The sequence below is a fragment of the Nothobranchius furzeri genome, chromosome 5, assembly GCF_043380555.1.
Source record: "Nothobranchius furzeri strain GRZ-AD chromosome 5, NfurGRZ-RIMD1, whole genome shotgun sequence".
Taxonomy (NCBI): domain Eukaryota; kingdom Metazoa; phylum Chordata; class Actinopteri; order Cyprinodontiformes; family Nothobranchiidae; genus Nothobranchius; species Nothobranchius furzeri.
In genome coordinates this window covers 60,134,782-60,276,751 of record NC_091745.1, presented here as the reverse complement: position 1 = coordinate 60,276,751, position 141,970 = coordinate 60,134,782, and the positions used below count along the sequence as shown (strand labels likewise).

At 43.9% G+C, this 141,970-nt stretch overlaps 8 protein-coding genes, 1 long non-coding RNA gene and 2 other non-coding genes across 16 annotated transcripts in view; 5 read left to right on the top strand and 6 right to left on the bottom strand.

Moving 5' to 3' along the window:
* The window catches only part of scn1ba (sodium channel, voltage-gated, type I, beta a), a 22,784-nt gene extending 4,985 nt beyond the window's left edge, over positions 1-17,799 (bottom strand). The window contains exons 1-6 of one of the 2 annotated variants that reach the window (XM_015949655.3): positions 17,466-17,799; positions 11,916-12,012; positions 11,239-11,405; positions 3,562-3,799; positions 2,020-2,161; positions 1,761-1,832 (exon numbers count right to left, since the gene is read on the bottom strand). In XM_015949655.3, coding sequence (XP_015805141.1) covers positions 1,766-1,832; positions 2,020-2,161; positions 3,562-3,799; positions 11,239-11,405; positions 11,916-11,961 — 660 coding nt within the window. In that variant the 5' untranslated portion in view covers positions 11,962-12,012; positions 17,466-17,799 and the 3' untranslated portion in view covers positions 1,761-1,765. The remainder of the gene's footprint in view (positions 1-1,760; positions 1,833-2,019; positions 2,162-3,561; positions 3,800-11,238; positions 11,406-11,915; positions 12,013-17,465) is intronic. The other variant, XM_015949654.3, reaches the window with a different exon arrangement.
* Positions 17,800-38,257: 20,458 nt separating this feature from the next.
* LOC129163410 (major histocompatibility complex class I-related gene protein-like) lies at positions 38,258-48,347 on the top strand. The gene is made up of 5 exons (XM_054740827.2): positions 38,258-38,475; positions 38,560-38,844; positions 38,927-39,024; positions 47,762-47,882; positions 48,225-48,347. Exons 1-4 carry the CDS (start codon positions 38,295-38,297, stop codon positions 47,858-47,860), a joined length of 663 nt encoding a protein of 220 aa, XP_054596802.2. The 5' UTR covers positions 38,258-38,294; the 3' UTR covers positions 47,861-47,882; positions 48,225-48,347.
* A 2,459-nt stretch (positions 48,348-50,806) lies between these two features.
* LOC129163525 (U1 spliceosomal RNA) lies at positions 50,807-50,971 on the bottom strand. Its single transcript, XR_008563387.2, has one exon. It is a non-coding gene; the product is annotated as a U1 spliceosomal RNA (small nuclear RNA).
* An 889-nt stretch (positions 50,972-51,860) lies between these two features.
* On the bottom strand, positions 51,861-52,048 carry LOC129163537 (U2 spliceosomal RNA). The gene has a single exon (XR_008563398.2). It is a non-coding gene; the product is annotated as a U2 spliceosomal RNA (small nuclear RNA).
* Positions 52,049-52,226: 178 nt separating this feature from the next.
* LOC107378900 (uncharacterized) lies at positions 52,227-53,232 on the bottom strand. Its single transcript, XM_070550978.1, has one exon. The coding sequence runs from the start codon at positions 53,230-53,232 to the stop codon at positions 52,483-52,485; it is 750 nt and encodes a 249-aa protein (XP_070407079.1). The 3' UTR covers positions 52,227-52,482.
* Positions 53,233-78,045: 24,813 nt separating this feature from the next.
* On the top strand, positions 78,046-97,111 carry psmc4 (proteasome 26S subunit, ATPase 4). Its single transcript, XM_015949652.3, has 11 exons — positions 78,046-78,143; positions 78,855-78,953; positions 80,880-81,066; positions 82,564-82,710; positions 82,785-82,894; positions 83,212-83,305; positions 84,438-84,605; positions 84,706-84,782; positions 92,870-93,038; positions 96,541-96,596; positions 96,682-97,111. Exons 1-11 carry the CDS (start codon positions 78,069-78,071, stop codon positions 96,793-96,795), a joined length of 1,296 nt encoding a protein of 431 aa, XP_015805138.1. The 5' UTR covers positions 78,046-78,068; the 3' UTR covers positions 96,796-97,111.
* On the bottom strand, positions 89,736-91,464 carry LOC107379067 (tubulin alpha chain-like). The gene has a single exon (XM_054740824.2). The coding sequence runs from the start codon at positions 91,258-91,260 to the stop codon at positions 89,932-89,934; it is 1,329 nt and encodes a 442-aa protein (XP_054596799.2). The 5' UTR covers positions 91,261-91,464; the 3' UTR covers positions 89,736-89,931.
* Positions 97,112-103,645: 6,534 nt separating the features above from the next.
* Positions 103,646-120,628, top strand: si:dkey-199f5.8 (beta-1,4-galactosyltransferase 3). Of its 2 annotated transcripts, XM_054740823.2 has the most exons (8): positions 103,646-103,803; positions 113,622-114,631; positions 116,340-116,575; positions 116,848-117,035; positions 117,167-117,289; positions 117,386-117,490; positions 118,373-118,412; positions 119,235-120,628. In XM_054740823.2, exons 2-8 carry the CDS (start codon positions 114,358-114,360, stop codon positions 119,358-119,360), a joined length of 1,092 nt encoding a protein of 363 aa, XP_054596798.2. In that variant the 5' UTR covers positions 103,646-103,803; positions 113,622-114,357; the 3' UTR covers positions 119,361-120,628. The 2 variants fall into 2 exon arrangements, with proteins under 2 accessions (XP_054596798.2, XP_015805137.3); XM_015949651.3 differs by lacking the exon at positions 118,373-118,412.
* On the bottom strand, positions 120,031-121,371 carry LOC139070130 (uncharacterized). The gene is made up of 2 exons (XR_011520773.1): positions 121,234-121,371; positions 120,031-121,150 (listed from the first exon to the last, which is right to left on the bottom strand). It is a non-coding gene; the product is annotated as an uncharacterized lncRNA (long non-coding RNA).
* LOC139061501 (zinc finger protein 239-like) lies at positions 121,335-126,439 on the top strand. Of its 4 annotated transcripts, none has more exons than XM_054740821.2 (5): positions 121,577-121,706; positions 121,774-121,938; positions 122,279-122,700; positions 123,602-123,799; positions 124,427-126,439. In XM_054740821.2, exons 3-5 carry the CDS (start codon positions 122,631-122,633, stop codon positions 125,353-125,355), a joined length of 1,197 nt encoding a protein of 398 aa, XP_054596796.2. In that variant the 5' UTR covers positions 121,577-121,706; positions 121,774-121,938; positions 122,279-122,630; the 3' UTR covers positions 125,356-126,439. The 4 variants fall into 4 exon arrangements, with proteins under 4 accessions (XP_015805136.2, XP_054596796.2, XP_054596797.2 ...); XM_054740820.2 differs by having other exon boundaries at positions 121,585-121,706; positions 121,782-121,938; XM_054740822.2 differs by lacking the exon at positions 121,774-121,938.
* Positions 126,440-136,132: 9,693 nt separating this feature from the next.
* si:ch73-139j3.4 (CD82 antigen) lies at positions 136,133-141,727 on the top strand. Its single transcript, XM_015949648.3, has 8 exons — positions 136,133-136,312; positions 136,920-136,998; positions 137,263-137,375; positions 138,142-138,216; positions 138,901-138,999; positions 139,070-139,267; positions 139,534-139,617; positions 140,846-141,727. Exons 1-8 carry the CDS (start codon positions 136,247-136,249, stop codon positions 141,068-141,070), a joined length of 939 nt encoding a protein of 312 aa, XP_015805134.1. The 5' UTR covers positions 136,133-136,246; the 3' UTR covers positions 141,071-141,727.
* Positions 141,728-141,970: the final 243 nt, after the last annotated feature.

Below are 141,970 nucleotides of genomic sequence, written 5' to 3'. Positions count from 1 at the left end.
AGTTTTCTTGTCCGGAGATTGGACCGCCAAGGCTCCCGCCTTGGTCTGCCACCCGATTCGCATTGCACCGGACCCTTCATGTTCCTCCTGCGGGTGGTGGGTCCACAGTTGGACGAGCCCATGTATCCGGTTCGGGCTGGGCCCGGCCGGGCCCCATGGGCGAAAGCCCGGCCACCAGGCGCTCGCTCACGGGCCCCAACCCCAGGCCTGGCTCCAGGGTGGGACCCCGGTAACCCTCCGGGCCGGGTACTCCGACTCTTCGTTTTAACCGCCATGAAAGATCCTTCGAACCGTTCTTTGTCTCACCCTTCACCTAAGACCAATTTGTCATGGGAGACCCTACCAGGGGCACTAAGTGCCCCAGACAACATAGCTCCTAGGATCATTAGGGCACTCAAACTCCTCCACCACGATAAGGTGACGGTTCAAGGAGGAGTAAAAAAAAATTATTCTTTACATTAATGGTATATTTATAAAAAAAATGGTATAAAAATATACCATTAATGTAAAGAATAAATTCTAAATAAATTATGTTCACATCCAGAATCGAACCCGGATCTTCTGCACGACAGTCCGACGTCTTACTAGGTGAGCTAAAATGGCTATTTTATTGCTAATTTGCAGGAAATATCTAGAAGAAAGTAGCTAAGGGTCCTCAGAAATGTAGCTAGCTTCATCACTAGGCGTTAGGAACAGCGACAAAGTCGCTGAGTTGGCACTACCTCTCTCTCTGCTGCTAAAGCTACTGATAGCAAATGCTACGGGCTATGCCTGAGCATGAATGCGCATGAAGCAGCCTGCTCGACCCGAGCAGCTCTCTTTTTCTGTGATTTTACAGAAAAACTGGCAATCACAGTAAAAATGCCAGGGCTCATTCTACAGGACCAGGGCATTGCAGGAGAATATATTAAGAAGAAATTTATTATTTCTATACATGTTTTGGCTGTCAAACTTCCATAATGCCCCTTTAAACACACATCCCATCTTCATTCTGCTCTTCAGCAAGGGCGCCCCCAAGGGGTGGCCAGGGGTGCCATTCCCCCACCCCACCCCACCCCCACCCCCCACAGAAAAAGCCAGTGTTAACAAATCATATTAAAGTTCAGTCAAACCATATATTGATCTTTTTTATTCAAGACATATTTGTAAAACAAAATTAAAATGTTACAATTAATGAGTAAAGAAATACTCTGAATTAAAAAAAACATATGTTTCTGCTGCTCACCCTTTTAAAAAAGTTTTCTCCATAGTTTTTTAAACAGCAACAGGTGAATTTACCTAAAAAAATACATTATTTAAATTAAATTAAGGATAACATTTTAAATAACTGAAATGTATATTTCTGAAATGTTTGTGTTTGTAAAATTTAAGTTAAGTGTTTTGGATACGTATTGTTATTTTAATCAAAACGAATAAAGGCGCAATGCAGTACATCGCCACAGGCTAAATTCTCCCAGAGTTACCACAAGGACCAATTTGGTGTGCCACCCCAAAAATTTCTTTGGCCCCATCTGGACACCCCTATCAAAATTTTCTGGAGGCGCCCCTGTTCTTCAGTACTCTCTCAAACCTTCTTCTACGCCTCTATAGATACACACTCATTACACTGCCACCTAGTGGTTCAGAACACAACTATATTAAAAAACAATGCATGCTTTTTATTTTATTTCTGAGGTCTAATCTAAATGAGGAGAAATGAATGAATGAAATGAAATTAAAGACAGAAAGGCCAAGACTGACCCGTGAAGATCCAGACCTACCATCTTCATTCGGCCACCTGCACACCTGCACAGCTTTCTTTACTCTCTGATGCGATGGCTAAATACTCGGCCCTGCAGGAGCAAACAAGGTGGAAAGTAAAGGGAAAACCAAAGGGAGCATCAGAACACGTGCAGGTTAAGAGAGACAGATTGAAGCAGCTTGTGTGTTACTGCAGCAGGGACACTTCAGCAGAGAAGGATGTCAGGACATTTGGTTGGCTCAGTGGGATATGGACATGAAGCAGAAGACGCTACTCACTCGTTCTCCCTCAGAGCCTCCTCTCCAGCTGCTGAGATCTTTCTGTAGCAATAAATCATCTCAACCACCAGCCAGAGCTGAAGTCCGATGATAGAGACGTACATCATCACCTCAGACAAGATGGACGCCATTCCTCTGGTGTCTGCAGAGACACAGGATGAGATCAGGATCAAAGGGATGAGGGATGCAGGATACTGCAGCATGAGGCAGGAAACCTGAAAACACAAGATCAGAACCCTGAGGAGCACCTCTGTATTGATCATTTTTGTCTTTTTCCCCATCAGTACATTTAGTTTATTTACATTTGGGGGGTTTGGGGCATTAAAAACCCTCTGAGGACATGTTTCACCATGAATTTGTAATAAAAAGACTATCAGGAGCTTAAAGAGTAAAGTCGGAGTAAGTAAAACGTAACTGTCACTTTGTTTGGAGTCACAAACTACTGTTCTGCTCAGGAAGCTGCAGCTACAAAACTTCATGATGCATTCACCCCACCTCGGAACATTCAGCTCTGAATTAGAACATGGGTTATAGCTGTTCTTTTTCTGTTTGTCAAATGGACAATTTAAAATAAAAGACCTTTCTATTTTTGATTTGTTTGAATTGTTTGGGTGTGTGTGTGTGTGGGGGGGGGGGGGGTGTATTTCTGATCTGCGTCACGTCAAAACGCAGTATCATGACTAAACACACACGCCCTTCTGCTGTTTAATCTGGACTCTCACACACACACATACACACACAAACAAGATGTGTGTTTGATTAACAGATGCATATCTTGTTTGTTCAGCTGCTTCACAAAAGCAGGACCTCATGATACTAAACAGCAGCAGGATGTAAACCATCCTAAACGTCCCCAATCACACATCTGAGGACCTAAAACAGGCAGAACTGTCAAACACACTAGTCAGATGTTCAGTAACTGTTAACGCAAATATCTAATCTAATTAGATAGCAGCATTTATTCAGATGACCTGCCAAGAACACGTGGTGTTTGGACCGACAGGTCTGATCTACTGGGATTTGAACCCACATACTGGTCAGACTGATTCTAGATGACAAAAAGACAACAGCAGCATGTCATCATGACCAGAACCTGTGAAGGTGGTTCACAACAGCTGCATCCATGTGTGACAGGGTGAGTGTCACTTAATCCCGATTGATCATGCGCCCAGGCTACTTGGCCACAGGGATGTCCCTTTGGCTGACTGGTTAGCGCGCATGACTCTCACCCGGGAGTCTGGGGATTGAATGCCACCCGGGCCCTCGTTTCTCCACCTTGCCACACATGACATCTAGATTTATGGTGGTTCTGAAGCTAAGATCTAGTCCAACCGAGGAGTAGAAGGGTAAAAACTTCATATTTTTGCTGTTTTTTTTAATCGCTTTTCTAAAGTGAGTGAAAATGTTACAGAAAGCTACCCTCAGACGTGTGGTGAAACGCTGCTCCTCCTAACCCCCCAGACAGAAGAGTGACTATAAATCAAGCAGAACAAACATACTAGAACCAGACATATACATTTTGGTTCTGATTCCTGTTCTTACATTGTGGCACCACTGTGAGGTTGATATATTTGGGTCTGTTGACTTCATGCTGGTATTTGGTGTAGATCAGCAGGCGTTCAAAGGTGCATTCGTAGGTTCCTGTGTCGTTGTAGGTCACGTTCAGGATGTAGAGGGAGCCATCCTGCAGGTCTAGCGTGTCTTTGTTGCCGTTCCAGACCAGACGCCCAAAGAACCGCGGGTCTAAGATCTCACCTTGCATGTTCTTGTAGATGTACAACTAGAACAGAAAGCAAAGGAAAGACAGAAGCTATTAGACGATTCTGAAATCAGATCTTTTATTTTTTTGTAAATAAATAGAGAAAGTTGGAGATTGCATTTCCTCCTAATTTATCCCTTTAGTGACATAAATGTTAACAGCCAGGTCCCTGAACAGCCTCTGTTCAAAGAAAGAGGGTTCACAACCCTCGGGATTGATGAGCTAATGGCTAGTCTGACTGTTTAAAATCAGCTCAAATCTTCTAAGTCGCTGCTCTCAGACTGGCTCTTCAACACATTCTCACTCCCAAAAACAAACACTTGGTCAGCCATCCTCCGCGTCAGACCCCTGACGCCAAAAGTGCCCATTTTCGTCACTTATGTGTGAAAAGGGGTTTTCCGCTTTTCTGACTGCAGATCCCAATGCAGCGTAAAACTGACGAGATGGGATGTCTGCAGCCACGGCACCAAACAAGCTCATTGTACCTCACCCTAACCTTATCCTCTTGTTATTTAACCTTCCCCTCACCCCTATCCTAACCTTAACCATCTTGCTAGCGAACACGTTAGTGATGTGTCGGTCGCTCTAAAAGCCGGCTCTATGAAGTGAGCGGCGGGAGCTGCCTCGTCATTGGTCGGGTTTGGACCGAGGCAACGCGAGGGGGAAGTTTCAACTACCAAGGTGGAGGTTAAAAGTAGAGGGTATTTGTAACCTCCCCCTCGCCAGATGGTATGTTCTAACGTTCCCCTTGGGCGGCAAATACGAAAATTCACAGCCAGAATGCATGGGAAACAAACGCTTGATCACAGTGAGCGTAACGTTTTAGGTAGCAAGAGGGTTAAGGTTAGGATGAGGGTGAGGGGAAGGTTATAAATAGTAAAACGTTAAGGTTTAGGTGCGGTTAAATGACCTTGTTTGGTGCCGCATCAGCGGACATCCCTTCGCGTCAGTTTTACGCTGCATTGGGATCTGCAGTCAGAAAAAGGGAAAAAACCCTTTTCGCACATAAGTGACGAAAAAGGGCACTTTTGGCGTCTGGGGTCTGACGCGGAGGGTGGCTGACCAAGCGTTTGTTTTTGACGCGCTGGGAATGAGAACGTGTTGGGCTCTTAGTTCTTCGGCCTAAATGGAAGTGATCTCTGTTTCTCTGAACTGAGGCTCTTCAGGAATCTATCTACAGCAGGGGTGTCAAACTCAAATTCACACGGGGCCGAAATGAAAATCTGGGACGAAGTCGCGGGCCAAACTTAATATTTTTTTAAAAATGACAGCTAATTTGCACATTTTCTTCATCGACATAAATGCAATTTTGAACCTTTTCATTTGGAAACAAACTTATTTTTGCACTAACACTGAATGTGGAATAACCAAATTACACACGAGCAAGTCAATTTTAAATAAAACGCATCAGTGGTATTCATTACTTGTGGTATATTCAGCATTTTTAAAATCTATTCAGGATTTATGTTTTCTTGTTGTTTATTCATTTTTCTTATTTTTTATTCTCCTTTTTTTATCCTGTAATAAGTGTCATCGCTGCTGTGACATCTAGCTTTCCACACTGAGGGATTTTCTATTCTGTTAATTTATCTGCAGCCTTTCCACTTCCTTTTTTACTGTAGGGTTTTTTCTCACGGGCCAACAACAAAATAAAAATATAAATTTATCCTGAATGAAAATGCAATATCTCGCCTGTTAACTTTCATGTTTTGGAGCAGAAAAAGAGCAGAAAACCAAAATATTTCAAGCTCAGTTTGCTCCACTGAGTTATTGTGATGCTCACCTGTTCCAGCCAGATACCTGCCTGAGCTGAGGAGGAGATTCCTGTTGTTTTGTTCATCTTCATCATAATAATGACAACATTAGATGACAACAGGTGCTCACATAGGTTTGTGCGGGTGAGCATGGATAGTGTTTGAGCAGCTTGACCATAATGTTGTGTGTTGGGGAGGAAAAATAAAAACTACAGCAGCCACAGAGTCATGCTGATTTGAGCGTGTTGCTGCTCGCTGGAGTTATATCAGCTCTGTCTGGAAGTTAGTTGGAAAACTTTCTCTTTCAGTCGTGAACACATTACTGAGTGGTTAAAATCTCAGTTTCTGGGCTTCAACGTCAGAAAATAGCTGTGTAAACTCGGCGCTGAGTGAGAGGAGTGTTTAGTTTGTCCGAGACAGCGGAGCTGCAGACACCGGCAGCAGAAGCTGGAAAAAAACACAAAGAAGGGGGCACTTCGGCTCCACGCTAACAAATTCAATTCAAATTCAAATTCAAAAATACTTTATTAATCCCAGAGGGAAATTGATTGCTGTAGTAGCTCAGAATAATAATAATAATCAAGTCATCAAAGAGTTATTGTATATTACAATGGCTGTTGGCAGGAAGGATCTCCAGTAGCGGTCAGTGTTGCAGCAAAACTGAAGAAGCCTCTGACTGAAGACACTCTTCCGTTGTCGGACAGTCTTGTGAAGAAAATGCTCAGGTTGTCCATAATTTCCTTGATTCTCTAGAGAATCCTCCTTTGCATTCTCTCCTCCAGTGGTTCCACAGTCATCCCCAGAACAGAACCAGCCTTTTTATTAGGCTGTTGAGCCTTTTCAGGTCCCTGCTTCTGATGCTACTACCCCAACAGACGATGGTTGAAGAGATCACACTCTCAACAACAGACTTGTAGAAGATGTGCAGCATCTTGCTACAGACATTGAAGGACCTAAGCGTCCTCAAGAAGTGCAGTCTGCTGTGTCCCTTCTTGTAAACGGCTTCGCTGTTCTTTCTCCAGTCCAGTCTGTTGTCCAGGTGAACTCCAAGGTATTTGTATTCCTCAACCACCTCCACTTCTTCTCCCATGATGGAAACAGTGTTTGACTCGACCCTGTTTCTTCTGAAGTCTAATATCATCTCCTTTGTATTGTTCACGTTCAAGGTCAGATGATTGTTTCCACACCATGCCACAAAGTGTTCCACCAGCTCTCTGTACTCAGCTTCCTGTCCATCTCTGATACACCCGACAACTGCAGAGTCATCTGAGTATTTCTGTAGATGACAGGTCTCTGATTTGTACTGGAAGTCTGAGGTGTACAGGGTGAAAAGGAATGGTGAGAGTACAGTCTCCTGTGGTCCTCCAATGTTACTGATCGCCTGGTTTGATGTGCAGTTCGTCAGCCTCACAAACTGTGGTCTGTTTGTCAGGTAGTCTTTCATCCAGGTGATAGTTGAGGCCCCCACCTGTGTCTTCTGGAGTTTCTGGCAAAGTACATCAGGATGAATTGTGTTAAATGCACTAGAGAAATCAAATATCATGACCCTCACAGTGCTGCCTGCTTTGTCCAGATGACAGTGGATTGGTTGAAGCAGCTGGATGATGGCATCTTCAACTCCAACTCCATGGCGATAAGCAAACTGCAGCGGGCCCTGATATGTTCTAGTTTGTTTATTCAGGTGGACCAACAGCAGTCTCTCCAGGACCTTCATGATGTGGGATGTCAGAGCAACCGGTCTGTAGTCGTCATTGACTGAAGGGCGAGTTTTTTTTGGAACTGGAACAAGGCAGGATGTCTTCCACAGGACTGGAACCTTCTCCTGGGCCAGGCTGAGGTTGAAGAGGTGCTGCAGAATCCCACAGAGCTGCTCTGTACAGGCCTTCAGTACCCTGGGGCTGACACCATCTGGACCTGCAGCCTTGTTCCTATTCAGTCTCTCTAGCTGCCTCTTCACCTGAGTTCTAGAGACAGATAGGTGGGAGGGGGAGGTAAATGGGGCAGCAGCATCTCCTGACTTGGTTGAAAACAGATTTATAGAACCAGAAGAGTCCATGACTGCATTAGAGGACAAAAGAGCTGGCGTATGACAGGAAAATGTTGGATCAGAGGAGGGTGGGATGTCTGATTGGCTGGGGACAGGCGAGGAGGACGCTGGGTTTGTTCCTGAACTGAACCTATTGAAGAACTTGTTCAGTTAATTGGCTGTGTCCAGGCTGCCATCTGTGCAATCCTTCCTCTGCTTGAAGCTTGTGATCTTCTTCATCCCTGACCAGACATCTCTGATATTGTTCCTCTGTAGATTGTTCTCCAGCTTCTTCCTGTATGCCTCCTTGCTGTCTCTGATATTGATCTTCAGTTGCTTCTGCATACTCCTCAATAATTCCCTGTCTCCCTCCTTGAAGGCTCTTTTTTCTCATTTAGCAGATTCGTCAGTTCACTGGTGATCCAGGGTTTGTTATTAGTGAAGCATCTCACTGTTCTGGTGGGTATGATATTGTCCACACAGAAGTTTATATAGTCAGTGACACATCCAGTCATGGCATTGATGTCCTCTTCATATCCTTGGCAGAGAGTCATCCAATCTGTGGTCTCAAAACAACTCTGCAGGGCTTCTTCAGCGTCCTGTGACCATTTTCTCACAGTTCTTCTTGTCACAGGTTGCCTCTGAACAAGTGGTTTGTATTCTGAGCAGAGAAAAACAAGATACTGATCTGATTGTCCCAGAGGAGGTCTTGTTTTGGACATGCATGCATTCTTTACATTTGCATAACACAAATCCAATGTCTTGTTTTCTCTGGTGGAGCAGCTGACCAACTGTTGAAATGTTGGAAGTGTAGCAGAGAGCAAGGCATGAATTAAATCACCAGATATAGCCACAAATGCATTGGGGAGCTGGGTTTGTAGCTTAGCAATAACGGAACTGATGGCATCACATGCATTTTCAGCAATGGCTGAAGGTGGAATATAAATGGTTGCCAAGACAACACTGGTCAACTCTCTTGGCAAATAACATGGGTGACAACTTACTGCCAAGAGTTCAACATCTGGGCTGCAGAGATGACATTTTACTGAAACATGACCTGGATGGCACCATCTTAGTTGACAAGCACTGCAACTCCACCTCCTTTTCTTTTCCTGCTCCTCTTCAGATCTCTGTCTGCTCGTACAGTCAGGAATCCTGGCAGAGAGGCGCTGGAATTGGGGATATGGTCCTGCAGCCACGTCTCATTGAAACACATAACACTACACTGCCGATACTCTGGCTGAGTCCTTGAAAGGGCTTGGAGTTCATCCATCTTGTTGGCCAGTGATCTCACATTGCCCATTATGATCGATGGAAGGGATGGTTTGAATTTCCTCTTTTTCTGTCTCCATTTTGTTCCCGCTCTGCACCCACGCTTCTTGTGTTTTAGCTCATTTGGGATTTGTGGCTTCAGTTGAGGTATTATTTTAGCCTTCCCAATGTTAATCAGCTGCTCCCAATTGTAAACCAGCTTGTTGCCATGGTTACGCAACACCGCAAAGCGGATGTCCTATGACATCATGGGAGTTGTAGTCTTTGTGGTAAAATCGGCCAGCGGGTCAGTTTTAATATATTTTTTATATTTATGTTGCGGGCAACATAAAAATGCCTTGTGTCCGACACATGTGATCTACAGGTAAAATTTGTAAAATAAATAAATAAATAAATAAAAAAGCTCTAAGTTCACCACAACTCCCCCCAAAGACATAAATATCAATGTATAAAGATACAACGTGTAGTTTTCACCATTAATTTAAGGAAATATCCATCAAAATGTTGTTGAAAATGAATGAAATAATTCCCGGTTGTTGAAAAATGTTGGCGTCGTCGTAACATATAACCATAAAAATCAGGTCTAAAATACATGGGAGCAGGTCTAAGTCTCAGCGTCTAACATCAGTCTCTAACATCTAGCCATATTAGATGCTAGATGTTTCCTTCTACAGGAGCCAGTGAGTACAAAATGCATTTAATGATTTTTAACAAATGGTTACAAAACTTTAGTCATTCTTAAATGTTGTTGTTTTACACATTTATCTCTTCACTTGTTGCCAGTGATGAAAGGGAGTCTGATGTGCTTGTTATTTTGCTAAAGTTTGCAATCCCTAGGGCTTTTTGACTCTAATGGGAAACCGTTGGTAAGGTCTCACTCCTACACAAAAATACTGCTTGCTTGCAACAATTTAGGTTTCTTCTGCCCCCTATCGCCAGGAAAAATACACACTGTCACTTTAATGTCAAATCCTGTTTACGTCATGTGATTTCATGTGTGAGGTCCGATGAGTCAAAAGTTACAGATGCCTCAAAAATATGAGTTTGTTTCAAGTCAGTGAAGTAAAACTTGAAGCTCAGGATGTCCAACACCATCAAGCTAATTACACATCTGTAGTTTTAGAGGGCGGAGCAAAAACCAGCAGCAGCCCTCCTGAGCTGTACTTTCTGCTTCATGTCTGCACTACCTGCTAATGCTAAACAGCATCTTAAGGCCAAGTAGAGAAAGATATGGTCATGAATTAATAACGACTTTATGCTCTGATGATGACGATTTCATTTCTCATGAGAGGAGCGAGGCCAGGCTAATTACCTGAGAGGAGAAAACATTAGAAGAGGTTATTTAGTGATTGAAGACATTATGCAGCTGTCATTCTACTGTTGAAAATTTGGAAATCTTCTCTTTAAAATAGTTTACCATTGGAACTACTGAGATGTCATTTATGTAAAATATGATTTATTTTCATCAGCCTGTCTTTGTACTCGGAAGTGAAATGGTTGCTACACACACACACACACACACACACACACACACACACACACACACACACACACACACACACACAAACACACACATTCCCATGCTCTCACGGACATCAGCAAAACGCTACCCCACTCTTACCACAATAGTTCCACCACTAGTATTAGTTAAGAAGTAAACAACTCCTTCAAATAATACATAATTATTTAAAGGCGCAGTATGTAAGAATGATGTAAGATGACATTTTTATGGTCAAATTTGGGTTCTCACTGCTGTTCTGTGAGTTTCATGGCTGTTGCCAGTTGCAGATCAGCACCAGAAGATTCTAGATAACAAGTGAAGGCGAGTCATACACAGTTGATAAGTAGATACATTTTCATAGCTGGTGCTAGCACTCTTGAGTGTTTTATGGTAGAAAGCCCTTCCTACACTTATTACACATTACGGTAATATCCCTTCGGCATAGAGGAAGTGTTGTTTTTACCATCTGGCTGGTAGCCTGCTGTTATTGCCACAGGCATCCTATATGTAGATGCCCCGTGAACTGGTGCTGCCTATTGGTGCTGCCGTAGTGGCTGGCCGCCATCTTGGATGGGTCTCCATTCTCCCCCAGTGCATTTATTTCTACTGAGGAATGTGTTTCCTCAACTAAAACACACATTTTGTTATGCTTTTTCACAAAAACAAACATATGGTATGGCATGACAGTTAAAATATAAATATAATTACATAACATAAATGAAAGAAATTCAAATGTAAAATTCCAACAGGTAGGCTAGAATAGTCCCAGAAAAGTCCCACGTGATCTGTTTTCAATATTGCTGTTACAACCGTAGGCTGTATTCTGGACTGGATTTCTATCCAGACTGGATTTTCATCCAGTCATTAGTGAGCGATCAGGTTTCATGAATGTCTCATAACCACTTACATCAGAGTAGTTGCTCTCGCCTGAGGCCTTGAAGGACCATTTAACAACGGCCGTGGCGGGCACTTCCCCTCTTGTCTTACAGGAAATGCAGTCCATTTTGAATCCTTCGTTGACCACAGCCTCCGTGGCAGAGTCCAGCTCCACGCAGGCTCCATGGCCTCGCGCCGCTGTAGAGGAAAACAACACAAGCCCAGTTAGAAACGCGCCATGGCCGGGTCTCTGCATGGCTGCGGGTCACCGGGTCAGAGAGGATAGCCGTGGGCGGCCGTCTGTCTCCTTTTTACACCCGTGACTGACAGAAGTGCCGTGGTGTTTTTTCTCAGTACTTTCAGGCACTCGGTCTCATGAGTACTTCAGAAAACAACACTAGCTGCTTCCGAATTTTTGCGTGCTTGCTGTCAGTGGTCATTGCATGCGTCTTTTTTTAACGGGCTGAGCTTTTGCTCTTGCGCTGCTTTTATTTCCTCTCATCTCTTCACTTGGAAATTATAATAATTTTGATTTCAGTTTGTTAGTAGTTTTCTCTTCAGCAGGTGAATCAGAGGGGAAATAAAGAGGTAGCATTGAGTCTAGTTTCTGGCATTCTGAACATACAGCTGTTAACTGAGCTACCATCATATATAGAAGCGTGGGTCTATATATGCCACATGACACATCATCGGCCAGGATCAACACACCTGTAACTTTCACTGCACCTTGCAGTTCCCACTGAGGCCTCAGCATATTTCTCAACCAACGATGTGCTACCCTCAACTCTGACCCTGGGGGGAGGGGCTTTAGTTTGAATCGTACGATGGAGGGTGGGGAATGAAGGGAGAGGACAGGAAACACACAACGCTGATCAGACCAATGCTAACATCGTCTTTGATTAAAAGCTCTGGAGTGTAATGAAATGCCACCACGCTGCAGAGGGATGATGGGGGGAAGAAAGGAGAGAAAAAGAAGGTTAGCAACGGCTTCAGTCAGATCAGCCATTTTGAAAAAGTAAATGAAAGAAGGGGTCTGCTGCTGCAGAGAAGGAAAAGGGAAGGAGGAGAAAAGTTATGAGCACAACGTAACGAGATCAGATGTTAGATTTCAAAAATAAGCATTGAAATGCAAGTTCTCTAACCACCATGTTGGATCTCTGGATCAGGACCAACCATACAGCTATCCAATCATCTATCTGATCATCTCAAGGGAAGACGGTACCGACAACCAATAAGGGGATTCAGATCCCAGACCAGAACCAGACCTGGACCCTCCAAACGGACCTGAGAACGACCAAACCTGAGATGATGGAGTTGGGTTCTTCCACCTGTCTCACTGCTTTAACCCTTTGATGCATGAATTATGAAATCTTCAACCATGATTTTTTAACAATTTTTTTCATTCGTCTTTAGGTGTGAATGAAACAAATTTCAACAAATATTTTTGTAAAATTTTATAATTTACAAATAATTTATTACATGTCCACCTCAGTGGAAAGCGTGCATTCTGAGCATGAAATATCTTGGCTTGGCTTACTGAAGTCCAAATGGAGAGGCTCAAATGCAATAAACTCTTCAACAGCTGTGCTTAATAGCAAAAACAAATAAATAACAATTTCGAGTACCTGTCCACTGTAGTGACCATTATGCATCAAAGGGTTAATACGACATAAACCAGTTCCACCATCACAGTTTAAACCCAGATTAGTTGGTGGACTTTTTCTTATTTGGTCACTGATCGAATCTCAGCAACTGAAGTTACCACATATCTGTGACACTGAATCATTCACATTTCTGTGTTGGCTAATGTTGATTAGCTGTGGCGGCCATCTTGAATAGGATTGATTTCATAGTTAATCAGCTGTAGACGAGCATCCAGGGAATACTGTCAGAGTTTCATTAACACACACACACACAGAGAGAGGGGGGGGGGGGCATCAGAGCACCGAACTGAGCTGAGAGGAACCTCGTTTCTAAGCTCTTCATTAACCGCGCTCAGAGAATGGCTGTTATTGACACAGATTTAATTCCACGTTTCTCAACTTCTTCCTGCTCCAATTAGCCCCTCATCAGTTTAAAACGTGACTCCATTGTTTGTGTTAATAACAGGCACCAGCTGCTGGAGGTCGATTAAACAGGGCAGGACCTCATGTAGTTATCTCAGCAGAAATATGGAGAAAATACTGCTGAAGGATGTGCTACATTTAGCTTCTGCTGCTGCTAATTTTCCTGATTGTGATGTCACAAAAGGGGGCTTTTTGGCACAGCTTGTTTAATTCCTGAAACCAGAAAACAGATTTTTATTAACGTTTGGAGTAATAGAAGCAGTGGAGACCTACATGACAGCACAAAAGATGATAAATGTGAGTTTTGCATGTCTCCTTTAAGATAACTGATAAATCTGATTGTTTTAATGTCAGTGATACAAGGTCACCGGGACAGAAAGGACAATTAGTCTTATGTCTCAGTGAGTCTGCCGTGAGCAGTCAGCTGGTCCAGAGTCAGCAGAAATGCTGAGATGGACTGCAGAGAAACAAACATGCAAGCAGACAGGAAGAGAGCGTCTGACTCAAAGTGCAGCGGAACACATCACAGAGCGGTCTGGACTGAGCAGCTGATTCCTGCAGCAGCAGCAGGTCACAAAGCAAATCCTCCATCCAGCCTGCACACCAAGCTTCAGGATTATCAAACATCAGATTAGGCAAGCTGGTTAATCCCTCACATCAGCAGCTGTCTCCACCCCCCACCCCCCCTTTCCCAATCCCACCCCAAGGTACACAAAGCAGGAAAACATTCCTCAGCTGCTGAAAAGATCATCGTCTGCAGCTCCAGGAGACGGTGTTCATGGTTCTGTTTCCATATAGCACACTCACGATGGACTCACACAAAATGCTTACCATCCATGACAATTCCCCCCAGAACAAAAACATCTCCTCCTGCATCAGAACCTCTTTCAGGACAAACGCTGGTGGAGTTCATTATTGTTTCACAGAAAAACGGATGGGGGTTTAGAGGACTGTTGGACAATGTCAGGAACATCTAGATCTGAGGAATGAATGTTCCTCATGCTGACTCTGCATTTCCTGCAGGTTAGCTACGTTGGCGTAGGGATCAGCTCTGAGGTTCTTCAGGCAAAACCGCGTGAGAATGGGAAGTTTATTTTTATATCCATCTCACTCTGTGACCTAAAGATGGATGAATGTAACTCGATTCTTCAGACTGACATCATTCTGACAAACGTCAGATCTGGATCAGATTTAGGACCACATAGGAACGTGACCTGGGTCCCACTAGTGCTGTCAAATGGACCATGGCCTTGGTTCTGGTCTGGACCGGTCCACTCTGGGTCAGGTGATAGGATTCCATCACAATCAGTTTATATCATCAGCTATTTGTTTACCTGAACTGGGTTTGGGTCGGAACTAGAGTAGCTGCAGGAGCGAGTTGTTAGTCACAAACGTTTTTGTCTCATTGCTGCCGGAGGGAACGAGCTCCTGTCCTTGTGCTGCAGGCAGGTACACACACACACACACACACACACACACACATCGCTGTGCTGATAAAGCATCACTGCACTGACAGCACCTATGAACTACTTCCTAATTGGTTTGTTTGTCTCTGGGACGCCGGTCTCCTCTCGTGACCTCCAACTGACATTCCGGCTCAAATGGACTCCAGGAGACCCGGTCAGGGAGTCAGGACCCCAGGAAGTTGTCTGAGTTTATGATCAGAGAACACTTGAGCATCCTTCATGGGAGGAGCATGGACTCCGATATCCCGTAATCCATTGCAGATGCATCTTTCATAAGAATGCTGGTCTAGAAGCGCCACACACACACACACACACACACACTTTGTTGTGTGTGTGTGTGTGTGTGTGTGGTGTGTGTGTGTGTGTGTGTGTGTGTGTGTGTGTGTGTGTGTGTGTGTGTGTGTGTGTGTGTGTGTGTGTGTGCGTGTGTGGTGTGTGTGTGTGTGTGTGTGTGTGTGTGTGTGTGTGTGTGTGTGTGTGTGTGTGTGTGTGTGTGTGTGTGTGTGTGTGTGTGTGTGTGTGTGTGTGTGTGTGTGTGTGTAATTAGGCCGTGATGCATATCTTGCTCAGGTTCTGATCAGGCCTGCAGGTACGACCTGCCCTGGAGAATTAGAATAATAAAATGAACATTTTCTTCTGATCTGTTTTATAAAGCCTCCAAAACAGCCTATGTTCACAGAAATAGAGTTTACACCCTTCAGGAAAAGTATGTTTGTGTCATCTAAAATCAGTTACAGTTTTCTCAAAGGTTCGTGTTGGTGTGTGGCCGTGTGCGTCAAAGAAGGAACCAGAACATTGAACAACACACAATTCACAAGGTTAATGTTTCAGGAATCTGTTTCTGCCTGAAATAAATGAAGTTAAGAGTAACAAGGTGAAATCTTTAGCTTATTTAAATAAAAGTGTACTAAAAAAATCAATTTAATTCTTCCTTTAATCCAGTTTCTCTCTGATTTGATGTACTAAAAGTGTCTGACTGGGGACCGCAGTGCTGTGGTCTGAAGTGTTGAGAGTGATCCGCTCCAACCATCAGCTGATTCTGCAGCCGCTTTCAGACTGAATGACTCCATAAAGCAGCTGCAGACCCAAAGTGCTCCCATTAGCTCCAGCTGTATGCATTAGGCCTTTCAGAGCCATAAACACATGTAGATAACCATCACGTTATCTTCCTGTGCATCTTTCTGTTCTCCTAATTAATGCTGGGATTAAAACCGATTGGTGGTTAAATCTGTCAGCGCGGATCCGATCTGGTGCGCATCAACCTTTAGTTGCAGATCACAAAAGAGTTTAATGTTTAATTAGTTATTTATGAGAATGTTTATTAATTAAGGAGAATTTGGTTATTTTGTTGGATTTAGATTAGATTTTTCTACTGTCATTGATTTTTAATGACCTAAAAGAAAAATTTTCTCCATGTTGAGTTTAGTAGCAGCAGCTGACTGCAGAGCGATAACAGCCCGTAAATCTGATTTAGGATAATCATCAGCGTCTGCAACCTGCTGAAGTCATTTTTATTGATTGTTTCACTTTTAGAGCAATTTTCTAACAAAATGGAGGCATCTGGAGCAGGATGGTGGTGTTGGAGCACCAGGGTTGGACACATCTTGGCTGGAGAATCGAATATCTGACGTTTCAGATCTTTTAACATTGTCTCATCTGTCTCAGAAACAACAAATGTGGTTAAATTAAGCCTGAGCAGAATAAAAGTGTAGATGTCAGACTTTAGAGTGATTCCACAGCAACAGTTTCCAATAGATGACAGATCTGAAAAATGTTTAATTCCCGCCCCACAGAAGAAGGAAAAAACTAAGCATTTTCTGCTTTTATTCATCTGAGACAATAAGAGCTTGTTTGGGAATATTAATTAATATTAACAATGAAGCAATTATGAGGAAAACAAATAACCTTTTTATTCTTAATTTTTATATTTTTAGATTATTTTTTTTATTTTTGTCCATTTAGAGTTAGGCAGAGATTAAAGCAAAGAGTTTTAAACCTTTAACTCGTAAGATGAAAAGACCTTTTTATTCCCTTTATCCTGATAAAACGTGCTCTGAGTGTAAAAGAAAATACTGAACTAAAACTATTATAAGAAATGGCATGCTCCAGTTAAATACACATTATTATTTTGATAATAATTTACGCAAAAATATTCCTTAACATAACTCCTATTTGTCTCTAATAAATTAAAATGTCAGACTTTCATTGAAAACCAAGAATTTATCATGACTGAAACTCAACAAGAAGCCTCAGCATCAGATTATCCTGCAGCCACATCAATCTGCTGTTAATTATACAACAATGTGCATTTGACAACGAATCATGGTGGTTTTGCTGCTGAACGACGGAGGTGGAAATGGAAACAAGTTTGGATTGAAATGTGTTAAAGAGCATATTGATTCTCTGTATGTTGGACCAAAGGCCTTCAGAAAGTCTAATAAATAAATAAGTAAATAAACTCACTATAGATGAGGGGGACAAACAGGACAATCCTGCAGCTGGGAGGAAGATATATCAGAACTGGATATGTCCTTGGCCTTTACCGGGCCACATTTAACACGCTCAGCTTCTAAAAACACAACAGCTGCAGAGTTGAAATTCCTGTCGCTGCCTATCCCTAGCCCTAAACACATAAACAACAACACCATCACAACAAATAACCCATGTGCACAGTGAGGTATCACCTAAGTGTCATCACCATGGCAACGTGACCCCAGCCCACTCACCTTGAAGCACCAGGAGGGTCAGAGGCAGCAGGATTAGCGTGTGTGCAGCGGACATCCTGACCAGAGAAGGAGGAGTGTTGGAGTCTGAGTGGCATCGAAACACACAAACACACCCAGTTCAGTAGTAAACACACACACACACACACACACAAATCCCAGATGACGGGAGCACACACACACACACACACACACACACAAATCCCAGATGACGGGAGCAGTAGTAGAAAGTAGGGAAGATGCTTGGAGTCTGGTGGTGGTGTGTGTTAGTGATGTGTCGGTCGCGAACGAACCGGTTCTAAGAGCGGGCTCTTTGAAGTAAACGACGGGAGCCGGCTCCTCATTGGGAGCCGTCCCCTCCCCCCTCCCCTTTTGCTTTGGTGAAAGCCACAGGCGATTGGTCAGCATGTGTAACTGCGTGTCCAGACTGTCCACACACAGAGCAGTAGGGGCGGGGAAGGGAAGGGAGGATAAGACTCAGACACACAGCAGAGCACATGCGGGCGGAGGGAGTCGAGAGGGAATGAGGAGGAGGAAAAAGGCAAGAGAGAGAGAGAGAGAGAGAGAGAGAGAGAGAGAGAGAGAGAGAGAGAGAGAGAGAGAGAGAGAGGAGAGTGTGAGGAAGACGGTGAGAAAATGAGCGCCAGCAGTCGGAAAGTGGAGATTTCTGAAAGTGTTCAGTTATTAAATCCATAGAAATTATAAATATTTGATATATAGCATTTTTTTACATTAGTAAATCATTTTACACATAGTTTTGCATTATTTTGTAGTGATGTGTTGGTCGCGAACGAACCGGCTCTAAGAGCCGGCTCTTTGTAGTGAACGACGGGAGCCGGCTCGTCATTGGGAGCCGTCCCCTCCCCTACCCCCTACCCCCTGCCTTGGTGAAAGCTACAGGTGATTGGTCAACATGTGTAACTGTGTGTCCAGACTGTCCACACACAGAGCAGTAGGGGCGGGGAAGAGGGAGGATTAGACTCAGACACACAGCAGCAGGCACGTGCAGAGGGGGGTGCGGAGGGTGCTTGATACCCTGCCCCTTTTGTCCGAAGTGCCCAAAATGCCCTTTTTCCGGTCGTTCGTCAGATTTTACGTACAGAACTGTTATACTGTGAAACAAATCGGGCACTAGGACCATGCGGAGGCAGCCGGCTCAAGCTGAAGGCTATTTTCCCTTACACCCGCCTACAAGCTCACTGATTGGCTCTGCCGCATCATACTAACGTGTGATTGGTTGTCCTTGCTGTCGCTCTACCTTGTAGCCATGGAGACGACAGACCGGTGTTTTCCCTGCAGAGAGGAGTCTGCGTTCATCTAACTGTACGTTTTTTTCTGCCTGCTTCACGTCAGCTGGATAGATTTTAATATCAGAGCTTTTGTTTACGTGCATTTGAGTCCATGGTTAGTGTGTGTGGAGCAGAGTCAGGTAGCTGCATGTCTGGGACAGAAAATGAGACATGAGAGAGACTTCTGAAGTGTTGAAGAAACTCACAAAGAATCAGATGTTTCTCATTCTAGATTCTCCGGGCCATAACTTCTGAATTACTAATCGCATAAACATAAGTCAAGCGGTTTCTAAAAGTACATAAAACAAGCTTTCCAACGAGGTATTACATGATGTAATTCATTTTACTACAAAAATCGCTATTAGAAGGAAACCAGCTTTGCAGCGTCACTGAAATAAACGGTGCGGACCGCGACGGGAGAGCGAGAACCAAAGGGAGGAGATGATCTGATCATCTTCATCAGCAGCTTTTATAAAGTTATGGAAACTTCACAAATAAAATCCACCTGGTTGGTCAGGTGTCCCAGAAGGCTGTTTCTGTAGATGGTGACATGGACAGATTAAAGTCACACTGGTTATTATTTGAACACTCAACTGTTTACTAAATGATTCAGCTTCATTCCAGCATTATTTATGCGTACAATAAATATTTATTTATCTGAAAATATGTTATCAGTGCAGAATTTCATTAGTTGACTTTTTGTAATGAAATGTTTAGATTTAACCTTTCATCTGCTTATTGATCTTCATAATGCTGGTAGAAATGTAGCTACAGCTGTGAAGTAGTCCATGAGTGTTGTTTTAGGATACCTAGTATTTATTTTACTGTATCCCGTTCTCTGGACCAGAGCATAGACCTGTGGTCAAAGACAGGCTGCAGTCATTAAACTGGTTAACATGAGGTCAGGGGTCACACTGTTCTCTGAGTGTTTGCAACACAGTTCTGAGTTTAAATACCGGTAGTTCTTTTGACATAGTTAGCTCATGTCATTTTGAAGTTCCTGTTTAGTAATAAATGCAAAGAAAATTCAAATCCGTTTTTTTTTTTCATTTAAGCTGCAGTTTTACAGACTTTAATAAACATAAACACAAATACAAACCAGACACTGAAAGCTGAGGTTGTTCTGAAAAAAGGAGCAGAGTTACAAACATTTTACACTTTTATTACAATTTTAAATCCATTAAAAAAACAGTTATATTTATGGTCATAAGAGGGTTAACCATGATAAATGTTCCACCTCCCACAAAGAGATGGTAAAAGTGAATGTGAGCATAATTATATACGTTTATTACTTTATTATGTATTTTTTATTATTGACTATTACTCCATAGAGTTCAGATGAAGGCAACTGGACTTCTTTGGTTTCTTTAAAACATTTCACTTCTCCTCTGAGGAGCTTTGTCAGTTCTAACTGGAATATGGGAGTGTCAAGCTCATAAGCTGTAGCTGTCTGTTGTTATTTAAAGAGCAGAAACTACTCTGAGTACCCCACCTCTCCATCTCCTGATGAGTCGTTAGCCTCTATTGATGGTGAGTCATCGTGTTGATTAGATGCAGGAAGGTGTGACCTAGACTGAAACTGAATGAGATTTTAAAAAAAAGTTCTCACTTTTATACAACGCTGTTGGTCCTTTTGGTCCTTGTTCTGGTTTTCTAAAACCCTGTGTTAAAAACCTTGGTGTGTTTTTAGATGGTTCTTTTAATCTTTACAGACAGGTGAGTGCAGTGGTCCAATAAGGTTTTTATCATTTAAGGCAGATAGCAACGGTGAAGCCATACCTTCCTGCCAATGTCCTCGAACATGTCATCCACCTGTTCGTGTCTTGCCGATTGGACTACTGCAACTCCCTGTATTCTGGCCTGGACCAGTCCTCCCCACACCGACTTCAGCTGGTCCAAAATGCAGCGGCTCGCTTGCTGACTGGAACCAGCAAGTGGGATCACATAACCCCGGTTCTGGCCTCTCTCCATTGGCTTCCTGTCTCTTACAGGATCCGTTTCAAAATTTTACTTTTTGTTTTTAAATCCCTTCATGGCCTGGCCCCAGTTTACATCTCTGAGCTGCTGTCCGCTTACGTCCCTGCCAGAACCATGAGGTCCAGCTCTCAAGCTCTTTCAACAGTTCCAAAAACCCGCCACAAGACTCGCGGCGACAGAGCGTTCTCTGTGGTTGGGCCCAAACTGTGGAACAAGCTACCTCTCAACATCAGGACCACACAGAATCTAGAGCATTTTAAATCCCTTTTAAGACGCAATTTTTTGATTTGGCTTTTAATGCAGGTTGACTTGAGCATCTTAATAGTTTTTAACAGTTTTTATCATAGATTGTGACTGTTGTGTGCTCATCTTATTTTAGGTTTTTATTGTTGATCTGTTGTATCTTGATTTGTTTTACCTTGTACAGCGCTTTGGTGTAGCTTTGCTGCTATAAATGTGCTCTGTAAGTAAAATTGACCTTGACCTTGACCAAAGCTGCATTATTGATACTGGAAAGGTGAAATCTAAGCCCCGCCCCTACTTAAAGTGGGGTTTTCACGTTTTTACATAGATAGCTTCTTTTACTCCTCTCTCAAATCATCTATCTTCTCTGTCCAGGATGTGGACTTTGTCATCTTCAAAGGTGTGTCCGTTGTCCTTCAGGTGAAGGTGGACTGCAGAGTTTTGACCTGAAGAGGCGGCTCTCCTGTGTTGTGTTATGTTCTTGTGTAATTGTTGTTTAGTTTCTCTAATGTAAACATCTGGACAGTCCTCCTACACTGGACTGCATAAACGACCCCACTGAGCTTCTGTTTGGGTGTTTTGTCTTCTGGATGGACCAGGTTCTGTCTGAGGGTGTTGTTGGGTTTAAAGTTTACCAGGATGTTGTGTTTGGAGAAGATTCTTCTAAGTTTCTCTGCGACTCTTGCCACGTATGTGGTGATGGTGCCTTTGTGTAAAGGATGTTGTTGTTAGGTTGGTAGCAGAGCTCTCATGTTTAGTGTTAAGTTCAGTGAGATCATGGAATGGGATCAAGAATTTTCTACTGACAGGAAAAAGATCTCAGCTAACATAGCCGTAGATCACAATGGATAAGTCTCTGTGGTGCATTTATTTTACATTTATTTTGCTACCTCTTACTAGAGCTGTCTTTAGTAAGCACAAAATATCTTTGGTTGTACACCTGTGCAATAGCAATAAATTATCTTGATTCCTGTTAAATGTACTTCCTGAATGAGTGACTTTTCAGGCTAAAATAACAAAATGACAAATACAGACAGAAGGACGACTTATTTCTTCTTTTATAATGCATTGCATCACCACCTGGTATCAGAACAGGACTCATTGTTGGAAGATAATCAAAAATCAAACAACGTGGACTCGGATCAGGGACAAAAATGTGGTTGTAACATAGATATAAGTCAGCTTTAAAAACTAAAACTATTATTCATGAACTACCACTAACACTAATGACACAAATTTATATATTTTTATTATGTTGTTTGAACCCAAGGGTCTCATTATCTGAATTTTCTAACTTATTGGATTGCTCTATAAGTGCCCCTTTTTTTTACTTTGAGCACCCGCCCCGTCAAAGGTCTCTGCACGGCCCTGCACAGCAGAGCACATGTGGGTGGAGGGAGTTGAGAGGGAATGAGGAGGAGGAAAAAGGCGAGCGAGAGGGAGGAGAGTGCGACGAAGACGGTGAGAAAATGAGCGCCAGCAGTCGGAAAGTGGAGCTTTTTTAAAGTGTTCAGTTATTAAATCCATAGAAATTATAAACAATTGATATATTGCTTTTTTTACATTAGTAAACCATTTTACATATAGTTTAACATTATTTTGGTTATAAATGTACTCTACACAACAGAAAATCTGAGGAGCCACTTGGGAGCCGAAAGAGCCGTCTCTTTCAACCTCTGTTCATTTGACTCCCTTAGTGGGTCTCCTTGGTTCTGGTGCGGGATGTAAAGAGGAAAAGCAATCTGACGAAAGACGTGCGTGCTAAGCCAAGCTTCCAGCCCTGTTGGCCTCCTGAACGAAAACTGGGTTCAGAGCCGAGTTGTCCTCCTGTCTTTGGTTCGTGTCCTCAGGCTGAGCTGCCGGTCCGGGACGCCGCGTCATTTGGATGTCCAAAGAATGTCCCGCCTTTCTCAGTCACCTCTGATTGGCTAGAATGGCTTTCCTACAATTGGCTATTTCGTATAAGAGGAAACTGCAGGTTTTTATGTTTACAGCCAGATCTTGAGGAGTTTTTTTGACGAAAATGTGAACTCATCGCTACAAAAAACACCCTTTCCTGATTTACAGCAAACCAGTTTCAGTTTCTTTCATAGAAGAACCTGAAAAACGTTAAATGTGAACAGGTTCCCTCAAGTTCTAAACGCATGCGCACACGCGCGCGCGTGTGTGTGTGTGAGAGGGGGAGATCTGGGTGAGCCCTGGGGTGGGAGGAGGAGGATGAGGCAGGGCGTGAGCTGAGGACCATGTAGGAGGGGGGAGTACTGTGCCGTTGTCTTGGCAACGGTTATTTCAGTGTGATGTTAACATCCAGAACCCCCCACGTGTCGAGGTATTTACACGTTTTTGTTTGATAATTTGGCTTTATGGTCTTAGTGCAAGCAGAAATCCGACGCTGTTAAGAAGCAATTTTAATACAATCACGCAGCCGACTGAACAGCACTCTGCGCCTTTTGGCCACCAGGGGATAGTGCTGCACCATAAATGATTCAAACATGACTGCTGTAGAGATGGGTCAGCAGTTTCTGCACCACAACACAATCAATGTAGCCAAATTTAACATTCACAAATGTAGATATGGAAAAGGGAATCCTAGATTCTATGCATTTCATAACGAGTTTCTTTCTTTCTCCAAAGCCCTCAGCTTTATGAAAAGTAAACATGCAATGAAACTCCTTAATCTTTTTGAAAAGTATGATCTGAAAACAAAGCCCTAGCTGTTTTTTTGTCTCTTTTTTTGTTTGTTTGTTTCTTTCACAAATATTCTTTGCTTTCTATGCAAAGTCTATTTTGTTGTTCTTTGCAGCTGATCCTTGGAAATGTCAAACAAAAGAATTTATGCCATGTTGTTTGTAGATGAAAATTGGTCAAGCTTGACCAATAAACTCTTACATCGCAGATTGACGTGTGCGGATTTTTATTTTGTTTATTCCACTTTTTGATCCAGCACCTTTCTCAGACGATCGGTGACTCCTACTCTAAATGAAAAAGTAAAAAAAAAAAAAAAAAAGTTTCTGCACCAAACCACCGCTCCAGATGTGTATGAAGGATATAGATGAGGTCACGAACCCTGGTGACACTTTCATTTTTAACCCTTCAAATGAAAAGTTTCAGTGGAAAAAATAATTATATAAATAAGAGAATATTGCAGGATTCTGATTTTGAATCGTTATTATTATTAATAATAGTAGTAGTAGTAGTATCACTATTATTATTATTATATTGTACTGTTATTTTATTTCTATTTTAATTTAATTACTTACGACGTACTGGAATTACAGCACAATTTCATTTCTCCATTGTTGTGGTTTGGCATGTCTCCTGGTTTGAGAGATGGTACACATGTTAATACCGTAAGTGGAATACCCCTTTAACCACAGAAGAGTCAAACTCAGGTGATCACAAAAAAATCCCTGTCATTGTGTCTGTAATGAATGTAGAATTACAGTTTAATTAATGACCATAGACATTAAAGATCCATATCGAGTATGAATCCCATCTAATGGACACTGGGTTATTTAAACCAGAAGATTGGATCTTTTTATTGCAGGGATTAGATAACCGTTACGTATTCACTCAGAGACAACAGAATAGAGAGAGTCAAGTTTAAAAGTTAAGAATTTTATTACTAACAAATTAAGCTAGACTGACTTCAAAACTAAATGTATAGTGTAACTAAAAATGGGTGAGACGGTGCATGGATGATGTGTGATGTAAATCAGAACCAGCAAATCCGAAGAAGCTATTGTTCTGACGGGAACTGAAGATGTTGTTTTGCATTAAGCTTTGAATAGCTTCAGAAAAACATGAGACCCCATCATGCCGGTCTACCTTGCCTTCGGTGGAAGTCCTCTGTAGATCAGGAATATCGAGGTCCAGTGAACCCTCTCTGGAACCGAGCCAGTAGGAAAAGCCGCGGTTCCGATCAAACCCGTCTTGAGTTACTTCCGGCACACGACACGTTTATTGGCGTCTGGTCAGACCCGAGCCTCAATCTGGAAGGTGGAGCTTTTCTTCTGAAAAGCTGTTGTTGCCGCTGGTTGTTATAGCGACTAGATTTTTCAGCTTGTCGTTGGTTCTTTCGGTTAAAGAGCTTAGATCAGGATTGGCCACTCAGTCACTTTCTCTGGAACGCCTTGAACTGGCGTTAGAGCTGACGTGGCATAGTTTTATACCTCGGATGTTATGGTTTATTGTCGAATGAAAATTACCAAACACCGTCAGAACCACGCCTCCGTCAGATCTGTAAGATTCTGATTGGATCAGTGAAAGTAATGTGTTATGCCTTTTTAACACTACGTGAAATGAGTCCTGTTGGAACACTTAAAGTCACAGTACTTATGATTCACCGTAGCAAAAGTACTATAAAAAGATAATTATGTAAGTGTCAAAACACTAAAAAATGTAAATCAGTGCAGTTAGTAATCCCTAACTGTGAATGTACCCATAAGGAATTATGATTAGTGAAAATAATTTTAAAAAAATTGGATAACAGTAATATGTGGACTAAACCCATCTACTGTTAACTACCTGATTACCTGACTTCAGGAACCCACAGCATGTTCATCTCCAATCACCCAAGTCTGAGCGTCATGTATAAACAGGAAAGACAACCATGCACACACACAAACATACAAACTTGTGTAACTCAAGATAGAGAGCTATGGAACCGACGAGGTGCGAAATCACCCCCCTTTCGAAGTTAGTAAGTTGTTGGTGGTAGAATTGACCAAATTAACAACCCAGGCAGACTGCAGCGAGGAAATTGTTGCTGTTGAGGCAAACTGGTAGCTGTGTTTTAGCGCATGTTCCTGAGGCCATCCAGAGATCATCGGGGGCTGCCAAACGACTCAGCTAAGTGTCACCTGTACATGCAAAATTCTTCCTGCCTACTGCCACAATGTCTTCAGTGGAAGAGCTGCGAGAGGAGGCTGTGCGTGAAATGCACACCATGTCCAAAGAGCAACTAGTGTCAATCTGCGAGATCCTGGGCATTGCAGAGAAAATAGATGTTAGCGGAAAAACACGACTGTCACTGCTAACACACATCCAAATATACATTGAGAGAGAAGATATAACAGGACTTGAGGATGAAGGAATGTCAGAATTGTTGTTGTTTAATGATAAGATTGCTGAAGTAATGAAAGAAACAATAGTGGAGACTGAACCAAATGGAAATGATGGGGGTTATTCAGAGCACCGAGGGCAACCAAACACTACAACCTCACTGGTAACCGAGACAGCCAATGCAGTCAACACAGCGGTTAGTTCTCACTCCCAGGCTAATCCCTCTGTCCCTAACTCACCTGGTTCCCGTGCCCCCCAACAACCAAGCTCTTACTGGCAGAAAGACTTCAAAATATCGGGCCAGATTGGCGAACCAGGTCAAAAAGACAAACTGACATTTTCCAGTCTTGCTCACCAGATCGAAAATAGACTGAGCAGAGGCTACTCCGAGCTTGACATTGTAGATGCTGTCATCAGAGCTATCTTGCCAGGTCTACAACTACGCAGCTATTTGGAGGGAAAAGCTCAACTCACCCTTCCGACTCTACGCCGCATCATGCGCTCCCATTTCCAGGAGAAGAGCGCCACCGAACTCTATAAACAACTTGCCTCTGAGGTACAGACCCCAAAAGAGACTGCCCAAAGCTTCCTGATGAGAGTTTTAGATCTAAAGCAGAAAGTCTTATTTGCTTCCCAAGAATCAGAGTCAGGACTCAAATACGACCCAGCTTTAGTCCAGCGTATGTGTTTACACACCATACTCACAGGCTTCCAGAGTGACACTGTCAGGATAGATATGCAGCCACTCCTGTTAGACCCTAAGACACCTGATGAACTCCTGTTGGAGAGGTTAAATACGGCTTGTGCCAATGAGGCAGAAAGGAAAAACAAGAAAAGATGTCTAGCATCGCAGACTGCTACAAGTGTGAGCGCAGTACAGTCAGATAATGTGTTGCCAGCGAAGAACCCTGTGAAAGAAGGCAAAGCTAAGATACCACCAGAGCTTTTAACTGAGCTAGCGGAGCTTAAGACAGGTGTAGCCTCCCTGAAAGGTCTCAGTGCAGAGATAGCTCAGATTAAGGAGACTCTACAGCAGCCGGTGCCGTGTCCTCAGTCATATGCCCCACCACCAGCTATGCAGTATGATAGAGGCCAGCAGCAACAGCAGTATTATAGCTTCCAGGGCCCCCGTCAACGACCACCACCCCCTCAGTATCCTGTACAGCACTACACAGGTAGTCCAGCCCGTCGTGAGAGGAGGTGCCACCGTTGCCAGCAGAGTGGAGTCGACGAACGCTGCACACACTGCTACCTCTGCAGGAGTGAAGAACACTTTCAGGCTGGATGTAGAAGCAGAGGTATGGGAACATATAAAGAGAAACATTTAAACCAGCAATGGTTACCACCGAGGGGCGAGTGTTAACCATGCCCATCATCCACAAGTCCCAACATTGCTCCAACTGTAAACAAGAAAAGTCAGGCATGAGACGGTGTCCAGCATGTAAAAATGCACTTTATTGTTCAAAAGCATGCCAGAAACGACACTGGAGACAACATAAGAGACAATGCACTGGCTTAAAGACTAACAAAGACAATGAGACTGTTCAGGTACCACTGCCGCAAACTCATGTAAACATTCCTCACAAAGTCACATCTCTGGTGGGCAGGCAATGTCTGGTTGAGTGTCTCTTGGACGGCCACAGGCTTCAAGCTCTATGGGACTCAGGCTCACAGGTATCAATCATCGATGAGAAATGGAAAGAGAACTATCTGCCACACACAGAGCTGAGAGATGTAGCAGATATCATGGACACATCTGAACCCACCCTGACTGCAGCAAATGGGACCAACATGCCATACCTTGGGTGGGTTGAGACAACGTTCCAACTTGTTTCCGGAACTGAACGAACGGAGACACTGACCATCCCCATGTTGGTAATGAAAGGTTTTCAGCTCACATGCCCTATTATAGGTTACATTGTGAATGAGGCTGACCAAGCTAAACTGTACAGCACAGTGAGGAAAGCATTTCCCAGTCTCAACAGATACAAAGTGAAAGCGTTTATACAGGCCGTTAGTGCAGATACAGTTAACGAGTATAACGTGATGACAACGAAAGACTGTATTACTGTACCTAAACAAAGTCACGTGCATGTTGAGGGTCGTATAGCAGCAGGGCCATTTAAACAGGACATGGTCATGATATTTGAGCCAGACTTAAACCCTCAGTGGCCAGACAATCTTGAGTTTTTTGACACTTTGGTTAACGTGAAAAAGGGTGCCTCACCGGTCATAACACTAGGTGTCTCTAACCCCACTGACCATGAAATTGTCATTCCAGGCCGTACGTTAGTTGGCTCGGTCCAGATTATTACAGCTGTTTTACCTGCCCAGATGTTTGAAAAAGCCACATCTGTAGCTACTGTTAACCAGACAAACACACAAGCTCAGTGTAGCTCCAGTGAAGAGTGGGACCCGCCTGTGGATCTTAGCCACCTGGGTGAAGAACAGGGAGTATTGGCAAAACAGATGCTCAGAGAGGAATGTCATTCTTTCTCTAGAACAGACAATGATATAGGTTGTATTGAAAAACTGAAAATGACCATCTCACTCAAAGACAACGAACCAGTCAAACGCACATACCTGTCTGTGCCACGGCCGCTCTACCAAGAGATGAAAAGTTACCTGCATGACTTAATAGCACAAGGCTGGGTCAGAAAGTCAGACTCATCATACTCCTCACCAGTCGTTTGTGTTAGAAAAAAAGATGGTACCTTAAGACTGTGCATAGACTACAGAGACCTGAATCGGAAAACTCATCCTGACCGCTAACCCATTCCACGCGTCCAGGACATTATGGACAGTTTGGGTGGAAATTCCTGGTTTTCGCTTTTAGATCAGGGAAAAGCGTACCACCAGGGGTTCATGTCAGAAGGAAGTCGTCCACTCACTGCCTTTGTGACCCCCTGGGGATTATATGAGTGGATCCGAATCCCCTTTGGACTCATGAATGCCCCTGCAGCATTTCAGCGCTGTATGGAAGAGTGCCTGGATGGGCTGCGCGACAACATCTGCATCCCCTATCTGGATGACACATTAGTCTACAGCAAGACGTTCAAAGGTCACTTGGAGGACGTGAGAAAAGTGCTCCAGAGATTGAGAGGTTTTGGCATAAAGCTTAAGCCAAGTAAGTGTGACATGTTTAAGCCTGAGGTGCGCTATTTGGGCAGAATAGTGTCTGCAGAGGGCAGCAAAGTGGATCCTGCAGACTTTGAAGCAGTCAAAGCACTCAAAGGTATAAAACCACAAAATATTGGTCAGCTCAGAAAAGTTAGGTCTTCTCTCCTACTACAGACAATACATAAGAGACTTCTCCAGAAGAGCAGGTTGTTTGTATGAACTGTTAAAAGCTGACAAGACCAAAAAGGACTCAGACACCACAAGAGAACCAAAGGCAAAACCAAAGAGAGCCAGTCAATTTGTGCCCTCCTCAAAACCAATTGTGTGGACTGACCAGCATCAAGGTGCACTTGAGGAACTAATAGACTGTTTGCTTCACCCACCAGTGCTGGGATTCCCAGATTTCACACAGCCGTTCATCTTACACACAGACGCCTCATACAAGGGGTTAGGTGCCGTCCTGTACCAGAGACAAAATGGTAAGCTGCGAGTTATTGCTTATGGCTCCCGTACTCTAACAGCAGCTGAAAAAAACTACCATTTCCATGCAGGAAAACTAGAATTTTTAGCATTGAAGTGGGCTATCACTGACAAATTCAGAGACTATTTGTACTATGCCCCAACATTTACTGTCTATAGCGATAACAACCCGCTAACATACATTTTGTCAACAGCCAAACTGAATGCCACCACATCAAGATGGGTCGCTGAGCTCGCTGATTTTCACTTCACCATTAAGTACAAACCAGGAAAGGAAAACAGTGACGCAGATGATTTATCAAGAATGCCACTTGATGTAGAAACCTTGATGAGAGACTGCTCTGAGGAAGTGCCACCGGACTCTATCTCAGCTGCTATCCAGGCCATTGTGGTACAGAAAGACACACCTGCTACATGGACACTCTCAGCTGCAGCAATGTCAGTGACAGCAGAAGGTGGGCCAGCAGCAGCAACATTCACACCCATACCAAAAGGACTGCTAAGTGAAGCACAAAAGTTTGATCCTGTTATAAGCCCTGTATTACAGTGTAAACAGACAGACTTAAAACCACTGCCCAAAGAGCTAAGAACTTTTGACCCTAAGACAAAATGCTTGTTCAGAGAGTGGGGCAAGTTAAGGCTAGATAACAATGGCATCTTGTATAGACTAACGTCTGCCCGGAAACAGCTAGTCCTGCCCGATCAGTTCAAAAGGGCTGTGTTTGAAGAACTGCACAATAATATGGGCCATCAGGGTGTTGACCGCACAGTGTCTTTGATACGTGAACGCTTCTTTTGGCCACACATGCAGGCAGACATCGAGCATTATGTGACCAACGTTTGTTCCTGTGTAAAGCAGAAAAAGCCCAGCCATGAAATAAGAGCTCCCTTAACAAACATTGTAACCACGCAGCCCTTTGAGCTAGTGTGTATAGACTTTCTCCATCTTGAAAAATGCAAAGGCGGTTATGAATATATTTTAGTTATAACTGACCACTTCACACGTTTTGCGCAAGCCTATGCCACCACCTCAAAGTCAGGCAAAACTGCTGCAAATCTGATATTCAATGACTATGCCCTAAAGTTTGGATTCCCCTGTCGCATTCACCATGACCAAGGAGGTGAATTTGAAAACCAGCTATTCAGTCAGCTCAAGAAACTCTGTGGCATGGCCGGTTCTAGGACAACACCCTATCACCCAATGGGGAACGGTCAAGTTGAGCGTATGAACAGGACATTGTTACAAATGCTTAGAACGCTAACTGAAACACAAAAGGCAAACTGGAAGGAATCCATCAATAAGCTTATGTATGCATATAACTGCACACATTGCGAAGTCACTGGCTACTCCCCATTTTACCTACTGTTCGGACGGTCACCCAGGCTACCAGTAGATATGCTCTTAGGACTGTGCTCAGAAACAGATTCTAGTGACCACCAGTAGCGGTTTTAGGCACGGGCAGACAGGGCAGTTGCCCGGGGCGGCATTTTTTCATGACACAAAAGGGGCGCACAAGCGCGGAGTAAAAAAAAAAAGGAAATCTGCGCCGCACGAGGTTTTCTATTATCTGTCATATGACAGTGTCTGGATTGGAAACAGCAAGTTGGCGCCCCCTGCAGTTGCAGGCGCTCCTGCTGACTGAGAACGTTCACGTGCTCCGTGTGTCTATGAAGAACAGGAAGGGGAGGGGTGCGGCGGGGGAATTCACCTCTGCGTCTTTCCCAAATGAATGAGCGTGCAGGGGCTGAATCAACTGTATTAACATGGCTAAAGTCAATCACATCTTAACGTTCTTCCATATTTCATTCATAATATCATAAACACAGGCCTATCATTCTTTCAGGTTTCTCTGAATTGTGTGAAATGGCCGAATAAAAAAAGGAAAAACAAAACGATTTTGTGGTCACCCCCCCATCAAGGTCAAATTGTTTAGTCCTGACTAAAGGAAACTTACTGAGTCAGGAGCCAAACAGAAGAGATGAACATAAAAAGGCTAAAACCAACAGGTGCCCCATTCAGGGGGAAAAAAAGAAAACAGAGCAGAAAGATAAAGGTATGTAGCTCTCATGATGCATGTTTTCAATTTTTTGAACCAGTTAACTGGGATTTTAACGGTTAAATGTGGTCAACTAATTGCTAACAGAGCTAATAGGGCTGAAATATTTAAACGAATATTCAAATGGTTTGAAAAAAGTCCTTGAATCGGTTTTTACTGATTCAAACTAGGATTTGTTAAATGCTCGCTGCAGCCTGTGGCCTGCCTGAACAACAACAAACACATGTTGAACATGTTCACATAATAATAAATAAAACAACTCTACAAGCAGAAGAAAACTCCCCAGTCACCACTAACTATCCTGTTTGTTTATTGCAGATGGCTGCACTGGTTATTTTTTACATGATTTGTTCTGTAAAAGTTGGCATTTTTGGTAGTCTACAGTTTTTTTTATGTCAGTTTAAATTACAATTTCAGAGGCAATTCTAAAATATTATGGATCATGAGATCTATTGGAGATCTACCCCAACTTTTGGACTGCTCTGCCAGTCACTGTGGCTCAAGCTGAGAGGAGCTTTTCAAAACTTGATCAAGTCATACCTGAGGTCACCTATGTTTCAGGGGCGGCTCACTAACCTGGCTCTGATTAGTATCAATCACTCAGTAGGGGAGCAGATTTCATATTATTCACATTATTGATGACGTTGCATCAAGGTTAGGTTTTAATTTTAGTTTGTGTTTTCTGTTCTAAGTGCAATGCTGTAGTGATTATCTTTAGTTTGTTACGTGTGAAATATTTTTGCTATTTAGAATATTTACTATCTATTATGTTCATATATTCTTAATATTTAGTTATTGTTTGTTTTTGTATATTTGATTCTATATATTTTGATACAGTATATAATGTATAGTGCTTTACATTCTGACAACTTCATAGTAATTAATGTAAATATGTGCAACTTAGAAAAATGAATGTTCAATAGTCCTTCTAATAAAACATGCCTGTTTGTAGAAAACATGCGTGTGTTCATGCAGGTGGGGTGGTGTGGTGGTGGTGGTGGTGGGGGGGGGGCTCAAAGGGGGCCTCGCCCGGGGAGTAATTCGATGAAGAACCGCCACTGGTGACCACAGAGACTATGTTGAAAAATGGAGAAAGGGCATGGAACAAGCATACTCTATAGCAAATGAGAATGCAAAGAAAGCTGCTGAAAAAAGCAAAAGACACTACGACACAAAAGTAAGGAGTTCTGTGTTACAACCTGGCGAGAGAGTTCTGGTCAAAAACCTGACACCTAGAGGAGGCCCAGGGAAACTGAGAGACTATTGGGAGGACACTGTTCACACAGTAGTCAGACAAATGGGGCCTGACCTCCCTATCTACGAGGTAAAATCGGAGGGAGGCGGGGGGCGTTTTAGGGTGCTTCACAGAAACTTGCTTATGTCATGTGACTACTTACCTTTGGAAAAAGTGCCTGAAAAAAATAATCGTACAAGACGTGAACAGAAAAAGACTGATAAACCTGTCACTGTTGTGCCAGACTCTGATGATGAGGGCAGTGTTGATGAATACTGCTGCCATTACGCACCACCTCAACCTGTGTCCCAGCCATCAGAACAAGAACTTCTTACAGCAGTGTCTCAGCCCGCAGCTTCAGCCCCTGCATCAACACCAGAGCCTCTTGCTGGAGACCATCTGGAGACGCCCAGCCCAGCTGCCGCGGAGACAACTTGTGAGGAGGCAGGGCCCACTACAGGTAACATATCTGCCCCCCCACCGGTTGTACCCGAGAAACTTGAGGAGGAGACACCTCAGCGGCCGCAGAGAGAGAGACACCCGCCGAGACGGATGACATATGGCCAATTGGGCACCCCATCCTGCTACAGTATTCAGCCAGCACCTGGTATTCCAGCACCGCAACTGTTTTCTGTGAACCCGGGCCTGGTCCCATGGTTTCCAGCTGTGCAGTCATACTGCATCCCGCCCATTGGTTGGTATGGACTCCAGCAAATGCAATAGACTTTGTGAAAACTCACGTATGGACTTTGTCTTCAGTCACCGGTGATGGACTGTGGTGAAACAGGTGTTAAACCCACAGCATTGAGGAGATTGGTTCACTCTACTGTTGATGTCCTGACTACAAGAAAATATAGATTGAAAAACGATTGTTGGCATAATGTCGGGACGACATTTCTTGAGTGGGGGAGAGTGTGACAGGTAGAAGGACTGCTGCATATAAAACTGTTCACTTGATACTAATTCATATCAGTTGATATAAGAACAGAAATAATGTAAATATGGCAAGAAAATGGTTAAGAGGTTATTATTTGTCATGTTATATTGATGGTTTGCATGTTAGTTAAGAGAACTGCAATCTATACATCCGTGATCGGCTAATAAGCCTTTTCTGGAATCGATTGGTAGTGTCTCTATTCTCCACTAGGGGGTTTTCGCGCGTTCTCCTCACTGCAATAAACGGCTGTATGAGAGACGCAAATCATAATCACTCTCAGATTCTTTTCCCCGTTTCCAGGTAAAAGTGGTTAAAGATTGATATATTCCCAATGTGTATACTGTTAAGATATTTATGAGGTAATTCTCCATTGTTTGTAAGCGTTAGAAGTATTATATTACAGTTTTGTGCACATATACGTGGCGGTTTTGAGCCTCGATTTTGTACTGCGTTATGTCCGGTAGGACAATGGCAGGAGCTAAAAACGCCGCTGTTGTCAGCCATTTTGTCAGGAAACCTGCTCCAGTATATATGTACAGTAAGCCTTTTAATATTTCGGTTTATTAGTTAGTGTTTTCTTCCACCATGTAACATCTAGCAGTACAGAATGTGAGATGTTTCTGTTCACTTTGACTGCAATAAACGGCTGTATGAGAGACGCAAATCATAATCACTCTCGTGATTCTTTTCCCCCTGTTTCCAGGGGTGTTACACCGTCACTAGGACGTCAAACGCCATGAAGAGGTCCTGATGTTTAACGGGCTTCCGGTTAGAGGTTTGGAACCCGTTACTCTTCCAAGAAGGCCTGTCACAGTCATATACTTGGTAGAGACCAGCACTCAAACAGTGAGCTGAGAAACCGACCTCAAGATGGAACTCCTTGTCGCAATCGGGGAGCGCCAAGCACGGAGCTGAGCATAACATGGCCTTCAGGTCATCCATGGCCTGTTGCTGCTGCTCAGTCCACTCGAAAGGCACATCCTTCTTCAGTAGATTAGTCAGAGGTCTCGCTATCTCAGCGTAATGTTCTACGAACTGGCGCAAGTAGTTGCACACCCCTAAGAAGCTCCGAAGTTTGGAGACATTCGTAGGAGGTGTGATGGTGGCCACACCTTGAATTCTGCCAAGTTGAGGCTGCACTTCCTGTGGTCCCACAAGGAGGCAAACAAACTGAACCCGTGACCTGCACCACTGACCTTTGGCGAGAGAAATCTTTGCACCTGCAGCTGCGAGCTGACCCATGACATGGTCCAGCTCGGACAGGTGGTCATCCAAGGTACACTTACGAACAGGAATGTCGTCAACATAGATGAGGGTACCTCGCTCTCGAGTATCAGGGCAGAATTTGTCCAAGAAGATATTGAACTCAGCTGGCGAGTTGGAATAACCTAAAGGACACCGAGTGAAGGTGTACTGGCGGTTAGCAAAGGAGAAGGGTAGTTTGTGTTGGCATGACTCGTTTCTATTCTAACCTTTGGAATCACTGGCGTTGTTGCCTGTTTGTCTGACTGATCTTGTCTGTTTATGTTGCTATTGGTTGTAATTTTACTGTATTAACTTGCTTTATTGTTCTTAATGTGTTTTTATTTTCTTGCTATTTTTTAAACTCCTCGTCGTCGTCTTCCTCCGCTTATCCGGGTCTGGGGGCAGCATCCCAACTAGGGAGCTCCAGACCATCCTCTCCCCGGCCACCTCCACCAGCTACTCCGGCAGGACCCCAAGGCGTTCCCGGAACAGATTGGAGATGTAACCTCTCCAACGTGTCCTGGGTCGACCCGGGGGCCTCCTGCCGGCAGGACATGCCCGAAACACCTCACCAGGGAGACGTCCAGGAGGCATCCTGACCAGATGCCCAAACCACCTCAACTGACTCCTTTCGATCCAGAGGAGCAGCGGTTCAACTCCGAGTCCCTCCCGAATGTCCGAGCTCCTCACCCTATCTCTAAGGCTGAGCCCGGCCACCCTACGGAGGAAACTCATTTCGGCCGCTTGTATCTGCGATCTCGTTCTTTCGGTCATTATCCAAAGCTCATGACCATAGGTGAGGATTGGGACGTAGATCGACCGGTAAATCGAGAGCCTGGCTTTCTGGCTCAGCTCCCTCTTCACCACGACAGATCGGCTCAGTGTCCGCATCACTGCAGACGCTGAACTAATCCACCTGTCGATCTCCCGATCCCTCCTACCCTCACTAATGAACAAGACCCCGAGATACTTAAACACCTCCACTTGAGGTAAGACCTCTCCCCCGACCCGGAGTTGGCAAGCCACCCTTTTCCGGTCGAGAACCATGGTCTCAGATTTGGAGATGCTGATCCTCATCCCAGCCGCTTCACACTCGGCCGCGAACCTACCCAGCAAGATCTGAAGGTCAGAGCTGGATGAAGCTAGGAGGACCACATCATCCGCAAAAAGCAGAGACGAGATTCTCCTGCCACCAAACTCGACACACTCCACACCACGGCTGCGTCTAGAAATTCTGTCCATAAAGGTAATGAGCAGAACCGGTGACAAAGGGCAGCCCTGGCGGAGTCCAATCCTCACCGGGAACAGGTCCGACTTACTACCAGCTATGCGGACCAAACTCACGCTCCTCTAGTAAAGGGACTGAATGGCCCTTAACAGAAAGCCACCCACTCCATACTCCTGGAGCATCCCCCACAGGGTGCCCCTGGGGACACGGTCATAAGCCTTCTCCAAATCCACAAAACACATATGGATTGATTGGGCAAACTCCCATGCCCCCTCCATCACCCTTGCAAGGGTATAGAGCTGGTCCACAGCTCCACGGCCAGGACGAAAACCACATTGCTCCTCCTCAATCTGAGATTCAACTATCGATCGGACCCTCCTCTCCAGTACCTTAGAGTAGACCTTTCATGGGAGGCTGAGGAGTGTGATCCACCTATAGTTGGAACACACCCTCAGGTCACCCTTCTTAAAGATGGGGATCACCATCCCAGTCTGCCACTCCACAGGAACTGCCCCCTCTAATCTTTAAGTATTTATCTATTTTTACTGTTCACTGTGTTATTCTTCCCATTATGGACCTTAAAGGCCCGGAATAAAGTTTGATGATGATGTTGAAACTGTTGATGTATTTTCCACATCTTGGATCATTACAAGTTTAAGTCCTGAATAAAGAGGTGACCCATGCAATTGTTTTATGTTAAAAATATCTGAAATCTAGACGCGTGAGAGCGCTCCGCCTCACTGTTTTCACGTCGCGCAGCTTGAGAACGGGTCTGTGTGTGATGGAAGCAGGACGACGGGTGAAATCTGACGAGCTTTGGACTTTATCAGGTAAGCAAAGATAAAAACCTGCAAATGGAGCAAGAAGGAACCGACTCAGAAATCTTTATAATAAAGTTTCTGCAAAAGGAAAATGAAAGTTTTGAGTCTGAAATTAATGAGATTTACTTTCAGACTTTAGACCGCCAAACTGAACACATCTTAAATCACATTCGGACGCATTTCTGATTTTCAACAACGCTGCATTAACTCCCGACCTCAGCTCAGATAATTTTGGTTTGTACCAAACATGAAGATGTTTGTGATGCTTTTCTTCTGCCTTCCTGCATCTGCAGGTAAGATCACACCCCTGTCAGCTTCTCTAACCTACTAACTAAACGTTTCACTAAATATCATTAAACCGTTAATCCAATAAATGATCTGGTAAAGATCATTTCAGATCAGCAGGTTTACTTAAACTAGCCTTTAGCATATCTAATTAACGATAATCTCAGTTTCATCAAACTCCGGTCGCTCAGACAGACAGAGTTCATGACCCATAAACGGTTTATTCCCTAAACTTTTAACTGTCATCTCTCAGAGAAACACTCGGTGAAAGTTTTCTTCTCTGGATCGTCTGGATTCAAAAGCCTCCCGGAGTTTGAAGCTGCTGCAGAGGTCGACTCCATCCGGGTGGCTCACTGCAACAAGACCTGGAGCAGAGCAACAACCGAGCAGATGAAAGAGATATTTGATCATCATAAAGACGACTTTTCCCAGCTTAACAGATTCTGTTCTGTTGACATGCCGGTTTTCTTCAAACACATGTTGGCTGAATTAAAGCAGCTCTTCAGCCAAAATGACAGTAAGCATGTTTCTGATTGGTGCTGCACAGAAAACCTTTAGTTTCATCTAAACGTTTATTTTCCTGTTTCCACTTCAGTTCGTCTGATATTTGAGATTCCTGGAAGATCATGTGTCCATTTTTCTTCTCGTGAACCAAGATAAATGCTTTAATTTTAGTTCCTACCACCAAACATCAGAATCTAAACAACTAGATGAGTTTGGCGGAGCTTTACTTTCGTTTCTGACGTTGCTGTTCCAGCTGCACACGTTCTCCAGAGGGTCGCTGGCTGCGAGTCAGATGAAAACACAAAACCTTCTGGATTTCTGAAGTACGGCTATGATGGAGAAGACCTGATGGAGTTTCATCTGGAGACAAAGACGTGGACGCCTCTGACGCCAAAGGCAAACGTCATCAAACATCATTGGGACGCTGACTTACGGGACTTGCAGTTTCACGTCCAAATGCTCACACAGCTGTGTCCTCTGTGGCTGAACAGAACTCTGGCATCAGGAAAAACGACGCCCCCACAAACAGGTCAGATCACCAGAGCAGGAGTCCTAAAATCAGCTCAAAACCAAGACTATTTAGTCATTGTTTCTGTTTACGTGTCCCCCACAGTCTCCCTCCTCCAGAGGTCGCCCTCCTCCCCGGTCCGATGTCACGCTTCAGGGTTCTACCCCCCCAGCATCCAGCTGATCTGGAGAAAAGATGGAGAGCACATTCGTGAGATTCATGGAGAGATCCTCCCAAACGATGATGAAACCTTCCAGCTGCACGTTGATCTGGACATTTCATCCCTCAGATATGAAGACTGGCCCAGATACGACTGCTTGTTCCAGTTTTCTGGTGCTGAGGAGAAAATCGTCCTCAGCCTGGATAAAACAGCAATCCACACCAACTGGAGTAAGAACCAGTGCTTGTAACCGATCTGTTACTTGGCGCTTTTAAAGACGTTTAGCAGGTTTTATTTTTGTGTCCTGAACAGAAGGAATGTCTCCGGGTCGGGGGAGGACCGCCGTGGTGTCGCTTCTGATTCTTCTCATCATCGCAGCTTTTGGATTCATCAGCTACAAAAAGATTACGGTAAAACGTTTAAATAGTTGTTAGAATTTTCTCTGAAAACTCAAATTGTTTATGAAATAAAACACAAATGAGGAAAAACTGAATAATATATGCCGTAGGCTATTTCTATATTATGTCCCTTAAAAGAAGGAGTAAAATATCCATCTTCCTTATTTTCAGACAGATCACCTAAACCTGGTTGCCTGGTGTCGTTGCCACTATGATTTATTATCATGTAATTGTTCAGTTAAACAATGCTGATTGTATATTTCTTCAAGTTGACGCAGCGATAGCTTGCTCCTGTTGTATTGTTGTGTCCCTTGTTTTTCTCTTCTTTCTCTTTCTGCAGGTCTAGAAGCAGACTCTTGTTCATTATTGTTTGTTTTTGTGGAAGCCCCCAAGCTTCCAGCTTCAGAAAACTCCACACTCAAACTTTCAGTTAGAATATTGTGAAAAGGTTCCAAATATCTGCCTGCATCGACAGATCGAGGCTTTGCGTGTCTCCGCCAGACGCAGGAGTATAAACTGGTAACGGGTGCAGTGGGAGACACAGCTGATGTCTTGTTGCTCAAGAGTGGAACAGAGATTTTTCGTGTTCTGCTTTATGAAAGCATTTGTTGCTATTTAAACCGAGATTTTAGAAGAAAACGCTTTTCTTGTTGAGGTTATTTTGTTTCTTGTACACACCTATTTGGTAGGGATGTGAATCTTAGAGCAACTCACGATTTGATTTGATTCCGATTCTTCCGATCGAGAATCGATTCTGAATCGAATCACAATCAGTATTAACAAAGAGTGTCAGCTCCAGGATGAACTACTTTGTTGTACAAGTTAGTTAAAGCTATGGGACATTTTTATTTCACTTTAAACTGGTCATGCTCCAAAAATGCAAATTTACAATGTAAAATAAAGTGATTCCAAAACTGTAAACAGAAGCAATCTTTTGACCAAAAGGCAACATTTATTTTTGCTCACCTTGTAAAGTATAACAAACCTGTAGTTTACCTAACAGTAGCTTTGAAAGTAATACGATCAAATACTTTTCAAGTATGTGTAGAAACAAGTTACATGAATAATCCCGAGTACTCATTTATCAGCTTAGAAAATAAATAGAATATCTCAAATTTCTGAGTATGGAAAAAATTACATTCAAGTGGCCTCTTATCAGCAGATTCAAACATAAATCATCTCAATTTATGGGACCACAAAAGTAAACGGAGTACTGACTCTCCTAACAAAGATCAAAAAGTGCATTTCAAACCTATAACATGCCAAATATTTGAGTTCTTGGAATCGATTCTGAATCTTTATAAATAAGAATCCCGATTCAGACTTGAATCGATTTTTTTCAGTACCTCTACTATTTGGTGTTCATTTAGTGGTGGTTCATCTAAGCTTCAATTATGGACTCCACCATTAACAGAGCTGAAGCACTGCCCCACCATCTGGAGTTTAAATAGGGTTGTCACGGTAACCGGTGTAGCGGTAAACCCCGGTAAAAAAGTTGACAATAATAATAACCGTCTTGTTTTTAAAAAATGTATTATCTCGGTGGGTTACCGTGGCTGCGGTGTAGGCGCGGTGACCCTTACCAGCCAACATATCTGCTGAAGTTGCCGGCGGCACATGCGTGCTTTGATGTTTACAGCCAAAACTTTCTTGAAGCTAAAGCTGAAATAATGGCCAAAGGAGGAAACGGCAGCGCTCAGGACATTTATTATCCCTCAAAGAAGACAAAGTGGGAAGTACGGGCATTTTTTGGATATTTGAAGAATGCCGAGGGACAGTTGATAGAAGACGGCTATCCTGTTTGCCGCACGTGCAGGAAAAAGTGTCTGTGAAAGGCAGCAACGCTTCAAATCTCACGACACATCTGCGTGACCATCACCCACAACTCTACAGTCAACGCAAGGCAAGCTAACGTTAGCGTTTTAGCTAAAATACGTGATCCGAGGACTTGGGTTGAGGGAGAATGCAACGAGTCGCTATATAAAGCAGCCGCAGCGCCGCTACCTGCATATAAACGGACACCCCCATATTGAAATGACGCTATGCATTACGGGGCTCCCAGGGGCAGATAAGAGTTGGTCTCTCTCCGAGGATAGTTATAAATTTATGACATATTCCCAAATCTGCAAAGCTCACAGGAAGGACACAAACCGAGGACAATATTTTCCTGATATAGGGTTTATTACTCAAGGGTAAAAAAAAGTATCTGATTTGAAGGCTACTTGAGTACTGAGTATCATCTGGTCTAATATTTTTAAATTATGACATCAAACAGACAAAAAATAAGAAGTTATGGGCAAATATTGGTATTTTAAAGACTAAAGGGAAAAAATGTAAACAAATAAACAACATAATTTCAAAATAACACATTTTAGGCAAAATTTAGACACAAACTGAGGACAATATTTCCTGACATACAGGGTTTATTTAATTGTGTGAAAATGTAGCACGTTTAAAAAAAATACAGCGATAATACCGAAAACCGTGGTAATTTTGGTCACAATAACCGTGAGGTTAAATTTTCACACCTAATCCACAACTCATGTTAATCTACTGGTAAACAACCAATTCTTACAAACCTACTTCATTTTATCTTTCTGCTACAGATCTTAGGTGGTGATGAGCTACACTGTAGCCTCAGCTGCCCTGGGACACACTGAGAGGCACCGCAGGTCCCTCTGTCCTCCACCAAGATGTTTTTAAAGCCATCTGCATGCTTCCTTAAGATGTTCAAAAACTAAAGAGCTGCATTCTGGTGATTTTTACAGTGAAACTTTTGGGGGACTTTGCGTAAACACGAGTTAAAAAGTAAATCCCCAAAAACTCTTTACAGAATAAAGCTTTCTGCATCATCAAATATCACAGAGATGTTATATTTTAATAAAAATGTATAGGAATTGTTTTACTACCAGTTTTTTTTCTTCTTTTCATTTTTATGGTTCTGATGTTTTGATGTGGCAGATTAAAAGGAAGTCATCAACAAATGGTTTTAAATTTAAAATAAACTTTTTTACTGTCTAATAATGTAATCTTGCATAAAAGGCGACGATGTTAATTAATCTTCTGCAATGAATGTTTATTGATCTGACACATTCTTTACCATTTTATAACAAGTTTCTATGAAGCCGTGTTTAAAATAAAGAAATGATGCCGTGGTGCAACGTCCACGGTCAACTGTAGACACTTGTTCCTGATTGGCTGGGGGCAAAATTTGGCGTTCTATTTCGTCTAGTCTTAGCCCTTAAGCGAGCTGCTATTGGAAGGGTGATCTCAGCATCATGAAGAGCTTAAATGTACGCCCACCACGTGGGCACCCCTTGTGGGTTATATAAGTGGAGCGACTCCACTGCTCGCCTCCGTTTTCTCTTCACGCCAAGCTTAAGAGCTTCCTTTAAGAGCAATTATACAAGAAAAATCTACTCACCGACCATGTCCAGCGACGCCAGGACCTGCCCGGCCTGCCAGACGGGCTCCATCTCCAGCGGCGACCTGCACGCCAAGTGTGAGGTCTGTCTCGGGGCTCACCACGCTGGCCTGGCCTTGACCCCCAGGCCTCGTGCCCGTTTTGTACCGCTCTGCCTGTGGCTGAAAAGGTCCGCCGGGTCGAGTACTTCACCCCCTCCACCGACGAGGAAATTCCGGTGGCTGGCACGTACTCGCTGGACAAGGAGTTACGGTTCTTCAACGTCGGCCAGGAGCCGGCTGGCTCCTACCGACTGGACGATGTCATCGACAGCGAGGAGTACGACGAAGCTGGCTGCCATAGCCCTTCATCCCTCCTGTACAACACGGAGGTTGACGAGCCTCGCGAGGAGTACGACGAGGCTGGCTGCCGCAGCCATTATTCCCTCCTGTACAACACGGAGGTCGACCACGAGGCTGGCTGCCATAGCCCTTTTTCCCTCCTGTACAACACGGAGGTCGACGAGCCTCATGAGGAGCACGACGAGGCTGGCTGCCATAGGCCCTTTTTCCCTCCTGTACAACACGGAGGTCGACAAGCCTCGTGAGGAGCACGACGAGGCTGGCTGCCACAGCCATTATTCCCTCCTGTACAACACGGAGGTCGACGAGCCTCGCTCAGCGGGTCCTTCTGCCCCAGTGGCTTCTCGCTCCTCCCTGCCAGCAGTTAGAGCGCTGCTCCAGGAGCTGCCCGCCATCATCTCCGCGGCTGCGACCCGCAGGGGGCTAGCCGTTCCAGAACCGGCTCCCCTGAGGCAGATGAATTGGCGGGAATTTTCGGGGCGACACAGACGCGCTGTCCAGACCCCGTCTGGCCACGCTTCCCCGCTGCCATGAGCTGCTGGTCCGCCGCCTTCTCCGAGCCTGCCAGGCTCGAGGTGCCAATTTCCACATATGCGCCCATTACCAAGGTCGAGGGCTTCTCCGACCAGGGCTTGCCATCCGTTCCTCCACTGGAGCCGGACTTGGCCTCGCTGTGTGGCGTCAAGAACCACCTCACTGGACCGCGAGCAGTTCCCGCTAAGCACGACCAGCTGCTGAGGCGGCTCGCCGATCGTGCACACCAGTGCGCCTTCCAGACCGGCGCTGCTTGAAATAACATCGCCTTCTCGCCTTTAGCGTTTCCAAAATGGTGGAGGAGCTTGACTCTCCTGTCGAGTCAAAAACCATCATTACTAAAACTGCTGATGCCATCCTCAATCTGTGCGCTGCTGTACTCACCGGTTCTGCTCGCATTGCTGCCTGGCAGACCCTTATCCAGCGGCCTTGTGGCTCACGGCCCTGCCCTCCATTCCTGAACACCTGCACAGAGAGATGCTGGAAGGCCCCATCACCTCTGACGTTCTATTTGGTCCCCATCTTACGAGCGTCATCTAGAGGGCTCAGCGGCTGAACTTTCAGCCACGGTGCGAGACCTGGTCCACTCTCGGTCAGCCTCGCACTCCGGCCGTTCCCCCAGAGGATGGGACGAACGGCGCGGAAACTCCATGCGCCCAGCTGCACGGCCCGCCCCACGGAGCCGGCCTCCCGCTGAGGCAGGACCAGGGAGTTGGCGGCCAACGGTTCCGAACGAGCCAGCAGACACAGCCTTGGCAGTCACAGGAACCTCGCCGAAAACAACCATGAAAACGACTCGTTGGGGGGAATGTGTGTGCTTATGGCTGCAATATTAACTCTGTGAATGATTTTGGTTTTGAAATAAAACCCAAAAAAACGTCACATCGAGAGCACAATACTACAGTCCTCTGCAGAACCTTCTGCCGAATCCTCACACATGATGTTCCCCGCACCAAGCACTGCAGCACATCTGCATGTTCACACAGTCGGACTCGGTCATGTTACACGGTTAGCTGTAAGGGTGCGCTCCATTTGCGCACCACCCCCAGCCTAAAGCCAGGCCAGACTCATCCCGCTTCCCCCTCAACTTTGGGTGGGACGGGATGTCATGGCACTGTCGCGACCACGCGCAAAGCGCGCACATTGCGCGGCTCCATCCGCTGGCACTTTGACGTTCCCGTGCACGGGCCAGGCTCCCACTCGTCATTCATGGACTCCACGCTCTGCGGTGCGGATCAGCCTCTTCCAGCTGTTTCACACTCGCCCTTTCGAGCACAGCCCTCCATGGGTCGCTCCCAGTTCTCTGGTACGAGCGACGGCGGTAAGGGCGCGAAACCAATCCTCAGACGTTGCTCACGTGATCTCGAGCACACGTCCGCTGTCGGAACGCGCGCACGAATGCCTCCCTTTCGGCTACTCGCTAGCCCAGCGCACTTTCTCCAAATGTCTGGAGACCGCGCTGCAGCCACTGCGCACGGCGGAAACGAGGGTTTTATTTTACCGGGACGATCTGCTCCGATGCGCCCGGTCCGAGGACGGGGCGTCAGTGCAAACCAGGAGGTTAACAGAGCATCTGTCAACCCTGGGGTCATCCCAGTCGATTATGTTTCTCGGGGTAGAGCTGAACGCCTCTCTAATGAGAGCACGTTCGTCGCCGGTGAGAGCGGCAGATCTCACCACGGTGATCTCCCGCGTGCAACCCCGCAAGATCGTGAGAGTCCTGTTAGTCATGAGACTTCTGGGCATGATGGCTGCAGCCCACTCGGCAGTGCTACTAGGGTTGTTGCGCTCGAGGCACCTGCAAAGTTGGTTCATCTGCCTCCGGGTACACCCGATACGTCAGAAGAGACGTATGTTGAGGGTTCCCCCCTCAGTGGGCGGGGACCTCGCTCACTGGGGGAATCCCTGCATCCCCTCACACGGGATTCCCATCGGACGTCCTGCGTCACACGTATCTGTGTTTACGGATGCGTCACTGTCTGGGGTGGAGGGCACGTGCTTGTCCCATACAGCGGCAGATCGCTGGCCCTCCCACACGCACGAGCACATAAATGTGTTGGAGCTTATGACAGTGAGGAATGTGTTCATACACTTCGCTGCCCTTCTCGATGGCCGTCATGTTGAAGTTCACACAGACAGCCAGGTGGCGGCAGCCTACATAAATCGCCAAGGGGGAGTTCGATCCCCCCCTCTATTGCGCATAGCCACAGATTTACTGTGTTGGGCACATGTCCACCTGCTGTGCCACCTACATTCTGGGGATCCTGAATGTAGCGGCAGACATCCTGTCGAGAGGGGGTCCCCGCGACTCCGACTGGCGTCTGCATCCCGCGCTGATATCACAGATCTGGATAAGGTTCGGGGAACCGTGTGGATCTGTTCACGGCTCGCGAAAATGCTCAGTGTCACCTGTGGTTTTCCCTGAGTCTCCGGGACCAAACCTCGCTCGGAGCGGACGCCTTCTCACACCAGCCCGGGCTTCGAACGCTCCTTTATGCGTTTCCACCAGTCCCTTTGATTCCCCGTCTCCTGGACCGAGTTCGGTCAGAACAGCTCTCGGTAATTCTGGTGGCTCCCAGACGCCTGTCCGCGTCATGGCTTCCGGACCAGCAAGCGCTACTGTCCGGCTCCCAGTGGAGACTCCCGCGAAGGGAGGACGCCCCTCCCCAGGCGGATGGGATAATCAGACATCCTCCGGAAATAAGCCAACGGCTGTGAGTCTGGCCGCTGAGCGGTTTCGATTAGGGGTTTCTGGGCTGCCGCATGATGTGGTCACCACGATTCAGAGTGCGCGGGCGCCCTCTACCGTTGCATCTTACGCTGCTAAATGGGCAGCTTTCCAGAACTGGTGCACAGAGCGGAATGTTCAAGCGCTCTCCTGCCAGCTGGCGGATGTCCTATCGTTTCTGCAGATACGGACGGACAGGGGCCTCACATTCAGCACTGTTAAGACATATGCTGCAGCTATCTCATCCTGTCACCAGGGTTTTGGTGACAGGTCTGTTTTCAATCATACCCTCACAAAACGTGTTCTAAAAGGTGTCAGAAGGAACAGACCTGTGTCCCGTCCGCTAATTCCCCAGTGGGACCTAGTGGTGGTTCTGCGTGGCTTATCTGAAGCCCCATTTGAGCCCTTGGACCAGGTCTCACTCAAGTTCCTGTCACTTACAACTGCCTTGCTGCTGGCACTGGCATCAGTCACGAGAGTGAGGGACCAAACCACCCTCTCAGTGGCTCCCGCATGCCTCAGGATCCGGGCAGATGGCGGATCTGCTGTTTTCTGCCCCAACCCAGCCTTTGTGCCCAAAAAACATTAATACTTCCTTCAAATCCAGGTCAATTTCATTGGCTGGACTTTTTCCTCCTCCCCATAATTCTGAGGAGAAGGCGGCTTCCCATCTTCTCTGCCTGGTGCGCGCGCTCGCACGATATGTGTCACGCACTTCAGGGATTCGCCGCTCACAAATCATGTTTGTGCACTACAGGGAGTCTTCCCTTGGGCAAGCGCTGTTGGCCCAGCGCCTTTGACTCTGGCTATGTGACGCCATTTCACTCGCTTACACATCATTGGGGCTGGATCCTCCTGAGACACTCAGGGCTCACTCAGCCAGAGGGATTTCCTCTTCTGTGGTGCCCCACAGTGGTGTGTCGATGGAAGACATTTGTCAGGCTGCTTCATGGGCTTCACCCTGTTCCTTTACTCATTATTATTTACGAGGTATGTCTTCAGGATCCATCACTCGTTCAGCGCTTGGACCTCAGCAGGCTGAGTGAACGCATTATGGCACCTCATCAGCCCTGCTTGAATGAATTTCATCCTCTTGTGGATGATATTTTTTAGTGGTGGCCCCACTCTTCTCTCTGGCTGCCTCAGCCTTTTAAGCCCTGGGCTGAGGCTGAGCTACCCCCACTAAAAGGAGACATGTTGGGTGTGTCCATTGGTTGAGCTAACCAGTGTGGCGTAAACCCATCCAGCTGCGCATTATTCCAATAGCAGCTCGCTTAAGGGCTAAGACTAGATGAAATAGAACGTTGGTTAAGTATTGTAACCCCAGATTCTATGAGTCTAGTCGCAGCCCTTAAGCCACTTGGCCACACTGGTTCTGTTAGGACTAAGAGCCATCGGAGGCGAGCAGTGGAGTCGCTCCACTTATATAACCCACAAGGGGTGCCCACGTGGTGGGCGTACATTTAAGCTCTTCATGATTGGCTGATGCTGAGATCACCCTTCCAATAGCAGCTCGCTTAAAGAGCGGGTAAATTAAGCCTCAGAGTCCTTCTCCACCCCCGTATCAATTTTAAAAAATGCAACATTAGTAGGCGTTGCCTGGAGGACCGAGAGGGCGGAGCCGCGGCAGTGACGAAGACGACGGCTAACTAGATGATGCTAGCTCCCTTCACTCTATGCAGTTATTAGAAATGGATGACGTTTCTCCCCCTCCTTACCCAGACACTCGAGAAGAAAGGGACCAAGTCTATTTGGAGGAGACAAGCGGACCTGAGCCTTATTGTTGTGAGCTTGTGTGTTGCCTGTAACTCCCAGAACTGACCCAACAGAACCACCTCTGAATGTAAGTAGCCATTAGCCATAGCATCAGATTAGCTGCAGGGTTTGTCTCCACGGCCCTGGAGAGGTAGTATTCAGCATGTTTTAGAGGTTTATCTGCTTCAGCACACCTGGTTTTAATCAGCAACAAATAGCTGAGCTGCTTAACAGCTAATCTAACCTGTTAAAGCAGGAAATCCACTGAAACGTGCTGGATAGCAGCTTTCCAGGAGTCCTGGGCTCAAGTTAGTCTGCTGCATAAAGTTATGAAAATACCCCATGAGAAAATTATTCTGTAATGTGTTCAGCTCACTAAAACTGCCCTGATTTATTTATTTACTAATAACAGCTGCTCTCTTGGTTCTAGGTCCTCTGGTGTCTGCAGCTGGTCTCCTCAGCTGGTGTCGTCAGGATCAGGAGCTTCCAGAAGAATGTGCCTTTCAATGACTCTTTCCCCCTTATTTGTTATATTAATTAAATAAATCTCAATTTATATATTTCCTGTTTTTGTTCATGTCCATAAATACTTAAACATGCTTGAAATTAAAACGAGCTTTTAACAGTGAGGTGCTAGTTTAATTCATCACAACAGAGATAGTTAAACATGCAATGTGATAATTCAATTAATGTAATTTATAAATATCAATTAAAATATCAAAACTGGAATCTATATGAGATATTTGGCAGCACAAAAAAACTTGTCAAACACAATATTTATTATAATAATTGTAGGCAGACAGGAGACAGAGCTGATGGAGGTTCTCAGTCATCGAAGGATGGCTGAAGGCTTTCCAGGAACAGGAGATGTGGTGTTGTCTCTTCTCTCTCTATTCTGCCAGATGAGCTGATAGGTTACAGGTGTGTGAGGACATCCTCATGCTGTCATGACCAGATGACAGGAGTTATCAGGTGATCAGCCAGGCTAATGAGATGCAGAAAGAAAACAAATTCAGGACAGTGTACTATATGTGGTGTTGCTCACCTTATGTGCTGTTATAGAGTTATTAACGTGTGCCTGCCTCATGTTGTAGAGTCCATATTTTGCTGAGTGTCCTGCAATAATGCAGGTTATTAGTTAATTTACTTTTTATATCAACAACAAAATATTTAATGTAAAAGTTGTTTTCCAGGTGAATCAGCTCACACGTCACCACCAAGTGTCACGGGGGCAGAATCAGTAGCCTCCATCATGATGTAATCACATACTTATTTAATTGTTAATATCTTAAAAATTCTGAAATGTTTTAATTTTTTTTTACCTTGAACAGTTCACTGAGCTTGCACTGTCACTGAAGTGGAAGCTGGAATTAACAGCAGACACCTCACACCTTGGTCTTTTCAGGGGGTGCGGCCGCTGCTCTGGGACTTTCTGGAAGATGAATTTTCATCATGGTCCCCGTGGGTCACCAGACACACTGCGGCTGTGAACTCCATTCTGGCTGGCTATGTAAAAACAAAGAAGCAGCACATTTATAAATGTTTAAAAGAGCATAAAATCACGTGTAACAATAATCTGTAAAACAAATTAAAACTAGAAGGTAATAATAAAATGTTTACATAGAAGATTATTAAAAATAATTCACCTTTGCTACAGGGAAGGCTTCACATCAGCCTGGACAAGTGCATTCTTGCAGCTAAATCAGTCTGACAGCCAGTATCTTGGGTAGATTTAGCCTGAAAAAAAATAGAAGCACATTGTTGTTGGAGTTTATAAAGTCAGATAATATACAAAAGAATCTCCTATATAGGCGCTTTATAACATTCCTAGTGTGTGATCGTTGTTATAACGTAAAAGTCAGTCACATATGATGTGGAGAGCCTGAAATGTGACCTCCTGAACAGAATTCCTTACAGAACCGGGTCAGAAGCTGGATTTCACGCTGTAATGCTGTCTGTCAACTAGTGCTGTTAGTTAGAGCCACTGTTGCAGAATTGCCGACTGACTAGCTAAAGGAAGTGAACCACGTCTCTCAGACTTTGCATTTAGGTAGGGAATTGTCTTTATAAGATGTTAAAACGTTTATTTAGCTTACTCACCTCAGACTGGAGCCCGCCGTGGTGGGGGAGCAGAGTCGGTGGGCTGCATCTAAATCGCGGAAGAGCCACGGTGGGCAGCCTCCCTCTTCAAACGGAGACGTGCAAAATCGCGGGTAAAATGCCCACAGAGTCACCGCAACCATACTACACTACACCTACTCACCAATACTAAGACGATATGGAGCAAGTGGTGCGCACTAAACCCGAACTACTTTCCCAATTACACTAACAGTCAAACACTAACTAAACTACAATATCCAACAGCCAAATCTAACACTAAATAAGTATTTATAACACTAAAAGATATGCTAAAGACTAGGATATGCTAATGCTATATGCTAATGCTGAACTACAGCTGACCTCCTAGCTGGCTTGCAAATGCAACTCCCACTCGCCACAGGGCGTGGCCGAGACGCTCGTTGCTTTTATAACTTTGGCATGGAGCTGCTACGTAGTACTCTACTGATTTACTAGTACTTTACTCTTTAGCCATTGGCTAAAATTTATTCAAAATGACTCAGATTCTATGTTTTCAGCTGAAGGTGGCGCATTACTGTGGTTTTTAGACAGAATTTTTAATTTTTAAAGAAAATGCTAAAATAAAGAATGCACACTATTAGACACTAATTTATGCAGTTCATCAGCAAAAAAAAAGTTAATTTAGACGTTACTTGCTCTTTAAGGGCTGCGACTAGACTCATAGAATCTGGGGTTACAATACGTAACCAACGTTTTATTCTGATTCAGAGTGAGTTAGCACTGAGAATGTTGGAGTTCCTAGATATTGAACGTGTTTAACAAATTAATAATTTACCACGCACGTACAAATTAATAAATTTCCACACATATTCAACTGAAGAAGCTCTAATCATAGTTATATTCTAATCTTAGTTTTGCTGTTGGACAAATCATCAGGGGAGAGCGCGAACGCAGTCCCCCACTACCAGAAATTATGCAGTCGAGATTCCCACATTTGGGGAATTCGCAGACGTCAGCTCAACACCGACTGCAATGGTTGAGCCTCACCCTGGGTGAACCACCATCTTGATCATGGTACCACCCCTGCCAGGTAAGTATGATTTATTTGGCTCACGCATAGGGAGGTCTTTCCCTCACATGCTGCTTTGACTCCTGGTGATAGTGAAAACACAATAAAAGGAGCAGCTTTACAGATTTATTATATAAAAGGAGCAGACACACAAAGGCTGACCCAGGCTCTCAACCTTTATTAACATTTTATTTTAAAAGTTCGTCTCATCATTCCCATGATGCAACGCTGCATTTGTGCACAAAAGGCTAACAGAAACATATCACATGTTAGCCATATATACGCTACCAGAAGTGACCAACAGCCACACGGTGTTCATATGAAACAAGGTGGAGTCATAGCAACGTTAAACTCTGTGGTGCACATCAGAAATGTGAAAAATGTAGAGAAAATAATACGAAACCAACCTCAGATCAGTTTCTCTGCTAGCGATGATGCTACTTCCTGCTTCTCTGCAGGGTCTGCTGCTGCCACCTGCTGGTCAGTAGAGGGAACAGTCCTGGTTGGTTCTTAAGAGGGATTTAAATCTGCAAGAGAGTAAAATAAGACTTTAAAATAATGTCTGAATATCTAACAAGTGGCTAATATGAAAACATCTCCATAAAAATCAAACAAAAAGAAGCTCTAACTTTACTCCAGGCTGTAGAAACAACTCTGTCGACCTCTAGCTGAGAGAAAAACAAACTGCAGATGTTAACAGTTGAATCAAAGCTCCAGACTGTCCACACAGAGCAGTAGGGGCGGGGAAGAGGGTGAATCAGAATCAGACACACAGCAGAAAAGCCCAGTATATGTTGAATTTGGTGCTGGATTATAGGATGTTAATCCAGAATACCAGCATGCTACGAGGAACCTATCATCAATTCCGTTTATTTCTATATAAATTGACTCATTCATATCTTTGTTTTTAACACAGAGAGGGGGTGCACCGTTCCTGGAGGTAATGCAATACCAGGTCGATGCGTGGAGTGGACGGAGCAAGCTCCTATTCCATCTCCTTGCTCCAAAATTCAATTTAATATATGTTCCCCGGATAGGGGACGTATCAGATATTAAACTGATAAGAACAGATTTTTTTTTTTTCAAAATTTTTTATTGACAATTATTAGTTACAATGCCTTTAGAATTTTACAATGAAAAGAACTATTCAACTAAATGGCCTCTGTCATTTGTCTGAAGGCTGTGATACTTTAATTTGCCGCTCTCCATGACCCTCAATCTGGGGTTCCCCAGACTGGGGGGGTGGATAGCAGTCATTTCAACATCAAAATGTGCCCAGATCCTCCTCCACAAACCAAGGACCCTTTTTCCTCTGACCACACCACTGAGGTGTGGTTTGGGATCCTCCATCTATGCGCTGGAGTGTCAGGGTGTTGCTGCTTCAACCTTTTCTTGTGGACTCCGGCTCCACCATCTGAATGTCACAGAGGCGATTCTTCTTTGTGGCTGTGTCCTTGGCTCGCCACCCGCAACCCTGACAATGTCCTCAGGGCTGCAGCCATCCGGATCACAGCCACGGGGGGGATCTGCATGTGTTTTCTCACCAGCAAGTTTCTGGAGGTCCAAATGGCGTCTTGATGGCGGCTAGGGTGAGCCTTTCCTCGTCAATGAGTTTTTCTGGCTTTGCCATACTCTGGCTCACCCCAAAGAGCACTAGGTGTGCTGTCAGGACCTCCCTTGCTGGCAAGTATGGGAAGTCCTGGGAGCCGGCTGTTGTCCACAGGTCGATAGCAGCACTGCACTCCCAGAGGAGGTGCCGTACCGTCTCCGGTGCGCCACAGCCGGATCGGGGGCATGCCGCTTTGGCTGCCATTCCTCTGGAGTGCATAGCATCCCTGACGGGGAGGATCCCATGCGCTACCAACCATGAAAGGTCCATCAGTCTGTTTGGGAGACCAGGGCGGCTGATGCATTTCCACACCGCCTCCGCCTCCCTACCTGCAAGTCCCGCAACAGGAATCGGGTCACTTTGAGTCTGTACAACAGAGGTTAAATAACACTGGTTTAAAAGTGTGTCCTTACTTTCATTTTCCAAATTAAAATGTGTTAAAAATGTCTTAATGACCTCGTAGGCAGGTGGTAACTGAAAAGCTACAGGTACTCTCAAATTACTTGGCACCAATTTTAATTTACGGAGGTATGAACCCATACAATAGTAAGTCATTGCACGTGTCTTTACACCGCCCTGCTCCGTCATTACTTGTCGCATGTGGGTGCAGGTGTAATGTGCTCCCAGACACAAATATAGGTCTGGCACCCCCATGCCTCCTTTTCCTTTAGGTTTCTTCATTTCTTCTCTCTTCAGTCTCTCCCACTTGGATCCCCATAAAAACTGGAAGATTGTCCTCTCAAGACTCCTTATCGTTTTCCTAGATGGTAAAAACACACTTTCTGCCAATAAAAATAAAGGGATTATCACAGCTATTATCAGCACTTTTCCGTTCAGGGTTAGGTCCCTCTGGGATTAATAAAGTATTTTTGAATTGAATTGAATTGAATTGAATTGTTTCCACAAGCCTGTTCTCTGTCTCACTTTTGCTGATATTTCTGTTCAATTTACCTCGCCTTTACCTGATTTATCAAATTTAATCCCTAATATCTTTTGTTCATTTGAGTTTACTTTTGCCTGTGTTCTTTCAGTTGCTGTCCATGGTCCATACAGCTGTAGTTGTGTTTTGTTCTCATTTAATTTGGCCCCAGATGCTTTCCCATACTGCTCAGTTAGTATAAAAGCTCTGTTTATAGATGACATGTCAGTACACACGATATTAATATCATCCATATATAAAACACATTTTAGGTCTTGACCTCCACTGCCTGGTATCCTTTGTCCTGTAATCCATTTACCTTTTATCATTTGTGCTAATGGCTCAATGTATATCACGTACAAAATCGCTGACAGCGGGCACCCTTGTCTCACACCTGACCTGTTCTGTATTTTTTTTGTTAGATGTCCATTTAGCAGACATTTACTGTTAACATTACTATATATTAACTTTATCCAGTGCTTGCACATCTCAGGTAGACCTATTTTCTCTAATAACTCAAGAAAAAAAAGATAACAGATCTTTTTTTTTTTTCAAATTTTTTATTGACAATTATCAGTTTACAATGCCTTTAGAATTTTACAATAAAAAGAACTATTCAACTAAATGGCCTCTGTCATTTGTCTGAAGGCTGTGAGTGTGATCCTTTAAGTTGCCGCTCTCCATGACCCACAACCTGGGGTTCCCCAGGCTGGGGGGGCGGATAGCAGTCATTTCAACATCAAAATGCGCCCAGATCCTCCTCCACAAACCAAGGACCCTTTTTCCTCTGACCACACCACTGGGGTGTGGTTTGGGACCCTCCATCTATGCGCTGGAGTGTCAGGGTGTTGCTGCTTCAACCTTTTCTCGTGGACTCCGGCTCCACCATCCGAATGTCACAGAGGCGATTCTTCTTTGTGGCTGTGTCCTTGGCTCGCCGCCCGCAACCCTGACAATGTCCTCAGGGCTGCAGCCATCCGGATCACAGCCACGGGGGGGATCTGCATGTGTTTTCTCACCAGCAAGTTTCTGGAGGTCCAAATGGCATCTTTGATGGCGGCTAGGGTGAGCCTTTCCTCGTCACTGAGTTTTTCTGGCTTTGCCATGCTCTGGCTCACCCCATAGAGCACTAAGTGTGCTGTCAGGACCTCCCTTGCTGGCAAGTATGGGAAGTCCTGGGAGCCGGCTGTTGTCCACAGGTCGATAGCAGCACTGCACTCCCAGAGGAGATGCCGTACCGTCTCCGGTGCGCCACAGCCGGATCGGGGGCATGCCGCTTTGGCTGCCATTCCTCTGGAGTGCATAACATCCCTGACGGGGAGGATCCCATGTGCCACTTGCCATAAAAGGTCCATCAGTCTGTTTGGGAGACCAGGGCGGCTGATGCATTTCCACACCGCCTCCGCCTCCCCACCTGCAAGTCCCGCAACAGGAATCGGGTCACTTCGAGCCTGTACAACAGAAGTTAAAAAACGCTGGTTTAAAGGAGACATAACATGAAAAACCCACTTTTTTATCCATTAACACAGTGTGTTTCACATTTTAAGTGTCTAAGTGAGCAAAAAGGCTTATATTATTCACTGGAGTTGCTATTTAGATAATTAATAATTAAGTTTTGGGCATATTTGTCCACCTGTTCAGTTTTTCACATTATCTATTACATCAGTAATTTATTGATTATTGATTTATTGATTTATTGGGTTCCACAATACCCACACAAGCCCTATGCTGAAGACGGGATAGCCGACACCATCGGTGGTCTGTTGCAAGCAGGGGTGTTGGAGCCATCCGTGTCTGAGTGGAACACTCCTATTTTACCTGTAGAAAAGAAAAATACTGGTAAATATCGAATGGTTCATGACCTGCGTCGTATAAACGCCCTACTTAACACAGACTCACTTCCCGTCCCTAACCCATATGTGGCTCTGACAAACCTACCACCTTCACATGCATGGTTCACCTGCATAAACTTGGCAAACGCATTATTTTGTCTTCCACTTCATGAATCTCTGAGGGACATTTTCTCTTTCACATTCAGAGGACAGCAATACCGATATACTCGTTGCCCCAAGGGTTCACCCTGTCCCCTGGACTATTCAACCAATGTTTGCGTCAGCTCCTGGACACATGCCCCCTACCTGATGACTGTGTTTTAGTGCAGTATGTTGATGCATGATGACAGCTGGGGTGAAACCTGTCGGCGCCCTCTGCAGGCTCCTGTCTGCAAGCTACCCAAACACTACTGACCCATTTGGCCAAGCTTGGGTTTAAGGTTAGCCGGTCCAAACTCCAAATAGCCAGAAAACAAGTATCGTTCTTGGGCAGAATGATCTCACAAGTTGGCGTCTCATTGTCACCAGATCATAGAAACTCCACCATTCTAAACCTGAAACAGTCAAAGACATGTTTTCCTTCCTAGGCCTGACAGGCTACAGTAGACACTTCATCCCCAACTATGTCGGTCTCACTGCCCCACTACATGCTCTTATAACACCCTTTGGGATGCGTCAACTTACTGCTCATCTGGAATGGACTATTCCAGCAGAAGAAGCATTCATAAAACTTAAACAACAACTATCCACAGCCAGTGATTTGGCTACGGCCGACTACAAATCTACGTTTTTCCTTGATGTTTCTGGATCAGAAACTCATGTTGATGGAGTTCTGTTCCAGAAAAAAGGGGGAGGTCAGAGACAAGTCTTGATGTACATAAGTGTCATGCTAGATAACACAGAAAAAAGACACCCACCCTGCACCCAACATGTAGCAGGTCTTGCAAAAATTTTACAGAAAACAGCTCATATAGTAATGGGCTACCCGCTGAAAGTACTGACAACACACAGTGTAGTAGCTTATATCACATCACAAGCTTTCACCATGACCCCGCTGAGACAGAGAAAGATCAGTAAGATCTTAGAGGCTCCACACATCACCTACACACATGAAGGGATAAACATGGCAGACCACATAGGTACTGGGGAACCCCATTCGTGCGAACAAAAAACAGCAATAGAAGAAAAGGTCAGATCAGATTTAAGTGCAATCCCACTAGAAAACCCTGATAAGAACTGGTTTACAGACGGCTGTTGCTATAGGGATGACAATGACGGGTTAAAAGCTGCTTGGGCAGTAGTAGAGCAACTCCCTACAGGCGAATGGTCCACTGCAGGAGCTGAAAAACTAAAAGGACAACAGTCAGCACAAAGAGCAGAAGTATTGGCTATCATTGCAGCTCTCAAAATGAGCACAGGAAAAAAGGTAAATATTTACAGTGACTCAGCCTATGCCGTAGGAGCCGTGCACGAGGAACTTAGACAATGGTTGAGAGCTGGCTTTGTGACAGCTGGGGTGAAACCAATAAAACATGAGTCTGAAATGAGGGAACTAGCAGAAGCTCTATTCCTTCCAGCAGAAGTGGCAGTAATAAAATGCAAAGGACATAGTCAGGGCTCTGACTTCGTGTCTAGAGGAAACCAAGAAGCAGACAGGGCAGCCAAGTTAACAGCTGAATATCTCCCTATACATAATCTAGTGGTTGAGACAGTAACTGTTGAGAAAAGCTTTGACCCTAAGATTTCCATCACAAAAGAGACTCTCAAGGACATGCAAGATCAAGCCTCGCCACAAGAAAAAACTTTGTGGTTGGCTAGGGGCGCAACCAACACGGACGTTTGGAGAGGGACAGATGGTAGACCCATACTGCCACCTAGCATTAGACAAACGGCAATGGAAGAAGCGCACGGAGTGGGACATGTTGGTGTAGCACAGATGGTGAGGAATTTGTCCCCCTGGTGGCATCCATACCTAACAGACATGGCCAAATATTTAGTCAAAACCTGTACAGAGTGTACTCAGTTTGGCATCAAACCTACCCTGAAACCAATCCAAGGTCAATTTCCAATACCAACATGCCCTGGAAAAGAGATAATCATAGATTTCACAGACATGATTGACAGGGTAAAAGGCTATAGGTATCTCCTAGTGTGTGTAGATGCCTATACTGGATGGCCAGAGGCTTGGCCTGCAAAAAAAGAAGACAGTAAAACAGTTACCAAATGTTTGATCAATCATTATATTCCCCAACATGGGTTCCCAGAAAAAATCAGATCAGACAATGGGTCACAGTTTAAGAACAAAGATCTACAAGAGGTTGAAACCATGCTGGGTCTGAAACACAAGTTTGGTTCATCCCCAATCCCAGGGGAAGGTGGAGAGGATGAATCAAACGCTAATAGTCAAATTGGCTAAAATCTGTGCACAGACCAAATTAACTTGGTTAGAAGCTTTGCCTCTCACTCTGATGTCCGTATGGAGCTCGGTTAACAAAACCACAAGGTTTACCCCCTTTGAACTACAGACTGGACGACCTTTCCCGGGACCTGCCACAAAATTACCTTTGACTGCCGACCTGACTGACTCCCTTGACTCAAGGTCATATTATAACTTGTTGCATAGTCTTGTCTCTCAGTTCTCATTACAGGTTGAGGCTGACCGTACCACCACAGACGCCCCATCTCCACAACCTGGGACAGACTGGGTCCTACTAAAGGTCACCAAAAGAAAGTGGACGGAACCAAGGTGGACCGGACCCTACAGGATCACGGAGAGGACGTCACACGCTGTCCGGCTGGACGGCAAAGGAGACTCCTGGTACCATTGGACCCAGTGTGCTGCAACGGAAGAGCCCCACCGCACTCTGACCGAGGTCCAAGAGAACCTGTCACAAAAGGGGGATCCTGACCAGGAAAAAGGACCTACGGACCAGGAAGAGAAGCAGCTGACATCTGCCTGACCAGGAAAAAGGACCTAAGGACCAGGAAGAGAAGTAGCTGACTGCAGTAGCATGCCAAGCTACCAATTCTGCAGGACGAGGTAGCATGCCAAGCTACCACCACATCCAGCGGGACGAGAATCGTGACATCATCACCCCCTGCAGCTGCCTGGAGCCAGTGGAGGGACCTCAACAGGGGGAAGAAGTAATCACCCTTCAGTTATCTTACAAGGGTTATATTTAACACCCTTCAGTTATTTTACAAGGGTTATATTTAACACCCTTCATTTGTTTTACTAGGGTTCTATTTAACACCCTTCAGTTACTATAGCGGGGTTATATTTTACACCCTCCACACTGTTTTAAAAAAAGGGTTTCTTAACACCCTCCAGTCATTTTATACTATTATTCATTTGCCTGTTCAGTTGAGTTTTGTTTTCACACTCATTGCATTTCTAAAACTTAATTCTTAATGTACATATTCATCACTCACCTGTCCTGGCTGGAAGAAGATTCTGAGGGTAACATAATCCAATGAGAATCCTATCCAATAGCCTGGTATCCAAGTAGAAATAATCGGCTGGAATACAGGGACAGCAGGTTGGGGTTGTATAACGACAGGCGCTGTCGCAATTTCTCCAATACAGAAGATTTAATAACGATAGCAATTTTAGCATATAGTGCGTTCTCTGGTGAAGATTACACCAGTTTCCTTGCAGGTCCACACACCCTCTTAAATTAACACCTGCACGAGCCCAATTATGTCCTGGCCATTTCCCCCCATCCTCACGTGCAGACAGCGTATCCTGATTCTACTTCTAACTGTTATCCTGTTATGCATCCCTTTGGTTATTTTGTTCCTCTGCAATGACCTCCCCTTGCCACCCTCATCCCCTACATCCCCTGATGCTACCCTGCTGACGCCAACGGCCCATTCTCCACCACCTACTGACCGACCCAAGCGATCCCTGTCTCTCCCATCCCCCTCCTCCTCTTGTACCTCTGATTTTATCTATCTAACTAAAGCAGTTACCCTGTGTATTCCGTTATCCACGGCCACCACGGTTACACTTCCCTACAATGCTCTGCCCTCAAACCCTGCACATGGCCAGCACACACCATCTGACATTAAAGAGCATACTTGGTACTTAACGCTGGGAGATTACACCCAATGGAAGTGGAGTAATCTTGTTGCTGAAACAGGCGATGATTGGTCATCCTACTCCAAAGGAACGGCCATAACTTCGCGTTCCAGAATCAAGTTAATAAAACAGGGTGGATCCAAAACAGGCCCTTTGACTTTCATAATTAGCCCACTAAACTCCCTCGGGTGTACCCTATTTGTACTTGCCCCTTGGACTAGTGGGGGTTCCTATTGGATAGTGCACCTCTGTGTCCGCAATATCACCTCGCCTACATCTACCGTCTCTGACACTGCCGGAATAAGTAAACCCCCTTCCACGATAACTGACACTACCGGAGTAAATAAACCCTCTTCTGCGATAACTATTGAGACTAAAAACCTTTCTGTTCATGACACATTTCAGACGGTTACCGGCATTTCCGCTAGCACTAATAACTGGTTACTTCTGGCTGAACAAGCAGCTAATGCTTCAGAACATGATTGTCTTGTTTGCCTCTCAGCTCGCCCTACTCTCCGTATTGTACCACCTCCGATCCCTCCAGAATGCGTCCTTCATTTGATGAACGGGACTTCCCTAAATTCCAATTGTACCAAGTTTGGACAAGTCTTTCCAAAACAGAAACCAGGTGACGACATAGGTACACCCTTCTTCTCTAATATCGTAGCCCCTAATAACTTTAGCTGTATTCAACTTGTTGGACGAGGCGGTCCTTTTCTGGGGAATGTCACTAAAAATTGGTGCGTCAATACAACTGTGTCTGTGTCCTCTCAATTCAAACCCAAAAAATGTGCCAATCTCTGGTGGTGGTGTGGTACTCCTCAGCTCTATAATGGTTTTCCCAGAAAATCTTCAGGTTTGTGTGCCCTTATTACTTTATTATTACCAGTTACTGTTACTCCTGTTACCCTTCTCGATGCCCCTCTTTCCAGTTCTGACTCTGGCACCCGGCGAAAGCGATCTTTACCATCTTTACCTACATTTCACAATCCCACTTATATAGATGCCATTGGCGTCCCCAGAGGTGTTCCGGACGAATATAAGTTAGTTGACCAAATAGCCGCCGGATGGGAATCTATATTTATCTGGATAACTCCCAATAAAAACGTTGATCGCATTAATTATATCCATTTTAATGTCCAACTCTTAAGCAACTATACTCGTACGGCACTTGAGGCAGTACACCAACAACTGTCAGCGACTTCCCTGATGGCTTTCCAAAATAGAATTGCTGTGGACATGCTGTTAGCTGAAAAAGGAGGCGTGTGTTCAATGTTTGGTCAAAACTGTTGTGTTTACATCCCCAACAATACGGCCTCGGACAGTAGCTGAACCAAGGCCTTAGATGGTCTCCGCTCCTTGACAGAAAAAATGAAATCCCACTCTGGTGTAGACACCTCCATGTGGGACTCATGGCTTGATGTTTTTGGTAAATACAAATCCCTCGTGGCCTCCGTCCTGGTGTCCATATCTGTCTTCGCTGCAATTCTTGTCACTTGTGGCTGCTGTTGTATTCCTTGCCTTAGGCAACTAGCTCAGAGATTGATCACCACTGCCATCTCACCTCCACCTGCTGACCCAATTCTCCAGATGCCCTTGTTACTCGCCACTTCTAACATCTACTTGGGGGAGGAACCCTCTAGTGATAGTGATGACTCCCATGATTGTGAAGATGATGTTACAGTGTGAGAATGTTCAGTGATTTTGCTACAATCCCTTCACCTGTTTATTTCCATGACCTTTTGATTATGTTGTTTTTCTTTTGCCCTTTGATGAGGATATTTGTCCTCAAGCTAGGCATGCCCGCTCTGTGCTGCGGCGTTCGTCCCGAGATCGGGAGGACATGGGGGAATTTTCCATGTTAACGTACAGTGTGCAGGGTTTTTCGCCTCCATACGGGGTGTGCATGCAATACGTTCATGAAGTAATAAGTTCAGTTAACGCTAAAATCATGTTTTATGTATTGTTTCACAGTTTCTCATAATCTCAGCTGTGAACTCATTGGTTGCTTTTCAGTATCTTAATCATTGTGTATTAGGTTCTTTTTAGTGAATTTTGATGTTGTTGTTTTTAATTTCTTTTATAGATCTAATCTTTGTTGAACTCTTAAAAGAGTTCAAAAGGGGATTGAAAAATATGTATCTCTCATATAAGCTCTTTTATACATTATTATATGCTCTTTTATACATAATCATATGCTATTTCCTACATTATGGAAGAATCCTGTTATAATATAAAATGCCTCTCAGTATTTTTCTGCACAAGCTAAACAGCTGCATATTTTCCCCTGCACAGAGAAGGAGTGAAACATTCCAGCTCCTCTCGTACCAGCATGTGTCTTTATTACCAAGGATGCTTCCTGCTTATCTCAAGGATACGTGTTCTTGTGATGTATTAGTTCTTCACTAACAAGGCAATTAGTTATTACCTATCAAGACTAATGACGTGTGCAAATGGCAAACTGCGTATGTTACATTCCATTATTTCTTAATAAAACAGCTGTATGAGCAGAGAGCTTCAGAAACACTTGGATGCAGCAGACAAGAGCTAAACGCGGGTTTAGCTGAGCTGGGAAAGCTGTGTGTTTCTCCCTCTGCAGCGGTGAACAAGATTGATTCTTCTGATTATTGTCTCCACTCTCTACCAGCGAAAGGTGTTTTTCTCTCCATTTACTCCGTACCTGTGATGGTCTCACAGAAGGAAAGACCAACAGTCTGCTGGTGACATTTCCGGTTCCCTGAGGTGGTGACATTTTTCCCACACTGGTCACACGGAAATGGCTTCTCTCCAGTGAGGACACGTTGGTGAATTTTCAAGCTCCCTGACCAGGAAAAGCATTTCCCACACTGGTCACACAGAAATGGCTTCTCTCCGGTGTGGACACGTTGGTGAGTTTTCAATTTCCCTGACCAGGAAAAGTTTTTCCCACACTGGTCACACGCAGGGGCGTAGCACCAAATTCTGGGCCCTGTACACTCTCAATGTCATTGGGCCCCATTCGGCACACGAACATAAAAGTGGTTTTATTTGTATGTATGTATGTATGTATGTATGTATGTATAAATAAATAAATAAATAAATAAATAAATAAATAAATAAATAAACAAACAAATAATAAGGCATAAGTAAGGTTTTATACAACAGTCAGTTATATATGGATTTTTGCCAGCTTCTCATACTTAAAGGGATATTCCACCCATAAGTACAATTGTGCCTCATGCTCTGGGAACTTCCTGTACATTTTTTGCCACTTGATGTCAGACAACCGGAGTCCCTCTTTGCTGTTCAGTGGACTTTTAGATGGCCTTGTTTGCTCATGAGAGAACAGAACACATGGGATGCAGAACAGAGCCTTTACACTCTCACTATATATCAACCAGTCCCTCCTGATCTTTCCCGCCCATTGGTTGACTTAACATATTGGTATAGTTGGGGAATTCTTTGCCTTCCTTGTCTTTGGGTGCCACTTTGGTCAAGTCTACAATTTCTCTAGAGTCTGAAAACTAGACTCTCTCCTGAGCAGTTAGGTTTTCTGGCCACAGTCCTGGGTCATCTGACAATTCCTCAGCATTTCCCTGTCTTGGTCCTTCCTGTTCTCTCCCCCCTGCCTCCTCACTTTTACAAACATCTACAAATTTGAAACATGTGCAGTATGTTAGCCTAAATCTGTCTATAGTTTTACATGTAAATATACATCATACCTAGACACTACAGGCAGCTACTTCTTTCAGTTCAAACTACTGTTACACAAGATTGCTGTAAATAACCTGAGGTTGCCTCAATGAGCAGCTCACCTGGTCTAAAAAAGAGGAAAACTAATTAGAATGTAAAGAAAAGCCAAAAAAAAAAAAAACCTGAATGTCCGGACTCCGGTGAATGAGGTACTGGAGAGACCACCGCCTTCGGCAGTGGCCCTCCTTCTTATTCAGTTCCTAACTAGCTCGTGCCCCTGCAGTGGACCGGCTGACGGTGTGGTTTAGTACCACCTCGCTGTTGGTGTCTGCAGCCCTGTTGCGAACCAATTTGGAACCACCTAAATTAAAATTAATTTATATGTCCCTACCCACTAACCCACCCAAACCCTAACCAATGTCCTCCCCTCCCCTGACCTTTGACCCCTCCCTGCCCCTAAAAATGATTTTTCGTGCACCCTATCCTTCATTTCTGTTGGTTTTTATTTTTTTAAGTTCAATATAACTAAAATTAAGCCCCCCAAAAAGGGAAACTAATTAGAATATAAAGGAAAGCCAAAGAAACAGAATGTCCGGAGTCCGGTGAATGAGGCCTATAAAAGGAGGAGCCAACACAGGGACAAGCAGAAGCTTACAGACATAGAAGCTGTTCACAAGGAAAGAGGAAAATCTTTGGGGGTGCCTAACGAAATTAAACATATTGCAGAACAGAGTGGTAAAGCTCAAAAAGAAGCTAGAAACACAGAGAGAAAAAGCACAAAAGATGCTGGAAACACAGAAGAAATAACAGGGTAGCAACAAATTACCTGATGAAGACCAAACTGAGTCGAAACGTCGTCAAAAGTTAAACAGCTGGGGGGCAACTTAAAAGCTAAAGAAAGCAAGCCTAATACTAATTAAAGGAATGTAAGGGAAAGAATGATGGGGGTGCCAAGCTACAAACAGTTGAGTGGAAGTATTAATTGGGAACAGTAAAAGGACTGGGCTTGTGGACATTGACACGTGAGGTGGTAAGGGACAGCCGTCGGAACCCGGAGACTTGTCTTTGTCTGCAGTTCAAAGGTAACTCAGAAGGTGAATATATATTAACCCAGGTAGCAGTTTTTCTTTAGGATTGAGAGGAGATGCAGGAAGATAATAAACAGGCAGGACAGAAAAATTGTCAAATAAAAACAAGTTAGTTTTTGTACCTGGTGGTTGCAACAAACAGACACCATTGAAGGTAATCAGAAGTGAGGAACAGAAAATGAAATAATTATTTTAATGTTTAGAGCAGCAGGAATTCCGAGAGGCTGCAGGCGCATCAGTGAGTTTGCGGCCGCTGCGCAGGGGGAGGGGGGAGAGGGCTGAAGCAGAAACTACCGTTGTTAAAAGAAATGTGTTTAACTTGGAAAATGTGGGCGCAATTTTAATTGTCAAAAACTCCAGCGAACCATTAGTTCATTTTGCTCAAATAGAAATAGAGGCCTGCCTCTAATTCTGGTCCTCTATCGCGTTTAAAGCGTGCCACAACCCGTGCACGCGCATTGGGTCCACAGCGCGCGTGTGAACGGGACTCGCGAGCGAAAATATACATGGCAGCGCGCGCGTGAACGGGACTCGCGAGCGAAAATATACATGGCAAGAGGTCATTTGTGCACTGAAAGGGAGCAAACTGTGTATGTGAGCGCACAAGGATGCGCACAAGTGACAAACCTGCGTGCGCGCGTTACCAACGAGCACACGGCAGAGGAAAACGTGCGCGCGCGGCAGCCTCTCTGCGCGCTCGGCAGCCTCTGCGCGCTCGGTTTCTAATTCCGCTCGCTCGGCTGTGAGGAGTTTTGGCACTCTGGAGGCGTGGCCTGTGGCAGATCTTCCCTATCCTCTGATTGGTTAGTTTACCCCGCACTTTACTCTCTAGCTATCTATAGAAAAAAATCCGACATTCAGCAGTTGCTGGCATAGCTCAGCTGGGAGAGCGGGTGACTCTCACTCTGGAGGATCCAGGTTCGAGTCCGGCCAAGGAACATAGACCTGATGTCATTATTCTTTCCTAATTCCTGTGATATTATTTTACAGTTGTGACCGTTCAACTGTCATTAAATGTCCGAATGTTTGCTGGGCAGTGTTTTAAAAAGTGCACATAAGCTAGATGGTTTTAACCAGGTAAAAATAGACTTGTGGGTGTAGGTATGTTCAAGTTTAAAAAGTTCTTGCCTCATTAATGTATTGTTTATTTTTTTCAGCATTTAATTGACAAATTATCCTTTCAAATAATTAATTGATGAGTTACATAATTTTCCATTTAGAATTGTTGAATGGACTGAGTCAAGTTTGGTGCACTTTATATATTTCAAAACATGTTTTTTTTTATTATGCATATAAATAATTTTAATGTTAATTTATTGAAATATTTCTATTTCTTCATTACCTCACCCTTGTTTTGACAAAAACAAGACCTTGCTGGATAATATCACGGAGAAACTATTTGTTCACAGTACTTGGCTCAGTGAGGATCTGTATACCAAAGGAGGAGATGCTCAGAAATCTGTCTGCAGATTGTTACAACCCAGACTGGAATTGGTGGGCTGTAATAAGAAAGGAGACCAAACAGAGGAGTGGGGGTTCAACAACTGATTTATTTAACCAAAGTAAGGATTTACTAAAGCAGATCAGTGCAGTCAAGAATTACTGGTGTTTGGGTAGTCCTGAACGTGTTGTGATGCCCCCACCGTCTCATTGGGTTTTCATTTGTGTTTAATTGTGTTTTTCTTCTGTTGTAGGCAGCTCGTTAAGCAGCCTTGGAGGCACCTGGGCTCAGGGTGTGGTGCTGCCTACAAAGCCTACTGTTTTTCTGCTTTCACTGGGTCTCTCCTGTGTGGTGGAGAGTCCTCACTGGCCATTTTCTGTTCACTAACTTGCTTTAGTAAATCCTTACTTTTGTTAAATAAATCAGTTGTTGAACCCCCACTCCTCTGTTTGGTCTCCTTTCTTATTACAGCCCACCTCTTCCAGTCTGGGTTGTAACAATCTGCAGACAGATTTCTGAGTATCTCCTCCTTTACACAGATCCTCACTGAGCCATGTACTGTGAACAAATAGTTTCTCCATGATATTATCCAGCAAGGTTCCGTTTTTGTCAAAACAAGGGTGAGGTAATGAAAAAATAGAAATATTTCATTAAATTAACATTTAAATTATTTATATGCATCATTAAAAAAAAACATGTTTTGAAATATATAAAGTGCACCAAACTTGACTCAGTCCATTCAACAATTCTAAATGGACAATTATGTAACTCATCAATTAATTATTTGAAAGGATAATTAGTCAATTAAATACTGAAAAAAATAAACAATACATTAATGAGGGAAGAACTCTCTCTCTCTCTCTCTCTCTCTCTCTCTCTCTCTCTCTCTCTCTCTCTCTCTCTCTCTCTCTCTCTCTCTCTCTCTCTCTCTCTCTCTCTCTCTGGAAGCCCCACTCTAAGGGAGTTTGCAGTGTATTAGTGAGTCATATATTGTACAATCACAGTCATAAAGTTTTCAACCAGTAGTTTTATTTCAGTATGTATTTTTCCAGTATCACAAAAAATGTAATTTTATATGGTTAAAACCATCTAGCTTATGTGCACTTTTTAAAACACTGCCCAGCAAACATTCTGACGTTTAATGACAGTTGAACGGTCACAACTGTAAAATACCTGAAATTAAGAAAAATTAACATGACATCTACTGCATTTTCCTTGCCCGGACTCAAACCTGGATCCTCCAGGGCGAGAGTCACCCACTCTCCCAGCTGAGCTATGCCAGCAACTACTGAATATCAGACTTTTTTATATAGATAGAGGGTAAAGTGCGGGGTAAACTAACCAATCAGAGGACACAGAAGATCTGCCACAGGCCACGCCTCCAGAGTGCCAAAAGCCCTTACAGCCGAGCGAGCAGGAGTCAGAAACCGAGCGCGCAGAGAGGCTGCCGAGCGCGCACAGAGGCTGCCGCGCGCGCACGTTTTCCTCTGCCGTGTGCTCGTTGACAACGCGCGCACGCAGGTTTGTCACTTGTGCACATCCTTGTGCGCTCACAGACACAGTTTGCTCCCTCTCAGTGCACAAATGACCTCTCGCCATGTATATTTCCGCTCGCGAGTCCCGTTCACACGTGCGCTGCCATGTATATTTGCGCTCGCGAGTCCCGTTCACACGCGCGCTGTGGACCCAATGCGCGTGCACGGGTTGTGGCATGCTGTAAACGCCATAGTCCTCCTTCCAATAAAGGCCTGGCGCTTGATGAGCTTGAGTCAAATACAGGCCCGGGCCTGTATTAGAGGATTTACCCCCAAATTCCACTACCTCCGCTCCGCTCCGCTCCGACCATAGACTGTACTCCGACACGAACGCCGGAGCAAAATCGGTCCCGTTCTAGTCAATCAGAGCAATTCCACTACTGCGGCTGTGCTCCGGCTGTGCTCCGGCAGTGCGGCGCTGTGCGCCGCCCTCTGTTCCGGCAAAAATAGGATCGATTCTATTTTTCCCAGACGCCGGAGCACCTCCGCAGTAAATGGACAGAAATCACAACGGCCCAACAGGAAAAGGAGCAAGCACAATTTCCATTTTTCACAATAAATCGATAAACAAAAAGCGTTTTTTGTTTCATATGCACAGGTTTAACAACTTTTAACAACTATCAATGGCGGCTGAAGTTTAAATGCACAAAAGTAAGCCATAAATACAGTTTCCACTATCAAAGTAGTCACACTTTGTTGATCCAAACACTGCTATCTCTACACAAATGATGGGCAGATTAAACAGCTCATGCCGATGCTTCTCCCACACAACGGGTGTTTGGATCTAACTTCCGCGTTTATTGCTCGGACTGTATCGCAAGATCTTGAAAATCCCGCGCATGCTTGTTTGCCCACCTCAGGTCTCCGCACCGGAGCGGAGCCGTTGTAGAGCGCGTACCAGTAAAAATTGAGTTCGGAAGCGAGCGGCTGCGGAAGGCAGAGGCGGACCGCAGCGGAGCGGAGCGGAGGTAGTGGAATTTGGGGGTTACGGTAAATGTATTTTTGGGGGATTTTTCCCAATAACATATATTTTTTTAGATGGAAAGACTTTCTAATATAAGTTAAAAATGAGGGAAAAAAGAACCGAAAGAAGAAACTTGAGAATTTCCCAATGGCACAAACTGTGTCAAAAGGTGCCCAAAATGGTCCAAGAGAGGTCCGCCTGGATTTCTATCAACTAAAACCTCTCTAACTTTTCTATACTTCCTTTTTTTCATGATTTTAGGGTCAGCAAATGTTCAGACCCTATTCTGTGGATTTCTAGATGTTTTAGGCTGCAACGAGGTATTTTAGAAGGAATTTTAACATCATAAAGTGGATTTTTTTTTAGGCAGAACATGTTTTTTTTTCTCATTTCTGCTGTGTTCCAGATCCTGTTACTCTCAATCAGTGACATAAGTGATGCTTTTTTTTTTTTTAGAATTTTAGAGTAAACTTTAGACTGGTTTATTTTGATACCAAAACAGCTCAAATAAACCTTGTAGTTTATGAGATATACTCAATTAATTTTGGGTATGTCATTTTCAAGAAAATCTCAGAAAAATGGCTGGGGGTTCAAGAGGTTAATGTTAACATTATTACATTAATATACAGTTGTTAGCACTTTAATTTAATAGTTTATTAATGATTAAAAATGCACCAAGTAACATTAATAAAGGGATCCTAATTTTAAAGTGTTACCAACCTTAAAAAAGCAGTTATTTTAGAATGACTTGTTATGCAGAGATAATCATTGTTGGGTGTGTATTTGTATTTAAAAGAAAACTTCACACACTGAGTTAAATGCAGGTTTATATGAATGAAACCAATGTTCTGGGCTTGAAACTTTGACCCATTAAAATTCTTTTACTCCTGGTCCATCAAGATAAATGTGCTGATGGGAACATTAAAACTGGCCACACAAATGACTGCTGTTCTCTTGTGTGGGTCTTGTTGTATTAATGAATCAGGACCACACGTTGTTTAAGTGAATCAACTTTATCTCTTGCTCCTAGCCTCACATGTTACAGCCATCTTGAACACCGTCCTCTTCTGCTCCACCCCCCAGCTACGGGTGCCCGCATATACAAATCTCAATACATCACATCTCCCTTTTAAACAAGCTCAGTTTTGTTTTTTTCTTCATTTGTCGGAACCAAACTTTTCAACTGTTATATATATAATCCACTTATACAGTTTAATTTTAACTTCAAACTTCTTTTCCTCTCCAACATCTTATCCCTGCAACTCAAGACATCTTTATTTTCTAATAGTACATGTGAACATAAACATTACTCTCTGAATCTCGCTGGCAATTTGACCTCTCTGCCAACTCTGGTTCGATAAGAGGTACCAGTTAATCTCCCTCTCACATTCTCCCTGATCTTATTATTATCTGGTTCTGCCACACTCGTTTGTTCCCTTGCCAGATTCTCAGCTTGACCATTTATGGTCTGAGTGTCCATGTCACTATTAAAGTCCTGATTATTTGTGATGGGAACCACAGTCTCTTCTGTTTTCAGCAAATGTTTGCGGTTCCTCCTGTACTCTCTTCCATCTGGTGTGCGAACAACAAAGGAGCAAGGCTGCTGATGTTTGCGTACAACTACCGCTGGCTGGTAGTTCTCTCCTCTCTGCATCCTAATGTTCTCCCCGTCGTACAGGTCTGGCAGTGTCCTTGTCCTCCTGTCAAAGTAGATCTTCTGTTTCTCCTGTCTTTTTTTCAGTCTGCTGAATCGTGTCCACACCTCCAGGCATAAGCAGCAAGGTTGATGTTGGCAACTTACTCTTGAGCCTCCGGCCCATGAGCATTTGAGCTGGTGAAAGACCAACACCTTCCATGGGTGTGTTTCTGTACTCCCAACAGTGAAATATAAGGGTCTCCTTTACTGTCCTCTGATTTCTTTAAGAGATTTTTAATTGTTTGAACCATCCTTTCAGCCTGTCCATTCGACTGAGCATGTGTGGGACTTGATGTAATGTGCTTGAATTCCCACCTTTTTGCAAACTCCTGAAACTCAGCACTGGCATACTGTGGCCCATTATCTGAAACAACCACATCTGGTATCCCATGCCTGGCGAAAATCGATTTCATGGCCACTATTACCCCTCTACTGGTAGTCTCAGTCAGCTTTAGTATCTCTGGGAACTTTGACAACTAATCAACACACAGCAGAAATTCTGATCCATTATAGTTAAATAGATCTGTTCCCACTTTTTCTCATGGTCTGCTTGGTATCAGATGAGACAGTAGTGGCTCTTTGGGGTTACTGTTTCTGTTCTCATTACACGCTGCACGCTGTGCTACTATTTTCTCGATGTGTTTTGACATATTCGGCCAGTATAAAATGTCTCTCGCTCTTTCTTTGCACTTGACCATTCATTCCTAGGTGTGACTCATGGATTTTCTCCAGCATCTCTTGCCTGAGCTGCCAAGTCCTCTGGGGGCAGAAAACTATAAGTAAAAGAGTGTGTATGCATCATTTCCTCTGAGTGAGGTGTTATAAACGTAACCCAGTCAGATGATGTTTCTGAACAGCATAAAACCTCTGAGCTCCAGTCAAATAGGTGTCAGGCTGATCAGACTGGATGAAGGAGACGAACAAGGTGAGACGTTTAACAGTTTTATTATTTCTCTGGTCGTATCTCTGTGAGGAAGAAACGATGACTGAGATGAGAAGCCGGTCACGGCGTCTTCCATATATAGCCTTGCTTGGCTGTGACGTGGAGGGACTCCCCGCGAGGAGCACGCTGGGAGCTCCCCACGAGGAGCATGTCGGGAGTTGTGGTCCGAAGGTCAGCCGGGAGATACCTGAGTCCTGACAGGACCCCCCGGTCCAGGGACGGCTCCAGAAGTCCCAGCGCGACCCCGGCGGACCCAGAAGTCAGAGATCAGGGAAGGGTCCAGGATGGACCGAGCCGGCTCCCAGGAGCGTTCCTCGGGGCCATAGTCCTTCCAGTCCACCAGGTACTGCCAGCCCCGACCCCTGCGGCGAGCGTCCAGGATGCGCCGGACGGTGTAGATAGGCTCACCGTCGAGGAAGCGGGCAGGAGGCGGCGCCGGAGCCGGAGGCGGGAGAAGGGAGGACTCCAAGTAGGGCTTGAGCCGGGAGGTATGGAGGGTGGGATGTATGCGGAGAGTAGCCGGCAGCCGCAACCGGTACGTGACCGGGTTGACGACCCTTTGGATGGGGTATGGGCCGAGGAACCGAGGGGTGAGTTTCTTGGACCCGGCACGGACCCGAAGGTCAGCCGTGGACACCCAGACCTTGTCCCCAGGAGCATAGGAGGGACCAGGACGGTGTCGCCGGAGATGCTGGTGAGCACAGCTGGTGTTAGCTCTGGTTATGGAGGCTCGTGCTTTGATCCAGGCGCTCTTGCAGCGTCTCACCATGGCTTCCGCTGCCGGAACGGCGACCTCGGGTTCTTGGTGGGCAAAAACCGGGGGCTGGAAGCCATAGCAGACCTCGAAAGGGGACAGCCGAGTGGCAGATGAGGTGTGAAGATTGTGGGACAGCTCCGCCCAGAGGAGGTATTTAGGCCACTGCGAGGGTTGAGCCGAGACAAAACAACGAAGGTACCGACCCAGCTGTTGGTTAGCCCGCTCCGTCTGGCCATTGGTCTGCGGGTGGTAGCCTGAAGATAGACTGACCGATGCTCCCATCAGCCGACAGAAAGCTTTCCAGAACCGGGCCGTGAACTGGGGCCCCCGATCCGAGACCACGTCGACTGGGAACCCGTGGAGGCGCACCACGTTCTCCAGGAACAGTTCCGCTGTGCGTTGGGCTGAGGGGAGACCCGGAAGGGCGATGAAATGGACAGACTTGGAAAAGCGGTCCGTAACCGTCATGACAGTGTTGAGGTTATTGACCGGCGGGAGACCCGTGACGAAGTCCAGCCCCACGTGGGACCAGGGGCGGCTGGGCACCGGAAGAGGTCGGAGGGCACCAGCCGAGGCCTGGTTGGGGTTCTTGGAGCGGGCACAGACGTCACAGGCGCTGGTGTATTCTTTCACATCCCTCGCCATGCCTGGCCACCAGAGGGCTCGCTGGAGGAATTTAAGAGTTCTGGAGAAACCAGCGTGGCCAGACAGGCGTGATGAGTAGGCCCAGGACAACGCCTCGCTGCGACAGGCCGTGGGGACATAGAGGCGACCCGCGGGGGTCTCTGGAGGTGCGGGGTTGTCCCGGAGGGCGTTCTGGATAGCTTCCTCCAACGGCCACCTCAGTTGGCCCAGGAAACGGTGTTCCGGGAGGATTGGCGCTGGCTCGGACGAGGGCGTGGAGTGGGTGAATTGGCAGGAGAGGGCGTCCGCCTTCTGGATCTTGGCTCCCGGGCGGTAGGCGAGATGGAAGTCGTAGGGTTCAAAGAAGAGGGCCCAGCGAGCCTGGCGAGGATTAAGCTGCTTGGCAGATTTAATGTGGGTCAGGTTCTGATGGTCAGTCCAGATCGTGAAAGGCCGAGTGGTGCCCAGAAGCCACTGCCTCCATTCCTCCAATGCCCATTTTATGGCCAGTAACTCACGGTCGCCCACACCGTACTTCTGCTGGGTGGTGGAAAACTTCCTGGAGAAGTAGGCGCAGGGATGGAGCCTGTCGTCGGGCCTGCCTTGAGACAGGATGGCGCCGGCGCCGACGTCAGAGGCGTCGACCTCGACCACAAAGGGAACTGCAGGATCTGGATGGCGGAGGATCGGGGCCGAGGTAAAGCGGGTGACCAGGTGGCGGAAGGCCCGAATGGCGTCGGGAGTTAGACGAAACAGCTGGCCAGGGGAGCCTGGTTGAGTGAGAGAGGTGAGAGGGGCTACGAGGGTGCTATAGTTCTTTATAAAACGGCGGTAAAAGTTGCAGAAACCCAGAAAACTCTGCAGTTGTTTCAGGCTGGTTGGCAAGGGCCAGTCCTTCACCGCCTGGATTTTCTGAGGGTCCATGGTTATCCCTTCGTCCGAGATCATGTAGCCCAGGAAGGATATGGACTGCTGATGGAAGGAGCATTTCTCGGGTTTACAGTACAGGTTGTGGTCCAGGAGCCGGGTCAGGACGGCGCGAACATGATGGATGTGTTCGGCCTCGGATTTGGAGTAGATCAGTATATCGTCCAGATAGGCGAACACCCACCGTCCCAGCATGTCGCGGAGGACATCATTAATGAGACGTTGGAAGACAGCAGGGCTATTGCATAGTCCGAAGGGCATAACCAGGTACTCCCAGTGGCCGGTGGGTGTTATGAACGCGGTCTTCCACTCATCCCCGGCCTTTATACGGACCAGATTGTAGGCGCTCCGGAGATCCAGTTTCGTAAAGATCCGTGCCTGGGAGATGGCATCCAGAGCGGTAGTGAGGAGCGGCAGAGGATGGCGGTCCTTGACCGTGATCTTGTTCAGACCCCGATAGTCTATGCAGGGGCGAAGATCGCCTTCCTTTTTCTTCACGAAGAAGAAGCCAGCGGCACCCGGAGAGGAGGAGGGTCGGATGAACCCCTGCTGGAGGGCCTGGGCGATGTATTCTTCCATCGCTTTGGTCTCGGGAGGCGCGCGAGAGAAAAGGCGCCCGCGGGGAGGACTGGTTCCGGGTAGCAGCTTGATCTCCATATCATATGGCCGGTGAGGTGGCAGGGAGGTGGCGCGCCGCTTGTCGAACACCGCGGCCAGGTCCCGATAGGGCAGCGGCAGGTGTGGCGGTGTGGAGCCGGGGCCCCCGTCCGGAAGACCCGCCGAGGATGGAGGAGGAACGAGGTGGGTCTGGCACGAGGTCCCCCAGCCCAGCAGGCGGTTCTGGGACCAGGAAATATGAGGGTCGTGGAGACGGAGCCAGGGGAACCCCAGGATTAGGGGAGAAGAGGGAGCAGAAATGACCAGGAAATGGAGGGTCTCCTGGTGGCCTTGGGTGATCATACGGAGTGACTGGGTTCGGTCTCAGACTGGGTAGGGTTGGAGAGGCCTACCGTCCACCGAGGTCACTGGTATAACTCTCTCCAGGGGTTGTAGGGGGATCCGTAGGCGTTTTGCCAGATCTAGGTCCATGAAATTGTCCGCGGCCCCCGAGTCCACCAATGCATTTACGTGGAGTGAGGCCTCACCATGGAGGAGGGTGACAGGAATAAGGAGACGGTTAGTAGCGACAGGGGTAGAAGAAGACCCAGACTGAGCGACCCCAATACTCAGTGGGGCCCCCCGTTTCCCGATCGTAGCGGGCAGTCCAGGCGTCAGTGGTCGGGAGAGCCACAGTAGGCACAGAGGCCCTCGCGCCACCGTTGTTGTCTCTCCTCGGGGGGAAGGTGGCCGAGCTGCATGGGCTCCTCCGCCAGCATAGGTACAGGAGCTGGCGTGGGTGAACGAGGGCGAGGCACCGGCGTCCTGGGTGGACGCGTGGATAACTTGGGTCGAACCAGAACCCGCCGGTCGATGCGCAGCGCCAGATCAACCACCTCATCCAGGGTCTGAGGCAGCTCCCTTCCCGCCAACTCATCACGGATGTAGGGTGCCAGCCCCTCCAGGAAGGCGGCCCGCAGAGCGGAGTCATTCCACTGCAGCTTGGCGGAGATGGTGCGAAACTCCGACGCATAAGCGCACACCGCGCGTTCTCGCTGGCGGAGTTTGAGAAGGCGTGTCTCTGCTCCCACTTCGCTGCTGGGGGGAACAAAGGTCTTCCGGAGAGCGGACACAAACGCAGCATAGTCGTTGCAGGCAGGGGATTTGGAATTGTAAAGCGCAGCAGCCCACTCTGCGGCGCGTCCGGAGAGCAGGGAGGTGAGATGCGCCACTCGGGAGCGCGCAGATGGGTAGCGTCCAGGTTGGCACTCGAACTGCATGTCCAGCGTGGCGAGCAGACCATCGGGGCTCCCCGTCTCTCCGTTCCACCTCTCCGGCAGGCTGAAGTGGGGCTCCTCCCTAGGAGCAGAGCGGGTTGGCTGCTGGAGTGCAGCGATCTGTTGCTGCTGATCGTTTGCCTGTTGTTGGAGAGCCGTGAGAGCCGTGGATAGACGCAGGGTGTGGTCGGACAAGGAGTTCACCTTGGTGTTGAGCTGATCTACCATGGAACGCAGCTGCACGTTCTCGTGGCGGAGACAATCGATCTCCGTCGAATCTACTCGGTTCTCAGTCATCCTGTCAGGCTGATCAGACTGGATGAAGGAGACGAACAAGGTGAGACGTTTAACAGTTTTATTATTTCTCTGGTCGTATCTCTGTGAGGAAGAAACGGTGACTGAGATGAGAAGCCGGTCACGGCGTCTTCCATATATAGCCTTGCTTGGCTGTGACGTGGAGGGACTCCCCGCGAGGAGCACGCTGGGAGCTACCCACGAGGAGCATGTCGGGAGTTGTGGTCCGAAGGTTAGCCGGGAGATACCTGAGTCCTGACAATATGTGGTTTGACTGAAAAGACCCATTTAACTGTGCAGAGGTTGTTTTCTTCCTCCTCAGGTGAAACTTTGTCTGCAGCTGATCGATAAAAGATATAATTTTTTATGTTTTTGACAACGAATCATTCAGATTTGCTGTTCTAATTTTCTTTAGTTTAATGTAAAATGTGTGTGTGTGTGTGTGTGTGCGTGCGTGCGTGCACGACAAATTGCCCTCAGACACACAAGGCCACCTCTGACCGACAAACATCTTTTTTCACGAGTCCGTATTTCTGATAAAAACATTAAAGTTCATCAGTCTGATGGAAACCTTCTGCAGAGAAGAAGAAGAAAATATCATTTCTATAGCGCCTCTCAAGATAAAAATCACAAGGCGCCTCACAAAAACAAAAAATGTAAAAATATAAAAAATAATTTAGAAAATGGTTAAAATATATTTAAAATGAGCAGAAATAGACAATTGTGATAAAAAAATGTTAAGAAAGAGAGTGAATAGGAAAGAGGGAAATCAGTGGATCCTGAGGAAGGTAGAATAGGTGGGGAGAGCAGAATAAAGAGAGGATGGTGAAGAAGGTCATACAAAAGCCAGCTTGAACAGGTGAGTCTTCGGCTGCTTTTTAAAGGAGACCACTGAGTCCACTGATCTCAGGCTCAGGGGGAGAGAGTTCCAGAGTCTGGGGGCCACAATAGCAAATCAATCAATCAATCAAACTTTATTTCAGACAAGGGATATGTCCATAACAGGAATAAAATAAAAATAAAAAAATTAAAATACAAACACATTCTATTTACAAACCATATAGGCAGTTGTTCCAATGTTTAAAAAGGACTGAGGAGTACCTCGTGTCACTGTAAGATAAAGATGACAGCGCTCTAACAACCGCGTTAGCTGACAAACTCAGTCGGCTGATCTGTCATCTTTGGTCTTTAGCCTGGTGCGCTGCACAACCAGTAGGCTTTGATCACTGGACCTCATGGACCTGCTGGGGGTGTAGGGACTAAGAAGATCCCCAATGTAAGATGGTGCTTGTCCATGTAAGGCGCTATAGACCAGAACCAGGATCTTGAAATGAACCCTGAAGTTGACTGGCAGCCAATGAAGCTGGAGGAGAAGCGGGGTGATGTGGATGTGTTTGGAGGACTTGGTCAGAAGCCGAGCACAGACATTCTGAACCACCTGTAGACGGTTCAGGGAGGTTCTGCTCAGACACGTGAAAAGAGAGTTACAGTAGTTTAAGTGTGAGGAGATGAAGGTGTGGATAACTGTCTCAAGTTCAGAGTGGGACAGAATGGGACTCAGCTTAGCAATGTTCCTGAGATGGAAGAAGGAAGAGCGAACAAGAGAACTGACATGAGAATCCAGGGTGAGAGCTGGGTCAAAGGTCATGCCAAGATTCCTGACGGAAGGTTTGGTGTGAGAAACAAGCTGACCAAGAGAGTCTGACTTTGGGAACCAGCTTGTCTGGGGCACAGATGAGGATCTCAGTCTTATCTTCATTCAGCTGTAGAAAGCTCCCAGCCATCCAGGTTTTAATGGAGTCTAAGCAGGTGTGTAACAGCTGCAGCTTAGACATCTCATGGGGCTTAAAGGAGATGTACAGTTAGATGTCATCTGCATAAAGATGAGGTGAGGACCACCATCCTGTAACAGAAAGTTCATTCTTGCACACCCACTCAGACCTTGGTTGGAGTGTTTAACATCTCTGACAGTTGTTTGTAGCGCAGAACTGTTTCCTGGTTAAAGGATCTGATCACTTTCTGACCTGTGGCAGGTGGCTTTTTATGAACCTCAGTTTGGAGAAAGACAAATCAGTTCTGACCAGGAACTGTGTTTGCATCGTACGAAAACAATCATCATGTCTTAAACATTTCATACATATTTATGTAAATTGTGTTTAATGACTGCAATATTTACAATATTGTTATTGTTCTTGTAGATTTCATATAAAATTCCGACCAGAAAAACACAGTTTGGAATTTCCCAGCCCCAATACACTTGCCCATTTCTGCTGCAAAACAAAAACATTTAAAAAATTTGTAAAACCAAATAAAAAAAGAACCTGGTGAAATTAGAAAAAAAAAAATTAAAACATGGTGTAAAATTTAATTTAATTTCTGTAAATCAGCTTCAAAGATGAAACTAATCGAGGTGGACTCGTTACATGCAAAGTGAGATGTGTCATGCCTTTATTTGATATGATTGTAATAATTATGGTTTATGAATACCCCAATGTCAAATCTCAGAAAATTTGAATATCGAGAAAAAGTTTAATATTTTGGGCTAAAAGTGAGATGAAGGTGTGGAGAACCACTCTAATCAGCTAAAGATCCAAAACAGCAGCAATTGGTTCCTGAGCCTTTAGAAGGTCTCTCAGTCTAAGATGAATTACTGACATAAAATAACTTTTTCACCATATTGTTCACCTGTAGTAGTATCATAAGTATAATTATAACAATATATGTTTAATTAAATAATTATGTCTCCATTTATTTTACTAGTTTAATGTTCAAACCGTTCAAACTTCAAAAACTCGTTAGTGCATTTTCTTGCAGTCTAAAAACCTCCAAACTAAAAAAAATAACTTCATTACCCATAGTCCTCAGCGCCAATGCCCAAGACGTCATTGCGTCAAACAGAAGAAAATTTCAACATGGATGACTTCGTAGCTGTAGAAAAGAGCCCTGTAAGATAGTTTCTACATTATTTTTCTGTCGTTCTTTTCCAGTTAATGGTTATTTGAAGACTTAAGTCGAACACGTCTTTAATTCTTTACTCCAGTGTGTGTTTTATCACTTCATTTACCGCCTGCCTGCTCGTTAAAGCTGTTGAACCGTAAACCTGCCAATTCATTCTCCGCTCGGTGCATTTGCTAGCATTAGCATCGATTATGTGTAGATTAAAACCACAATTGGTTTTAAGGGTTGTGCGATGTTTTTATTGTTTGAATCTGTATTTGTGTTTTGGGTAATGACTCGGAGGTTGATTGTTCATTTATTTATTAACAATAGATGACTTATTGACAAGTCTTCTCCTGACGTGGTGCTAGTTAGTTAGCAGCCTAACTGAATGTGTCTACGAGCTCCAGGAAGATAATTGCGTGTAGTTATTTACACATCTATAAACTGAATTAATAGTGTTGGTTTGGGTGAAGGTAGACTTCAGCTGATATGAAACAGCACTTTCCACAACAAAGCTCTAATACTACATCATACAGAGAAGGTCAACAAAAAGATGGATGCAGGATAAAATCTTAGTTTGAATCTTTTATTAATAGTTAAACGTGTGTGCATGCATCATTTCTTTAATGACCGTTTTTATTTTTAAAAACCAGTACTGCTTGTTTTTCAGTGATGCAGCATTTTCATATATATATATATATATATTTATCTCACAGGAAGAAATGCCGTCAGTCCTGAGCTCCAGACCTCAGACCGGTCTGTCCTTTTTGGCACCAGAACCAGAAGACCTGGAGGACCTTTATACCAGATACAAGGTCTCGTCTTCATGTCTTTGTCTTCAATGTTGTAGTTGTAGAAAGTTAGTTGTCTCTTAAATATGTGGCTGGAATACAACAAGTGTCATAATCAAGGTTAACTTTTGCTCAAAATGTGAACGACATCTGGAATGGGCTGGGCTCTTCTATCTCCAAAACTACATCCCCTAAAAATCTGCTTTATTTATTTATTAGATCCATCTTCGTTAAAGCTTCTTTCCGGAGTATTTCTCTTATCCGATGGCACCATCTAGTGGCTGACAAGCATATCACACACAAAAATCTGTCGCTCTATTTTTTAAGATGGCAACTTCATGTTTCTGTTTATAAATGTGCTTCTGTAGCCGACAAACGGAGCTAAAACACGTTGTTTTACGAGTATTATTCTCATGTCATGTTGTGTTCTTGTATATTTATATTTTAGAGACTTACTTGTCCATGAAAAGTGCATCAACTCTGCATGAGCCGAAGTACTTCCTTAAATATGAAACAAGTAAGCGGTAGTCTAATGCTATTGGTTAGTTCTGGTTGGCGCTCAGCTTCCTATTACACGAGCTCTGTGGGGCAGGGGGCGTGCTTAGCAACAAAAAAAAGACGTATTGCTTACATTATATCACAGTAGATGATGAGATAATCACTTTTATGGATTTCTGACAAATCATACATCATTTCTGAAAGGAGAAAACTCCAGAAAGCAGCTTTAAGTAATTTGTTAAAATAAAAAATGTAAAAAATAATTTAAATAAAAAACAATCCTAAAAGTATATTAAACATCAAGTTAAAATGGTGTTTGCTCACTTTCACTATTCCAATTTTTGGAATGTGTGGTTGTTCACTTTATAACTGATGAGATTGTAAGATTTTTAACTCTCCAGTGTGAATGGTTCACGGCCCCAAAGTGGCCCGCATGCGCAGAAGAATACAAGAAGTCACACACACAACATGCTCTGTGGAGCTGGTGGAGCTGTGACGTGAAAAACTTCACTGACAGTTCATCCACAATTTCAGGATCACACCTGTCAAGTCTCCCATTCTGGCCTGGAAACAGTTTTAAAACCTAAAATCTTTTTTACTCCTTATTCCTGCCATCTTCCTGTGATGGTATATTCCCTGAGAATGTTCCCGCATTAAGTTAATTCAAGGAGAACACACACACACACTCTCTCACTGAGACCGGAGAGATGCTTCCCTCCAGCAGCATCCCCCTCCTATTCTCATGCTCTTCTGTATTTTATTTCCAAACTTTTACAAGATGTCCAGACAGACCTTTGAATGCTTCTGTCGGCACCTCTCAGGAATGTCAACACTCGATGTTCACCTCCACTGACTCAGACTGTCACAAATATTTAGATATGGGCTGCATGTGGGAAAAAATGGATTTGATGAAGTTTTGCCTGCAGTGTGAACTTAGCCAAGAGAAATACTCTGAATAAAACTTACAAAAGAATTTTTTAAGTATCCTGTTTAGCAGATGTGGTGTATATGGTTACCAACTGAGATTCCTGATGATTCAAATGCTCAAGCAGAAACAAACTCTACATTTCTGTCTAGTCAGTCGTTCCTTCTGTCTCAAAACAAACAATTCTGGTTTGAACTTTGTTCTCTAAGGAACAAAAGTTCTGTTTTCAGATTCACTAAAGAAAAAGTAACGTAACTGCATCAAAACAGTTAATTTGATTGCATCACAGCAAAATGACACTGATATATAAGAAAATACAAGTTCTGCAGCAAATCAAGCGATAAAAACATCTTAGTTCTCACTGAGGAGCAGAGTTTCTGTTGCCAGAAGTTATTTTACACATAAAGACAGTCCAGTATTTTGTAAAAACATGTAATCAGTTACAACCTGATGAAATCCCTCTAACAGCAGGAAATCAGACCAGTTCTGTGTCGGGTTGTCACACATCTTTGGCTGCATGTTTGCAGAAGCTACAGCAGGAGCTGGAGTTCCTGGAGGTCCAGGAAGAGTACATCAAAGATGAACAGAAGAACCTGAAGAAGGAGTTCCTGCATGCTCAGGAAGAGGTGAAGAGGATACAGAGCATCCCTCTTGTCATTGGCCAGTTCCTGGAGGCCGTGGACCAGAACACAGCTATTGTTGGCTCCACTACAGGTAAAGATGGAGAGGTTTTCTTCTCATCTTCTGTCTGTTCTGAGTGTTACCTGAGTCTGATGATTATGATGATGTGGATTCAGCAGGTGATCGCTCACTGTACTAAACTACTTCAAAGGGTGTAAGGTCTGAAATCAGCAGTAGAACAATCACATTTATTTTTAGGAGACAAGGAATTAAAGTAACAGCTTTGAAGGTTTATGTGAGTAAAGGGTTATTTCTGTTTCACCTCTCAAATAAAAATAACTTTTGCCATAAAAATATGTGAAAGGGTTTAAAAGAAGAGAAGAAAATCAGTTGGAAGTAAGTTTGACACAAGTTTAAGTTGCTTTTTAAGAGAATTCCTATATGTCGGGGGGAGCATTCCAGAGATTTGGGGCAGTAGATGCAAATATTCCTTAGCCTTTCACTGGGAACGCTGCACTATCAGCAAGCTTTAATCCTGGGACCTCAAGGACCTGCTGGGAAAGTAAAGCTAGAAAAGCTCTTTGATACATACTGTGAAAACCAAGACTTTAAACCTGACGTGAGGGTTTAAAGGGGGCTATGTAAAAGTAGCTGAATATTAATTTGGATTATTATGAAAAAATTACTTTTGAAAAAAAAAAAACATATTAATAAAGACATTTTAGAAAAAGAATGACAAATATTTCATAATACCAAGCTTAGATTTTACATAACATTCTGTTATTCCATCATTTCATTGTCAGATTACATGATTGTCTAGTATTTCTTTATGTAGATATTTATTTCGTAATGTTTTATTTGTTTATTGAATTTTGAATACTTTTGAGTTCCATACAACAGTCTGAATCCAGCAGTTCCTCTCTCTGCCTGTAGGGGTCTCAAAGGTTCATAAAATGCCACAATCAAATCACCTTTCCACAGATATTTATTATTTAGTAAAGATGTTTTAATTTATTCCAGCAAGCTTTAATCTGTCTGATTGAGATGATCTTTTGTTTTGTCTGATCCACATGTTATATTATAAACTATGTTTCTTTAGTTTAGACATTCATTGAAACAAAGAGTAAATCAGATGTTCTTTTTCCTTTGTGAGATCTGTGCTCATAAAAAGGGAAATGGGTTATTTATGGGGCTAAATTAAAGCATCTTTAACTATTTAACCATGTTTGCTTCAGGAACTTGGGGAATGTTGACGCAAATTGCTACCAGGTGTCTTTTTTTAATATTCTGATTAAGAACCACTGAATTAAAAGGGCAGATGTAATAAAACTTGCATCTTACAAGTGTAGAAGAAGACAAACTCACATTAAGCGTGCTTAGTTTGGGATGAAACCATTGTTATAAATAAAGCAGCAGATGTGGTTTAAACATTTGCTCGTGTTCTGGTTTTCAGCGTTTTTAGAGAAACTCTGAGGATTTGTAGTTTTTGCTGTAAACTTGAATTTTTCAGCATTTGGGACACGCTGTGAATCGTTGATGATGCTGTTCTTGGGTTCTGCCTCCTCTTATTCACCATTTTTGTCTCTTCAGGGTCCAACTACTACGTACGCATCCTGAGCACGATTGACCGAGAGCTGCTGAAGCCCAACGCCTCGGTGGCTCTTCACAAACACAGCAACGCTCTGGTGGACGTCCTTCCTCCTGAGGCCGACAGCAGCATCATGATGCTGACCTCAGGTATGCTCCTTCCTGGCTCCACCCACAGCAGCTTTTTCTGTCTGACTCCAACAGTTTGATGCTGTTCTCTGCAGACCAGAAGCCTGATGTGATGTACGCCGACATCGGTGGGATGGACATTCAGAAGCAGGAAGTCAGAGAGGCGGTGGAGCTGCCCCTCACACACTTTGAGCTCTACAAGCAGGTTGATGTCCAACAGTCTGAACCACCTTTGTTACCAAACACTTTGTTTCTGAAACACTTTGACCCGGACGACCAAAGTGTTGTTTACTAAAACCAAACATAAAACAAGCAAAGGACTAGTCAAAGCTACAGCTAATGATCAGATAAATAAATTCATAATCAACATCTCCTCTGGGTCGAGGGTGGGGTGTTTTTTATCTTCTGATCTCAGATCTGCTTTGACTCTTCTGTCTTTAACGATAATAAGATGTCCTTTATTACTGAGCATTAAGATCGGCGTTAATCCAATAAGTTTTCACTTCTGGTTCTGTTCATCAGATTGGCATCGACCCGCCTAGGGGCGTGCTGATGTACGGACCTCCAGGCTGTGGGAAAACCATGTTGGCCAAAGCTGTGGCACATCACACCACAGGTGAGACGTTCATCACTAAAGGTAAAGACGGACATCAGGAGACACGTCATCAGGCTGATTAGAGGAACGGCTTCATACCGCTTATCTTTAGCATGATGGCTGGATGGAAACGGGTCATGTGAAGGACTAAAGATGTGTCAGGTCTGAACTCTCCTGAACCAGAACTGTGGATGTGATCGTTCATTCTTCAGCTCCTTAACTAATTGACAGGTTTTCAACCATCAACTGTTTGACAATGGAGCTAAAATTGAGTTCTCTGTCAGTCTGTCACCTCCAGTATCTGTCTCTGTCTCGCATCTCTGAGGCCATTCTGGCTCACTCCTTGAGTTAGACGCCTCTTTATACTTGTAAGATTTACAGGTCAAAGTTCAGAGGCTGAACAAACAAAAATATATTAAATGTTCTACAAAAAAGAAAACCTAAATGAGAAAACAGCCTAACGCCAGGATCACATCAGCTGCGAAGCGTATCGCTGCCCGTTGCTCCTTTGTGCACATCAGGTAAGAATTTTCGACGAGCGCTTCGCTTACGCCTACTGTTTTCCAAACCCCCCTACCCCATCCCCTTGGGGTGTGTGTGTGTGTGTGTGTGTGTGTGTGTGTGTGTGTGTGTGTGTGTGTGTGCGTGTGTGTGTTCATTTCCATCTCTAGTCTGATCACATTTATTCAATCGCAGTGTTTTATTTAGAAAAATGTCTATTCTGTTGAATTTATCAGCCTGCGTCTTCTGTTTTGGTTCGACTTCCTGCCAGAATTGATGCGGCTCACGAGAAAATTAGAGCACATGCCGAAACAATTGCTGCACAGCGCAAGCTTTCGCGGCGCTTCGCAGCTGTTGCGACCGAGACTGTAGGTTAACAAGGGCGCTGAATAGAAGCGCTCCTCGTTCTGCGTCTGATGTGATCCAAGGGTAAAGGTCCATAGAGCTGTTGGTCCAGAACCGCTCTGGCTGCTGGGAAGGAAACTGGACAGAAGTAACCTAAAGGATCTAAAACAAAACTAGAATAAACACCTCTGTGGTCAATTTTCAAACATGAAACAAATTCCTTTAATGCCAAATTCTTTTATTTTTCACTGAGGATCTGTTTGTAGGTCGGGACGTCCTAACTCCTTTTCTGTCCTGGTCATCTCAGCGGCGTTCATCCGAGTGGTGGGCTCAGAGTTCGTCCAGAAGTACCTCGGTGAAGGTCCTCGTATGGTGCGGGACGTCTTCCGGCTGGCCAAGGAGAACGCTCCTGCCATCATCTTCATCGATGAGATCGACGCTATCGCCACTAAGCGTTTCGATGCTCAGACTGGAGGTGAGAGGGAACTTCCTGTCCTGCCTGGTTTTTCCCTGACGAAGTCGTTCTAAAAGCAGCAACGTGGTGAATTATTTACGCTTCTATGTTTTCTCTGCAGCTGACAGAGAAGTGCAGAGAATTTTACTGGAGTTGCTGAACCAGATGGATGGCTTTGATCAGAACGTCAATGTGAAGGTACGTTCACCTGCTTGTCTGCATTCCCAAGTGACCAACACGGTAGGATTTGCAGACGGAGAGTGAGCCGTGAGGTCCGGTCAGCCGTGTAAAGTTTAATAAACCACACGTTTATTTTCCGTGCTGCCGTTTATTGCCATTCAGAACTCCCTCTCCTTCCGCCTTCCCGCCTCTCACAGGGCCTCGCTATAGAACAAAAAACTAATCTCGTGATAAAACAAGAAACGAGAAACTCCCTGAAAATATACATTTACAGTGAGTTAATCTCACTCTTTTCTAAACAGATTTTATTTTTCATTTTTAAAACTTTTTGCTTAAACATAGTCATACAAACTGTAACATCAAAACAAAGGAATATTTTACAAGTGAATATGCGTACATAGTGCAAGTTTTTTTGTTTTTATTGGCACCACACACCCTCATCTAGTGCTCTTAGATGTGCAAGAGAAGATGCACCCTTTTTTGTTAAACAGTCAGCAAGTTGTGACTTTGCATCTGCCCAACGCGCCTCTAATTTTGCTGGACTGTATGAGTTCTTTAATACCACTCATTTCTAATCTAAGTCTCTTTACTGTGACTTGTTTTGTAGATTTGAGAGCATCAAACAGTGAGTGGTTATCAGTGACACAGATAATGGGCAACATGTTCAGATTAGCTTTACCGGCAGTAAGTTCAGAATAGAGTGAGGTTAAAAACATGGCATTATCAATACCATCTGACATGGCAAGAGTTTCTCCTGCTAGTGTACTTCTTACAACACGTCTGATTTTCTTAGACTGCCAAAACAGAGGAGAGAATCTTCCAGTTTTCCCCATTAAAGCAATGAAAACCCCTCCCTGTGGGCCTCCATCCGGTAGGTTGCCCAGCGATGCATCACTGAAGACAACCAAGCACAAATCGTCACTGTTATCAATGTGTTGAAACTTCATTGTGACCTTCTCTGACTTGAGTTTCCGAATCACTTTGTTCACCTCATGTATGGACTGAACATGAGCATTTTTAATGTTGGATGCCAAGCTACAAATATCAAACATAACATCTGGTCTCGTTTGTTTAGCAACCCATAAAACCTGTCCTATTTTGGATCTGAGCTGTTCTCTCTCTGTCTGATCTAGTGGGTTGTCTCTCTGAGTGGCACGTACTGCTTGTAACTGAACAGGTTGTAAGTTGTCTATGCAGCTGTGCTGATGCACCTGTATAAAGTTTCTCACAGTAGAAATGTCCATACCTACATATGGGAAGCTCTCATGTTCTTCACGTCCCACATGGAAAGTAGACTTGAGTACAGGAATAACATTATGTTTATGTATTTAGCAGACGCTTTTGTCCAAAGCGACTTACAAGTGATAATCGGCATGTTGCCCTTGAGGCTAACAACAACAACTTGACATCAATCATGGAGAGGAGGGAACAAGGAGTGGACAGTAGAGAGGGGGGACGGGTGCAGGGAGGGTGCTAGTTAAGAAGATGCTCTCTGAAGAGCAGGGTCTTCAGGAGTTTCTTGAAAATTGAAAAGGAAGCCGCTGTTCTGGTAGTGCTTGGAAGGTCATTCCACATTTGTGGAACGATGCATGAGAAGAGTCTGGATTGTCCTGAGCGTGATGTAGGCACTGCTAGCCGACGATCCTGTGATGACCGGAGCGGCCGGGCAGAGACGTAAGCCTTTGCAAGAGGATTCAGGTAGATGGGAGCCATACCATCTCGGATTTTGTATGCTAGTGTTAGCAATTTGAATTTGATGCGTGCTGCTAGCGGTAGCCAGTGGAGCTCAATGAACAGAGGGGTGACGTGTGCTCTTTTTGGCTGATTGAAGACCAGACGTGCCGCTGCGTTCTGGACCATTTGAAGAGGTCTCACAGTACAGCCTGGAAGTCCAGTTAGAAGGGCATTGCAGTAATCGAGGCAGGAGATGACAGTAGATTGCACCAGGAGCTGGGTGGCATGTTGTGTTGGTTATGGTCTGATCTTTCATATGTTATACAGCGCAAAGCGGCATTACTCTCAAACTGTTCTGATCCTGCCCAAAAAAATCATCAACATGACATGCCAGTACACCTGTTATTTCAGCCTGCTCATTCTGCCAGTAGAACACTGCAGGATCAACTTGTGATATTTTACCACCAGTGTTTAACAGGATTTCCTTAACTTTGTTATACCGGTAGAGAGAAGCGTCTGCAAGTCCATAGACACATTTCTTTAGCTTCCACAAAACATTTTTTACACAAGCTTCACGAGGTGGATGAACGTGAATGTTCCTGGAGAGTTCCATTCCCTGTAAGAAGGCAGATTTAATGTCCATGGAATGAACTTTCCACTTGTTTTGACAGATCACCGCTAGCAACAACCTGAGCAACTCTGAGGCACATGTGGGAGAATCCTTTTGTAACTCATGAATATTAACCTCTTCAAAGCCCCTCGCCACGAGACGCGCTTTGGGGACAATGCCATCAACTGTTTCTTTCAGTGTACAGACCCATCTTGTAGAAATACATTTCTGGCCGTTGTTTGTAACGTCTTCATAAACATTGTTACTTCCCCAGTTTTCCAACTCTTGCTGTTTAGCAGCATCAAAAGAAATGTCTTTGCTGATCAATACATCAGCATCTGTACCTTCAACTTCAGTGTGCAGATTGTTAACCTGAGACATATCTAAAGCTTGTTTTTGTCTCTCACTGTTAGCTGGTGCAATATACTGGACATTGTACCAGTTTTTGTATTGTCCCTTTGCCGTTCCTGCTCTGCCTAAAACTCCTGCTGTGCATTGAGCACCATCATCTGTGTTTGTAAATGGGATCATCTGAGCTGCTCTTAGCATTGCATCAGTATGAGATCCAGTACTTGTTACATCACTCTCTGGTTCGTTATGTATGTCTCCTTGGTTGTGTGTCTCATCTGTTTCTATATTTTTAGTGAGTTCTTCTCCCCTGTTCCTACTCAGGTCATCATCTGCACTATCGATCATCTCTGAGCCATTTCCTTTTCAATATTTTCAACATGAACAGTAAGCTTTACATGTTTGTCTTCATCTTGAATGTTCACTTTGCGTAGTCAGGACTGGTGTGCCCTAACTAGAATCCCATCCTGACCAATCGCCACACCTGGGCCTTTCCTTTCAGGACTGTCTACTCGTTTGTAGTACACTTTATCTCCTGTCTCATACTTTTCATCTGTTGGTCTGAGTTGTTTATGTAGTGCTCCTCTTCTTATTCTCTCTGAACATTCCACCTCTGTGGAAGCTATTCTAGAAGCATGTCATGTTTTTAGGTGTTGTCCTACTCTAGAAGTCATGGAAATGCTCTCTAGAGCGGGTGGTTTATCTACCAACACAGAGGGTAGATTGGGATTTTGTCCAAATACAAGTTGGTATGGGCTATAACCATGTACATTTATCATACAATTTTTGGCCATAATAGCCCAGTCTAAAGCAGTTTGCCAAGTATAGTCATTTTCTTTTCTTTTTTTTTTTACCTTCAGAAGGATCTCCGTTAATGTCATGTTGTGCCTCTCTAGTAAACCGTTACTCCAAGGACTGTATCCCGCTGTGGTTTTTGTCTCTATGTTGAACTTTTCCGCTATGTCTCTGATTTCTTCTTTGTTGAATTCTCCACCGTTGTCTGTGTAGATCTGTTTGGGTGCACCATGGATGCTTATCCATTAGTGGATGAAAGAGTTGACAATCTCTGCAGGTTTCTTACTTCTTACAATGCTTCCAGAACTGAAGCATGTGAAGTGATCGATGTGTAGGTACCATACTCCCGGTTCCAGCTCATACAGATCCATCGCCACAGTCTCATTGTACTCTGAGGCCAAGGGCTGACCAACAGCAGGCTTGGGCTTAGTCTTGGTGTGTTTTTGACATATTTCACAGTCACGAACGATCTCCTGCAGAATGACTGAACAATCTTTATCCTTGTTTCCAGAGCTTTGGATTAGTCTTTGTAACCAGCCAGCAGATGCATGGCCGAACTGTTTGTGTAGCTTCAGTAGGACTTTGTTTTTCTTTCCCTGACATCTCTGCTGTGACCATAAGCACTTCACCTTCATTGTTTCTCACTTTTGCATCATTATCATCCCTAATGTCCACACAGTAGTGTCCGGAAGTAGTTAGCTCAAGAGGCACTTGCTGCTTGAACATGACAACTTTGTCATTTTCCATGCCCAGGACTGTCCCTGCTCTTTTTAGTGACATCTTGCTCAGAAGCAGGGGAACATCAACTGGAACAACCTCACTTTCAATGTGACATTTTGTTTGGCCTATTTTAGCTGGAATCTTAATCTTTTTTGTTGGAGAACACTACTTGGCCATCTCCAAATCTGAAAGACTTGCAGCTTGGAGGTTCTATGTTTAGTAGCTTGTGAATCTGGTTTTCACTGAGATCATTTACATAACTTTCCAGCCACTTCTCACCACAAACAGTTCTTGTGCATGCAGTATCAATAATGGCTGATCCCCGTGCTTCGGTTAGAAAAATCTCACAGTCTGCTATAGCCTCTTTAGTGAACAACGTAATGTTGCATTCTTCTACGTCTTTGTCTTCTGTCAATTTTACATCATTTTTCCGATGAGGACAGTCTAGCTCAATGGTACGTACTTTGGCAGATAGCGCATTTAGTGCACTTCCCGTATCTATCTAGAGGATTTGTACCTTGTTGTGGGTGTCGTGTTCCATTCTGTGGTGGGCAATTACTCCGTTTGAACTTGTTGGTTGACTTTTGTTCCGTGTAGAAAACTGCACTTTGCGTATCACAGCCAATGCTTGTGTGGCAAGGTGGAGTAACGAGGGCCCGGGCGGGATTCGATCCCCAGACTCCCGGGTGAGAGTCATACGCTCTAACCAGTCAGCCAAAGGGACATCCCTTTTTTTTTTTATCAGGAATTTATTCAAGATGTTCAGGGTTTTCAGAACAGTTACAACCAAACATTTTGTTTCATGTTCCCAGTTAACAGGCTTTTCTTCACACCATCTTCTCTGTAACCTGCATTAAACCAGTTTAACAGACCCACTTCAGTTTTCTGAACTTTTAAACTTGTGGAAAAAAATAAAAAAATCCACAAACATACAAACAAGATTAGATTTCTATAACATGTAACATGTTTCAACAGAACAGAAACTCATTCACAAACGCAGGACAGAAACAACTTAAGACTTTAGTACTCCTCTCCCTCATCTTCCTCCCCAACGCTGTCAGTGCCCACTTCCTCGTAGTCCTTCTTCAGGGCAGCCATATCCTCCCTGGCCTCAGAGAACTCCCCTTCCTCCATCCCCTCTCCCACGTACCAGTGGATGAAGGCCCTCTTGGCGTACATCAAATCGAACTTGTGGTCCAGTCGAGCCCAGGCCTCAGCGATGGCAGTTGTGCTGCTAAGCATGCACACAGCTCTCTGCACCTTTGCCAGGTCTCCTCCAGGAACCACTGTAGGGGGCTGGTAGTTGATGCCCACCTTGAAGCCAGTGGGAAACCAATCCACAAACTGGATGCTTTGTTTCGTCTTGATTGTGGCGATGGCCGAATTGACATCCTTGGGGACAACATCTCCTCTGTACAAGAGGCAGCAGGCCATGTATTTACCATGACGTGGGTCGCATTTCACCATCTGATTGGCTGGCTCAAAGCAGGCACTGGTGATGTCAACCACTGACAGTTGCTCGTGATAGGCCTTCTCTGCTGAGATAACGGGGGCATAGGTAGCCAGAGGGAAGTGGATACGAGGGTAGGGCACCAGGTTGGTCTGGAACTCTGTCAGGTCCACGTTCAAGGCCCCATCAAAGCGCAGGGAGGCAGTGATGGAGGACACGATTTGTCCAATCAGCCTGTTCAGGTTGGTGTAGGTAGGACGCTCGATGTCCAGGTTCCTGCGGCAGATGTCATAGATGGCCTCATTGTCCACCATGAAGGCACAGTCTGAGTGCTCCAGGGTGGTGTGGGTGGTGAGGATGGAGTTGTAAGGTTCCACCACAGCCGTGGACACCTGAGGAGCTGGATAAACTGCAAACTCCAGCTTTGACTTCTTGCCGTAGTCAACAGACAGACGCTCCATCAGCAGAGAGGTGAAGCCAGAACCAGTCCCCCCTCCGAAGGAGTGGAAGATGAGGAAACCCTGGAGACCTGTGCACTGGTCAGCCAGCTTGCGGGTTCGGTCCAAAACCAAGTTAATGATCTCCTTCCCGATTGTGTAGTGACCACGGGCGTAGTTGTTTGCAGCATCTTCCTTTCCAGTGATGAGCTGCTCTGGGTGGAAGAGCTGCCGATAGGTTCCTGTACGAACCTCATCAATGACTGTTGGCTCCAGGTCCACAAAGATGGCTCTGGGAACATGTTTCCCTGAACCGGTCTCACTGAAGAAGGTGTTAAAGGAGTCATCTCCCCCTCCAACGCTCTTGTCGCTGGGCATTTGCCCATCGGGCTGTATACCATGCTCCAGGCAGTAGAGTTCCCAGCATGCGTTGCCACATTTGGCGTTGTTGGCAGGATCCATGTAATACTGTCAAGTAGGTCCATGGATGTGAAGTTTGTGGCACCCTGTGCGGGAGCACGAGGACGTGCTTTTGGAAAGAGGGGGGAAGATGTGACAGTGTGAGCATCCTGTCACAGTGTCCCGATTGATCATGCGCCCTGGCTACTTGGCCAAGGGGATGTCCCTTTGGCTGACTGGTTAGAGCGTATGACTCTCACCCGGGAGTCTGGGTATCGAATCCCGCCCGGGCCCTCGTTTCTCCACCTTGCCACACTTGTCCCAATGGATTTTCCTCCAAAAATCCGCTTCAGTGCTGATTTAATCCGTGCACGCCGTAAGTGCTAGCTGTCTGTTCTTCTCCTCGAGACAGGCTGTGTCCAGGAGCTTGAACGCTAGTACAGCATCAGGTAGAGTCATATCATACTTTTTTATACGGTTGTATCTTTGTTCAAACTCTATAATGTAGTCCGCCATTGACATTGCACCGTCTTTAGATATCGAGTCAAAGTGAGAATATGCTTCATAAGCTCGATCTTTTTCTTCTCTCAGGAAAACGGTGTCCCAATTTTGTAAGCAAGGTTTCCACACCGTCATCTTTAAGATCCTCTGTGGATATCTCTGAAGCAGTCTCTCTGGCTCGTCCTTGTTTCTCGCTTGTTTCTTCTTTTCCAGATCCATAAAAAGTTTCCACATACTACATTTTTCCAGCATTCGTACGGCCCGGTTTCGTCGAGTTTAGACGGCGTTCTATAGTTGGAAACCATCTGCTACCATGTAAAGTTTAATAAACCATACGTGTATTTTTCAGTGCCGCCGTTTATTGCCATTCAGAACTCCCTCTCCTTCCAACTTCCTGCCTCTCACTGGGCCTCGCTGTAGAACAAAAAACAAATCTCGCGATAAAACAAGAAACGAGAAACTCCCTGAAAATATACATTTACAGCGAGTTAACAAGCCGCTCACTCTGTCATCCAGCTGCCTTGTGCTGTCACTCAGCTCCAGCTTAAATGGACTTTTTGCCTCAGAGCTGTTTCTGCTGCAGCTCGGCTCTGAAAAGACACGACGACAGGTTTCCTTCATACAGACGATCCGGTCATAAAAATAAACATCTTTTTAAATTTTTTAAAAGGACGCTGCTTCTGAAACAGATTCTTTCATCACAAAACACGGTCGCTTCGACTACATGGAGTTCTGACCCGACTTAAAATTTTCAAACATGGCACTCACAACATTTTCATTGGGTTGTTGGTGACTCCGCCTCTAGCTCCTGATGAAACTAAAGAGTTGGTGTCGTATTAAAGCCTGGCTGACACAGAACCAGAGAAAGTGGGTTAACGCTAGAGATCAGGAGTTTCATCATACTGAACATATCGATACACACTGACTCGATCAGGACCCTGACTGATATCTGAAACCAAACCGGAGCTTCTATACTTTAAATCCTAACGTGAACGTAACAAAAGAATTCAAAGTAAAAACTTGTATTTTTAAATGTAAGTAAAGTTTGTGTTTTTAGAATAATTGAAACTTTGATTCAATGTAGACAAATGCTTGGGAACCCAACACGTCTATTAAAACATTTCTCATCTAGTTGCGTTTGCCGCCATAATGACTCCTCCCATCTGTTCAGGTGATCATGGCCACCAATCGAGCCGACACTCTGGACCCTGCCCTGCTCCGTCCCGGCCGTCTGGACAGGAAGATTGAGTTCCCGCTGCCTGACCGCAGACAGAAGCGTCTCATTTTCTCCACCATCACCAGCAAGATGAACCTCTCTGAGGAGGTGGACCTGGAGGACTGTATCCTTGTGTTCCAGAGGTGTTGGGATTAAGCTGTAGGAGTTTTCTGTCCCACTCTGCAAACACAGCATCAGGTTCTGCCAACAAAATCTTGTTAGAGCTTTCTGTCACACTTCTCAGCAGATCGTTCTCACCCAGAAAGCACTTACAGGATTCTCGTGCCTCTTCTTTCATCATTCTGGGTAGAGTGGGTTAAAAGTAATAAATTGGGACTAGGGTTGTGGACTAGGGTTGTCACGGTGTGAAAATTTAACATCACGGTTATTGTGACCAAAATTATCATGGTTTTTGGTATTATCTAGGTATTTTTTAAAACGTGTTACATTTTCACACAAAATGTAGCACCTATGCTGCAAACAGGATAGCCATCTTCTATCAACTGTTCCTCGGCATTCTTCAAATATCCAAAAAATGCCCGTACTTCCGACTTTGTCTTCTTTGAGGGATAATAAATGTCCTGAGCGCTGCCGTCTCCTCCTTTGGCCATTATTTCAGCTTTAGCTTCAAGAAAGTTTTGGTTGTAAACAACAAAGTGTGCATGTGCCGCCAGCAACTTCAGCAGATGATACGGTGGCTAGTAAGGGTCACTGCGTCTACACCGCAGCCACTGTAATCCACCGAGATAATATTTTTTTTTAAAACAAGACGGTTATTATTATTGTCAGCCTTTTTACCGGGGTTTACTGCTACACCGGTTACCATGACAACCCTAATTGGGACCCTTTATCCTAGTTTACATGGATATTAGACCGAACCCTCAAATGAAGTGCGTTCCACTCCGGTTAAGTTGGTGGCGACATGCGCCCTTTTGTGTCTGCGTACTTTCAGTTAGCTTATGAGGATTAGTGTCAGAAGCTGATACTTTGTGTGTGATGGACAAATTCTTGACATTTTGTGTTGTCACCAATGAGATGTTAAAGGCGTGTGTGTGTTTTCATTTCACACACTGATGAAGTGACTGAGGATTTAAACAGGACAATTAATTCTTAGTCTGTTTTCCTTTAACTTCAGTCCATCATTTGATGTTAAAGTAACACTTATCCTTCGTTCACACTGCAGGCCTTGATGCTCAATTCCGATTTTTTTTTTTTTTTTGAGTAATCCCATTTTTTTGTGTGGCTGTTCACACTATGACTGAAATGCAACACCAAACTCTCTCCAGTGTGAACTCTTCACGGCCCCACACTGACCCGCATGCGCAGAAGACAAGAAGTCACACTCAGCGGAGCCAAAACCAGGAGAGGCGGAGTTGTGATGTGAAGTTTTCACTGACAGTTTATCCACAGGATCAGGATTACACCTGTTAATTCTTCCGTTTTGGGCTGGAAACTGTTTTACAAACCGTAAACTATTTTACTCCTTGTTTCCACCATCTTCCTGAAATATTATTCACCGAAAATGTTCCGGTATTAATTTATTGACGGTGAATCCCCTCTCGTGGAGGCACCCTTCCCTCCCTTCACAGAGACCGGTGAAATGCTTTGCTTCGCTCCAGCAGCACCTCCCACTCCCGTTCTCATGCTCTCCTGTATGTTTAATACCAAAACTTAAAACATGATGTCCAGACAGACTCCTGAACCCTTCTGTCAGCACTTCTCCTCAGGAACATCAACACACGACACTCACCTCCGCTGACTCAGTTACGTAGGAGGCGGATTTTATGCGACATGACCGTTCAGACTGCAGTCGCTTTCAAATACATCAGATATGTATCAGAATCAGTAACACATATTCAAGTGACACGGATCGCATTTTAAAAAATTGGATCTGTGCATTCAGACTGTCATAAAAAAAATCAGATATGGGTCGCATTTGGGGGAAAAAGCTGATTTGATGCGCTTTAGCCTGCAGTGTGAACTTAGCCTAAATAACTTTTTAAACTTTAAGCTAGTGCCTTAACATTGGTCTCAGGGATTGTTGCATTACAAACTTCACCAGTACCAGTATTTAACACCACTCTGCAGCCCTCTGCTGACCAAAAATCACAATTAACAGTTTTTTGGATTGGGTAGGTGCCCAATTGGGGGTGCTCTTTACCCGTTTACGGCTGTTAGCTGTTATGCTAGCAGTTAGCCTTTTCAGTTCACTGACTGTCAATAAAAAGCACAGGAAGAAGAAAAAGATGCTTGCTTTTCTGTTGGCATCATGACGGAGCCTGGACGTAAAAGCAAGAGAGTAATGTCTTTGGAGGTAAAACAGAGCTAAAACCAGAGTGAACAAACAGTGTGGCCTACACTAGTTTGAGGGAGCTAAACGAGGCTACTTAATCACGGACTGGTGGTGACCTAGCTTTGTTGCTACTGGACTTGCAAGTAATAATATTTTTGTCCAACAGTGTGGATCTGTTTACTTCTTGGTTTATTTTAGTATTACATTTTCTTTAGTTCTTCATTGTACCCAAGGCGACAAAGGTTTGGTGTTGCCTTTGCTGACATGTTTTGACGTTCACTGCCGCCTTCGTCACAGCAACTGCCGGATGTTGATGGCGTCCCTTCCTTTTATCCGTGGGCAGCAGAGGACGATATCATCCTCTGCTGCCTGCATCTTCTCCACTGATCACCGTGTCCCGTGAGTGGTCCAGCGTGTAAACTCCTTAATCCCTGTTCGTGGTCCTGGGTCCACGTCTCCTTATCTCAGTTGCTTCTTTGATCTATCTTGAATTTCTGTTGCTGTGTTTATGACCGTGTGTTATCCCAGTCCACTATATGATTTTTTCTTGTACAGTCATGGATGATTTTTATATTGTGCTTTCTGCTTCTTGTTTTGTTGCTCTTGTGTGTCTTGGACTTGTTTTTTTCTCACACTTATTTTGCTCTATTTTTCGTGTGTTGAGTTGGTGTCCTGTTTCTCCTGTGTATGTTTTATTGCAAAGTTTGTATTATTCTGTTTTCTGTGTTTGTAATCTGTAAGTTCTGTATTTCTTTTGTTTTGGTTCATCATTTCTTTTTGTTCTTACTTGTTCCTTTGTTTCCTTTTGTTAATTGCCCATGTTGGGTACCCACAGGTTTCTAAAGCATTTTGTATGTTTTGGTCCTCTTGTCTGCGAAACATGTCAACAAAGGTAACAACAAACCCTTATCAGGAAAATTAAATTGGATATCTAACACGGTATGAATGTAACAAAGATATTTTAGTAATTAGTTGGCACATGTTAGTGCTAGCTACAACTTGCTACAGCAGGGTTGTTTGACAGTTGTAATTCTACTTTCAACCAGTAGGGTGAAGCAGCAGGAAACTGCTCTGTTTCTTTAAACAAATGAGGACATCCTAGAGACCAGGATGCTAGATTTTCACCAACATGTTTCTACTCCAGACCTCTGATTTAACTTTTTCTATATCGGGTGACATCAGATAGAAATGTTTAGTGTTTTAATCCCCATTCTGTAGCAAACCTTTTGTGGTGCTGAGTTCAGTGGTTTTAATGTTGAGATAAAGCTTTAAACTCAACACACACACACACACACATCTTGTTTTTCGTATTGCTTCTTTAACTGCTGCTAAGATGTCGCCCGACCAGACAAGATCTCTGGAGCCGACATCAACTCCATCTGCCAGGAGGTGAATTCAAACTTCCATCGTTTCTTTATTTAGAATTTTCTCTTAATCTTTTAACTTAAAGTCGTTTGTTTCTCCTCTGACTCAGGCTGGCATGTTAGCGGTGCGTGAGAATAGATACATCGTCCTCGCCAAAGACTTTGAAAAAGCCTACAAGACCGTCATCAAGAAGGACGAGCAGGAGCATGAGTTCTACAAGTAGAGAGAAACCAGCCACACGTTACATCTCTGATTGATTTCCGTCTATCTGCAGTGTGTCTTTGTGGATCTATGACCTGCATTGATTTTTGGACTAAATTTACTCTCTGCAGCAGCTGAAGTCAGGTTATCCTCAGTCTCAATGTGACTCTCCACCACAATAGAGAATTATTTGATACCAGCGCTCTGCTGGTTCTTATTAACATCTGGCCCTGACTGTAGCTAGAAACATTTATATCTGTATGTTCTCATTTCACTGATCCATCAAAAAGATCCATTAAATGTGTTTTCCACAAAATAAACAGTTGTGATTGTTTTTAGCTGCTTGGAGTGTTTCTGTAACAGTAAAACATCTTCATAAGACACACGATGTTCCCAATAAACCCTGAATTCTCCTTTATTCAGTTTCACAGGTTAATGAGCTCATTTTACTCTGCTGTTTGGTTTTAATCAAGCAGAATACAGTAAATTTAAACGGACTGAATTTGCAGAAACTTTACTTCTGAGCATCTTTAAAGATGTGGAACACTGAAAAAAAAATTTTTTTAATCATATTTCTGATTCCAATTGGTCACTTTGAGATTTTCATGAAAGCTGGACATGAAACTCGTCTCCTACACCTATCTCCTGCATTAGCTTCTGATAGAAAATAGACAGAGAAACTTGAGGTTTTCAAAAGCCCAACAGGTCCACATCACACTGTCACTTAACATTTATTGACTCACCTATCTTGACTCACATTGGGGTAGGTTGTTGGTTTAGCGTCCAGGTAACTGCAGAGAACGTCTCAGTAGAAGCTAACAATTAGCGTTAGCAACTCCACCACACCACAGAACTCCTCCAGGCTTGTGTTATTTGTGGAGATAAAACATTTACGGTGCCTGTCATTGGTAGAGTCGCGTTGCTGACCATTCAGAGAGATGTCCAAATGACTCCAAAACAGCTCAGCTGTGATGTGGCTCACCTCTAGTCCCTGGAAATGGTGCACTGGTTTTTTTGGCCCCTGAGAACGACTTAAAGGCATTCAGTTCTAGAAACCATTGAAAATGTATTGATTAAATTAATGATCCACATCTTTAAGTCATTTCTATGTTAAAGGGATACTATGCAACTTTTTAATATTTTTAAATAATTTTCTTGAGCCAGTATGTTCTAAAATGACACTTTAAAGTGTTAATGAAATGTCACTCTGTGGCCAGAATACTACACTTGCAACCTAAGAGTGGAGCTGGTATCGGCTCTCCCGTAAAAACTAATGAAGAACGAGTAGACATTTCAACTGTTAGATTAAGGTGTTTGAAAAGATGAACGCACAGCAAAAAGATCAGATTCACTTTTGGTTTCCCTAACGGACACTAGGGGTGCTTTTTAATTAATTGACACATTTAATCTGATGACTAGAGATGTACTCTAATTTGGGAACAGCCTCAGCCTATTAAAGTGAAGACATAGGATAGCCTAGAATTCCAAATGACGCTTCTGGGGACCCATGGTCCAGTAGTAGATGGGCGTGACTTAGACTCTAGACATAGTACTGCCCATTTTTCTCTTTTTGCATAAATGCCCCAAAATAGGAGGTTCTCACCACCACCATTTTGGCTGTGTTTCACATCTCTCATTGCACAGAATTTCCCTCCACTCAACCAGCAAAATAAAGAACAGAAATATAGTTTGGCTTACTGATATCTTGCTTACTTGCTACCTGTTAATCAAATTGAATTATTCAGAGTTTCAAGCATTTAATTACAGAAAAGTTACAAAAAAAATCAGAGTTGTTAAGACTGTAAACAAGATCTATTAAACCTAAAATGTTTTTTTTTAACCAGGCTGTAAACATGTTTATTTCTGCCGTGAAATTGGCCTTTTTAACATAGGAGTCAATTAGAATTTGCTCACTTCTGGTGCCAGCCCCATGCGGACAAGAGGAGAACTGCAAGTTTTGGCACTTTCTTGTTGGGAGCTTTTTTGGATTCGTGGGGTGCTCCTTTGCTAGAGACGCAAAATGCCACCCTTTTTAAAATGTATGCACCTCTGTGGCCATTGACTGCACACAGGGAGCACTACAGACCTGCCCAAACAAAATGGTCTCTTGCTAAACTGTAGAGGTTTTAAATTGGTAATATGGTGTTCGAACACATTTCCATGACTTCTGTTTAGCAAGAGTTGTTTAAAACACCAGAAAGTAGAGTCTAATTAGTTCTGAGGATGTTTTCTGGTCCCCAAGAGACCCCACCCACTGCAAGTAACATCACCTGTAGGTAGGGTCCTGACAAATAACTGATAGTGATAGAACTACAAAGTGGCGGAGCCCCGGGGGCGGATAAGATTCGTCCTGGGTATCTCAAGGCTATGGATGTTGTAGGGCTGTCATGGTTGACACGTCTCTGCAACATTGTGTGGTCATCGGGGACAGTTCCTGTGGATTGGCAGACCGGGGTGGTGGTCCCCATCTTTAAGAAGGGTTACCTGAGGGTGTGTTCCAACTATAGGGGGATCACACTCCTCAGCCTCCCTGGAAAGGTCTACTCCAAGGTACTGGAGAGGAGGGTCCGATCGATAGTTGAATCTCAGATTGAGGAGGAGCAATGTGGATTTAGTTCTGGCCGTGGAGCTGTGGACCAGCTCTATACCCTTGCAAGGGTGATGGAGGGGGCATGGGAGTTTGCACAACCAATCCACATGTGTTTTGTGGATTTGGAGAAGGCTTATGACCGTGTCCCCAGGGGCACCCTGTGGGGGAAGCTCCAGGAGTATGGAGTGGGTGGCTTTCTGTTAAGGGCCATTCAGTCCCTTTACCAGAGGAGCGTGAGTTTGGTCTGCATAGTCGGTAGTAAGTCGGACCTGTTCCCGGTGAGGGTTGGACTCCGCCAGGGCTGCCCTTTGTCACCGGTTCTGCTCATTACCTTTATGGACAGAATTTCTAGATGCAGCCGTGGTGTGGAGTGTGTCGAGTTTGGTGGCAGGAGAATCTCGTCTCTGCTTTTTGCGGATGATGTGGTCCTCCTAGCTTCATCCAGCTCTGACCTTCAGATCTTGCTGGGTAGGTTCGCGGCCGAGTGTGAAGCAGCTGGGATGAGGATCAGCACCTCCAAATCTGAGATCATGGTTCTCGACCAGAAAAGGGTGGCCTGCCAATTCTGGGTCGGGAGAGAGGTCCTACCTCAAGTGGAGGAGTTTAAGTATGTCGGGGTCTTGTTCACGAGTGAGGGTAGGAGGGATCGGGAGATCGACAGGCGAATTGCTTCGGTGTCTGCAGTGATGCGGACGCTGAGCCGATCTGTCGTGGTGAAGAGGGAGCTGAGCCAGAAAGCCAGGCTCTCGATTTACCGGTAAATCTACGTCCCAATCCTCACCTATGGTCATGAGCTTTGGGTAATGACCGAAAGAACAAGATCGCGGATACAAGCGGCCGAAATGAGTTTCCTCCGTAGGGTGGCCGGGCTCAGCCTTAGAGATAGGGTGAGGAGCTTGGACATTCGGGAGGGACTCGGAGTAGAACCGCTGCTCCTCCGGATCGAAAGGAGTCAGTTGAGGTGGTTTGGGCATCTGGTCAGGATGCCTCCTGGACACCTCCCTGGGGAGGTGTTTCGGGCATGTCCTGCCAGCAGGAGGCCCCCGGGTCGACCCAGGACACGTTGGAGAGGTTACATCTCCAATCTGGTCCGGGAACGCCTTGGGGTCCTGCCGGAGTAGCTGGTGGAGGTGGCCGGGGAGAGGACAGTCTGGAGCTCCCTAGTTGGGATGCTGCCCCCGCGACCCGGACCCGGATAAGCGGAGGAAGACGACAACGTCATTAGTCACTTGTCCAGTTTCTACAGAAAAGTAGTAGATCAGGTTTAAAAGAAGAAGGAAGCGTTTCACCACCAGGAAACTATCTTTTCCTCACTTCTCATTAAAGCTGCTGGTTTTGATTGTTCCACTCTCACCTGAATAATTAGCATCCTATGCATACTTTCATTGCCACCTGCAGATCTTTGAAGGTAACAAAGTAGAACTCAGCAAAACTCAACAGAGAGCCTTTAAATCACATTTCCACTCAGAGTTTAAAAACTTTGGTTTTCTTTAATGAACAGCTATGCACTGATTCTGAGCTCTGCAGAATCAGATCTGTCACTTTGAGCTCTTTAATGTCGGTTACATAACGAAGGCTGTGGAGATACTGGCCTGAAAGCAGCTGTTACAGTAACTCAGATGAAACATGCTCATGTCTGAGCCTCTAATGGCTTCCTGCAGCTTGCTGGGGGTAAAAGGAGATTAAAAAGTCAAAAGAAAAACATTTAATTGGAGCTAAAGCATCATCGTTCAGACAGACTTGAAGCTTTTCTTTATTTAGGTTAGGAAGCATTTCATTTCTCAGGGACTGGCTTTGAAATAAGAGTCTATTACACTCCACATTAGAAAACCAAAAGAACCAAAGATGTATCCAAAAACCTGTAAGAACCGAAAAGGGAAGAACCAAGTCCAGCTGTTCTGCTGCTGTGTTTGGGACCATGGTTCAGGTTCATGACCCTGTTTGGTCCAAGCTCCAGCTGTCAGACAGATGCTCTCATACTAGACTCTCCCATAGGAGTTCCTGGAGAGAGTCCTGTAGTTGCAGAACCAGCCCAAACCATCAGCCCTCCCCCACCGTGCTGACTGTTCTAAGATATTAAACAGATGGGTAGTGCAGCTCATGCAAATAATCACACACTTTCATTTATGTAGAGAAATAAATTAGGTATTTTTCTATCTGTGGATAAAAGAAATGAAAACTTTTTCATGCATGTTGATATTTTAAGGATTTTGTCCATTAAATGTTTCTTCATTAAAGTTGGAAAATGTTTATTCCTAACAGAAATTTATTTAAGAACAAAAATCATCTACTTCCAAAACTTCATTAAGCAGATTTCACTTTTTAAAGTAAAGATAACCCACAGATAAAATTGATTGTAGATATTGATTTAGTTTTTATGGTTTGATTTGTGGTGATATTTAAAAGGAGATGGGTTCTGTGGAGGGCCATACCTGACACAATAAAACAATAAAATAGGACTGGGCAAGTTATTATCACATTATTGCATCAATTAATGCTGACAAAAATGTCATTGCGAATTAATGCTTTCTTTTTTATTTTGTAAAATGTAAATTGAGTGTTTGAACTTATAGCAACAATGTAAAAGCTACGTGAATAAACAAGTGTCAACACCTGGAAGAATTATTTGTAGCTTTTGTTCTTCATAAAGTACTGTCTCTTTTTTTTTTCTTGGATTGTTTGAAGCTTTGAACATATATAAGAACCAGCCACTAAGTGGCGCATATTTTTGGTCCAATTTAGGCCCAATCTCAATACTCGCACTGCGCCTTGCGGTCTTCTGCAAAGTGCACTTGGAGAAAGTGTGCACTAGGGTTCGAGTACGTAGTACACAAGTGTGCAAATAATAACAGAATTGAGACAGGGAGCATTGAGATCGCAACGCATGCCGGGATGCTGATCGCTGTGAAACTTTTCTCAAAAACCTTTATTAAAAACTTTCAAACAAATAATAAAGCAATTGTTTGAAATAAATTTTACTTCATTGCTGCTTTGTCTAAAACATTCAGAGCATCAAATAATCATCCTAAAATGAACTAATTTCATTAGAAAATACATATGTTCAGAAAAGGAACTTGAGCCATTTCTCCCGCAGCAATGACTTGTGGGTAATACCCTCGCCCGAGGTCCGCATCGCTGTGGACTTGGGTGAAGTGCAGATTAAGGGTGCAATGCGTGATCAACTTCCGCACTTGAGAATCAGGACACCCTACACACTCGCACCCATTGTTGGGAATGTGCAATTGAAGGGCGCAAGGGTGCAAGTGCGAGTATTGGAATTGGGCCTTAAATGGTTAGTGTCCTGTATCAAATTTGTGTCTTTATCCTCTTGGGCACTTCAGGGTTCCATATTTCAATTTGAATTTTCACACAAGGCAAACAAAGCATTGTACACTACATACTGAGAGAACAAAATCAAAAGGCATAAAATATAATTTCATGTGGGCACTTCTGTGGTTCTGTACCTTTAAGCCTAGTTATGCTTCTGCATTACGCCATTATCTGTCTTGCAAGGGCTCTCCAGTAGGCTCGCAAGGACGGACGAAGTCAAGCCCACTTTTCTAAACATCCGTCAAATGAGACAGAGAATGCAAGCTTGTGATTGGTCAGGTCGCCGCTTTCATCAACTGCACCGCCATTGCGCTCTAAAAAAATAAAATAAAGAGAGCCGAAGATATTTACGGCAGACATGAAGCAGCTTGAAGAATACTACCTTGTGGAAAAATTCAAAAAAAAAAGGAAAAAAAGAAAGTTTTCTCCACCCGTGACTGGAAAAGTAAAAAAAAAAAATAAAACAAAAAAAAAAACATTTTGCAGCAAGCATTTGCAGAGCGCTGTGCCCTCTGTTGTCCTGGCGGGAATTGCTTTGCAACACTCAGGAGACGGAAAAGTCCGAGAGCAAAACGTCTCTGTCCCTGTGTGTGAGTCTCTTCCTTGATGCAGAAGCATAAACTAGGCTTTAGGCGAGGCTAAGGTTTCTCGAAAATATGATTGTGGATTATTTGGGCACTGTGAGGGTTCCAAAGATGTAAACAGTGTGATGTGGTGGGTACTCTGGAGGTTCCGTACCTTTACACAGGGTAAAGCAAAGCCTCCCCTCCCCCTCTATGATTGTGGATGATATGATGTGGGCACTTTCAGGGTTCCATATATTACCTGTAAACAGCATCAGTGTATCCACCTGTGGTGGTTCAGGATGTTGGCACTGCGGAGGTTCCGTACCTTTAAACGGGGCAGAGCCAGAGCCAGTGTCTCCCCCAGGCGGCGGCGGTGGGTGGTGTGGGAGTCCGAAAGAAGGGGAGGGGGAACATCCGTGTGGCTCATTTCATCTGCGTCCGCACGGCAGCAACTTCACAAACATGTCGGAAACACGGTGAAGCGGCTGTGGGGAGCACCGACGACCGACCCACACTTTACGCGGTCTTCCACCGATTTCGTTAGGTAAGATACGATTATAATATGTACATTTCTGAGCCCTCTATTGTGTTCCGAAGCGCTAGCAAGCTAGTGAGCTAACCGACCCAAGGAGCGGGTTAGCTCGGTTCCGTTCGCTTCCCCTCACATCTGTTTGTGAAGGATGAACTCCTGCTTTCTTCTGGGTTTCTAGATTAAAAAGCAGGATTGTGTTTGTATTTGAGAGAGCACTGTTGGATCTCAAAGCGGGACCTGTAACGAAAACACGGCCACGTTGTTGAATACATTTTTGTTTTGCTGTTGGATGATTTTATCAGAGGAAAAAATCGACATGTTTAGTTTTGGGGTCAGTTAGTGAAGCAACTCGGGTTAGTTTCGCCTCTAGACTGATTTCCACCCACATTTCTTGTTCGGGACCTGAAATGTTTGCGCAACTGAAGTTTTTTCTTCTTCCCAGAACGGAACAAGGAAAAGTTTAACAAGAGTTTAACACGAACTGCAAACCGGGATTAACAATAGCTCGGTGCCGTGAGAGGCTCGTTTAAAGATGGATCAGTTTCTTTGAGCTGGTTTTGAGATTTCAGCTGAAACTGATTTCTGATCGGAACAGGAAAGGCCCCGCTGCTGGGCCTCCACTTCCCCAGAACTCTCATTAACGAGCGGAGCCACAGCTCGGTCCTGCCTGGTTCTGGTTCTGACTCACAGCTGATGGATCTGTTTGCCCTGTTGGATCACAGAAAATGTACAGCTGTTGAAGAAAACAAACATCAGCTGTGGCATTTGGCTTTTTGCTCTGAAGCTTTTGTTCTGGATCAGTGTGGCTGAAACGGGTCAGGTTCAAAATGAAATGGTAAACCAAGTATGTGTCAATAAGTTTTTTTTTTTACATAGTTAAATGTTTTAATGCGATATTAAAACATTTAAACGAGTCTCTGAAGAAAAACCAGTTTAACACAACTCACTAAACAGAAAAGCTTTAAAATAATCTAAACTAAAAACGTGTATATAGAGAAGTCATGGATAATAAAAATTAATCGAGTTAAAGAAGCCAAATAAACCTGTCTTTGTGTTTTTAAGACTTAATTAGTTGTGTTAATGTGCAAAAAGTAAGTTTATAATTTGATGCTCTACAATGACCTTTTTTAATTATTAAATTTCCTAAAAGAGGAGTTTTTTCTTTAAACAGCGTCTCTGGTACTGGTACCATTTAACATTTACACCAGACCGTCTCTAACCAGTACTTCCTAGTAGGGCTGGGCGATGTGGCCTAAAGTCAATATCACAATATGTTGAGGATTTCACCTCGATAACGATAAATGGACGATAACTACAAGTATGCGCAGAAACAAAAGTTGTCCACTAGATGGGGCTGTCACGTGTATTAAGTTTTCATTTTTTTATTATTTAATTTATTGACGTAGAAAAAATTCTCTAAGAGTCAGAAATTTTGATAACAATACATTTTCGATTTATTGCTCAGCCCTACTTCCTAGTATTCATATAAAACCTGACATTTAAAGTTTTTATTTATTTATTTATTTTATAGGAGCTTCTAGTCGGACAGGCGGCTGAGGGGAAATTAAGCAAAAGGAAATAAACACATGGTCCTAAACTTCACAACTATGCCAGATCAGGCGGACTAAAATCCACTTAATTAGTAATTAGGGATGCACCTTTTCCAAAATTTAACAGGTTATTAAAGCCCTTAACGATTGTTACCCGGTTATCTGTAAGCCCACTCCAACACGAACAAAACTTTGCCCTGCTCTATAAATAATGCAAACGCTTTTTTGTTTACTCTTTTTGAAATAATTCTGAAGCACAACCTGAGTCCCACTCATGTTACAACAGTCAAAAACAAGAGAGTGGGATTAAAGCTGAAATATTCATTAGGACCTGTTGTGCAGCGGGCTGTCGGCCATTAAACACACCACGCTTCTTATCGGTATGTTCAGGGGGCCACACTTAACCCTTCCTCTTAGAGTAATTTGTTTAGTAAAATAAAGAAAAGTCTAAGGAGGCTGACGCAAAATAGCTGTCTCCAAGCAGGAGAGTCAGGGCTAGTTTCTTCATTTCCATGTTCTGCTTTATTGCGGGGCTCAACTTTGTGTTCACTACCAAGAATATAATGCTCTCACGCTGTGCTCTTTCATAGCTGCTTCATGTTTGAGTACATTTATTTGATCATGTGAAGAGTTCACCTCTTCTGTGCTTTCAAGTTGACATATTTTGATAGTGGCTCTCTAGCGCCCTCTAGTGGGACAAATATAGTACAGCCACGCGCAGCAAATAGACGTGAACTACGCAGTTAACCGGGCAAAGCTATTTTACCTGGTTATGACATTCTGGGCAATTAACGGTTAACTTCTCACATCCCTATTAATAATCATGCATTTGTCTAAATTCTGTGTTTTTATAGAGGTAATAATGAAACATAAGCAGGCAGTTAAAGCATAAATCCAGTGACGTTGTTACTTTTGTCACATTTAAATCTCATTGGTTAATTTAACTTGTTTCTATGAGTAAATTTAAATGTTAACGTATACTTAAGAAACTTAAATTACTTAATTCAGATTAAAAACATAAAATGTTCTGTTTCACAGCAGGTCTTGTTCAGGTGTGTTATGGGGCTTGAGTCTCTGGTTCTTGTTCTGGTTTGGGTCGAGCATCCGCTGAAGCCTTCAGAGGCGGATTCTTGTGTGCAAACAGTGAGCGGGTGATCTTTCTAATGGAGGCGGTTGCTCCTGTTCTGTTGTGGGTCTGTGGCTCCATGGAGGCTCCTCATCTCCATGGTTGCTGCTGCTGATTTGGTGATGGAACGTCAGCAGGTGAGCTCTGGGTAGAAACTTCAGCAGCAGCCAACTGGAACCAAGATGAACAATTAAATCTGGTCTTTTGTCTCTCTGGGGTTTGTCTCCGCCTCGGGAGACAAACTGGCTGCAGTTGTGATGAACAGCCGGGACTCGATGGGTTGCCATGGCGAAGAGGCTGGCGCACCTTGTTATGCTGACACTCTTTTTCAGGACATGTTCGCCCCTTGCTTAACTTCCTGGTCGGTTCAGTGTAAATGTTTGAGTGTTTTTGTTCTGAAGGCTGGAACCGGGCTGTGTAAATGCTCCTGGAAAATGTTTGTTTTGTCCACACAAGTTTGTATAAACATGCGGGTTTGACGTATCAGATGGTTGATGCTGTCCTCCTCTAAGTGATTTTTGCTTTAAGTTCTGTCGTTTCGGACCTCGTCTCTGCTGGTACCGCCTGACTCCCAGGAAGGTTTTAGAGGCGAGGTTGGAAAACACGGCAGCAAATTTTATTCTGCTGAGTCAGGAAAGTAAAGGAGGAGACACAAATCTGATCGGAACATCAACCTAAAGGCCACAGCTTTTGGTTGATGGAGTTTTTTTTTGTTTAGATCAGAAAGTCTGCAAAGGTCAAAGTCTCTTGGCCACAGTGACCGAAGCTCACCTGTGGAAAAACGTTTTATTTATTTATTTTTTTCAGTTTTATTTATTTTTTTGCTTTTAGCTCTACAACTTCTGTTTTACAGTATGTTTCTAGTTTTTCTAATGCTGGGATGATGTGATCTGATGACCTGATGCTGCTGAAATATCACTCGTGTCATCCTGAGATCTCAGATAAACTATCAGCTGTTTTATAGTCATAAATGGATGCTCTGGTCTGAAAACCTGATCAAAACCTGATCACACTGTGTGGTTTTCAAAGGAACCGAAATTAGGTGGTAAACATCAGGTTTAACCTTATAAAATAAGAATGGCTTTTAAATTCATCCTGGGTTCGATATTTTCACACAGAGTGGCTTAGTTTTAGTTATGACCCATTCCTCTACATCAGTATTCGTTTTCTAATGGACGGCAATGCCAGCACTACGTTACGTCTCTCCTCAGAAGACTGAATATGTCTGCAGTTTGGACGTATTTTAAACCAGACAGAGCAACAGCCACCAGTAATGTTGCATACTGGTTGTTTAACATGGTGGACAACACAGATCTGCATTCTCTACAATTCTGATACGCCACCTTTAAAAACAAACCAAGCTTGGTTCATTGCAGCAACTTGAACTAATCTGAGCATCTCCAGTTTTTACACTATTTATTCTGATGGATGCTAATGTAGAAGGAAGTTGTAAATCACCTGTATAACAGCTGATCAGGGAGCTGTTAGGCATTTGTTAGCCTGTTAGCATACTTCTGGTTTTAATGATTGTTAACCTTCAGATGTTCTACTCAATTCTTTTTTTTTTTTACCTCTTGATTTGACTATTTTATCTCGTTTCCCTTTATCGCTGTTGATAAATGTGCTATATAAATAAATCTGGATTGCACTTCTGTTTCTGCAGTTTTATTTAATGAATAACAAGATCGTTGCTTAAAGATGGTCTGAGTAAAGCTGCTGCTAAACATTATAAAAACACCGTGGTGTGGAGGAGGACAGCTTTGGGGTTAATGTCTAAGCCACTTAACAAAGTTCAGGAAAGGGTCAAAGGTCAGTCTGAAATTCAGTCCGCCCAAAAATGTTTGTTCAGCCCAACGGAAAGTTGTTTTAAAGTTCATTTGCATGGTAGTTTTCATATGCAAAAGGATTCTAGAAAACAATCAGCAATATTCACACGTCTGTATGTAAGAATATAATCAATTTAAAGACTGTTTCAAAGGTTAAAAAATACAGAATCTAGTCAAACTGGTGTCAGAGCACTTTAGTCTGTTGGAGCGAGCCACAGTTGCTCGTCCTGGGTCAGTGAACTCGGTTGTAGTTTTGGGTCATTTCATCGTTGGACCCAAACAGATGATGGTTCTGCTAACCGGACCTGGCCTCCAGGCTCAGCACACATCTGTCCAGTTTATTCAGAGCTCAGCAGTTGGTGTAAGATGAGTCAACGACCAGAAGCAGCTTAAATGTAATTTTCTGTTTACTAGAGAAAGATGCAGGGGTGTTTATACCTGAGGTTGCATCTGGGTTTCAGCAGCAGAAACTTAGGAGCTCAGTTCCAGCAGCGGTAAACTAGCACCAGTTCACGTTTACCAAAAAATTCAGTGTGAGCATCGTTTACGTCCAGAATTAAATTTTTTCATTTGATCAGAAATAAAACGTGTTCTGTTCGAGTTAGACCGTTGTCAGTGGGTCACTTAAGTAGTTTTCTAGAGAATAATCCTCTTAGTTTCGTTTGTGGTCTGAAGCAGAAACGCGATGCAGGAGTGCTTCAGCTGTCTAGTGGACGGTTTGCTGCTTGTCTTCACCCAACCGGTTCTGCTGACCGTTCCCTTAAATGAGGGTTTAGTTTGGTTGTTCACCCTCAGCAGACTGATGACACACAGGTGTGAAGACCTGACCCTGTCCTCTTTCTGCCTTGCTGTCTGACTCTGCACAGCTTCAAGGCCAGTTTCAGTCTGTTTTCCACGCTGAAGCAGCTAATCGACCATGGGTTTGTTTTAATGTCATCCAGCTGCTCCTGGAATTTTCTGGCTCGAGTGAAACAACTGGAGTTGTTTAGCCGCTGTTAGAAATATGAAAAATTGTCCTGAAAGGCTGTTTCTGGGTTGCAGTTGCATTTCTTTGAACCTTTTTTTAGCTGCTGGTGAATAAAATGCATGTTAGAAGAAAGCTGATATATAGTTTTTGTTGTCTTTGTTGCTGCAGGTTTACAGTTTCACCTCAGTGTGAGGCTGTGCTGACACTTATTAGACCTTTATTTAATGTTCTGGCGCTTAGGTGAACACACCACCTATGTAATGTCAAAGTCCCACAGGCAGCCCCTCCCCCTTGAGTGATGTAAGAACCTGATCACCTGTGGGGTTCTGGTTTGTTAATGAGCCAGTTTAACCCAGATCAGGTTCTGGATGGCCTCATCCTCCCTCTATATCTCTCATTACAGTTGATGTGATCTGGGTACCAGTTTGATGCTGGGGGGAAGGGCGTTTTGCTGGAATCATGTTTTGGTGTCTTATTGGACACCCCCCCCCCCCCCCCCCCAACCACCACACACACACACCACCAGAAAAACCTCAAGGGTCCAAAGCATTCAGTAATTCACGATTAACCTTTTTAACACCGTAGGATTAGCTGTAGTTTTTATAACAACGTCTTTATAAACCTTACCCATAATCTACATCGGGGGGAGGGGCGTCTCCCATCTGCTGCTGATGAAAATCTGTAGCAGTGAGTCAAAGCTTCCTGTTCCTGTTTGATCCACAAGATTCCCCCAGAGACAAAGCTTCATTATCCATCCCATAAAATCCATTCGGATGAAGCAGATTTGCGTTAACGTAGTTAACTACGGTCAGTCAGACTACCCAGACTGGGCTTGCTGTGGTTTATTCTGGTCCAACTCTCCATGTTCTAGTCTTGAGTTGGAAAGTTTCAGTTTAACGAAACAAAACTGAAGGGCTGTGGCGACCACTGGGATAAAGAGATGAAACCAGCAGAGACTGGTTTGAGATCAATGCTGCTCTTCTGGCTGATTGTTGGGATTTTTTGTTTATTTTCTCCAACTTTGGGGGAAGAATGCATAGATTAGTTTCAATCAACAGTGATGTGCTGACTTCTACTTTCTTAATCTGAGGTAGAAAAAAGGAAATATTCCCACAGAAACCAGGTGATGTAGCCCCACCCCCTCTGGAGCTCAGTAGCTCAGGTAGAGTCATGGAAAGAACATCAGCTTAAACTGATCGCAGGAAGTTGGAGTAAACTTGCATTTTGAGGTAACATTTCTAATGTTTTATGAAAAAGCTCCAGGTTCTCCATGTTGATGTCACTCATCATACGGCTAAACGCTGGTGTGCAAGTCTTCCACCTGCTCTAGGACTGATGCTGTCCTCTCAGGTCCCCTCAGAGTCCAGAGAGTCTAGCTCCCACTGGGTCCCAGTCTCACAGCTCCAAACAGGAAGTGAGGCCGTTTTTACTTCCTTCATCAGACCCAGTAGAAACCTCAACTTTCGCCAGGAGAACCATCAAAGCATTTCCTGCTTTACCAGTTTCCGGTTTCAACCCAGCAGCTGTTTTTCTGAGAGTTCCTGTCAGGGAGGTGGGGAGGACACATTTTACTGGTTACTGTGGTGACCCTGAGCCACTGGTCTATTTTCTCTTATCCTGGTTTTTGTTGACACTTGTTACCCAGTGTTCTGTACAACATCATCTGTTTTGTCTCTGCTCAGGTCACAGTGAGTACAGCTGTTAGGTTATCATGTTGGTTTGCATCTGCAAAACAAACTAAAAATAACTTTAGTCATCCATTTGTTCCCTTAGTTTGGAGGAAGCCTGAACATTAGAGATGAGTCTGTTTATCCCGCCTCTGAAAAGTGCGTCCCACCAGAGTGCTCCTACGTCTCCCCTGTGTGATTCATTAGCATGATGTGTTCTAAGTGCTGAAGATGAAAACAGGCTACTGCTCATCCACTGGGCCTGGTACCTCAGCAGCTCCTTTATGGTTCACGAGAACAGGTTCTACAGGTTTACTGTCTTATGTCTGCATTAATCACAGGGATGGGTACCGAATTTGGTACTTTTTAAGGTACCGGCCGAATTCCATAGTACCGACCGAGCACCGATTCACGTCGTTTCAAACGGTGCCTCGTTTCGGTACCCGTCCTTCATAACGAGAACTTGCCAAGACAGCTGCGCATGCGCAAGAGCGTTATGTCGTTGGTCCCTGCGAGCGAGTTGTAAACAGTGCAGCATGGTAGAAAGAAGAACGCACGCTAACGCTTGGGTCCACTTCACTAAATGTGATGGGTAACTGGGTGATGATGAATCCAGCGACAACGATCTAAGTGATACATCCTCATCTTAATCTGCTCCGGTAGGTAAATAAAATGTTTAAGATAACGTTACCTTGATATGTTAGCTTCCGTTTCGCTAATGGTGCGTTCGCTTTCTCCTCGGAACTCCAAATTTCCGACTGGAAGAACATGAACGCACTCTAAAGTTTGGCTTAACTTTACTAAATGCGACGGGTGATTGGGTGAAGATGAAACCAGCGACAACGATCTAAGTGTGAGGCATCATCGTCTTAATCTGCTCCAGCAGTTAAATAAACTGTTTAAGATAACGTTAGCTTGATATGTTAGCTTCCATTGCCACCGTTGTTATCAGCTAATGGTGTGTTCGCTTTCTCCTCGGAAATTCTAACTTCCCAGTAGGAAAAATCAAATGAAAAAAGACTGCAAAAGGAATGAAGATACACAGTAAATTTAGTTCACAGTAAAGATGTTTGCTTCAGTTTAATTATCAGCTTATAAAACTACAAGGACAATGTTAAAATACAAACAGTTGAATGTTATTTATTGTGATATATATCAAATATTGTTATATATTGAGAAAAATATATATTTAATTATAAAAGAGAATTAAAATAATAAACACTCAAAAGTATCAAATTGGTACCGTTAAGTACCGGTATCGATTTGTAGGTACCGGGAATTAGTACAGGATCGATTCAAATGTCAAAGGTACCCATCCCTAAGCTTGGTTGTTGTTGACTCTGAGGGTCATAAGAACTGAAGAATGCATCATTATTCATCAAAATAGGAAATGAAATGATGGTTTAATGTGTCCTACCACCCTTTGGACAACCTGTACCCACTCTTATCTAAACTAAAATAAATCTGTGAATAACATGCTGGGAATAAATTCCAACATGAATGGAGTTGGCTCCTAAAATCTAAAGTTGCTTGACTTCGAAGAAGTCACGGCTGCAGTGTGTCGTGCGCTCTGCAGAGAAGGTCATTGGCTGCAAACTCCCCTCCATTCAAGATCTGTACACCTCTAGGACATTGAGGCGTGCAGGTCGGATAATAGCTGACTCGTCTCACCCTGGACACAGTCTCTTCGACTCGCTCCCATCTGGCAGAAGGCTCAGATCCATTCGGACCAGAACCTCTCGCCACAAAAACAGTTTCTTCCCCTCTGCAGTTGGACTTTTGAATGAACATCCTAGGGCAGCCCACTCAAGTTGATTGGTCCCAGTCACGTGACCCGATGCTGTGCTTGAACCATTCAACAAACACAGATAAATACCTTCACGGAGTATATTGCTGCTTCTCTAATTCTTGCCACTTTTTACATTAATAATTTTATCATGAGTGTTTATTAGTCCTTATATTTGCTTATCTCTTAATTAATTTTTTTTCTATCTTACCTTCTGCACCAAAATACCGCAGCAATTTCCTAATGTTGTGACTTGGCACACATATGGCAATAAAAACTTATGATTCTGATTCTTCTGTTTAAGGGGTTAAGGTGGATTTAAAGTGGCTTTTCAGATATTATGTTCCCTTCTGTTGTTGGTAATCTGAAAATATGATTTAGATCTTTTCAAAAATACAAATCATATTATAAGCTGGGAGGTGGGGGGGGGGGGTCGTTCTGTGTTTCTAGGAGGGGTCGGGTAAACGGTACTGTTCACCAGCAGTCTGGGAGCCTTCAGTGGGATTAGGATTAGCTCCACAAGGCGGACCGCTTTAACAACTCTTAATTGATTTATGGTTGAGTTGTAGCAGAGCGGGTAAAAGGTCACACAGGGTCATAACCAGGCACCCGACGGAGCGCTCCAGACTGGGTTTGGGTCATGTGGATCCCTGACAGCAGGCCGTGTGTGTGTGTTGTGTGTTGTGTGTGTTGTGTTCTGAATAGTGGATCATTTTCAGCTGTACTGTTAGGTCTCCAATGTAAACAAACCCGATCCATTTGACATGTGCTGAACACAAAAGGTTGTTATTCATGTGAGACAAAAACAAAATGCTGCTGATCTGTGTAGCTTCTCCCTGCCAGGCTTGGTACCCCCCACATGCGCGCGCACACATACACACATTCTCATATTCTGCCTTGTCTTTCAGAGCCCTGGACCCAGTCTACTTCCTGTCCATCTCTACATGTGTCTGAGCATCATTGTGAGACTGTAACTGGGAATTGCCTCTCCTGCCTCCTCCTCCGTTTGTTTCCCTGTGGCTGAGATCCTCCCCCATTGGAGTCACCCACACAGATCTGCAGGCCTCCTACTCCACTCATGGATGTTCTGTAATCCTCTGTGCAGCAGCGGCGGGCCATCAGCGCTGCACATGCTCTCTTTTGTCTTGGCGGCTGTTGTAGCAGTGGAGGCCTCCCTCTGGAGAGGCCATGAGGGAGAGCAGACGGCAGCATAAAGAGAATGGGGGGTGAGACTACGTGATGAGGCCCGGCCATTATCACCACACGCCAAACACAAACTCAACCAACAGTCCACTGGGACACGTCTGCTTTTCATCTGTGCAGCAGAAACAAATGCAGTGAAAAGACGAGACATTTTTCCCTGATATATTTTTCTACTTTTTCATTTCTGGTGACCCTTTCATTTGCCACCTGCCAAAAGTGCCTTTTCTGTGACTTTTACTCATCTTGCTTCGTTTTGAGGTTCTCTTCTCTACCAAGTATCTTCTGTAGTTTACTATAACAGACAGGAGGTGTGTGTTTCCATATTTTGGATCAGATAAAGGTTTGGAATCAGCCACGGCTGAACCCAACATCAACAGTTTGGAGTTTTTATTTGGAATTTATTTCAGCTGAAACGGACCGGCAGGAACTAGACCCTTCACCATGGTTGGGTTGCAGTCCAGATGGCGCTACCTGTTAATGTTCCTGGGCATTCAGCTGGTTGTCATGGCGCTGCTGTCCCGAGAGGGGTACCACAAGAGGGTCACCTACTTTATCCGCATCTTCCGGAAACCAGACTTAACAAGTTCAGAGCATCACAACCGCACAGCTGTCACCGTGGCTGCAGGAGACGTCTACGCCAACTTGTTTAACCTGTCCAAATCTCACAGCCATGGAGACAACATGCCTTACTGTCCAGAGACGTCCCCCCTCATAGGTGAGTGTCAAACGTCCATGAGTGTCTAGTGGTTGAAGGTTTCAGGTAATCAGTAATCGTTCGAAAAGACGAGTTCAGAAAATCATCAGGAGAAACTGGGATGAGAACAGCTCTGCAGTTCTGGGATTTGGGAGTAATCATGGAGGTGAACGTTTTGTGTTCCGTGTCGGGTTCCTCCATGATGATCCGGGATCGGATTTATTTCATTCTAAGTAACCTATTTTTAGATTGGATTAGCTGACTGCTCATTTGCATAGTTAAAGTTTTTCTCAGAGCTCAAAGCTTGATGTCTGTAAACTAGCTGTATTCACCTCAGGTCTCACTGCTGTCAAATGAGAAGAGACACATTTAAAAAGCTGGAGGTGCCCCGGAACAGGTTCAACAGCAACTGTTTAATTTAGGGATGAGTCGGAACACTGGAAGGTGGGGTTTTACATTCTGGTTTACAAACTGGATTAGGATCAGGAGCTTCTGGTTGCTCTGCAGATCGAGTAGAAGGATCTGTCTGACCTGCTGCTCAGACAGGATGGGTTTGGGTCAGAGTTCTGTCAGGTTGCTCAGTGGGATGTCTCTTGGCCTCTCCCCAGTGAGACATTCCCAGAAACCTCTTGTTCTATTGTTGTTTCCATGTCATTTTTGGGAGACCTGGAGGTGTCCTAGAACTTCTTCCTGGTCCGGGAACACCTCCAGAAGGAGCTGGGAAGTAGTGCTGAGGGGGTGTCTGGGTTTCCCTCCTGAACCTGGTACCTCCGGGATCCAACTTGATGTTGGGTCAGGATTCAGAATATGGAAATGTGAATAAACTTGGACTTCACATGTGGGTCATGAGACACCAAATGTGGGTTTGAAGAAAACTACTGGGGTCAAATCAATCCCATGAGACTCCAGAGCATCGCCTCCCTCTAATCATGTTTCCTGTTTTACTAGGATGAAGGTTTCTAGATCATTGAATCATAAAAATGGTGAAACTTAATTATCATTCACTTAGTTACTTGCAGGATTCCCTTCATCAATGTAAAAGTAGTTCAACCAACTAGAGTCGAGGTCAGCGGTCTCTGCAGGTTGGATCCTTTAAAACGGCTCATTTGTGTTTTCCTGTTGGAATGTCTGAGAAATTCCAGTGAAACCAGCAGGTTCTTCATTTAAAAACAAGAGATACAATCAGAACGTAAATGTAAACCAAGCAGCCAAACCGCATACCAGGAATGTTTTCATGTTAATCCGACTCAGAGCAGATTTTAAAATCCTGCTGAGCGAGACGGTTGGGAATGTTTTAGTGGGTTAAGCGTTTTCCCTTCAGAGATCCAGTTTGAGAAACGTTAATGAGCTAGGTTATAGTTTCACTCTGAATGTGTCCTGATTAATGATTCACTTATTTTCCCTCGCTTTTGACAGAGGTTGTTTTCCTGTCGCGCGCGCGCGTGTGTGTGCGCGTGTGTGTGCGCGTGTGTGTGCGCGTGTGTGTGTGTGTGTGTGTGTGTGTGTGTGTGTGTGTGTGTGTGTGTGTGTGTGTGTGTGTGTGTGTGTGTGTGTGTGCGTGTGCGTGTGCGTGTGCGTGTGTGTGTGCGTGCGTGTTCAGGACTGTCCTCCCTTTTGTGTTGGTCTGAAGGAAATTTGACTTAGTGGTTTTTTTTACTCAAATGGGACTGGAGCTTCATTAACCACACTCCTTCCTGCTGCTAACAACACGCTGGATTTGTCTCCGTAGGTGGGCCCATCCATGTCAGCTTCCCTTCTGGCCTCACCCTGGCTGAGGTTCAGAGGAAAAACCCGCTGGTGATCCGAGGAGGACGATACAGACCGCCCAACTGTGAGGCGAGACACAAGACGGCCATCATCATCCCCCACAGGAACCGAGAGCATCACCTCAAGTTCCTACTCTACTACCTGCACCCGTTTCTGCAGCGGCAGCAGCTCAGCTACGGGATTTACGTCATCCACCAGGTAAACCAGAACCAGCTTGGTTCGCTCTGAGATCTCATGATGCAGCTGAAAAAGATGGAATTCATCAGATCTGATGTTGAGGAACAATGTTGATGATCCTGATTAGGATGCAGTCAGAGTGCCCTCCAGTGACTTTTGCCTGGATGAGTAGCAGAGTTAAAAACAAGGTTTCAGTTGTTGAAGGGTTGATTTAGGAGAGGCTCTGAGCATCTTGGGTCCTTCACCACATCCCAGATGTCTGTTTGCTCATGAACCGTCTCTCTGCTTTCCAGGCAGGAAACTACACGTTTAACCGAGCCAAGCTGATGAACGTCGGCTTCCGAGAGGCCATGAGGGAGGAGGACTGGGACTGCCTTTTCTTCCACGATGTTGACCTCATTCCAGAGGACGACCGCAACCTATACACCTGCGACGCCAACCCCAAGCATGCTGCTATCGCCATGGACAAATTCGGCTACAAGTAAGTCAGCCAGCGTTGGCTGATGTGGCGGAGACTCGGGTGACCTTCAAGACAGTCACAGCCAGAGCCGTTTCAAGGCATCTGGGGGCCAAGACAAAGTACTCAGCTGTCCATCCGTCTGTCCTCTTCAGGCTTCCATACAAGATGTACTTTGGAGGCGTGTCAGCTCTGTCGCCGCTGCACTACCTGAAGATGAACGGCTTTCCCAACAACTACTGGGGCTGGGGGGGCGAAGATGACGACATCGGCATCAGGTGAGACGGCGCCTCCAGGACCTGAGTGCGGTGTGACTCTTGGAATGCTTAGTTTCTGCAGATTAGGCTTAACTGTCTTGTTTTTCCTGTCCTCAGAGTGTCTCTGGCTGGGATGTACATCACTCGTCCTTCACTGAAAACTGGACGCTACAAAATGATCAAACACAAGCTGGACAAAGGCAACGATGAGAACCCGAAGAGGTAAAAACTACAATGTAGCCACAGCTGCGCTAAGACACACTGGCAGAGGTGGGGCTGCCATAGATGGGCACCACCAGGCCCTCCAACCTCCAGCAATGTCTTGCTCAAGAACACGTCTGCAGCTGACTGAGCGGGGTGGGACCTTAAGTCGCTGCTTGATTCGCCTGTAAAATGAATCAAACTTCTCTGTCTTGATTCCATTTGAGGCTGACATTCGGTCAGTTTGGATTCGCTACATAAACCAGAAACTTCAGATTTTGGGAAAGTCTAAAAATTGTAAAATTTTATATCAATAATTAGAATTGAAGCTTAAAAGAATTTAGAAATGTAAATAAAGTTTTTTTTTTTTAAGAAACCAAAAGCTTTAGATCACGTGTCAGACACAAGGCCCGCGGAGCATTTTTATGTGGCCCGTGAGATAAATATCAAACATATCGCAAAGACTACAATTCCCATGATGCTGTGCGGCATTAGCGCGGAGCCGAACCGCCCCCTCCTTTGTGTTTTTTCCAGCTTGTCTGCTGCCCGCTGTCTTGGACAATCTAAACACTCCTCTCACTCAGCGCCAAGTTTACTCAGCTATTTGCCGACGTTGAAGCCCAGAAACGGAGATTTTAACCGCTCAGTAAGGTGTTCACGACTGAAAGAGAAAGTTTTCCAACTAACTTCCAGACAGAGCTGATATAACTCCAGCGAGCAGCGACACGCTCAAATCAGCATGACTCTGTGGCTGCTGTAGTTTTTATTTTTCCTCCCCGACACACAACAACGTGGTCAAGCTGCTCAGTCATGTTCATCAGCACAAGTGTGAGCACCTGTTGTCATCTAATGTTGTCATTATTATGATGAAGATGAACAAAACAACATGAGTCTCCTCCTCAGCTCAGATCAACCCCATGATGCAGGTACCTGGCTGGAACAGGTGAGCATCACAGTAAAACTGAGCTTTAAATATTTTGGTTTTCTACTCTTTTTCTGCTCCTAAACATGAAAGTTAACAGGTGAGATGTTGCATTTTCATTTAAGATAAAATTATAATTTTATTTTGTTGTTGTTCCATGAAAAAAAGATTTAACCTACAGTAAAAAAGGAAGTGGAAAGGCTGCAGATAGATGAATAGAAAAGAAAATCCCTTTATTGTTCCTCAGTGGGGAAAGCTAGATGTCACAGCAGCGATGACACTTATTACAGGAGAAAAAAAGGAGAATAAAAATAAGAAAAATGAATAAACAAGAAAACATAAATCCTGATTAGATTTTAAAAATGTTGAATATACCACAAGTAATGAATACCACTGATTCATTTAATTTAAAACTGACTTGCTCGTGTGTATTCCACATTCGGTGTTAATGCAAAAATAAGTTTGTTTCCAAATTAAAAGGTTCAAAATTGCATACATGTTGATGAAGAAAATGTGCAAATTTGCTGTCATTAAAAAAAAAATTAAGTTCGGCTTGCGACTTTGTCCCAGATTTTCATTTCGGCCCAGTGTGAATTTGAGTTTGACACCCCTGCTTTAGATGGTTAAACGTTTACATTACCAGTGACTAAAGAGTGCCCCCTACAGGTGTGAACAGGGATTTATAGTTTTTAGGATAAGAACTCAGTGTTGTGACCGACTCTCAGCTGCTGGCAGATTTGATCTTATGTGAAACTGACAGTCACACGTGGTTTTATGTTTACTAACATTGACCAGCTGTGGTGGCCATCTTTGTTTAAAAGCATTTATTTTCTCCATTTTCAGGTTCAACATGTTGGCAAAGACACGCCAGACGTGGAAGCAGGACGGGATGAACACGCTGGAGTACGAGGTCGTCTCTCGGGACTACCTTCCCCTCTACGCCAACATCACCGTCAACATCGGCACTGAGACCGGTCTGCACCCGCTTCCTCAGTCGCCTCACGCCAAAGATGAGCAGAAACCTGCAGCCAACGCGTCGGCCCGGCGCTAAACGGACCAACACAGAACAATCTGGTTTCTGATCAACTGTGACTGTTCTCCATATTTTCTCCTCCCATCTCATTGCACCTGGTTGTTCTTCCAAAGGAGCTGTACGAAGAAATAATGTTGGACTCTGTGAGTTTGTTTCCACGGCGACGTGGTCGCTGCTAAACCTTGTGGGGCCTTAAAACCATGTACGTTTGTTTTCACGCAGACCTTACTTTGTGTAGAAAAGGCTGTTAATTTGTTTTAAAATTGGTATCTGATGAGTTGAGTCACTGCTGGTTCTGATAAACTGACACACATATCCACTAAATGGCTGATCTGAGGTCTGTCTCCTAACATCAGCTGGTTTCTTGACCCTCCAGTAGATCACGTCCCTGCTTAGATTGAGTTTGTCAGTGCTTGACTGATTCTCCTCTGTATGTCTTTAATCTTCTCAAAACTGTAAGAAGAGAAAAATGAACTGCAGCACAGCTGCTTCAGGTTTGAATCCCGGTTAAAGCTGAAATATCTGAACAGCAGGGAGCAGCAATGAGCTAATTTATTATAAAATCCTATTTTGAGTTTGATTTTTGGGTTTCTCTGATTGGTTTGGGGAGTTTTTTTTTTAAGGTTTCTGGTTTTTTACTTTGGTTTTCTGAGGATGAAGATTACCTGAATATTCCCGTCTGTACTGTACCCTGATTCTGCTCCGACGGCTGATTGTGTCCTTGTGAAATTCTGTTGGTCCAGTGAGTTTGGCTTCACTGGCAGAAGAAACCAAAGAGCTTGGTGTGATTTCTGTTGGCTCTCTAAACCCTGTGAAGGCGTTTCGGTGTTTTGTGAATGAAGCTCTGAGGTTCTCCATACACCTGGAATCCGGAGGCATTCCCATAGGAATGTGGCCTTAACAGCAGCAGCTGGTTACCCCTATGGATCTGATATCAGGAGCTGGGAATAAACCTCCAGGAGAACATCCTAAGCATGAAGACTGAACTAAAAATGGATTTTTTTCCCTCCAGGTTTGCACTCTCTGAGCTGAACCTGTTTGCTCTCAATCGTTGAAACGCTGCGAGCCGACCAGTTTCTGATTTGATGTGACGGAACATTGGACTCACAGGGTTGGGGTGGTGGTGATTTCTGCTCTTCTCTAAAACTTCTGCACAGTCCAGAGTGGCCTTATACCATTAATAAACTTACTTTTCAAAGTAAAAGCTGCTTTTTAAATTATTTATTTTTTAGGATTGCAGCTTTTGGTTCCAGGTAAGCTGTTTTTATTAGAAAGGTTGGCCTTCCCAAAACCAAACCAGACATCTGATTTTCTGCTTTGTGACACCAAATCTTACATTTTATTTCAGCTCTACAAAGTTGAATGGGAAACAAAAACACTGGAGTAAAGCAGATGGATCAAATCTAAGCTTCAGCAGGTTTTAGATCGAGGTCTAAATCTAACATTTTAAAGGTTTTATTCCTATTTTATAACAGATATCAACACTTCTAAACCAAACCAGCTTCATTAAAACACTTAAAACCCAGAAGTTGTGTTCACAGAACCACAAACTTAATGATTTTGGAAAAGTATGGACAGAATAAAAAATAACAGCGTTGTATTAATACAATCATAAAAGCAAAATATCTCCGATTGTGTCTGGGAGAAGAGCAGGAGGAGGCCTGGCTGATGTCCAAGAAGTGGTTCCATCATTTTGTCATCTTTGGCCGACTCAGGATCAGCCCACCTGTGGGAACGGGAGGATACTTTATCAAGTAATTAAATTTTATATTTAGACATCTAATTGTCTGAAATAGGTTTTAAACTCACATTTTGGATGTTTTCCTAACAGCGTTTTTACTAGTTAAATCTCTCGTTGAATAGTTTTATTTTTCTATGTTTAAACTGTTTATTAAAGATCTATTTATTTAGCGTGTTTGAACTATAAAAATACATTTAATATTTAACAGAGCAATTAAATAAGTGTTGTTTCCTCCGGAGAAAACAGCAATTGTAGTTGTGGCCTGTAGGGTGCAGCATCGAGCCGCTGGTTGTTGTTGCAGCTCTGCGTCTCTAACCGTAGAAGAAAGAGGAGGCGGTGGGCTGCCGACGCGTATTTATATGTCGATAGTCTCTGCCAGATCATCGTCCACTGTAAACAATGGACGGCGTTAGGGAGCTTATCACGGAGACGGTAGCTGCTCCACCGGAAGGAATGTTAACGAACATTCAGCGAACCGACGGAGATCTCGACCCTCGGTCCGGAATCAGCTGGAAACTTGAGAGAAAGCTCCACAGAGCAGGTATGTAGCCCGGATTTGGTTCGGGATGCTAATCCGAGTCCATCTGTTTTCATTTGACGTACGTCAGTGACGCAGGAGGACGTCCAAAGTTCGGATCACAGGTTGGTCGGCTGCGAGTACCGGGGGCAAATAGATGTGAGGAGTCTCTACCGTTAACCGGGGCCGTTAGACCACACCGAACGGAGATGACGGCTGTGACTGTCACGGACTTCCTAAGTTTAGATCACATCAGGTCAGTTTTACTGCTCATGAAAAAGGATTAGATCAGAGGTCAAAGGTCAGAGACTAATGATCAGCAGCATGGGCTAAAGCTAGCAAGATTCTTCTAGAGATTAAATTAGATCGATTTTTATTCAGATTAAAATCTGTCTCTTTTGTTACATCATTAAAGTTGAGAAGAACTGAGCTATGAAAAAAAGAATAATTTGACTATTCTAGTTTGTTTTTAGGACAATAGGTTTAAAATGTTTGCTGCCTCTATCTCTAACTAGACACACTGATGTACCTGTTTTCTTCAAACGTGTATAATAATGATAATCTTTTATTTTCACTCCAACCTCCTGTCTGACTAGCTGCTGGAACCGCTCCACCTCCTCCAAAAGGTGCTACACCCAACGGCTGAAGAGCAGCAGTCCTCCTACTCGTGGATCTCTGTATTGGTCAGGAGAACATGGAACCAAATGGTTGATCCCAATTTCACCTCAGACATCGCTGAAATCTAGACAGGCTGATGGAGAGTCAAACTTTAAACAAGACTTTCTTCCAGGGAAATTACCACCTTTTTATTCTGGGATGCTGGCTTTCATCCTCCTGATCCCCATCAATGGTTTTGTCAATCCTTTCCCCAAGTGTTGCTCCTAGAACTTCCTTCATTCGGAATGTCCCAGATTAAAACCTCAGTTTTCCACATCCTTCTTTCTGGAGATGTTCCGTTCTGAGTGTCTTAACACCAGAGAAACATCTGGATTCACCACACAGAAGAAGATCCTAAATGGTCTGGACTTCTGGAAATCCTGGTTTCTCCCATGAATTTCTGCTTGTTAAATAAATATTCCCAACAGTTTTAGTTTGTTCTTCCTTTGCACTTCATTGCTCTCTGACACATAAACCACATCTGGAATCCAAACTATCTTGATTTAATCACATCTGAAATTCATCACTGATAAATATTAAACATCAAATATGTAAGTTTTTGTTAAATTTCACCCAAATTTTTTGTTTCAGTAAAGTATTCTGATGATTTTATAAGATTTCTGTGCAAAATGTGTACAAAATGAGAATTATTTTTATTTTTAGATTCAATTTTAAAAATTGTAATTTTTAAAATATTTTAAAACTTTGGGTAAAATAAAATGTGAGTTTTATTTCACCAAGAAATAAGCAATGAAAAATGTTCCACTTCTGCATTTTTTGATGTGGGACAGTAAGGGCTTTAGTTTAATGTAAATTAATAATATTAATAATAAACTAATTGTAATAATATTAAGGTAAAGTGATGGAATATAATAATGTTTTGCCTTTTCCTTGAACAAACCTCATATTTTTAAGAATTTTCTTGATTTATCTTTTTTCTTGTTAAGTTCATTTATTGCTTCAATGTGATGTAGGGACTTTAGAAATGCTCTACCAATTGGTTGAGCAGGCAGGCAAAGAGTTTTAATGATTTTCTACATAGTGGGGATGAATCAGTCTGTGGGGTTACAACAGCCTGTTTATTTATGATGTTTGTTGTTTATATTTATTATTTGACAACTCAGTTCCGTTTTCCGTGACGCTCAGTTTGAAAACAAACTAAAAAATGAGGATCGCTGCTTTTGCTTTTAGCTTCATTTTATATCCCAGATTTAAGTTTTTTAACATTAACATAAAACTCTTTTTCTTGTGTTGTTCTTCAGACCAACCACAGCAACTTAACTGCACAAAGGAGAAGGTTCTCGGACATCAGCAGCCTGGCCTGAAGCAAATGGAACCAGAACCCCCTCACATAAACGAGGAATGGCAGGAACCCAAGCCTTCCTTCTTCAAAAAGGAACAGGAACCTCGACTCACTGAAGAGGAGGATCAGCTCATCAGTCAGGATGAAAAGCGACCAGGTACCCTTAAGGTGTTTCCACTCCTACAGTTCAGTTCCTCTGGTCTGAATCATTTCTTATTTAGTTCATCTGTAGTTTGTTCCTCTGGTTTGGTTATGTCCACATAGAAAAAACTGCAAAAGAAACACAAATCTAGCGTTAAAGTTCAGTCTGCTGATTGGTCAACTCATGTGGGGGCGGAGCTTCCCAAAAGCTGTGCTTTCAGATCCTGACCAAGCTAGCAGCAAACTCTTAACACACACACCTGTCGCTGTTTTTGAGTCTGAGCTGATAAATCTGCCAAAATACCAGCTGGTCTTCTTACAGCTAGCTAGGAGCTACACAGTAGCTATTACCCACCTGCATCCCAGAATACAATGCAGCACTGCTATTGGAGGGCGTTTGGCAGAGCCACCAACAGCTGGAACCTAATTCCTTGTGTTTTACTCATTTGGCCAATAAATCAGATTCTGATTGTGAAAGGTCCGAGTACAGAACCAGGAGGTACACCGACATCATCATTAATCAGAAACAGATTCAAACAGCTTTGTCATTTAAATGTAATTTTATATCTTTGTTTCCTGTACAATAAAAATACATTTGTTATAAAATTACAGCTTTTTGTTCTTTTTTTTTTTTTGGCCCCAGACTTCTTTCTGCACATCATCTGCAAAGAAGAAGATTTGCTCACAGACCAGCAGCCTTGTAAACAGGATAGGAGGTCTGGTCTGGACCAGGAGGGACCGGATCTCCACTACCTAAAAGAGGAACATCAAAAACCAGATCCTCCGCATATAAAGGAGGAACAGGAGGATCTCTGCATCAGTCAGGAGGAAGAAACCAGAGCCATCATGGTGACTAATGATGAGAGTGACCTCAGTGAGTCAGAACCAAGCAACCAGCAGCTCCTGTCTGAGGACAGATGTCCGAGCAGCGATGCAGACATGTCTCCCATCGCAGAGAGTCTGAGTAACTCAGAGTCAGGTCAGAGGTCTCTACAGTGTGAGTTTTGTGGGAAGGTTTATAAGTCCAGGTCCAAACTGAAGGCTCACTACAGAGTCCACACCGGTGAGAGGCCGTACGTTTGTCAGACATGTGGGAAAAGCTTTTCCAGCTCGTCGTCGTTACATAACCACGTGAACACACACTCAGACGACAGGCCACATGCCTGCCCGCATTGTGGGAAGAGCTTCCGAGTCCACGAAAAACTTCTGATCCACATTAGAACCCACACTGGAGAAAGACCTTATTCATGCAAGATATGCGGCAAGTCTTTCTCTCAAAATGGTAATTTAACGGTTCACGTGAGGACGCACACCGGAGAGCGGCGCTACCCTTGTGACATGTGTGAGAAGCGTTTCAGTAACAGTGGTGATTTGGCACGACACGTGTCCACGCACACCGGTGAGAGACCGTTTTCCTGTCTGACCTGCGGGAAACGTTTCACCCAGAACGGAAGTCTAAGGGCTCACATGAGGATGCACACCGGCGAGAGACCGTTTCTCTGTGATGCGTGTGGGAAAGGCTTCAGGCAGAACCGAGACTTGCTAGTCCACAAAACCACTCAACACCGATGAGGTTCTGGAGGTCCCACTCAGTGTTACAGAAGTCAGCATTACGGAGGGGATTTTATGGTTATAAAGACAGAGTTCTGACTCCAGAGCTTTTATTGACCATCTTTGTTTTTTTATAGATGAGATGGATGAACTTGCATCGGACTTTCATAAGGACTGAAAATGGTCTCATTTAAAACATAAAACAGATACAAACACGACACCTTAAAGCTCAGGTTCAGTTTGAAACAATCAAAGCAACCAGCCGCGGAGTGACCCGTGTGTGTGTGTGTGTGTGTGTGTGTGTGTGTGTGTGTGTTTATTTATTACACATTAAAAAAATTAAACTAACTGAACATGTAAACCATCATCTTGGAAACATTTAGTGAAAAAGAATCAGAGACATCAGTAGGACATTAATCGTCAGGGTTTTTTCGATGGTCGGTCTGCAGCTCCTGTTCCTGTCCTTCGGCTCTGCGACCTGCCCCACATCAGGAATATCAGTCGGCTTGCTTTGATCCTACAGACACAAGATCAACAGAAACATCCAGAAGTTAGGAGACAGCAGGGAGTAAGCTGAGTCGTGTCTCCTGCAGCGTCTCCTGTTGGCTGGTTTCTGACAGGAAGTAGAGATACAGGGTCTCCTGGTTCTGGTAAACAAACAGAAGGACTGCTCACCGTGTCGGTGACGTGATCCTCAGTCACTGTGAAGACACACATTCTCCTGTTAGCGTCAGTACAAATTTAGCTGACCTGATGGCTTGATCCTCCTCGCTTACCGTAGTAATACTCAAAGGTGCTGTTGTAGTCATAGTCTGGCATTGGTGTTACACTTGTATCATTGTCATATTCATCATAGTCCTCACTTCCTGCCAGGAAACACAAGGGGGAAACTTCAGGAAGAGCACATTTAGAGGTTTTAGGGACATCAATCAGATTCTTCTCTTCATCTCCTGCTTCACATTTATTAGCGGGTCATGATGGGAGCGCTTCTGGAGCAAAGATCTGGGATTCGTTTAGTTTAATTTCTGATGGAGGTGAGGAGATCCCATCAGAACCATGAGATTTAATCTGGAATAAATCTGTATTAAACTAACCTCAAAACAAGGAAACTGGTGTTTGAATGATTTTTATTACATGTCTTTTATAACAAGAAAAACTTTTAGATAAAATGCTGTAGCTAACATCACACTCTACGCAGATCCTGCTCTGTTCATTTGGGCATGTTTGTGTTGGAGCTTCTCCAGAACCAACAAAGCACAGGAGAAGGGAGTTTAAGGAGAGTCTTTGTGTGACTTAGCAACATGAAAATCCATCAGGGATCAGATGGATTTGTGGGAATCATCCTGCTCTTTTTCTGTCTGGGTTTAGTTTTTGTTTCTTCTTCATCCTCCAGCAGAGGACTCTTAACAGCATCTGCTGATGAAGAGGGGGTTTCATTTCAATCAGAAGAAGTTCTAGAAATAAGTCCTCAGTCAAAAGCAAAGATTGTTTTACTTTTACTGAGTTTTTTAACAATCTCCTTCATTCGGGTTGTTTAACTAAACCAACGGTTGGTTTCATTCTGAGTGTCTGTGATGGTTCAGTGGAGCGTTTCTGTCTGGTCTGGGGTCAGTAGAGAGCACCTGTCAAGAAATTCATTCATCATATTGTGATAATGATGATCATGCATTCGGGGATGTTACCAGGCAGGATTGGTTTAGGATCAAAGGTCAAAATTGTGGATTATAACCTTCTAACTAAAGTGAAAGAAGAGAGGTCCCCCAAGTCCAGTCGGAACTCAGGACTGTAAGAAGGCTAAAGCAGATTCCCCCCCTCCCCCCCTCCCTCAGAAGATCAGAGATCATTCAGGGAATCTGGAGGAGTTTCAGTGCCTAAGGAATCAGGATCAGGTCTAAGCTGACCTCCAGTCCCTCACACAGCACCTGGAACCTTCATCACAGAGCAGGTTTCTGTGAGCTTCCAGATCCCAAGGAAACATGTTTAGAGAACAATAACTCATCTGGAGCAGCTAGAAGACTCAGACGTGCTGGAACCTGTTAGCAGTTGGAGCTTCAGGTAGGCTAAACAAAAAGGTTTAGAGTCTGCTGTCAACAGATCAGATTCCTAAGGATCAGCAATTCCATCTGCTGATGTTCTCCTGGATCCCGGGATTTTAACTTCCTGTATCCAGATCTCATTTGGACTCAGAATAATTAGAATCCAGACAGAAATCACATTCCTGACTTTATTTACTCAGAGAAAGGAAACCCTGGGAACCTCCTTGCCTCCTCATGCATGTCTGGATTTAGCGTGTTGTCCTCGTGCATGCAAGGGTTTTCTCCAGCCTAAACCACGTGTGTTAACTTGTTTCAGGTGTTTGTGCTGCAGTGCATTATGGGTAAACATCTCCACTTTGTGACAGAAGTCTTGTGGTTCATTCAGATGACATGTTACCTACCCGAGTTGAGCAGCCATGCTGGGTTTTCTCCTACAGCCCTTCAAACAAACCAGACTTTCATTCATGACCTTTGACCTGCTGAACGAGACCTGTAGAGTCTGATCTGGAGCTCTGGGTTTCCTGGAGAAGATAAGGCTGATGGTGCTCTAATCCGAAGGTTCTGGCTGGATCTGAGTTTCCACCAGATGATCTAGTTTATTACATCCTGCTACAGAAACAGGATGAATGTATTTATTGTCCCATGACCACATTCTTCTTTAAAGAGTCCAAAGACAACATCAGCTCAACAGCTTGATAAACTGAAAATAAAATCAGACAAACGAACCATCAGAACCAGCACCAGACTCCAGTATGAACAAGAACTCGGCTAAACGGGTCAAATCAATAAATAAAGGCTAAGCCTGTGAATGGTTTCTGCAGCTTTGCAGAGTTTAAACATTTCTCAGTCACTGAGTTAAATGTGTAAAGACAAAGACTTCTGCTTTTCGCCATTCTGCCTGTGACCTCCTGCTTATGTGGAAATCTTGGCTGATCTCAGAAGAATCTGTCTGGATCGATGAACATAGTCACTCATGTTTCAAGATTTCATCTCTGTTTGTTGAAGTTTTGGCGTGAAAGTTGAAAGAAAAGCAGCTCTTTTACATGTTTGCTCACGTCCTGCAGGTAAAGTTTCAAAACCGAGCTAAGAAAACACAACTGGAGGGCAAAGAAGGAGGGAAGGATTCATTTAGAGCTTTATCACCTCTCCATTAATCACCTATTATCCAAAAACCACGCAGGATAAAGATCAGAGCTAAACAGGCTGGCTGTGGGTGCTAATGCTAAGCTAACCTGAGCCTGTATGAACATTACGTTTTAGAGTTAGATTGTTTTTACAAAGATGTCATGAGGGGTTTTTCCACAAATGAGAGAAGCTGCATTAAATGTTGCATCTATTTTAGAATCTCCCCACAGGAATGAAATAAAAGTTTCATTTAACTTTTTTGTTATCTTTTCTCTGAAACTCTGATCATCAGCTTGGCTCTTGCGTTTAAAACCTTTTCCCTCCCTTCACCTTTCCTGTCTTCCTGCAGTGCATCAGTCTGACAGAACCAGTGAAGTCATGTGTTTAAACATGAAAAACCTGCAGCTTTAATCCCTTGGATTCACTTCAGAACCCCCCAAATCCTCTCCTCCACAGTTGACTCACATTTTCTCATCATAAATTAGTATCTGTGTTGAGTCATTTTTTCGACATGGGCTGGTTTTTGGGTTGTTCCTCAGATGGTCTGGTCCACGCTGACACGCTCTGGTGAAAAAGGCCACTTTTATGTTTCTATAATAGAAATCCCGAGGAGCTGCATGACTGTGTGGTACAGAAACTGCTCCCCTCCCCCATCAAAAACATTACGCTGCATCTGCAGAGTTGTGTCCTTGTGTCATTTGTGATCTCTCTTGTAAATCTGCACACATTTGTGTGCATTTGTTTAATGTAATGTTTAGTGATCATGAGGTGAGATCATGATCAGAGGAAAGATTGAAATAAAGTTTCAGGTTATTGTTTGATTGAAGCACCACATGTCATGTGACCAAAAAACCTACAACACACATTCTGCCTTTATAACCTCATGATCACAGAGCGGACTTCAACTGTCTTAAGACTACATGAATAAAACAGTTTTAATTGTTATGTTAGTATTAGAGAATATATATTTCAGGGTTAAAAACCATATGTTATTAATAATTTTGTTAATATAAGCCAGCTGTAGTTGCTTCTGTAATAAAGTTGATCTATGAGTTATTAATATTAACATTATTCGGGTTTGAAAAGGTTAATGGAAGGAAGCCAAGTAACCGTTAACAGCTGTGAAATCCTCCGTGGGAAAAACAGAGGCACAAAAATTTCAGAAAACTCTTCTGGGATTCAATTTTTACTCTTTTGCTAAGTGATATTTTTATGTTTCTATTAAACAGGATTAATTTCTGACTCATTAACATTATGAAACGTTAAACGTGTGTGCCGAAGAAGAGTTGCAGCAAATCAGAACTTTAGATTCTGGAATAGATTAAAAACAAGCAGATCATGATGAATCATAAAGAAATGACTGGAAAAACCTGAGTCACAGCAGAGAGACTGGAGCACATTAGATGTGAGTGTGTGTGTGTGCGCGCGCGCGTGTGTGTGTGTGTATTTTGAGGTCAGAGGTCGTAGGTCACTCACCATAGCAGAACAATGGCACCAGGGCAATCCAGAGAAACAGAAACACGTTCATCCTGGTAGAGAGACACTCACTGACTGAGCCAGAGCTGCAGAACAAGGAGTGGTGTGTGTGTGTGTGTGTGTGTGTGTGTGTGTGTGTGTGTGTGTGTGTGTGTGTGTGTGTGTGTGTGTGTGTGTGTGTTTCACAAACAGAATCCTTCCACGAATAGTGTGTGTGTGTGTGTGTGTGTGTGTGTGTGTGTGTCAGTCCAAACCAACCTCACACAGTAAACCAGCGATGAAGATAAAACTGTCCTGATCCTGAGAGGTGGTTTGACTTGCTGACCTAAGATCAGATTTACAGTAAAAAAAACATCCCAACACCAACCCCGAATCTGCTCCACCGTCGTCCCAGAGCAGGAAAGAATCACAACTTCTGCTCATTAAAAGCAGAAGCGGATGAAATATAACCAGTCAGAGCATTTTAGAGCTCTGTTTGGAGACGACCTGCAGGCCGCAGCTGTAACTGCACCAGGAAAGCCCCCCCCCCACCCCCCCACCCCCCAGTGGTAAAACATTACAGGATTAAAACTGAATAACGTTACTTTAGTAATCAGGGCTTGAGCAGACAGAGCGGCTGGACGGCAGGTTCTTGGTGTTCTGGAGTCAGAAAACCTCCATCCTGATTTACAGCCACCAGCGAGTCACCTGTGATGACCTAAGATTTATGTACTCATTAAGACATCATGTCCTCAGCTGATTCAGCGAACTCTTAATCCTCGTTAAACCCCAAGAAGACCTCCCTAATATCCAGAACCTAACAAGTCAGACCCAAAAGGTCCAAGTGTCCCTGTGATGCACTAGATACCTGTCCAAGTGTCCCTGTGATGGAACAGAAACCTGTCCAGGTGACTCTGAGATGGACTAGAGACCTATCCAGGTGTCCTTGAGATAGACTAAAAACCTATCCAAGTGTTTCTGTGATGGACTAGAAACCTGTCGAGGTGTCCCTGAGATAGACTAGAGACCTGTCAAACAGGTGTCCTTGAGATAGAATAGAGACCTGTCCAAGTGTTCCTGTGATGGACTAGAGACTTGTCCAAGTGTTCTTGAGATGGACTAGAGACCTGTCCAGATGTCCCTTGTCTCTGGCTCAATGACTTTTGGAGACAGACACGAGCATTACCCCTTCTTTCCACCGGAGCCGTCAGCAGCACGTTACTGCAGCAGCACGTCTTGCTCGCGTAAGCTGCTGCTTGGCCCTTCCCACGAGATGCGAAGCAGCAGGGGAGCCGCTGTCACCGACAGAGCACAAAGTCACACGAGTGGCGTCGTCAGTAAACACAACAACAAGCAGGAGAAAACTACAACATGGCTCCAAAAGGTTTGTGTTTTATGTTCTGTCCGTTTTATAATCGCAAAAACGGACCTGAAAAACAAAGGAGACCGCTAGCTAGATGATAACTTCTCACGGGGCCGCACAGTTACTAACTTTTTTTAAAGTAAAGCAACCGTTTTTTAATTCTGAAAATCTCGGGAAACTTCGCTCCGTTTCAGCGTCCGATTTCCTGTCTTTCCTTCCCCAAAAATGTCGAACTTGACCCGTTTCAGAGGCGTAGTGCGTAGAAAATGGAACTGGTGTATGGCAAGCCATAACCGCCACTAATACGCCACTTTCCCAACCCGTCTAGTTAAGAGATGGCAAAAAACCGCCGTTTGATGTGTCAAGATGTTGTAAAATATGGCAAAAACTCTCCCAGAACGCCGTATTTGATGCCAGCCAGAGCCGTTCTTAACGGTCCCGTAGAACGCCGGACATTGAACGCCGTTTTTTACGCCACCCTAATCCCAGATGCGTTCCCTGTGTGGGTGGCGTAAAATACGACGTTTTGTACGGGCATTGAACGTTGCTTTATTTGCCGCTCTGTGACATAAAATGCTAGCCTAGTGAACTAGACCAAATTCTTGCTTTGCAAAGTTTGGTCTAGGCATGCTCCATTGGAACCTCTGCAGCTCCTACCAGGACTCTGGCTGGCCAATCACAGCTCTCTAGAGGGGTTTCAAACACATAAAGAGCTGTGATTGGTCCATAATGGTGGGCCAGTCATAGTGCTCTATCTGCTTAGAGAACAAATCACAGAGCTTTATCTGCTTTGTGGGCCAATCAGGGCACTCTATATGCCTGGTGGGTGGGATGATGCAACAGAGTGAAACAAGAGTATGTCACATTCATTGTCCAGTGGAATGCGGAGATCAATTGAAAGACAACGGTAGAACCCGCCCCACAACCGAGAGCTGTCAATGGAGCGTGGCCAGACTAAATATTACATTTATTTAGTCTGGCTTGTCAGGCTAATAAAATGGCGCCTTTAATGCCACTTTGTGTCAGTTTTCATGCGTTTAAAATTCAACTTTACTCTCATTTATGCAGAGCCCTCCTCATGGGTTTCTCATCCACTTAATTTAAACTCCAGTGACCCAATGAAAGAAGAGGAGGTTGAGGCAGCAATAATTCATCCCAGATTCGCCGGGCTGAGTCCAGCTGGAACATCAGTGCTCTTTCTGTCCAAAACTCCCTTCTTCTTAAGCTCATCCACTTTGAGTATTTACTATTGTTTTTTGTTGTTGTTGTTTACTATTATACACAGGAGCTTCTGAAGATGTTCTGTCTTGCTTCTCCATCATCACTCTCCAGATCGATCAGACCAGCCACTCCAGAACCTTCCCAGATCCAGGATCAGATCACTTTAATAAAAGTTTGAAACATGTCTGCTTGTTGTTCTCCTATAGAAGCCTTAAACTAGAATTTGCTAATGAGCTTTCTTGGCTAAAATATGCTCTTGAATGTTTTTATTTACATAAATATTTCAAGAAAAACGTTTTTCATTGCTGCTTCACCAAGCCATGACTCTGAAAATGTCCTCATGATCCTGAAACGCTGGTTAAAACAAATTACTTTCAACCTCTTATAAAACAAACGTGTCTGTTGATGATTATGCCCACTACAATACTGAAGCACCTGCATACTTGCAAGTCAGACCCAAAAGGTCCAAGTGTCCCTGTGATGCTCTAGATACCTGTCCAAGTGTCCCTGTGATGCTCTAGATACCTGTCCAAGTGTCCCTGTGATGCTCTAGATACCTGTCCAAGTGTCCCTGTGATGCTCTAGATACCTGTCCAAGTGTCCCTGTGATGCTCTAGATACCTGTCCAAGTGTCCCTGTGATGCTCTAGATACCTGTCCAAGTGTCCCTGTGATGCTCTAGATACCTGTCCAAGTGTCCCTGTGATGCTCTAGATACCTGTCCAAGTTTCCCTGTGATGGAACACCAGATTTGCTAACTTTCTGTAATATTTTGATATTTAAGTTGAAAACATGAAATGCTGTAACACAAATTTCAAATGTTCTAGATGAACACTTGTTTCTAATCAACTAATCATTATTTCTGTGATTAGTCAGCTTTTTTTCTTTTCAATAAACACATGGAAAAATTACAATTATCTTACTGAAAAAATGGTTTAACAGTGTTGCACATGTATAATAATCTGCACTGGTTTTGACAGTTACGGCATTCTTCAAACTATAATAATAAAATAAAGTGAAAAGATATTTACAATTGATTACTTCAAGTTCCTACTATTTACATTTTATGCATCGATAGTGTAAATGGCTGTTTACTAAGGCATACAACATTAGAACCACTGGAACAAGAGAACAGGTGTTCTCCAAAAATCTTCTCAGTGACTACTGGTTCAGTGGTCCACAAAGAGCTTCTCTGTCTGTTTATCTGAGGAACCATTTTATCTTTAAAAAAAAACAGAACATCAGAATCTCCAGAACCTCTTAGAGGAGCTCAATGTTCTACTGAGGAGAGAACATCCACATAAACCTTCGCTGTGAAGAACCCTGGATGTTGTCCTGCAGGATAATCGCGTTGCTGGTGGGAGAGCTGAGAAGAATCAGAGCATCTGAAGAACAGAAAAGACCAGAGCATGGTTGCACAATTTTGGTCGTGGTTCTGTTCTGCTGTTCTGTGAAGTTGTGCCTCACTTTTTCTCTGTCCAAATTCTCATCAGATTTATGACACCATTGTTCCCAGTGAAGCCTCCAGAGGAGCGGTGTGGGCGGCTGCGATCGGGGTTTCCTAATGGAATGTTTATCTGTAGGAATTCTTCTAGCTGAGAAACACCAGGAGCTCAGTTAGCGTGTTTGATCCACAGGCCTTTGGAGGAGAACTGATGGCTTTTAGACCTTGTGAGGATATGTTGTCAGCAGGTTTTTGGTGAATTAATTGTCCTCCTAAAGACACAAACAACTTTAAACATTCATTAGGAGTTACTCCAGATGTTTCAACTGAGCTTTCATACATCCATAAATGTTCTGATCCACTAAGTTTCAGGGCTGAAACATCTCCTGTTGATGTTCCTGGAGTCTGAGGAACACAAGAACAAGCCAGCGTCTCATCTCAGACGCTGGCTTGTTTTTCCACAACACACAATGGTGAAACTTCTGCAGGTTCAGGTTCATCATCAGCAAAAGATCAGATTACAATATCATCATGGAAACAAGGCCTGAAGCTAATTGGCCATGAGCCAGAAATAGAAACGCGGCGCTGTTCCTGATGGACATGGGAACGGGTCCAGCAAGATCACGCTGATTGTTTGAATGTAAAATTAACTGCAGTTGAGGTTCTCACACTGAGGTCTGAGGACCCACTAGGGGACACTCAGGAGTTTTCGGATGTGCTCGAATCCAAAAGTCTCTCATATGTCAGGAGTAAAAACAGTCCTCTGACAGCTTTATCGACACGGGGACGTTTCTGTTCTGCAGCGTCAGACCGACGGGTTCTAACCATTTCTCATTCTTTATGTTTGCTTTCAGCCTCTTTTACGGCTCAGCATTTTAGTTTATTCATGAGGAGGTCCATGTTCTACAGAAGCCCATTCCTGCCACTCTGATTAAAATTGTGTTAAAATCTCATAATTATGACTTAGCAGTCTCATAATTATGAGATATATTTTTTAGTCTGTGTGGCGGGAAAGGGCTTCCATAGTGTGTTATCCATCCAACCATCCATTTTATGTGCCCGCTTGTCCACGCAGGATCGCGGGGGGCTGGTGCCTATCTCCAACGGCCTCTGGGTAAGCAGGCGGGGTTCTGAATGTTCTCATGAAATAAAAATAAACCTCCTTTGTGAGTAGCTGTGGGAAACAGCACCCCCTGTTGGTCATTTTAACTGATTTTTTTATATTTTATCAGAAGAAAATTTTGGGAAAAATTACACTATTTCAAGTTTCAAATCAATTCAAGTTTATTTATATAGCGCCAAATCACGACAAGAGTCGTCTCAAGGCACTTCACATAGTAAACATTACAGGTCGGTTCATTAAGCCAATCAGTAAAAAGTTTCCTATAAAAGGAACCCAGCAGATTGCATCAAGTCACTGACTGGTGTTAGTGACTTTACAACAATCCTCATACTAAGCAAGCATTTAGCGACAGTGGAGAGGAAAACTCCCTTTTAACAAGAAGGAACCTTCAGAGGATCCTGGCTCAGTATAAGCAGCCAACCACCACGACTCACTGGGGATCGAGAAGACAGAGCAGACACTTTTATTTGCTGCTCAGATAAGAACAAGTTATTTCTTGTGATTTCTTACTTCTTCAAGGATATTTTACTTCTGTCAAAAAAAGACACTAAGAAACAGTAAAGTATTTATTTTAGTATTAGATGAATAATCATCTGTTCTGTTTTATATTGTGAAATAAGTTTGAGAGTTATTTATCAAAAAATTAGGATCTAAACAATATATTAAGCTTTTTCATCCTTAAAACAAAATCCTCCTAAAGATCAATTTGATGTTTGGATTTTCTGGTTTAATGCTAAATAAAACTTAAAAATTTTGTCTCGTAAACAGTTTCCTTGTTCCTGTTTAACGTTCAACTGGCTTGTTACCATCCACAGGCATTATGGGAGATTAAGTTCCCAGGAAGCTTTAGGAGATGGTGATGAAGCCAGAACAGAGGATCTCATGTTTAGGTGGCTTTTTGTTGTGATGTCAGAATAAATGTCTGATTTGTGGGTTTTCCTCCAAGTGTTTCCATGGAGACGAAGCGGTTTAATGTTTACAGGCAATGAGGAAGTGGACTCTGATCTCAGGTGTTTTCGCTGCAGCACTCTGAGATCAGTCAGAATCAGAGACATTCTGTAGGAGAACGGGACCTGAAGAACCTTCTGAACACAGTAAGAACAAAGACTCACCAGAAGCTGCTGCTCGTCTTTGTCGCTCCTCAGGATGAAGCTGGAGCTGAAGATTGAGCTGCTGAAGTTCTGCTTCAGTGTTCTGAACTCCATCTTCCTGGTGAGACTCCAAACACTTTAAAAACAAAAAGTTTAATTTACTTCTGCAATGTTTAAATGTTGTCATGTTTTAATTTATTCAGTAATTTGGTGAACTGAATTATTTATTTCAGATGAAATAAAAAAATTAGGGTAATTTATGATGTTATTTAATCTTTTTATCTTTTAGATGTTTTATTTCTAATTTGTGTTCTGCTCATCACCACTTTAGTCAATTCTATATTTCTGTACAGATCATTTTGTTTACTGAATCATTGTTTTCCCCCTTCATTATTGATATTTATCTTGTTTTTCTGTTCATTTTTTAAAAGAGAAACAAAAATTTGCTTTGATGTTTATATTTTAACACCATTCAATTTTTTGCGCAGAAAACAGATTTTCTTTAACCATTAACCCTAATTCCAGTTCAGGAAACAAATTTCCACATCCTGTCTGTGTTTTACCGGAGTGCCCCAAGGCTCAATGATCGGTCCCTTTTCTTCCCTGATTTCTACTGAACTGAAGGAACGTCTGAGAACCTAAATCTCTTTAAGATGCTAAATCCAAATCCTGTCAAAGTCTAAAGAGGAACTAACATAGGTGTCATGAACTGAGTTTTACCCATGCAGATCCTGGGTCTGAGTGTTGGAGGCTGTGCGCTCTGGATCCTGTTTGACACTGGAACCTTCCTGTACATCCTCTCCTCGGGTAAAACAACATCTATCTGTAAAACATGATGTTCAGGTAGAGGTCCTCAGCAGGTCCTGCTAATTTTATGTGTTCAAAACACTTTAAGCACCAAGTCAAGTTTCATTTAAACAAGGTCCAATTAATTCCTCTGCAGCAGAGCTGCATCAAGCTGAGGTGAACCTGGACTTACTTCCTGGTTAGAGAAAACAAACGGAGCATTAACCCAATGATGAGACTGGATGTGTTTTAATGTCCTACATGATGTTTTGTGTTGATGTTTAGAGGAGATGCGTGTGGTAGCAGTAGGACTGCTAATGATTGGGGGTGTGGTGATGTTGGTCAGTATGACTGGATGTGCTGCAGCCATTTGCGAGAGACGCTTCCTGCTGCTAGTGGTGAGTCACAACGCATCATCGTTAATCACCAGCATATACCTCTAGACCACCATCATCACATACCAATCACATTTCAGAGATGTCATTCCTCCAATAGGCCTGACAGTACCTCTGCGGCAACATGCAGGTGAAGTCTGATGGTGTTTAAAAATCTTCTGATCTTGAATAATGGACCAACAGATTACCAGGGACAGTGTCAACAGTCTTAAAGGTTTTCAATATGCTGCTTAGTCTAAAACGTCACCCAGTCGTGAGAACTGGATCAGTGTCCAAAGAACCAGATCCTGGAACCAATCAACTGAATTAATCTTTATGAGTTCAGTGGCTGGAGGACAGCAGCTCTGATTAGGATGCCCATACTGGCCACCTCCATTAGGAGGTTCTCCAGGTTTCTGTAGGAGATCTGGGGGCAGAGCCAGGACTTATGAGGAGACTTTATCCTCAATGACCTAGAGACACCTCGGAATGTCCTAGGAGGAGCTGGAGAGAGGGAGGTCTGGGATGGGTGGATGGATGGATGTGTTCTGCAGGAGAAATGACACCACTGGAATGTGACTGGATGGTTTACAATGTTGGTTCAGGTCCAAAGGGACTGAAACCCAAACAGCTGTCAGAAATTGGACATTCACAACAAACAATAAAAACACAAGTAAAGGGTTTCCAGAAACTGGAGATGATTTTAAATCTCACAAAATTCTAGTAAATACATTTCAGAAGCTGATATATGAAGATCAGGTGTTAAAACATTTCTGTACTTCCTCCTCAGTATGTAGTCTTTGTCATCGTCCTCATCCTCGGCCAGCTGTTTGTCTCACTGCTGCTGCTCATAAACAGGAAAAAGGTTTGGACTCTTCCCTCACACTTTTTAAATTTTAAAAGTTTGGTGGATAAACTGACTTGTCGTCGCCTGATGAATCAAACTCTGTGGTGCAAGAAAACACCAAAATGGAACCATTACAACAGTAGGGGAAGTTTCATCCATGTTTTTCTTTTATTTAGAGAATTCATTATAGGCTATGTTTTCTTTATGTTTATGTTTATTCATTTAGGGGACGCTTTCATCCAAAGCGACTTACAATTTATAACCTATAGGGCATGTTGTGATCTGTGGGGGAAACCGGAGTACCCAGAGGAAACCCACGCATGCATGGGGAGAACACACAACTCCACGCAAAAAGGCCGCAGCCGAGCCGAGTTTCAAACCTGCAACCTTCATGCTGCGAGGCAACAGTGCTAACCACTGCGCCACCATGCAGCCTTTATAGAATGTTGCATTAAATTTCAAAAAGACTAAATGGATTTCTGCTAAAATAGGACGATGTACTCAGCCTTTGAGGCGGTTAACCAGAATGGTGCCCTGAGGAACTCCTCAGTCAGATGAAAAGAATGAGTTCTGATTCTGGTCTTGAAACTTACTGAAAACAGAAGTTTGAGAACAGATGGAGGTTTTGGTTTAGTCACTTGCCTCCTGCCTGTTCTAGTTCTCTGTGGAACATCTGTTGTTTTCTTTGTTTGTTTTGCTCAGATTGAACAGAGTCTGACTGAAACTGTGGACAAGATCATCTCTGAGTACGGAGATGACACCAACGCTCACAGCAGACTTCTGGACAACGTTCAGCACTATGTGAGTCTGATCTTCTCATCTAAATGAAATAATGAATCTGTTTTCCTGAAAGGTTCTGACTGTTCCACAGGCTAAATGCTGTGGTAGAACCGGCCCGGCTGACTGGATGAAGAACTCTTTTATACAAAATCTGAACCTGACGAGTCCAGAAGTTCTTCCATGTTCCTGTTTCAGGTCATATCATCTCAGATTTACATCGTCTTGGTGTTCAGAAAACATCAGCTTCACTGAGCCGCAGTTTGGAAGAGGAAACGGGACCTTTGATCAGGTAAAACAAAGTTCTTCCAGCCTCACACGTTTCAGATAAAAGTATCAGGAAACATTAAAGAGCTGAATGTGGTTCTCATTAACGGTTGATGGTTTGGGTTTCTGCAGCAGGTCAAGCAGGACAAAAAAAACCTAATATAAAGTTGAATAAAAATGTAAAAAAGAGTCAAATAAAAACTGGTTAAATAGATAATAGGTTAGATGATTGCTGCGTATGTCTACAGAGACCAGGCTGTTTTTGAGGCTGTTGACCTGTCTTTGTGACAGAATTGCAGTCAGAAGCTCAATTATTGGCTGCAGGAGAACATCCTAACCATCATCGGCATGGACGTGGGCCTCATCCTTCTCCAGGTAACTGAACTAATAAGCCTCGACAAAACCCGTGCTTCCATCAGCATCCTGATGAGTCAGATGATATTAATATTACAAGAGTAAAAGAAGTAAAATTTTTGGGAGTTATAATTGATGAAAATGTATCTTGGAAGCCACATATAAACAATGTGAAAACTAAAATAGCTACAACAATCGCAATGTTACATAGAATAAAATGGTCACTGGATGATAACTCCCTATATTTATTATATAATTCACTTATTGCACCATATTTGAACTATGGTATAGAAATCTGGGGCACAACATATAAAACTTACACAAATTCTATCTATATATTGCAAAAAAAAGCAATAAGAATCATTACAAGGAGTAATTACAGAGATCCATCTAACCCGTTATTCATAAAAACAAAAACATTAAAATTCTATGACCTAGTGGACTACCATATTTCTAAATGTATGTATAATGCAAACAAAAAAAACCTTCCTAAAAATTTACTTATAAGATTTATACAAAGACAGAGTAAATATGAACTAAAAGGTCATGAATTATTTAAAGGAGCAGTGTGTCTCTATATATGGAGATAAAATATAGAATAAGCTGGGTAATGTAATCAAGGATGCGAAAACGATATTTACTTTCAAAAAACTAATTAAAAATGAACTACTGGAATCATATATGTGCAAATCAATTATATAATAAAATTAAATAAAATAAAAATAAAGCTATAGAAGATGTGTGTAGGTATATTCATGTGTGTATGTATAAATATGTATGTATGTATGTGTATATGTAGTGGATACGTGTGTATGTCTATATGTATATGTATAGATGAAGTATGTGCGACCATATGGGCATGCGATGCACTTTAATGTATATATGTATGAATAGGTATATGTGCAAAAATCCTTTTGCTTTTTGAATTTTTATTATTACTATTAATTTTCTCTTTCTTCTTTATGAATTGAACTCAAGTTAGCTAACCAGTCGAGCAATTACTTTGTGTAGGCTAATTAATAATTATTGTTATTTCTTTGTAAAAATGTAATTTTAGTTAAAAAGGGGCAGATAACATAAGTTTTCTTCTTTCAGTTCCCTTTTCATTTTCTTGGTTTGAGAAACCTCATTTTATTTGTTAGTATTGTTTTTCTTTTCTATTTTAATAACAAATGAAATTAATAATTTTAAAAAATGAGGGCTCTAGCAGCATTTAAAATGTTTTGCTTTATTACTTTTTTTTCCACAGTTGGCTTTGATTTCCATCTCAGTGTCTCTGTTCCAAATGTTTGGAAGAAAAGTGGTCTTAAAAAGAACCAGTCAGCTGATAGATGAAGCCGACGACCACCCAGACTCCACCCCTGATGACCTTCTGGACTGTGCAGAGCAGAATTATGCCTACATGGGTCCTGATGCTGATCACACACGCCCACCACTACATGACCCTCAAAGAAGTCAACAGCCTGCCTTGTAACTATGACAACCAGCATCTAAACCCGACAATTCAGTGCTTCTCTTAAGTCTGAAAACAATTCTTCTATTATCCGTCAATTCTGAACCTGCATTTTAATTTTAAAAGCGTTTGTTTAGTTTTCTGAGAATCTCTGGAAGTGTGCGAATAACAAAGCAATTTTCTAGGGATAGCCATAGCCACCCCTTGGGGTCGCCACTGCAACATCAGAAAGTGCAAACCAAGCTGCAGTTTGGCTTATTACCTGTAGGTGGCACTCACACTCAGAAACGTCTGTTTAGACAAAAATTTATTAAAAAAAAACAGATGAGAAACATTTCAAGCATTAAAATTCAATAAATACAAATACACATGTAACCATCATTTCACTGATCCTCACACACCTGAGTGCATTTAAGTTAAAGGTAAATGTGTTCTTCTGCACTGGTGTTGTTACAACAAAGCACTGATCTTACAGCAACATCTATAGTCTCACAGAGAATTACAACAAAATACTGGAGATAAGGTTTAATAAAATACTAAATACAACTTTTTGAACTTTAAACCATATGATTTAAAACATTTCAGTGCAAACTAACAATTCAAGGTGTTACTGTACATAGCGACTTTATGTGCATGAAAATCATGAGGCAAAATCATAAAGGTCAAAGGTTTCAGTGACTTTTGTTTGTTTCTATGCTTGGTGGTATGTTTCTGTTTTTTATCACAAAAATGTCATAGTGGGTTAAATATCTGATTTTCCTGGAGTTAAAACATCAGTCCAGCTGACTCCAGACAGGAAATATAAAAAACATCAGTTACTGATAAAAGTTCAGTTTAAGCTGCTCTGAGTTTTAGGGACCTCCTCCCATCAGGGACCAGGATCGGGTCAGACCGGGACAAGAGGATGAAGGAGCTGGGATC

Bases quoted from the DNA above. Each gene is read 5' to 3' on its own strand.
- LOC107378900 (XM_070550978.1), bottom strand. From the start codon at position 53,232: ATGAAGAAACCTAAAGGAAAAGGAGGCATGGGGGTGCCAGACCTATAT.
- psmc4 (XM_015949652.3), top strand. From the start codon at position 78,069: ATGCCCAAGACGTCATTGCGTCAAACAGAAGAAAATTTCAACATGGAT. The intron at 82,895-83,211 runs GTTGATGTCCAA...TCTGTTCATCAG, and splicing joins ACTTTGAGCTCTACAAGCAG to ATTGGCATCGACCCGCCTAG. The intron at 84,606-84,705 runs GTGAGAGGGAAC...TTTTCTCTGCAG, and splicing joins TTTCGATGCTCAGACTGGAG to CTGACAGAGAAGTGCAGAGA.
- LOC107379067 (XM_054740824.2), bottom strand. From the start codon at position 91,260: ATGGATCCTGCCAACAACGCCAAATGTGGCAACGCATGCTGGGAACTC.
- si:dkey-199f5.8 (XM_015949651.3), top strand. From the start codon at position 114,358: ATGGTTGGGTTGCAGTCCAGATGGCGCTACCTGTTAATGTTCCTGGGC. The intron at 116,576-116,847 runs GTAAACCAGAAC...TCTGCTTTCCAG, and splicing joins GGATTTACGTCATCCACCAG to GCAGGAAACTACACGTTTAA. The intron at 117,036-117,166 runs GTAAGTCAGCCA...TGTCCTCTTCAG, and splicing joins ATGGACAAATTCGGCTACAA to GCTTCCATACAAGATGTACT.
- LOC129163410 (XM_054740827.2), top strand. From the start codon at position 38,295: ATGGAGTTTCATCTGGAGACAAAGACGTGGACGCCTCTGACGCCAAAG. The intron at 38,476-38,559 runs GTCAGATCACCA...TGTCCCCCACAG, and splicing joins AACGACGCCCCCACAAACAG to TCTCCCTCCTCCAGAGGTCG. The intron at 39,025-47,761 runs GTAAAACGTTTA...CTCCTTACCCAG, and splicing joins TCAGCTACAAAAAGATTACG to ACACTCGAGAAGAAAGGGAC.
- si:ch73-139j3.4 (XM_015949648.3), top strand. From the start codon at position 136,247: ATGAAGCTGGAGCTGAAGATTGAGCTGCTGAAGTTCTGCTTCAGTGTT. The intron at 136,313-136,919 runs GTGAGACTCCAA...TTACCCATGCAG, and splicing joins TTCTGAACTCCATCTTCCTG to ATCCTGGGTCTGAGTGTTGG. The intron at 139,618-140,845 runs GTAACTGAACTA...TTTTTTCCACAG, and splicing joins TGGGCCTCATCCTTCTCCAG to TTGGCTTTGATTTCCATCTC.
- LOC139061501 (XM_015949650.3), top strand. From the start codon at position 121,565: ATGGACGGCGTTAGGGAGCTTATCACGGAGACGGTAGCTGCTCCACCG. The intron at 121,707-123,601 runs GTATGTAGCCCG...GTTGTTCTTCAG, and splicing joins GAGAAAGCTCCACAGAGCAG to ACCAACCACAGCAACTTAAC. The intron at 123,800-124,426 runs GTACCCTTAAGG...TTTTGGCCCCAG, and splicing joins TCAGGATGAAAAGCGACCAG to ACTTCTTTCTGCACATCATC.